The sequence below is a fragment of the Lissotriton helveticus genome, chromosome 5_1 (assembly GCF_964261635.1).
Source record: "Lissotriton helveticus chromosome 5_1, aLisHel1.1, whole genome shotgun sequence".
In the NCBI taxonomy this organism is placed as follows: domain Eukaryota; kingdom Metazoa; phylum Chordata; class Amphibia; order Caudata; family Salamandridae; genus Lissotriton; species Lissotriton helveticus.
Window position 1 is genome coordinate 16,140,670 of NC_136065.1, and position 144,179 is coordinate 16,284,848.

The 144,179-nt window shown below is 48.6% G+C and overlaps 1 protein-coding gene across 1 annotated transcript; it reads right to left on the bottom strand.

Moving 5' to 3' along the window:
* Nucleotides 1–4,376: 4,376 nt before the first annotated feature.
* LOC144754062 (class II histocompatibility antigen, M beta 1 chain-like) lies at nucleotides 4,377–86,556 on the bottom strand. The gene is made up of 6 exons (XM_078641581.1): nucleotides 86,399–86,556; nucleotides 66,970–67,257; nucleotides 64,781–65,062; nucleotides 22,756–22,872; nucleotides 9,500–9,535; nucleotides 4,377–7,735 (listed from the first exon to the last, which is right to left on the bottom strand). Exons 1-6 carry the CDS (start codon nucleotides 86,451–86,453, stop codon nucleotides 7,728–7,730), a joined length of 786 nt encoding a protein of 261 aa, XP_078497707.1. The 5' UTR covers nucleotides 86,454–86,556; the 3' UTR covers nucleotides 4,377–7,727.
* Between the last annotated feature and the right edge of the window lie 57,623 nt (nucleotides 86,557–144,179).

The window sequence follows — 144,179 nt, forward strand, 5'->3', positions numbered from 1 at the left end:
GGTTTTATTTGGGGGAGTATCATTACAGGTAGCAGCTGACTCAGAGTCACCATATACAATTATTGCTGAGTGTGTTAGGGAGGTGCACTTTGTTGCCGTCATTGGTAATCGTCTGGAACCACCTGATGTCCCCCCAGAAAGCTACACAGGAGAAAAAAATTGATCTGGTAGGGTTTAGACATCTGGTAATTAGGTTCAGGAATATAGAGGAAGATCGAATAAGTCCCGGGCTGGTGCGGGCGTGCCGCAGGCGCGTTGAAGGCTTGCCAAAGGCAAGCCCGTCTGCGCCCGTCCGCGCACGATCTGCGCTTTGCGCAGGACCCCTGGTCATCTACCGATCGGTATGGCCACCTCATACGCCTATGACAGGGATACTTTGATGGAGCTTAGGGAAACTGACCGAGAGGTTGATTGTGTCTGTTTTCATCCTGATAGCTGGCCAGTTACTATCACGGAGTCCTGCCCGGTTTGCAATAGAGCGATCCCCAAAATTGTAATGATGCCTATCCAGGACATAGGAATGGCCAAACAGGGGCCATTAGGGGAGGCTGAGATATCCTACAAATGTCTGTCCATAAATACCAGGTCATTGGTGAAACATAGCCTGGAATGCGCTGACCTGTTAATCGAGAAAGAAATAAAAATCGCATTCATCACGGAAACCTGGATGGATGCGGCATCGGGGCCTGATATAATTAAGGCTACTCCCTTAGACTATCTGTGCTATAGGCAGGACAGGCAAGGTAAACTAGGAGGGGACTTGGCGGTCATATACCACAACTCCCTAAAGGGTAGGTTTCAGCATATTCAGATAGAGACCTGTGAAGCCCTTTCTCTTAATTTTACTCTCTCTAATCACCATTCGTTTAAAGGATGTTTATTGTATAGACTCCCAGGGACAAAACACTCTTTTTTAACCTCGGTAGGAACCATGTTAGAGGCAGGTCTATGTGAGGAGGCTTATACCCTGGTGGCGGATTTCAACTTTCACCTGGAAAACTCAAAGGATCTCGAGACCATTGCTCTTTTGGACCTGATGGCGGGAGTTGATCTAAAGCAACTCGTGGTTGGACCCACTCATAGCGCAGGTCATTTGCTTGATGGTATATTCTCTAACCATCCATCGTTAGCGTTCACTGGGACATGGCCAGTTGCTTGGTCTGATCATGTGGCCGTGAAGTTTGAGATAACTCTTAAGAAACTCCCCAAAGTAGAGCATGGCCGCACTGGTGTAAAGGGGGGTAGAGCTTGGAATAAGCTGGTAGGGTCAAGTCTGGAGGAGCTTTTGTTGGCCTCTATGGAAGAGCTCCCACTAGAGGTGGAAGATGCCGCGGTGGCTTACACGGGATGGTTAGAGCGAGCGTGTGCTACATTAGTGCCATCAAGTAGGGGTCGTTCTTATAGGGGTTCTCCCTCGGCACCTTGGTACACGGATGACCTTAGAAGGCTGAATTTAGGCTGTAAAAACTTGGAGAGGGAATGGCGCAAAGGTTATAAGGAAACAGATAAGGTGAACTTAAATCGGAGCCTCCTTGAATATAAGAAAATGATTGTGCGGGCGAAACAAGAGTACTTCACAAACCGGATTAATTTGGCCAGTAATTCATCAAAGGAACTATTTAGAACAGTTTCCTGCCTTGCATCTCCGAAAGTGCCAGGACCTCAACCTAGCCAAGAGTTATGTGAGGCTTTGGCCAAGTTCTTCCAGGCCAAAGTTGATACTATCTTTAGGGTCTTCCTGGATGCAGATAAGAGCGAACCACTTAGCCCTATTCAGAATGTTGAAGTGGGAGAGTTCCAAGGATCCAGGCTAGAGCAGTTTACACAGGTGAGCACTGAGGAGACAACTAAATTGATTCTTGCGGTCAGATCAGGATCCCCATATGACCCGTGTCCGGCAACGGTTGCCAAAATGGCACATGTACCCATTGCTGCAGCTCTAACAACGATTTTCAACAATATGTTTGCGACTGGACTATTTCCCTCTTGTTGGAAACATGTTTCCGTCCTTCCACTACTGAAAAAAACTGAAAAAAGCTAATTTGGATATAACGGACCCTAATAACTATCGTCCCATATCGAGGCTGCCACTACCAGCCAAACTAGTTGAAAAAATGATGAACTTTCAACTTAGTGCCTTTTTAGGTGCCACCCGGGCCCTAGATCCCCCCCAGCACGGATTCAGAGCCGGTCACAGTACTGAGTCCACTCTGATTCAAGCAACGGAGGAAATCAGAGAAGTGCTGGATCTCGGAGGCAGAGCGGCATTGGTCCTATTGGACCTATCCGCGGCCTTTGACACGGTACACCATGGGATTCTGATGGACCGGTTGAGGGACTGTGGGGTTCAAGGGAAAGCTTGGGACATCTTGAAAGCTTTCCTAACTAATAGAGACCAGTGTGTGGCAATGGGTGATTACGCATCAAATCCTTTCGCGTTGCCCTGTGGTGTTCCGCAGGGCTCTTCCCTAAGCCCCACACTGTTTAATATATACGTTACCTCGCTGGCCCCGATTGTCAGGTCTTTTGGTTTTGATTTAATATCTTATGCAGATGACACACAAATTGTGGTGTCACTGTTACCAGGCAAGGAAGAAGGAATAGCCATGCAATTTCACGAATGTATGTTGGCAGTGAGCAGGTGGATGGCTGATAATTGCCTCAAATTAAATACAGCCAAAACGGAGGTCATTGTATTTGGCGCAAAGGAGGACTTTTGGAGTCCTCGTTGGTGGCCGGAGGAGATGGGTACCCCGGCTTTACAAGTCGCTAAGGTAAAGAACCTGGGTGTCCTCATTGATGAGCAGCTCACCTTTAGGCCCCAGGTTAATGCCGTAGCATCATCAGTATTTTTTATACTTAAAATGATGCGGAAGATTCTCTTTCCTTCCGGAGAGCAGTAAAAAAACAGTTATTTTACTGCACTAGTGCTGTCGCGCCTAGACTTGCAACAGCCTGCTTCTGAATGCTCAACAGGGGCTTCTTAATAAAATGCAGGTGTTGCAAAATGCGGCAGCTAGACTTTTGACGGGCATACCGAAGTATACCTCCATCATCTCCGAAATTACTAAATTACATTGGCTGCCAGTGCGGAAGCGGATTTCTTTCAAAGCCTTATGTCTGGTCTTTTAGGCCTTGCAAGGCCTGGGGCCGGCCTGCCTGAAGCAGTACTTTCAATGGTATCTCCCTCCCAGAGCTGGGCAATGCTTGGTCAAAGTTCCTCGTATAAAGAAGGCATGGTGGGGAGGCAGGAGCTTTGTTTTGGGGGCAACTAAGGCCTGGAATACATTGCCCCTCTCCTTGAGGAACATGACAGACCTGATGGCTTTCAGGAGAGGCATTAAAACTTGGCTGTTTACACATTAACTTGATTTTGGCCTGATCCTTTAGGAGTATTCATCTAGCGCCAAGACACCTTCGGGTAACAGCTTGCTGTATAAATGCAAAAAATAAATAAATAAATAAATAAATAAAACATACATGCACTATGCATACAGTATGCAGATAAAGAAGGACCAAATAATGCTTGGGTGGAAGGAGCAAAGAAAGTTAAACATAATTCTGGATCCCAACAGTCCAGAACAGTTACTAGTGGCTTGTGAGGGCGAGGATACAAAGAAATGGGTGTTGAATGAATTTCCATCAGTATTTAATGAGGAACATTGGTAAATTGAGGGGTTTTACTCACCGAATTAGATTGAAAAGTCATGCGACACCCAAGGTTCATAAAGCCCACAATATCTCTTTCAGAGTCAGGGAGGAAGTGAAGATGGAGTGAGGAAATCTTAGAGAGTCACGCATTATAGAACCAGTGGAGGCATCTGCCCGGGTTTCTCCATGAGTGGTAGCCACGATCCAATGGCAAGGTGCGCTTATGTGTTGACTTAAGGGGGTTGAATAACAACATAGTGGTAGATCAATTTCTCTTGGCAAGGATAGAAGAGATGCTAAAGGGTTTTCTATACTCGATCTATCTGCTGAGTATCATCAGGTAGTTCTGGGTCCTGCTTGTCGACATCTCCCTGCTTCCTTTACGCTCTTTGGTTGCTGCCACTTTCGACGCATGCAGTTTGGCCTGGCGGTGGCAGTAATTCTTAGGCCCATGACACAACTGTTTGGTGAGATTCAAGAAGTAATGTTCTTTCAAGACAATATTTTAATCATGGAAAAGACTAAGAAAAATCATGATGAGGTATTAAGGAAGGTTTCAAATATTCTTAGGCAAAAAGGTTTAACAGCTGGAATCACTAAGTGCAAGTTCGCTGTAAGAAACGTCACATATCTTGGACATGATGTTATTCACAAAGGAATCAAACCTAAAGAAAAGCTTGTAGAAGCTATCAGTAAGGCTCCGTCACCCATATCCAAGGATGAACTTTTCTCTTTTGTGGGTTTGGTGAAGTTTTATTCTAAGTTGTAGAGACATTTTCAGGGAAAATACGTGAGATACCTGTATTGTTGAGAAACAAAAGCAGATTTGAATGGTGCAGTGCATGTCAGCGGTCATATTTAGACATCAAACGGGCAATTAGTAAAGCACCCACATTACAAGGTTTTCATCCTACAGCTGAAACATTTGTCACCACAGATGCCAGTGAAAAAGGTCTATGGAGAGTACCCACTCACAAGGGTGAACATGGGAAAGAAATTGTTAAATAATAGCTTTTGCTCATCGATCTCTTTCACCCACAAAGGAGAAATATTCAGTACAAAATAGAGAAACATTAGCATGTGTGTGGACATTTAGCTTACAAGATTTTTTATATGAAGTCCAATATGTACCTGGTACTAAAATAAAATGCAGAAATTTCCTGAGTAGAATGTCTTTGTCTCTCAGGGAAATGGACCTGACCCCATGGACTGAAGTGTGTGCGGCAATTATTTTTATGCTGAATGAGGTCAAAAGCTTACAGAAGCTTTCATTCAGTCATAGAAAGTGAATGAACCGAAGCATTTGATAAAGATGATACCCTGACAAATGCTAAAGAAACAGTTGTAAATGGATGGGGAAGATGTGTGGAAGTGGAGCTCTTAGGTGAAATGAAAGCGTATTGTGAAGTCCGAGAAGAACTAAGTGTTGATTCCATTTTTGTATTGAGGTCCGACAAAGTTATATCGCCTAGTGCCATCGGAGACAAGATGTGTCAATTTGCCATGAGGGACATTCGGGTATAGCACGTACTAAACATAATGTGAAATTGTTATACTGGTGTCCTATAGTAGCTATAGAAACAGGAGAGTTTTACGATCCTGTGTGGAGTGCGAGAATGCCGACAAATCTCATAAAATCTTAAACCCTCTTGTGGGTTCATTAGGGTGTGCCAACTTAAACCATGGGAAGACGTAGCAGACAGCATGGGACCTATTACATGGAATAAAGGGTCCTGTAAGTACTTTGTGGTGTTACTGGATTTGTTTTCAAGATAACTATAAGAGGTTAACAAAGTGGATACTGCCATGGTGATAAGATTCTTGGATAACACTTTCCAGCATCCACATTAAAGGACATTTGGGTGCAATTTTGATCTGAAGAAATTAAGAACTTTGTTAAATTTGCAGGTATTGAGCACAGATTCACAGCATTTTATCATCCCAGGGGAAATGGCATAGTGGAGAGAGCAAATAGATTGATTATTGCATTTTGCAATTAGCCAATCAGGAAAGGAAACATTGGGATGCGGAATTGAGAAAAATGGTTTGGACCTAGGAGTTACTCCCCATGATTCAGTGGGGGAGAGTCCATTTGGATTGATGAGAGGACGTGTACCGCATTGCAAAGCGGATCCTGTTTGGATGAATAGAGGGAAAAAAATAGTTTGGGATGTGGAGGAAGTGAGAAAATGCATCCTAGCATCTCAGGAGAAGAATAAGTCATATTTTGATTCCAAACATGGAGTTTATGAGGGGAATTTGACGGTGGGCCAATGGGTCCGAGTTAAGTCAATTAGGAAGGTTGCTAAAGGGGGATACAAATTCTGCTTTCACAAACAAATTGTGAAAGTAATTAACAATATTCTGTAACTGGATGATGGCAGTATTTGTCATGTGAGTCGTTTAGCATTGACATGACTTGACATTGGTAGGGTGGAGAACGTAAAGAACAGGGTTGAGAATGATTGGGTATACGAATTCTGGTGGTTGTGTACCGTACTGGAAGTGGCGCGAGAAGAGAACATTATTGATGAAGGACATTATAACGAGTGTGAAAACTGAAATGTTCATTTGAGAGATGACAGTCAGGGAAGTCGGAGAGTTACATCTGAGGATGTAGGAAATAGTGCTTTAATGAATAAAGAGAAGGGTGGTGTCGGAACAAGCACCTTTGGTAGAAGCATCAAGAAACCTAAGAATTTAGTAGATTATGATTGCAGTATGTAAATGTATCAATAGTTTAGCTGCTAAATATTATTATCCTTTGTTAATTTTGAAAATGTGTTTGTTTTATCAAAGGGAAGGGGTGTGCAGTTATGGGGTTGCGTTTCTTGCAGAATGTGGATGCGTGTCGTGCAGAATATGGGTTGTAGAACGTTAGGTCTGTCCCCTGCTCTTAGGGTGAAGAGTTGGATTGTTGGCGGGGTTGGAGCTGGGAAAGCACATGTGTGTGTGTGCATGTATTACCTGTGTCCTATGAGGTTGTTCTAATAAAGGATTTCAAAAACTTACCCGGACTTCCATCACCACTACATGCAACAAACCTGAAACATTCACAGATGTTGGGTCTATAACTTAATCACTCCAGGAGCCGCTCTTTATATTAAATTTAGGAGAAACAAAGTCTCTTTAATACAGTTCGGTATCGTGTACATCGCTGGATCATTGACCAGGAAGCCGGCTCGCGGACGACATTGCATGAGTGCTGCCCTGTACCCAGGAATGAAGATCTATTGTAAATATCAGAAGGGCAGAGGTCATCGGGTTCATACCACTGCTCCCCAGCAATGCTCCTCATTGAAGTGAGTGGGGTCTCCTGCAATTGACCAATGAGAAAGTCCTACAAATTTGCCCAGAGAGACAGAAGTGACTGCGTTCGAGGTGTGATCCCTCTTACAGGAGGCCTATGCTTCCTCTTGAGTTAGGGTCTACCTCTCACATCAACCGTGGCCCCCCAAATCAGCCAATCCGCTGATGGTTACTGTACTGTCCCAAATAAGAGTGCTCTTACAACAGTATGCAAAACCCTGTTTATATAACGACTTCCCACCAGACCGACTGTCAGGGACAAGCATCACCTTCTAAAATAAACAACTAAAAATCCATAAACAAAATCTACTTTAATGAAGCAAAGATGGCGCCTGGGCTGTGTATTTGATTAAAAGCCCCAGAGGCATGGCTGATCCTCCTTTGATGAACTGCACTACTTTTCTATTCATAATCTGAGACTCTTGGAAGCAGAGTTGGACCTTTAGGCTTGGTACATGATCTCCTTCTCGGATACACCACGTGCCATCAGAGCCCTTCATCTTGGGCTAAAATGGCAAGTCAGCAGTGATTGGCCACTTCTACTGTCTGTTGGTCCCATGTGACTTCCTGCCCCAGCTGAATCCTCTCAGACACGAGTCCTGGGCTCCGGCTCGACAGAGTGGCGAGGGCAGATCACACGCGGCAAGGTCCAGGTCCAGGGCTCCGATTGAGGAAGGCGTAGTAGGTGATGGTGTAGTAGGCGAAGATGTAGAAGGCGATGGGTACAGAAGGCGTAGAGTGGTCCCTGCTCCATGAAGATGGCTGTTCTAGGAGACTGAGAAAAGAAGACACAAAGAGGGCAATGGAAATAAGGACATACTGAGCTGTGGACACATAAAATGACAATAGACAAACTCAGCTGAGTGCAGAGTTAAGGATGTTTTTAGAGAAAGGATTTAAAGGCATAATGAGCTCAAATATAATATTTAAAAACATATTTATCTGAAAGAAGAAACAAATTTATAACCAGGCTCGTTTCTAAGTACTCAGTAATAAAAGGCAGACTCAGCTACAGGCTAAAACTGAAATAAAGGCCATTCCCAGAACAATAGAAGTGAGAAAAACAAGTACTTAACAGCAGACAAGTCTGCTACAGACAGATAGAAATAAAGAACATACACATCAGCAGACAATGAATACTCAGGAGTAAACAGAAATTAAGGACATAATGCACCAAAAAGACATGAATGAAAGGTAAGCTCTGTAAGTGATAGAGAAATACACTATGTACAAACTTTATTCCAGAGCATAGAAATAAAAGAAATACTCAACTGCAGGCAGATACAGACACAACATACAATCATTTGTTGGGAGATAAAATGAAAATCATAGATAGTTATTTAGAAGTTCATGGCGGCAGGTCCCCTGACAAATATGTGGACAGCCTGGTCGCCAAGTTTGCAAATCTCTTTTATCATTTAGAGGCAGAAAAACTATTGGCTTTCTATCAGAGAAGCCTCAGCAGGCTCTGCTGACAGAAGCCCTTTGCCAGCAGTCCACCAGCTTACCGTTAAAAAGGCCCTTCCAACCCTAATTAGGTGGGCCTTCCCATGTGGATTTTAGGTACAGACTACCAGACGCATCGGAGCTGTCAGGTTGTGAAAAACATATTATTGGCTTACCAGGACATACAGGAGCTTGGATCCCGCCCACTGCGTATCATTGGTTGGCTTGCCTGTCACTCTCATTTGCTTGCTTCTTTTCTGTGTCCCAGTCTGTCAATCTTATGTTTTTACTTCCCATGGAGCAAAGCCTCTTTACCATCCCTTTTGATTGGGAGGCTTCTATGCTTCCACTGCTTGTTTTTCAAGCTCTATTTTTTTACTTAAGCATTCCATGAGAGTGCATGTGTTTTCAAGCTGTCTCCCTCGTGTACTTATATTCCCCTGCACTCCATGTGGCTCATTGCTGCCCATGTGTGTCTCCCAGCACATCTGCATGCTGCTCTTGCTTGTATGCCTCACCCCATTGATTTCTTGCCCGTGTGCTTTTCCCCAACTCACTCCACGTTGTTGTGTCACATGATATTTCTTTGCCCTAATCTGCCTTCCATATTCTCCCCCCACCAGCACCCTTCTCTATTGCAGTTGCTTCGCCTCCCCATCCCTAGATGCTGCTCCCTCCAGCTGAGCCTTCCATAATGCTCCCACCAATCATGCCCTCTGTGTTGCTCCCCCCGCCAAAGCTTACAAAAAACCTTCTGTGCATTTTTCTCTTTTTATTTGCTGATTCGAGTTGGATTGATAAATAAAGAGGAAATAAAAGCAGCTGTGTCATTTTGTAGGCATGGTGCATGTTCGACAGAGGCCTTAGCCATCTAAAATGTGACATCTTAAGAAGACTTTGGTGCTGCTGAAAGAGGACTGGAAAGATAAATATTTAAAAGTTCAAGAAAAAAGTAGAAAACGTGCAAAAACAAAATAAAGATAGCCCCCTGTTGTAGGAAATCTCCCATTAGGCAAGAGCTAACAGAAAAGGCCCTAGAGTGAGCAGACATTGACAACAGAAGTCAGAGACAAGAGTAAGGAGTGTACGTCACCTTCAGGATAGCTGTCTCCTGGGATAGGCGCGTAGCCTGTGTGAGAAAAAGAAAAACAGTACAATGAGATCATATCGCCAGTATCATCTCACACAAGCAACACCCAATAGAACCTCTCAGGATAAAAGCCACCTAACACAACCAACACCTAAGAGAACCTCTCAGAATAAACGCCACCTCACACAACCAACATCCAACAGAACCTCTCAGGATAAACACCACCTCACACAAACAACACCTAAGAGAACCTCTCGGAATAAACACCACCTCACACAACCAACACCCAACAGAACCTCTCAGGATAAACACCACCTCACATCACACAACCAACACCTAAGAAAACCTCTCAGAATAAACGCCACCTCACACAACCAACACCCAAGAGAACCACTCAGGTTAAATGCCACCTCACACAACCAACACCCAAGAGAACCTCTCAGGATAAACGCCACCTCATACAACCAACCCCCAAGAGAACCTCTCAGAATAAACGCCACCTCACACAACCAACACCCAACAGAACCTCTCAGGATAAACACCACCTCATACAAACAACACCCAACAGAACCTTTCAGGATAAACGCCACCTCACACAACCAACACCTAAGAGAAGCCCTCGGAACAAACACCACCTCACACAAACAACACCCAACAGAACCTCTCAGGATAAACACCACCTCATACAAACAACACCCAATAGAACCTTTCAGGATAAACGCCACCTCACACAACCAACACCTAAGAGAACCTCTCAGAATAAATACCACCTCACACAACCAACACCCATCAGAACCTCTCAGAATAAACTCCACCTCACACAACCAACACCTAAGGGAACCTCTCAGAATAAACACCACCTCACACAAACAACACCCAACAGAACCTCTCAGGATAAACACCACCTCACACAACTAACACCTAAGAGAACCTCTCGGAATAACACCACCTCACACAACCAACACCTAAGAGAACCTCTCAGAATAAACACCACCTAACCACAAACAACACCCAACAGAACCTCTCAGGATAAACACCACCTAACACAACCAACACCCAAGAGAACCTCTCAGAATAAACGCCATCTCACACAACCAACACCTAAGAGAACCTCTCAGGATAAACACCACCTCACACAACCAACACCTAAGAGAACCTCTCGGAATAAACACCACCTCACACAACCAACACCCAACAGAACCTCTCAGGATAAACACCACCTCACATCACACAACCAACACCTAAGAAAACCTCTCAGAATAAACGCCACCTCACACAACCAACACCCAACAGAACCTCTCAGGATAAACATCACCTCACACAACCAACACCTAAGAGAACCTCTCCGAATAAACACCACCTCATACAACCAACACCCAACAGAACCTCTCAGGATAAACACCACCTCACATCACACAACCAACACCTAAGAAAACCTCTCAGAATAAACGCCGCCTCACACAACCAACACCCAAGAGAACCACTCAGGTTAAATGCCACCTCACACAACCAACACCCAAGAGAACCTCTCAGGATAAACGCCACCTCATACAACCAACCCCCAAGAGAACCTCTCAGAATAAACGCCACCTCACACAACCAACACCCAACAGAACCTCTCAGGATAAACGCCACCTCATACAACCAACCCCCAAGAGAACCTCTCAGAATAAACGCCACCTCACACAACCAACACCCAACAGAACCTCTCAGGATAAACACCACCTCATACAAATAACACCCAATAGAACCTCTCAGGATAAACACCACCTCATACAAACAACACCCAATAGAACCTTTCAGGATAAACGCCACCTCACACAACCAACACCTAAGAGAACCTCTCAGAATAAATGCCACCTCACACAACCAACACCCATCAGAACCTCTCAGAATAAACTCCACCTCACACAACCAACACCTAAGGGAACCTCTCAGAATAAACACCACCTCACACAAACAACACCCAACAGAACCTCTCAGGATAAACACCACCTCACACAACTAACACCTAAGAGAACGTCTCGGAATAACACCACCTCACACAACCAACACCTAAGAGAACCTCTCAGAATAAACACCACCTAACCACAAACAACACCCAACAGAACCTCTCAGGATAAACACCACCTAACACAACCAACACCCAAGAGAACCTCTCAGAATAAACGCCATCTCACACAACCAACACCTAAGAGAACCTCTCAGGATAAACACCACCTCACACAACCAGAACCTTTCAGGATAAACGCCACCTCACACAACCAACACCCAAGAGAACCTCTCAGGTTAAACGCACCTCACACAACCAACACCCAAGAGAACCTCTCAGGATAAACACCACCTCATACAAACAACACCCAACAGAAGCTTTCAGGATAAACGCCACCTCACACAACCAACACCTAAGAGAACCCCTCGGAACAAACACCACCTCACACAAACAACACCCAACAGAACCTCTCAGGATAAACACCACCTCATACAAACAACACCCAATAGAACCTTTCAGGATAAACGCCACCTCACACAACCAACACCTAAGAGAACCTCTCAGAATAAATATCACCTCACACAACCAACACCCATCAGAACGTCTCAGAATAAACTCCACCTCACACAACCAACACCTAAGGGAACCTCTCAGAATAAACACCACCTCACACAACCAACACCCAACAGAACCTCTCAGGATAAACACCACCTCACACAACCAACACCTAAGAGAACCTCTCGGAATAAACACCACCTCACACAACCAACACCCAACAGAACCTCTCCGGATAAACACCACCTCATACACACAACACCCAACAGAACCTTTCTGGATAAACGCCACCTCACACAACCAACACCTAAGAGAACCTCTCGGAATAAACACCACCTCACAAAAACAACACCCAATAGAACCTCTCAGGATAAACACCACCTCATACAAACAACACCCAATAGAACCTTTCAGGATAAACGCCACCTCACACAACCAACACCTAAGAGAACCTCTCAGAATAAATGCCACCTCACACAACCAAAACCCATCAGAACCTCTCAGACTGAACCCCACCTCACACAACCAACACCTAAGGGAACCTTTCAGAATAAACACCACTTCACACAAACAACACCCAACAGAACCTCTCAGGATAAACACCACCTCACACAACCAGCACCTAAGAGAACCTACGGAATAAACACCACCTCACACAACCAACACCTAAGAGAACCTCTCAGAATAAACGCCACCTAACCACACACAACACCCAACAGAACCTCTCAGGATAAACACCACCTAACACAACCAACACCCAACAGAACCTCTCAGAATAAACGCCATCTCACACAACGAACACCTAAGAGAACCTCTCAGGATAAACACCACCTCACACAACCAACACCCAGGAGAACCTCTCAGGTTAAATGCACCTCACACAACCAACACCCAAGAGAACCTCTCAGAATAAACGCCACCTCACACAACCAACACCCAACAGAACCTCTCAGGATAAACACTACCTCACACAAGCAACACCCAACAGAACCTCTCAGGATAAACACCACCTCAGACAACCAACACCCAACAGAACCTCTCAGGATAAACACCACCTCACACAACCAACACCCAAGAGAACCTCTCAGGTTAAACGCCACCTCTCACAACCAACACCTAAGAGTACCTCTCAGGATAAACACCACCTCACACAACCAACACCCAAGAGAACCTCTCAGGTTAAACGCCACCTCACACAACCAACACCTAAGAGTACCTCTCAGAATAAACGCACCTCAAACAAACAACACCCAACAGAACCTCTCAGGATAAATACCACCTCGCTCAAACAACACCCAGCAGAACCTATCAGAATAAACGCCACCTAAGACAACCAACACCCAACAGAACCTCTCAGGATAAACGCCACCTCACACAACCAACACCCAAAGGAACCTCTCAGGATAAACACCACCTCACACAACCAGAACCTTTCAGGATAAACGCCACCTCACACAACCAACACCCAAGAGAACCTCTCAGGTTAAACACACCTCACACAACCAACACCCAAGAGAACCTCTCAGGATAAGCACCACCTCATACAAACAACACCCAATAGAACCTTTCAAGATAAACACCACCTCACTCAAACAACACCCAACAGAACCTCTCAGAATAAACGCCACCTCACACAACCAACACCTAGGAGAACCTCTCAGAATAAACGCCACCTCACACAAACAACACCCAACAGAACCTCTCAGGATAAACGCCACCTCACACAACCAACACCCAAGAGAACCTTTCCGAATAAATACCACCTCACACCTAAGAGAACCTCTCAGAATAAACGCCACCTCACACAACCAACACCCAACAGAACCTCTTAGAATAAACACCACATCACACAACCAACACCTAAGAAAACCTCTCAGAATAAACGCCACCTCACACAACCAACACCCAAGAGAACCACTCAGGTTAAACGCCACCTCACACAACCAACACCCAAGGGAACTTCTCAGGATAAACGCCACCTCATACAACCAACCCCCAAGAGAACCTCTCAGAATAAACGCCACCTCACACAACCAACACCCAACAGAACCTCTCAGGATAAACACCACCTTATACAAACAACACCCAACAGAACCTTTCAGGATAAACGCCACCTCACACAACCAACACCTAAGAGAACCCCTCGGAACAAACACCACCTCACACAAACAACACCCAACAGAACCTGTCAGGATAAACACCACCTCATACAAACAACACCCAATAGAACCTTTCAGGATAAACGCCACCTCACACAACCGACACCTAAGAGAACCTCTCAGAATAAATATCACCTCACACAACCAACACCCATCAGAACCTCTCAGAATAAACTCCACCTCACACAACCAACACCTAAGGGAACCTCTCAGAATAAACACCACCTCACACAAACAACACCCAACAGAACCTCTCAGGATAAACACCACCTCACACAATTAACACCTAAGAGACTAAGAGAACCTCTCGGAATAACACCACCTCACACAACCAACACCTAAGAGAACCTCTCAGAATAAACACCACCTAACCACAAACAACACCCAACAGAACCTCTCAGGATAAACACCACCTAACACAACCAACACCCAAGAGAACCTCTCAGAATAAACGCCATCTCACACAACCAACACCTAAGAGAACCTCTCAGGATAAACACCACCTCACACAACCAGAACCTTTCAGGATAAACGCCACCTCACACAACCAACACCCAAGAGAACCTCTCAGGTTAAACGCACCTCACACAACCGACACCCAAGAGAACCTCTCAGGATAAACACCACCTCATACAAACAACACCCAATAGAACCTTTCAAGATAAACACCACCTCACTCAAACAACACCCAACAGAACCTCTCAGAATAAACGCCACTAAGACAACCAACACCCAACAGAACCTCTCATGTTAACCTCCACCTCACACAACCAACACCCAAGAGAACCTTTCAGAATAAACACCACCTCACACAACCAACACCTAGGAGAACCTCTCAGAATAAATGCCACCTCACACAAACAACACCCAACAGAACCTCTCAGGATAAACGCCACCTCACACAACCAACACCCAAGAGAACCTTTCAGAATAAACGCCACCTCACACAACCAACACCCAACAGAACCTCTCAGAATAAACACCACATCACACAACCAACACCTAAGAAAACCTCTCAGAATAAACGCCACCTCACACAACCAACACCCAAGAGAACCACTCAGGTTAAACGCCACCTCACACAACCAACACCCAAGAGAACCTCTCAGAATAAACGCCACCTCACACAACCAACACCTAAGAGAACCTCTCAGAATAAACGCCACTCACACAACCAACACCCAACAGAACCTCTCAGGATAAACACCACCTCACACAGCCAACACCTAAGAGAACCTCTCGGAATAAACACCACCTCACACAACCAACACCCAACAGAACCTCTCCGGATAAACACCACCTCATACACACAACACCCAACAGAACCTTTCTGGATAAACGCCACCTCACACAACCAACACCTAAGAGAACCTCTCGGAATAAACACCACCTCACACAAACAACACCCAACAGAACCTCTCAGGATAAACACCACCTCATACAAACAACACCCAATAGAACCTTTCAGGATAAACGCCACCTCACACAACCAACACCTAAGAGAACCTCTCAGAATAAATGCCAACTCACACAACCAAAACCCATCAGAACCTCTCAGAATGAACCCCACCTCACTCAACCAACACCTAAGGGAACCTCTCAGAATAAACACCACTTCACACAAACACCCAACAGAACCTCTCAGGATAAACACCACCTCACACAACCAACACCTAAGAGAACCTACGGAATAAACACCACCTCACACAACCAACACCTAAGAGAACCTCTCAGAATAAACGCCACCTAACCACAAACAACACCCAACAGAACTTCTCAGGATAAACACCACCTAACACAACCAACACCCAACAGAACCTCTCAGAATAAACGCCATCTCACACAACGAACACCTAAGAGAACCTCTCAGGATAAACACCACCTCACACAACCAGAACCTCTCAGGATAAACGCCACCTCACACAACCAACACCCGGGAGAACCTCTCAGGTTAAATGCACCTCACACAACCAACACCCAAGAGAACCTCTCAGAATAAACACCACCTAACCACAAACAACACCCAACAGAACCTCTCAGGATAAACACCACCTAACACAACCAACACCCAAGAGAACCTCTCAGAATAAACACCATCTCACACAACCAACACCTAAGAGAACCTCTCAGGATAAACACCACCTCACACAACCAGAACCTTTCAGGATAAACGCCACCTCACACAACCAACACCCAAGAGAACCTCTCAGGTTAAACGCACCTCACACAACCGACACCCAAGAGAACCTCTCAGGATAAACACCACCTCATACAAACAACACCCAATAGAACCTTTCAAGATAAACACCACCTCACTCAAACAACACCCAACAGAACCTCTCAGAATAAACGCCACTAAGACAACCAACACCCAACAGAACCTCTCATGTTAACCTCCACCTCACACAACCAACACCCAAGAGAACCTTTCAGAATAAACGCCACCTCACACAACCAACACCTAGGAGAACCTCTCAGAATAAATGCCACCTCACACAAACAACACCCAACAGAACCTCTCAGGATAAACGCCACCTCACACAACCAACACCCAAGAGAACCTTTCAGAATAAACGCCACCTCACACAACCAACACCTAAGAGAACCTCTCAGAATAAACGCCAACTCACACTACCAACACCCAACAGAACCTCTCAGAATAAACACCACATCACACAACCAACACCTAAGAAAACCTCTCAGAATAAACGCCACCTCACACAACCAACACCCAAGAGAACCACTCAGGTTAAACGCCACCTCACACAACCAACACCCAAGAGAACCTCTCAGGTTAAACGCTACCTCACACAACCAACACCCAAGAGAACCTCTCAGAATAAACGCCACCTCACACAACCAACACCTAAGAGAACCTCTCAGAATAAACGCCACCTCACACAACCAACACCTAAGAGAACCTCTCGGAATAAACACCACCTCACACAACCAACACCCAACAGAACCTCTCCGGATAAACACCACCTCATACACCCAACACCCAACAGAACCTTTCTGGATAAACGCCACCTCACACAACCAACACCTAAGAGAACCTCTCGGAATAAACACCACCTCACACAAACAACACCCAACAGAACCTCTCAGGATAAACACCACCTCATACAAACAACACCCAATAGAACCTTTCAGGATAAACGCCACCTCACACAACCAACACCTAAGAGAACCTCTCAGAATAAATGCCAACTCACACAACCAAAACCCATCAGAACCTCTCAGAATGAACCCCACCTCACACAACCAACACCTAAGGGAACCTCTCAGAATAAACACCACTTCACACAAACACCACCCAACAGAACCTCTCAGGATAAACACCACCTCACACAACCAACACCTAAGAGAACCTACGGAATAAACACCACCTCACACAACCAACACCTAAGAGAACCTCTCAGAATAAACGCCACCTAACCACAAACAACACCCAACAGAACTTCTCAGGATAAACACCACCTAACACAACCAACACCCAACAGAACCTCTCAGAATAAACGCCATCTCACACAACGAACACCTAAGAGAACCTCTCAGGATAAACACCACCTCACACAACCAGAACCTCTCAGGATAAACGCCACCTCACACAACCAACACCCAGGAGAACCTCTCAGGTTAAATGCACCTCACACAACCAACACCCAAGAGAACCTCTCAGAATAAACGCCACCTCACACAACCAACACCCAACAGAACCTCTCAGGATAAACACTACCTCACACAAGCAACACCCAACAGAACCTCTCAGGATAAACACCACCTCAGACAACCAACACCCAACAGAACCTCTCAGGATAAACACCACCTCACACAGACAACACCTAAGAGAACCTTTTCAGGATAAACACCACCTCACACAACCAACACCCAAGAGAACCTCTCAGGTTAAACGCCACCTCACACAACCAACACCTAAGAATACCTCTCAGAATAAACGCACCTCAAACAAACAACACCCAACAGAACCTCTCAGGATAAATACCACCTCGCTCAAACAACACCCAGCAGAACCTATCAGAATAAACGCCACCTAAGACAACCAACACCCAACAGAACCTCTCAGGATAAACGCCACCTCACACAACCAACACCCAAGAGAACCTTTCAGGATAAATACCACCTCACACAACTCACACCTAAGAGAACCTCTCCGAATAAACGCCACCTCACACAACCAACACCCAACAGAACCTCTCAGGTTAAACGCCACCTCACACAACCAACACCTAAGAGTACCTCTCAGAATAAACGCACCTCAAACAAACAACACCCAACAGAACCTCTCAGGATAAACACCACCTCGCTCAAACAACACCCAGCAGAACCTATCAGAATAAACGCCACCTAGGACAACCAACACCCAACAGAACCTCTCAGGATAAACACCACCTCATACAAACAACACCCAACAGAACCTTTCAGGATAAACACCACCTCACACAACCAACACCTAAGAGAACCCCTCGGAACAAACACCACCTCACACAAACAACACCCAACAGAACCTCTCAGGATAAACACCACCTCATACAAACAACACCCAATAGAACCTTTCAGGATAAACGCCACCTCACACAACCAACACCTAAGAGAACCTCTCAGAATAAATGCCACCTCACACAACCAACACCCATCAGAACCTCTCAGAATAAACTCCACCTCACACAACCAACACCTAAGAGAACCTCTCAGGATAAACGCCACCTTACAGAAGTAACAATCCGTCTCATTGTCAACAGGTAACACAGCCTTCCAAAACCACTGCTGCTTGTCAAATATCACACTCACAGCCATTTAGAAAAAACCCTACCTCTCAGATCTAATAGAGCCAGTTACAACCCACAGTTAACACAGCCTCTCAGCACCAACACACAGCATGAGCGCTTAGAACTAACCTTCACATATACCCCAATCAACCTCTTAGAGTCAACAGATAGCATGTCCTCACAAAGCCACCAACCAGCATGTCCTCTCACAACCAACACAGGCTTTCAGAGCCAACACACAATATAAGCCACCACACAACTAGAGTGTAAATGAAACAATGCAGGATGGAGAAAACAAGAAAAGGTAGTGTAGGCTGTCTGCCCCACCAGGATCTGGGACGCAATGCTCTCCATCAAAACCATTTCTGCCACAGTTCAGTGAGAAACTGAAAACTCACATCTTCAAGGCCCATTAGCTTAGGCAGACTGACTTATCACCCCGTCTACTAGCTGTAGCTCCCTCCCCTCGCCTCCCCTCTGCCTCCTTCTCCATGTATATCCATTGGGGCTTTCCCCGTTCAGTGCGCCATTGCTAGCCTGCTAAGTTTGCACTGTAGAAAGACCAAAACATACATCATCCTCATCATATACCACGTCTTACAATCTACAGCCAACACAATGTCACAGAACCAATGCCCAGTGTGGCCTCTCAGAGCCAACACAGGCTCTCGGAGCCACCAGGCAACCCAGTCTCATAGGATGAGCACCGCCTCCGAGATCCTGTACCTCCTCTTACACATAACATACAAATCAGTCTGAGAGCCAGCAACAAGCAATGTATCCAACACACAACAAGAGAGACCCTGAGAGCAAGAGTACAAGGTTGACTGCTAGAACCGAACCCAGCACCACAGATGAGAACCTGCCTGTCACCGCAACCACTTTGTGTGACAGCTAGCACCTAGCATTATCTATAAGAGTTAATACCTCACCTCAGAGAAAACACAGAAAGCCTCATCTGTGTGAACAAGGCCTGCAAGAAATAACACACAATGTCACTCTTTGGACAATCACTCAACACTACCTGTCGGCCAATTCAAACTCCTGAAGCTAAGACAGCAAACCATGGGTAAGAACAAGGTCTGTAAGAGATAACACACAATACAGCCTTGCAAATCAAACATGACACCTGCCAGAGACAACACTCAAAACTGACTCTCCAAGACAAACACTGTTAGACCAACTATACAGTTCCACCTGTCAGGGCCAATACCCCCCACTGCATTTAAGAGCCAACAGGCAACATCCTTTGTACAAGCTAAGATGCAACAGTTCTGTCAGAGCAGAAAATCAGCAGTGCACCTCAGGACCAAATCCAATCTCAGACCCAGCACGCGGTGCCACCTGTAAACACATCAGAATACACATCAGAGCTGACACCTTTGAGAGCCAGAAGAAACAGCACTTGCAGGCACCAGGACGTAAAAATGCTGTCAGAGGCAACACTCAGCAATGGCCCTCAGACCCAAAAAAAGCAGTGCCACCTGCCAACAGCCATCACTGGCCTTGAAAGTCAAGAGACAGCAACCCTTATATGAGCTAAGAAGCAACAATGCTATCAACGCCAACGATCAGCACCGTTCTTCAGGGTCAAATCAAATATCAAACCGCCTCTCAGAGTCACCTCTCAGAAATGAAACCTCAGATTACATGTCAGAGCCAACACCTACCTCCACCGTCAGTAGACAACAATCTCTGTAGGCACCAGTAAGAATCAATTCTGTCGAGCCAACGCTCTACACTGCCTCATAGAGCAAAACAATCTAACAATGGAGCTGATGTCCATGAGCAATACCACTAAAAGGTGGAATCACTAGATCCCATAACTCTAAAAGACTTCCTTCGAAGATAAACAAGTTATGGTATGTTATAGAGGCTTATATAGCGCTCAGCTGCCCCAGCAAAGGGGCGTCCCGGTGCTTCCAACAGCAGAGAGATGGAACTGATTGCAACGGCGGAAAACTCAACATAGCAGCGGCAGAATAAACTATATTAGAGGAAAGAGGTAAGTTTTAATAGCCTTACTAAAATCAAGCAGATCCCCCAGTCCCCGTATGTGAACCGGCACAGAGTTCCATAGTTTGGCTGCAAGGTATCGGAAGGAACGTCTGAGTCCAACACTAGATGGCGGAAGTATGCACAGCATGTGTATCTACAGCTAACATGCCACAAAAACATTTCCGTCCTACAAGCAGTGACAGCCAAAAAACACCCCTACCTTTCAGACTCAATAGGTAACAGGCAAAACAGCTACTCATGACCAACGCCAGCCTTCAGAGGCAACACACCGCATCAGCTGCCAATGCAACAATGGCAAAATACCTTTCAGAATAAACACACAACATCATTTCTTGGTGCCTAGACTCTAAATACTAAGACCGCCTTTCAGTACCAACAACACCTGTCAGAAGCAAGACCACCACCCTGAATCCATCCAAACCAACACCAAACAGTCAATACTTGTTGTAACCAGTGGACATACTACCAGAGTCAAAACACAACACCCAACTCTCGATATGTAACAAAAACACTGTTTGTAAGAACTAACACTGCTACCAGTCAATATACAACGCCACTTGTGAGAACCAACAACACTTATCAGAAGAAAGACCACTGCCTGAATATATCTAAGCCTACACCCAACAGTCAATACATGTCGTAACCAGTGGACATACTACCAGAGTCAAAACAGGCAGTGCACCTGTGAGAACCAACAACTCCTATAAGAATCAAGACCACCTCCCTGAATACATCAAAGCCAACACCAAACAGTCAATACTTGTTGTAAATAGTGGACATAATACCGGAGTCAAAACACAACCTCCATCTCATGATAACTGATAACAAACAACGCTGGGAAGAAGTAACACTGCTACCGGTCATTAGGCAAAGCCACCTTTACGAACCAATAAGACCTATCAGAAGCATGACCACCTCCCTCAATCCATCTAAGAAAACACCCAACAGTCATACTAAGGAGTCAAAACACAAAATCCAACTCACGATATGTAACAAAAAACACTGTTTGTAAGAACTTACACTGCTATGGGTCAGTAGACAAATGCAAAAAGAACAGTTGATGGACAGAATGCAGAACAATGTCATACATTCACCCCAGTACAGAAATCTGGGCCTAAATCCATTGTGTTTTTGCTCACCATGCCATTCCAGTTTGGACCAGCCATATGAAAATCAGACTTGACCATGTGCTTCATGGGAACAATCCAGCCCGAACTGCCAAGCCAGGTCCTCCCTGGACTGTAAACAAGCATCCTAGGACCGGTTTCGGGGTTTCTGCCCTCATCAGCCAGGATAGCTTGATTCCAGTGGCATGGAGAGCACGAGACCCACGTCTGGGCATACCCGTCCCACTCGAGGTGACAAATGCAAAAAGAACAGTTGATGGACAGACTGGGTCAGTAGACAGCGCCACCTGTGAGAACCAGCATCTCCTGTGAAAAGCAAGACCACTGACCTGAATCCATCCTATCCAACACCCAACAGTCAATACTTGTCGTAACCAGTGGACAAAATACGGGAGTCAAAACACAACTTCCAACCCACGATATCTAACAAACGCAGCTTGTAAGAACTAACTCTGCTACCGCTCAGTAGGCAACGCCACCTGTGAGAACCAACAACTCCTGCGAAGAGTCAAGATTCAAGAACAGGGATTGGTGTTGGAGCAATCACTCACTCTATCAGCACTCTAAGACCGCACACCACCTGTCAGTGCACTCCTTGGGTGGGACAGTCTCTTACCATCAGAAAGGGACTTCTTCCAGCTGATGAGTCCGGCGAGGAGGAAGATGAAGCCCAGGCCCAGGACCACCGCCGAGATGCTGATCTTTACCTTCTGCAACAGTGTCAGGCCGGGAGCTACAAGACAGCAACAAAGAGAGAGACTGTCAGGCCGGGTGCTACAAGACAGTAACAGAGAGAGAGAGAGAGAGAGAGACAGAGAGAGAGAGAGAGAGAGAGAGAGAGCGAGTGTGTCAGGCCGGGAGCTACAAGACAGCAAGAGGGAGAGAGTGTCAGGCCGGGAGCTAGAAGACAGCAGGAGAGAGAGAGAGAGAGAGAGAGGCAGTGTCGGAGTGGGAGCGACAAGACAGCAAGAGAGAGGGAGAGAGAGTGTCAGGCTGGGAGCTACATGACAGCAAGAGAGATAGAGAGAGAGCGTGTCAGGCCGGGAGCTACAAGATGGTAAGAGAGAGAGAGACAGTGTCAGGCCAGGAGCTACAAGACAGCAAGAGAGAGAGAGAGAGAGAGAGAGAGAGAGTGTGTCAGGCCACGATCTACAAGACAGCTAGAGAAAGAGAGAGAGAGAGAGAATGTCAGGCTGGGAGCTACAAGACAGCAAGAGAGAAAGAGAGAGAGAGAGACAATGTCAGGCCGGGAGCTTTAAGACAGCAAGAGAGAAAGAGAGAGAGAGAGACAATGTCAGGCCGGGAGCTTTAAGACAGCAAGAGAGAAAGAGAGAGAGAGAGAGAGACAGTGTCAGGCAGGGAGCTACAAGACAGCAAGAGGGAGAGAGTGTCAGGCCGGGAGCTAGAAGACAGCAGGAGAGAGAGAGAGAGAGAGAGAGGCAGTGTCGGAGTGGGAGCGACAAGACAGCAAGAGAGAGGGAGAGAGAGTGTCAGGCTGGGAGCTACATGACAGCAAGAGAGATAGAGAGAGAGCGTGTCAGGCCGGGAGCTACAAGATGGTAAGAGAGAGAGAGACAGTGTCAGGCCAGGAGCTACAAGACAGCAAGAGAGAGAGAGAGAGAGAGAGAGAGAGAGAGAGAGAGAGTGTGTCAGGCCACGATCTACAAGACAGCTAGAGAAAGAGAGAGAGAGAGAGAATGTCAGGCTGGGAGCTACAAGACAGCAAGAGAGAAAGAGAGAGAGAGAGACAATGTCAGGCCGGGAGCTTTAAGACAGCAAGAGAGAAAGAGAGAGAGAGAGACAATGTCAGGCCGGGAGCTTTAAGACAGCAAGAGAGAAAGAGAGAGAGAGAGAGAGACAGTGTCAGGCAGGGAGCTACAAGACAGCAAGAGAGAGAGAGAGAGAGAGAGTGTCAGGCCAGGATCTACAAGACAGCTAGAGAAAGAGAGAGAGAGAGAGACAGTGTCAGGCAGGGAGCTACAAGACAGACCGAGAGAGAGTGGCAGTGTCAGGCCGGGAGCTACAAAACTGAAAGACAGAGAGAAAGGGTCAGACCAGGAGCTACAATACAGCAAGAGAGAGAGAAAGGGTCAGACCAGGAGCTACAAGACAGAGAGAGAGAGACAGCGTCAGGGCAGGAGCTGCAAGACAGCAAGAGATGGAGACAGTGTCAGGCTGGGAGCTGCAAGACAGGGAGACAGTGTCAGGCCGGGAGCTGCAAGACAGCAAGAGGGGGAGACAGTGTCAGGCCAGGAGCTACAAGACAGCAAGAGAGGGAGACAGTGTCAGGCCAGGAGCTACAAGACAGCAAGAGGGGGAGACAGTGTCAGGCCAGGAGCTACAAGACAGCAAGAGGGGGAGACAGTGTCAGGCCAGGAGCTACAAGACAGCAAGAGAGGGAGACAGTGTCAGGCCAGGAGCTACAAGACAGCAAGAGAGGGAGACAGTGTCAGGCCAGGAGCTACAAGACAGCAAGAGGGGGAGACAGTGTCAGGCCAGGAGCTACAAGACAGCAAGAGAGGGAGACAGTGTCAGGCCAGGAGCTACAAGACAGCAAGAGGGGGAGACAGTGTCAGGCCAGGAGCTACAAGACAGCAAGAGGGAGACAGTGTCAGGCCAGGAGCTACAAGACAGCAAGAGGGGGAGACAGTGTCAGGCCAGGAGCTACAAGACAGCAAGAGAGGGAGACAGTGTCAGGCCAGGAGCTACAAGACAGCAAGAGAGGGAGACAGTGTCAGGCCAGGAGCTACAAGACAGCAAGAGAGGGAGACAGTGTCAGGCCAGGAGCTACAAGACAGCAAGAGAGGGAGACAGTGTCAGGCCAGGAGCTACAAGACAGCAAGAGAGGGAGACAGTGTCAGGCCAGGAGCTACAAGACAGCAAGAGGGGGAGACAGTGTCAGGCCAGGAGCTACAAGACAGCAAGAGAGGGAGACAGTGTCAGGCCAGGAGCTACAAGACAGCAAGAGAGGGAGACAGTGTCAGGCCAGGAGCTACAAGACAGCAAGAGGGGGAGACAGTGTCAGGCCAGGAGCTACAAGACAGCAAGAGGGGGAGACAGTGTCAGGCCAGGAGCTACAAGACAGCAAGAGAGGGAGACAGTGTCAGGCCAGGAGCTACAAGACAGCAAGAGAGGGAGACAGTGTCAGGCCAGGAGCTACAAGACAGCAAGAGAGGGAGACAGTGTCAGGCCAGGAGCTACAAGACAGCAAGAGAGGGAGACAGTGTCAGGCCAGGAGCTACAAGACAGCAAGAGGGGGAGACAGTGTCAGGCCAGGAGCTACAAGACAGCAAGAGAGGGAGACAGTGTCAGGCCAGGAGCTACAAGACAGCAAGAGGGAGACAGTGTCAGGCCAGGAGCTACAAGACAGCAAGAGAGGGAGACAGTGTCAGGCCAGGAGCTACAAGACAGCAAGAGAGGGAGACAGTGTCAGGCCAGGAGCTACAAGACAGCAAGAGAGGGAGACAGTGTCAGGCCAGGAGCTACAAGACAGCAAGAGGGAGACAGTGTCAGGCCAGGAGCTACAAGACAGCAAGAGGGGGAGACAGTGTCAGGCCAGGAGCTACAAGACAGCAAGAGAGGGAGACAGTGTCAGGCCAGGAGCTACAAGACAGCAAGAGGGGGAGACAGTGTCAGGCCAGGAGCTACAAGACAGCAAGAGAGGGAGACAGTGTCAGGCCAGGAGCTACAAGACAGCAAGAGGGGGAGACAGTGTCAGGCCAGGAGCTACAAGACAGCAAGAGGGGGAGACAGTGTCAGGCCAGGAGCTACAAGACAGCAAGAGAGAGAGAGAGAGAGAGAGAGTGTCAGGCAGGGAGCTACAAAACAGCAAGAGAGAGAGAAAGGGTCAGACCTGGAGCTACAAGACAGAGAGAGAGAGACAGCGTCAGGGCAGGAGCTGCAAGACAGCAAGAGAGAGAGAGAGAGAGAGAGAGAGAGAGAGAGAGACAGCAAGAGAGAGAGTGACAGTGTCAGGCTGGGAGACCATCTTGAGACCAAGACAGGGTCCCACAGTCTCTCACTTCAGGTATTAGGCTTGACTTTATCCTAGGGGGATTATTGGCTCCACACCTACATACATGCTAGGTACACTTAGGTACATCTAGTTCGGGTCGCATCGTAGGATTACACATTTTACTGTCATGTATTTTAATTCCTGCCTGTATTCATTGTTTTAGCACGATGGTAGAAATCTGCCATCCTTTTACTTTGATGGTGCTTGTAATCATTTATATCTGTTACTGTCTAATTGTTGTTTCAGCACACCTAGCAAGAAAGAGAGCGACAGTGTCAGTCCGGGAGCTACAAGACAGCAAGAGAGAGAGGGGCAGTGTCAGGCCAAGAACAACAGGACAGGAAGAGAGAGAGCGAGATAACGACAGGTTAGGAGCTACAAGACAGTAAGAAAGAGACAGCTTCAGGCGAGGAGCTACACGACAACAAGAGAGAGAGAGAGAGAGAGAGAGAGAGACAGAGAGACGGTGTCAGGCCATGAACTACAAGACAACAAGAGAGAGAGAGAGAGAGAGAGAGAGAGAGATACGGTGTCAGGCAAGGAGCCACAGGACAGAGAGAGAGAGAGAGAGAGAGACCGCGTCATGCCAGGAACTACAAGACGGCTTCCTGGAAACAATCCGTGATTATTCCTGTATATAAGAAGGGGGATCCCTTGAACCCTGCAAACTACCGCCCAATCTCCTTGCTGGACAGCAAAGCCAAGTTAATGGGGAGATTGCGTTTATGGAACTGATCTTTAATTCATTTTAAACGACAATCCTGCATCACTACACCGCTGTATGCCGACAAGCATAATGGCCGGCAGCAAGAGTTTCAGAAATAAAAACATGGACACAGCTTCTTTGCCTACAACCCTGGGGTCGGCAGCGCTTTCTGGATAGTATCATCAAACCCATCCACAATAATAAATTCAGAAGAACGAATAAAAGGAAAGAACCCTTCCCTCCCACCCCAAAAACGGAAAAGAAAAAGGGGCGTACCTGCACTAGTCGGAGTCCATCTTACAGTGGATCGTCCTTCAGAAGTCAATAGCCTTTCATTCAAACCTGACCCATTATATGCGGGATGTCGTCGCCTCCTTTGTTTCAGGAAGCAGATACAACATTTGGAGCTAGTTGGGGCGTTACCTCCCTGAACTCTTTTGACAATATTCGGATAAAAGGGGCCCAAAATTCAGCATAGGTCTCCCCCTTGTGATCTTGGACCAAAGAGAGGCGTTCAATGGTGCGGGTTAGCCAAAGTCTATGTAGCCAGGCTGTGTGGTCAGGGACATTCGTGGTGCCTCATTGTGCCAGGAGTGTTTGACCTGCCGCCAATAATGCCAGCGCCATCTGCCTGCCCCTCAATGATCACAGGGGAGATGTCAGCGCGTTTGGTAGCCCCAGTAATGTGGACACCGGAAAGCGTGGGATCTCTGTGTCAAAGGCTTTCTCAATGGGATGTATGACATTACAACGCATGCTTTTACATCGCATGCTTTTACAACGCGGTTTTTACAACGCATACCATTACAACGCATAGTGCTTTTAGGCGCTGGATAGTGAATTGTTTAATTTACTATTCCAACTCCAGTCCCCGTGGATAGTAGGGAAGGTGTTGGATGGTACATTAAACACATTCCCTATCTTAGAGCGCCCCCCAGCGCAATTCCTTGTACTGGTTTGCGTTGTAAAAGTTGCGTTGTAAAGGCACTGCGTGGTAAAAGTTGCGTTGTAAAGGTTGTTTACCTTCTCAATGTCATTCAACACCCCCTCCCAGAATCGTTCTAAACATGGGCAATGCCAAAGCAAGTGTGCCAAAGAACCAGGGAGACCGCACCCCCTCCAACACTTCTCCGTGTGTTATTTGTCCCAGCTGTGGAGGCGTCCTGGCGTTAGGTACCAATATGATGTAACTTTACAAGCTGATTGGGTTCCAGCGGTGTTATGGGCTGTGTGGTGAGCCCTGTACTGAATGATCTTTCTTTCCTTATCTGACAAAGCTCTGTCCAGCTCTTCATCCCAGCAAAGTTGACCCTTTGATCGCCCCCATTCTGCCCATTGCCTAGCACAGTGTACAGTTCTGAGATTAGATGTTTGTCATCTGTTTTACCTACTACCCACTTCTCAAAGGGAGTAAGCCGTCGAGAAGCTTGCGCAAGGTATGGTGGAGGAGTGACCCAATGTCTCAGTTGGAGATAATGGAATTCATCTGATTTAGGCAAGTCATAGTCCAATCTCAATTGCTCATAGGGGATGATACCCTGGATATCAAACAGCGAACCCACCCGCGTACACCCCGCCTCCCTCCATCTCTGAAAAACCTCAGATTTTCAGCCCGGACGGAAATCCGATTATCCACTATTGGGGACATTGGGAGGGGAACGTCGTCAGCCCCCTTTCGAGAGCCATGGCATCCCACACTCTCAGTGTGGCTGCTGTAACTGGGGATGAGTAGAGGCCCCAAGCCCTTAATTTGCACCAAGGCTCTCTCCAGATATTTATTCTTGCTACAGCCTGATCCATAAAGGTCCAGTGTTTTTCGGAGAGTGGGCGATTCCACTTAACAAGATATCGAAGGTGAGAGGCTTGTAGATATCTATGTATCGCAAGGAGTGTACACCTCCATTGAGTTTGGGTTTTGACATTTGAGAAAAGGGCAAATGTGTCTTCTTCCCTCCCCATACAAATCTATTGATGGCCAATTGTAAGATTCGCAGCACCTTCACGGGAAGTACCAAAGGTAGCATCTGCAAAATATATAAGATCCGTGGCAACACCGTCGTTTTGACAGCTGCTCTTCGCCCAGACCAGGCTAGTTTCAGTCTCGCCCACCCGTCCAGAGCTTTCGTCGTCTGTTCCACCAGAGCCGAATAGTTCAACCCCCGCGTCATTGATAGCGTTGAAGCTAGGAGGACACCAAGCTAAGATATCGACTGTGAGGCCCATTGTAGGGGAAATCTCTCCCTTAGAGTGTCCACGTGCCCCTGTGGGGTGGAAAGGTTAAGCAACTGAGACTTTCTTAGGTTCACTTTAAAACCCGAGATTTCCCCAATCTTTCCATCTCTGCCAGTAGGGCAGGTAAGGAGGTGAGTGGCTCCGCAAGCGATAATATAACTACATCTGCATAGAGACTTATCTTATGGATATCTCCTCCAAAATGCAGCCCCTTTATTTGGGGGTGGTCCCTAATCTGTTGGGCCAGGGGCTCCATATGTAGGGCAAAGAGGAGGGGCGAAAGCTGACACCCCTGCTTCGTGCCCCTTGCTATCTGAAAGGATGCTGAGGATGCGCCATTCACTGACGAAAGCCCGAGGGGCCTGGTAGATACACCGGACCCACTTTATAAAGCGCTCTCCAAAACCTAAGCGACGTAGTGTGTTGAACAAATAGCTCCACCGTACTCCGTCAAATGCTGTCTCTGCGTCTATTGACAAAAATAGGGCTTCCTTCCGAGATCTACGCACACTGTCCATAAAATGTAGAAGGCACTTCGTATATATACCACCCTGTCGAGTGGGGATAAACCCTGCATGGTCTGGGTCAATCAGCCCCGCCATCAGTGGACTCAAAGGAGCCGCCATTATCCCAGTGAAAAGCTTTGCATCACGGTTAAGTAAGGAAATTGGGCAGTACGAACTACATTGACTTGGACCTTTGTGAGGTTTAAGGATCACTGAGATTGCCGCTTCCACCATGGAGTCAGAGATCGTGCCACTCCCCAGAAAAGAGTTAAAAAGCCTCGTCAGCAGGGGTGCCAGTTCTACGCCGAAGGTTTTGTAGAACAAGGTGGGATGACCGTCAGGGCCCAGGGCTTTGTTCAATTTCAACCTAGCTATGGCCGATGTGACTTCGTTTGGTCGTATAGGCTCATCAAGTTGACTCGCCTGTTCCTTGGGAAGGCGTCTAAGATTACTCGCCTTAAGGTACTCACCTGCATCTGGTTGTACTATATCCTACTCGTGTATAAAGACTGCTAGAACTGTCTAAACGTGTCAGCTATCTGACTATCTGCTTGCACTTCCTCGCCTGAGGGCTTCTTTTATCATAGGTATAGCCCCTACTAGGGTCTTTGCTCTGAGCCAGTAAGCCAGCATTCCCCCACATTTGTTTCTGCTAAGTAAAACTTATGACGTAGGCGCAGTAACGCATATTCCACCCTGTCTAAGTCAAGACGCTTCAAGAGGAGTCTCTTTCTCTCCAGTTCTCTCCACACCCTTGGCGCACCTGTGCACTTATGTATCACCACCAATTCCCTCACCTCTTGTGCTATGTTCTGTCTCGTTTACCTGCGTTTTCTATTCTCAGCAGAGGATATGGCCAGAAACTCCCACTTACCGCTAGCTTTAGGGCCTCCCAGATCGCACCCATCGAGGTGTGCTCCCTATCGTTGTGCTTCATTTACTCCACAATCTTCCCACAAATCTCCTTCACTGTGCTTGTCGATTGTTGACGACCCTTCCGCAGATGCCACCTCACCAGAGCATGATTGGCCTTCCCCACTTGAATTGTGACTGTGATTAGAGGGTGATTCGACAGAGAGTGTGGCTCTATTGAAGATTCCCGCACTCTAGACAGAAGAGTTGTAGACGCTAGGAAGTGATCTAATCGTACATAGGACTTATGCGCACCTGAATAGTGGGTATACTTTGTGTTTCTGGGTGCTGAAGGCGCCAAATGTCATGCAGCCCACTCTCTGCAAACCATTGGTTTCCCTCGGGAGAGATTGCCCCTGTCTGAGCCTGTCTCTGGCAAGAGCGATCCCTAGTATTATCCATTACTAAGTTGAAATCTCCTCCTATTAAAATCGCTGTGTCAGCTAATCCAAGCCCCTCTGTAAGAGTCTTAATAAGAAAAGATTCCTGATGCGCGCTAGGCGAGTAGATATTGATTAGAGTGAAGAGTGGAGCCCCACTGAATTCTAAGAGCAAGAACCCTCCTCCTTACTTCGTAGAGATTGAGAGGACCTTTCCTTAAAAATTTGCACTGAGCAAAATTAGCTACCCCATTTGCTTTGGTAGTACTTGCGGACCAGAATTGATGCGGAAATCGGCTTGTACGAATGCGGGCCGTGTCTTTGGATAGTAAGTGGGTTTCTTGTAGCAGGCAAATGTCACCTTCTGTGTTTTCTAACAGCGAGAGGATAGCAGAGTGGTTCACAGAATGGTTAAGGCCCCGAACATTGAGAGAGATGACCTTGAGATTTTTACCCATGAAGCTGACTTAATGAAAGGAAAGGTCGGTGGGGGCGCTCAGGATGGGGAGGCTGGAAGAAAGTGGGCACAAGGAAACGCATCCGTGCCTTCATGTATCTGGTTTCCTTATGCCCGGTGCAGTGTACCCAAACAAAAATATACCCCAGAAAGGTAAACATCATGTCTTCGACCATCTAACAACATGGAGTAGAACAAGAGTGTTTTATGACTAAAGTTTGTCTAAATGAAACTGGTAGAGGGGCAAGGACCCAAGACAGATCTTAAAGAAGAGGAGAGCACGGCCTCCGCCTCCATGATGTGCTCTTAATGTTTTCTTGGTGCGTTCAGCGGGGTGCCATTTAGACTGGGCCACTGGACAAAGGAAAATGAGGAAAGGACTGCTTCTCTCTCCTTTATGATAGTTGTTGTGTCCGGTTTATGGGGGGACGAGGATTTCTTGCCATTGTAGCTGGGTATATCCAGACCATTTTATAGACTTGTGCTGCGGCTCCGGGGACTGTGGCTTCGCGATTTCCAGTACATCTCTGGCCTCCTGAAGAGATCGAATCTGCCGCAACTTGCCCTCACAGCGGAAGATAATACGAAAGAATGTCCCCAGCATTAAGCAATCCCCAGATCTTTCAAGTGCAGTGTAATCGGTCAAATTTATAGCCGTCACATCCTGGTATAGTGTTGGGGAGGTGCAGTGAAAATATAGGGGGTGTACAGCTCTAGCATTCTTTATGATCAGTTCCTTCAGTTGGAAATCGTGAACACATATGAGGATGTCCGGCGGCGGTGCCCTCCCGCCCCTCTGTAGTCCTACTCGGTGGGCTCTCTCAATTGAATATCGGTTGTGTGGTCGTCTCACAGCACCTGTCGACAGAGGGCCGAGACAAACTCCATGATGTCCTCCCCTTCTGCTCCCGTTGGGACTCCTCTGATGTGTACATTGTTGTGGCAGGAATGGTTTTCCAGGTCTTCCGCATGGCCTTGCAGTTCTAGATCTTTGGGGCAGAGGATTTCTTGATGCATCATTTCGAGTTCCTCGTCTCTTAGGGTTTTGTGCTTCTCAGGAGTTGCCACTCTCTCACCTATTTCCTCGACGTCACACTTTACCTCTTTGAGGTCGGCCGATAGTTGTCCCTTGAGTTACTGAAGATCGGCTTGCAGGGATGTAAACAGCTCCATCATAAAGGCTTTCGTGGCCGGGGCATCCACTACTTCCTGACTTCCCTGCGACACTTCTATCTCCTGGCCAGCATTGTCAGTCATTCCCTGTGTGGGCTGCTTCAGAAGCATTTCTTTGATGGAGCACTCCTTTTTCAGCCGTGCACTAGCCATTATTATTGCCTAGTACAGCTGGTGCAAATGCTGCGTTCTTAGCTTCGTCAGATTTTGAGTTCTGGCCTAGCTGTGCTGGCTGACTTCTGGGGTCAGAACCCCCTTGCAAGCGGGACTCATACCCCCCTAGACTATAGGCCCAAACAGATATGATACACCGGGCCGCTGCTCCTCATCCCTGGCCTGTGGTTCGCATCCCAGCTGACAGAGAGTCCTGGGCCGGTAAAGGCCTCAGGCACTGTGCACGGCAGTAGATCCGGGTGACATCTGTGGCTGTGTTTCCCCTACGGAGTACGCTCCTTTACCCTTTCTTCACTGCAGCTCTGAAAGTGTCGCCCCTTTGAGGTTATTCGGTTTGCCCTGTGTCAGTTCCCTGGAGACCCCTGACATAATTGCACCTTGTTGCCTCTCTTACTGTAGCCTTACCCACTCCCCAATTTCAATCTCAAGCCACCAATTTTCTAGGAGAGCCCAGGCACCTGCAACACTCCCCAGGGGCCCCTCTCTTCCTGCCCCTCCTTCTGGATATTGCTTTGTGCATGATCCTCCTTTTCGCTAGTCAAACTGAGCTATGATATTGGATTTGGTGAACAAAATGGGCACTGTGAGACTGCTGGTGCTATAGTGGAAGCAGTCTCTTCCTCCTCATGGATCAAAGTCTTGGGATTATGCTCTCCAAATGATGGAATGCTGCTTCCCTTTCAGCACCAGTTCATTTCAGAAATGCCCCAGGACACTTCAGCCAGCAGGGCCAGTGGGATGTATGTCAGTACAACGCGATCTTTTAGATCGCGGTACTTTACAACGCGTTTTCTACAACGCAAGTCGTTACACCGACTTGCGTTAGAGTGCGCGGATTTAGGATTATTATAATTTTATATTCCAACACCAGCCCACGTAACAGTAGGGAAGGTGTTGGAATATAAAATTACAATATTCCTTAACCAACAGCGCCATCCATCACAAGTTGTAGTTACGACTTGCGTTGTAATGGCAGCGTGATAAAGGTAGTGCGGTGTAAACACCGCGTTGTAAACGATGTTTCCCGGCCAGTGCTGCCACCTCGTCGGGTCCTCGGAAGCTTGTTTCCGGTCCAGGGAAGGCATGGCTTGGCAGTTCGGGCTGGACTTTTCCCATGAGGCACAGGGTCAGACTGATTTGCATATAGCTATGTCTGAACTGGGGTGGCAGAGTGGGCTAAAGAACGGTGATGGATCAAACCCAGATCTTTTGACTGGGTGTGAGTGTTTGATTGGTTCAGATGCTCCGTCCATCACCACCCCCTTTTGTACCGCTTTGGCCGCCATAAGTGTGGCAGGGTATGCTCAGACGTGAGTCCCTTGCTCACTTTACCACTGGGTTCAAGCAAGCCGGGCTGAAGACGGCTGGAATGCCAGAAACCGGTCATCGGAAGCTTGTTTCCGGTCCAGGGAAGGCATGGCTTGGCAGTTCGGGCTGGACTGTTCCCATGAGGCACAGGGTCAGACTGATTTGCATATAGCCATGTCTGAACTGGGGTGGCAGAGTGGGCTAAAGAACGGTGATGGATCAAGCCCAGATCTTTTGACTGGGTGTGAGTGTTTGATTGGTTCAGATGCTCCGTCCATCACCACCCCCTTTTGTACCGCTTTGGCCGCCATAAGTGTGGCAGGGTATGCTCAGACGTGAGTCCCTTGCTCACTTTGCCACTGGATTCAAGCAAGCCAGGCTGAAGACGGCTGGAATGCCAGAAACCGGTCCTCGGAAGCTTGTTTCCGGTCCAGGGAAGGCATGGCTTGGCAGTTCGGGCTGGACTGTTCCCATGAGGCACAGGGTCAGACTGATTTGCATATAGCCATGTCTGAACTGGGGTGGCAGAGTGGGCTAAAGAACGGTGATAGATCAAACCCAGATCTTTTGACTGGGTATGAGTGTTTGATTGGTTCAGATGCTCCGTCCATCACCACCCCCTTTTGTACCACCTCGTCGGGGGCACCACACATGAGCGTCTGTCCTGCTTACAGCTGGGGCTCTGTGTCTAAGAGCTCCTCTCGAAACCCCTGGCACCACGCACACACCTGGGGTCCGCTTGCATCAGACCAACAGTACCTCAGTAAGAGCCGGCTGCCAGTGTCCACACACCGACGGGCTTCTTCACCACCGGCCTCGCTCTGACTCCGTCTCGGTGTGCCGGGCTGTCACTGCTCCCTGACCGGGCTCAACCCCTGACGTTTGTGGGTGAAAGGAGACATCCGCCGTCTCAGGTGCAGGCGAGAGGGGGTCAAACACCACTGCTGCAGCACTGGCATAACGAAAAGTGATGGGGCCTCCCTGCACGGTACTTAGGGGGTCCTCCTCCGGGCTCAATCGGGAGCTCTCCCAGCCAGAGTTCAGTGTCAAGGGGCCCCCTTGGAGTTAGGGCCCCCCCCGCACCGCGTGGGCTGCGGGGGCCTGTGTTACACCGCAGCTGCAGCCGATGCTCTATTGATGTTGTAGGGGCCCCACTGCCGCCACTCCCACGGCAGGCTGTGCACTGTTGAGCTGCGGCCCTTCCAGGCCTCAGGCCCGCCACTCCTCCCCCATCACAGCACCGCCCATTGCGCAGTGTCAGCAGGTCTCACTTCGCCGGCGGCTGGATCGTCACCTCCTCACTCAACCGGGGCCTGGCCTGAGCCCCATCGCCTTCACTGCTCACCGGAGACCTCCGCCGCTCTCAGGGTTCACGAGATGGCTCAGTCTAGGTCGTGGCATTCACGGCGTCTGCTGTTCCCTACCCACCTCGCCAGGCAGGAGCAGCGCGTTCGTCGCTTACAGGGAGTCCGCCTCTAGTGCTTGGAGTTCCTGATGCTCCACGAGAGTCCAGGCGTGTTCCAGCATCCAGTTCCGGTCCCACCAGCCTTCGATGCAGGCGTAGAGCAGGCAATACTAGGCGACTGCTGTGGCGGAGCCGGAGAGACCACAAAACACGTCCTACCTGGCCGCTATCTTGGCCACGCCTCCCTGGAGATTGCTTTTAAATAGATGGGAGGAGTGGGCATCTGATAATAATGTTTTAGCTGAGGCCCAATACAGACTTAGCAAAAGGAGGGGAACAATCGATCAAGGCTTAAATCTAGCCTTGCTCGCAGCGAAATAAGTCCATTTATATGGCTTTTGTGGACTTGTCCACGGCCTTCGACTGTGTGAGCCACACAAAATTGTGGGCTCTTTTGGAGTCGATGGGCGTGGACACGTCCACAATCGTTTTTATCAGAGAGATGTATAGGGAGGCAGGGGCTGTAATTAGGTTTGGAAAACAGGGAGAATGTACAAAGTTGTTCAGAATTGAAAAGGGGGTTCGACAGGGGTGTATCCTTGCCACCTTTCTTTTTTCTTTGTATACCAACAAACTTAACAAAGTTTTGAACGCACAGTGTAGGAGCGTTCCATCTGAAGGCAGCCTATCGCTGCCTGTTCTTCTCTTTGCAGATGACGCGGGCCTGATGGCCGGAACACCCTTGGCCCTACAGCGTTTGATTGGCGCATACTCAAATTTTATGGCTGAACTGGGTTTGTTTGTCAACAAACCAAAAACGTTTGTTATGACAGCGGGGTTCGTAAGAAAAGAGCCAGTTTCACTCCAACTAGACGGGCTCCCTGGATTAGATGGAGTCCTTTTTTTATTCCAAACTTAACTGGTCTGCTATGGTAGAAAGCAGAACAAGTTGAAATGAAGGGTAGCTGCTCTATGGAAATGTGCTTCTAACCAGGGTAAAAAGCCATTTAGGGAAATGGTTGAAATACTTGACAAACTGGCAGATGCATCAAGCAAAATACCGGGAGCAAACGGCCAGATTCTCAGAATCTGGCCGTTTGCTCCCGGTATTTTTGCATTTGGGATGCATCATCCCAAATGCAGAAATCGCAATTTAAGGAATCTCTAAATAGCGATTCCTTAAATTGCGATTGCATTTAAGGAATCCCAAAATGAGATTCCTTAAATGCAATGCATGAAACCCAAAAAAATAGCGAATTCGCTAATAGGGGGAGCAAATTACCATGAAGTTGAACTTCGTGGTAATTTGCTAAAACTTTGAAAAATGCACTTTTGTGTATTTTTCAAAGTTACATGTTGCGCACACACATGCCCTTAAGACATGTGTGTGAGTAACATTTGTGCACAGGTCCATTTCAGGGGTGCAACAGGGTGTCCTTTGGACACCCTGGCACCCTTGAAATAGCGGAACATTAGCGATTCGGTAATAGCTAATCGCTAATAAGGAATGGCTTTCCCATTCATTCCTATGGGCCATTAGGCCCATAGGAATGAATGGGAAAGCCATTCCTTATTAGCGATTAGCTATTACCGAATCGCTAATAAGGAATCTGTAGGAATCGCTATTAACATTGCGATTCCTACATGCATCCCGTTTTGCTAGTCTTTAATAGCGATTCCTTAAAATTCGCTATTAAGGACTCGCAAAACATAACTTTGATGCATCTGCCAGTATATCTGTAACCTTAGCCACCTATGGCACAATCACGGGAGAGGGTTTCTACTAAGTAGGAAGTTTTAGCGCTCAGCTAAATTTGTGTGTGGGTAAATGACATTATGAGTAGATATGGTGCTCGCCAGGTGGGGGAGACCCCTGTAACCCCCATATTTGTGTGGGAGATCCCACAACAAAATCATAGAACCAAGTCCTGGGCACTCAGTAACAAGAGTAACTGGAACAGTTCGCTAATTGTAAGTCCAATGGAAAAATCCATCAAATGAAATCGCAGAGGAGTTGTGTAGGAGAGTAGGGTCTGCAATCCTATGATCACCCAGATTTTTGCTTTTTGCTGCACTGGTTTACGACTTTCCCTGGCTGTGGGCCTGCTAATCAGACCCACAGCCTAGCTGTTCTCTCTACCCAAATTGTACTTAGGTACTGAATTGGCACTGGGCCCTCTCCAAGTCCCTGTACCCAGGGCTGAGGTGCACCCAGAAGTCTCCCAGGGGCTGAAGCATGTATTATGCCACCCCTGGATTGACTAACTAAAACTGACACAACTGGCTGCACGACAGCTGGGGCAAGGTGGTGTACTCACCCTTTGCTTTAGATATAGTATACCTATATCTAACCCTAAAATGGACACACAGATCTCCTATCAGTCACTCCTATGGCAGGCCTTAACAATCCTGAAGGCAGAGTGCTTGGAATCGTGTGAGATGGTGCTCTGGCATGAGCTGAGCCTGTCTGCGGCTTTCGGGATCCATCCCTTAGCCGTTTCCATGATATCGCATACCATATACTCTTAAGTGCATTATAATCCTCGCGGTTATGTGCCAACTCTGGTATCGCTTTATCAAAACATGTCGAGTAAGGTGTCATACGAATTGGAATACTAACCCCTCGCCAATTCTGGCGACGGGGTTAGCATTCCACCCTTCTAGAGGGACACGACATGCCTGTAACCTATAACCCGGTTAAAAGTCAGACAGAGCCTTAGCATCCACAAAATGGATGCTGCCACCGAGACACAAGTCTGCCCTCCTGCTGCTGGGAGTTCTCCCAGAGCAGGAGATAAGGACAAAGGGTTTCCTGCCAGGGGCGGTGCCAGCACCGTCCCAGACAGGGTTTTGTGTATTGTAGGTAGGCAGGGCTTTAGAGGAAGGTGACTGCACGTGGCACCCCGGTGCTCACTGTGCATAGGCTGGCTGGAACCAGTTCCAGGGTCACTCCAGACCCTGTGCTGGGGAAAAGCCCGCCAAGGAAGTGGGTGTAACCACCCCCCTCCTGGTCCCACCCATAGGGCAGGACCTAGTCGCGTGCCAGCCCCTTTTTACAGGATAAAGGTAGAGACTGGCCCCCTTCCAAATCAGATCATCTTTGAATCCTGAAACTACTTTCCACGAAAGGAACTCAAGACTTCTTCCTAAGATTTCTCCCTTGTGACTAAGGAGTAGTCACCCTGCATCCGCAGGCACCATCTTAAGGACACTGCGGTCTGCTGCAAGTCTCTCCTCCGGATCAAGACTGCCCAGCTCGACGAGAACCGGCTTCCCTGGCACCTCTGACCTCTACCTGCATCATCAGTCACGCTGAGATTCGTGGGTGTGACGAGACCTCGAGGGACCGGCCATCTTCAAGACTGCACGACTTCTTTCCAGCAAGCCCGCCGAGTAATCTACTGGTGAGTGCTTTGGGGTCCGAGAAGCCCCCACCCTGAGCAGCTCCAGCACCGAAGAGCAGCCCCCCAGCATCTCCACGATCTGCGTGGGGCCCTTCTGCTTTTTGCTGCTCACCGCGTTGTTTGGCTACTAGCCCGCTGGCTTGTGGCCTTCCTGACGACGCCCGACGACATTTCTGCTGCTGGTCTGGTTGCTCCAGACTGGCCCTTGCTCCCTTCCAGAAGAGGAGCACCCCGGACCCTCCTGGTCCACTCAAGACGCCATTTTGAGTCCACCGCGTGGGCTTGAATTAGCCAAGGCTTGTTGCCCAGTCCTGGGTAACTTCGACGCCGACGACTTCATCCTTCGTGGGACAGCTCGCACCTCCATCCTGGTCGCCGACAACGCCTCCTGGTCCGAGAGACTGCAGAGCCCAGCAGCGCCCACTCACCTGACTGCGGTGACTTCGCCCGGTGCCATCCTGGTGCCCACTTAATCACTGGCTAGTGATTCAAGAACTTGGTCCCCTCTGCTTTCAGGTTTTCTTCTTCCTTGATCCAGGCTTGGATCCATCGAACTTTCCTTCACTGGTCGCCTGCCAGCAACTTCCTTCTTCCAGGCTCCTGGTCCGGCAACGAGATCCCCGACGTCTTTTCAGACCTATGCAGCTGCAGCCCCTGGGCTAGGTAACTTCGGCACTTCGGTGTCCCAGCATAGCCTCACTATCCTAGGGTCAGGATCCACTGTCGTTTTCTTCCTACCAGGTCGGGTTCGCCCGTGAACACTAACTTTGTGAATTCTAGCTTCCATAGACTTTGTCCCGCATCCCGCGTGAGAGTGCACACTCTGCACCCGAGTCCCCTGGGCCTCCTAGTAGTAATCTAACGATTCCCTAGTCCAGTCCTAGCGATTCCAAAGCCTATTAGAACTGTTACTTACCTGCTAGTAATTCGCATTCCACTTTGAAAGTATATGGTTTTTCGTGCCCCTCGGGCATTTGTGTAACGTGCTAACTTAAAAGTATTTTCGTAAGAGTTTTGTTGTGTGCTTAGCACCCTGTCCTCATAAAGAGTACAGGGTTGTTGTGAGTCTAATAAATACACTGTTTATTTTCATAACACTTGTGTGGTGTCCTTTCACTGGGTGTTCAAGGGGTAATGTGATGGTAAAACAGCTGGCTTAACACGCCCTCTAGAGTCTTAGCCTTAGACTGCTCGTATCCATGCTACTAGGATAGCTGGTCTATAAGGTTGACTTACAACCAATCATCAATGAGGGTTGTTTGGACTGATATATAGTGATCACTAGAATAGTGAGCACTGCACATCAGGCCAACTTCTCACAAGTTGTTTCTTATTTCTTTTAATTTTCTTTGTGTCGTCAATCAATCAGCGTAGAACAGCCAGCCGAAACGTGTTTCGTCAGGGTAAGGTGAACCGCTGACTCTTCAGGGCTGTGCTGGGGTGAGCCAGGCGGCGTAATCGAGATGCCGGTGATAATTCCAACCCGGCAGGTCTATACCGCTGGGTGTATGGGAACCAGCCCAAGCTGTACGGCGAGCTGAATTTACGGGAACGCGGATAAGGCAGCCATGGCAGTATACAAAGGTGTGCAGAGGAGTAGTACCAAGGAGTGAAAGGAAGAGGGAGAGCACAGAGAAGGAACGAAGGGAAATGGAGAGCACAGAGAAGGAATGAAGGGAAGAGGAGGAGCACAGAGAAGAAACAAAGGGAAGAGGGGGCACAGGGAAGGAATGAAGGGAAGAGGAGAGCACAGAGAAGGAATGAAGGGAAGAGGAGAGCACAGAGAAGGAATGAAGGGGAGAGGAGGAGCACAGAGAAGGAACAGAGGGAAGAGGGAGCACAGAGAAGGAATGAAGGGAAGAGGAGAGCACAGAGAAGGAATGAAGGGAAGAGGAGAGCATAGAGAAGGAACGAAGGGAAGAGGAGAGCATAGAGAAGGAACGAAGGGAAGAGGAGAGCACAGAGAAGGAACGAAGGGAAGAGGAGAGCACAGAGAAGGAACGAAGGGAAGAGGAGAGCACAGAGAAGGAACAAAGGGAAGAGGGAGCACAGAGAAGGAATGAAGGGAAGAGGGAGAGCACAGGGAAGGAACGAAGGGAAGAGGAGAGCACAGAGAAGGAATGAAGGGAAGAGGAGAGCACAGAGAAGGAATGAAGGGGAGAGGAGGAGCACAGAGAAGGAACAGAGGGAAGAGGGAGCACAGAGAAGGAATGAAGGGAAGAGGAGAGCACAGAGAAGGAATGAAGGGAAGAGGAGAGCATAGAGAAGGAACGAAGGGAAGAGGAGAGCATAGAGAAGGAACGAAGGGAAGAGGAGAGCACAGAGAAGGAACGAAGGGAAGAGGAGAGCACAGAGAAGGAACGAAGGGAAGAGGAGAGCACAGAGAAGGAACAAAGGGAAGAGGGAGCACAGAGAAGGAATGAAGGGAAGAGGGAGAGCACAGGGAAGGAACGAAGGGAAGAGGAGAGCACGGAGAAGGAACGAAGGGAAGAGGAGAGCATGGAGAAGGAACGAAGGGAAGAGGAGAGCACGGAGAAGGAACGAAGGGAAGAGGAGAGCACGGAGAAGGAACGAAGGGAAGAGGAGAGCACGGAGAAGGAACGAAGGGAAGAGGAGAGCACAGAGAAGGAATGAAGGGAAAAGGGAGAGCACAGAGAAGGAATGAAGTGAAGAGGAGAGCACAGAGAAGGAACGAAGGGAAGAGGAGATCATAGAGAAGGAATGAAGGGAAGAGGGAGCCCAGAGAAGGAGCGAAGGGAAGAGGAGAGCACAGAGGAGGAACGAAGGGAAGAGGAGAGCACAGAGAAGGAATGAAGGGAAGAGGAGAGCACAGAGAAGGAATGAAGGGAAGAGGGAGAGCACAGAGAAGGAATGAAGGGAAGAGGAGAGCACAGAGAAGGAACGAAGGGAAGAGGAGAGCACAGAGAAGGAACGAAGGGAAGAGGAGAGCACAGAGAAGGAACGAAGGTAAGAGGAGAGCACAGAGAAGGAACGAAGGGAAGAGGAGAGCACAGAGAAGGAACGAAGGGAAGAGGAGAGCACAGAGAAGGAACGAAGGGAAGAGGAGAGCACAGAGAAGGAACGAAGGGAAGAGGAGAGCACAGAGAAGGAACGAAGGGAAGAGGAGAGCACAGAGAAGGAACGAAGGGAAGAGGAGAGCACAGAGAAGGAACGAAGGGAAGAGGGAGAGCACAGAGAAGGAACGAAGGGAAGAGGAGAGCACAGAGAAGGAACGAAGGGAAGAGGAGAGCACAGAGAAGGAACGAAGGGAAGAGGAGAGCACAGAGAAGGAACGAAGGGAAGAGGAGAGCACAGAGAAGGAACGAAGGGAAGAGGAGAGCACAGAGAAGGAACGAAGGGAAGAGGAGAGCACAGAGAAGGAACGAAGGGAAGAGGAGAGCACAGAGAAGGAACGAAGGGAAGAGGGAGAGCACAGAGAAGGAACGAAGGGAAGAGGAGAGCACAGAGAAGGAACGAAGGGAAGAGGAGAGCATAGAGAAGGAACGAAGGGAAGAGGAGAGCACAGAGAAGGAACGAAGGGAAGAGGAGAGCACAGAGAAGGAATGAAGGGAAGAGGGAGAGAACAGAGAAGGAATGAAGGGAAGAGGAGAGCACAGAGAAGGAACAAAGGGAAGAGGAGAGCACAGAGAAGGAATGAAGGGAAGAGGAGAGCACAGAGAAGGAACGAAGGGAAGAGGAGAGCACAGAGGAGGAACGAAGGGAAGAGGAGAGCACAGAGGAGGAACGAAGGGAAGAGGAGAGCACAGAGAAGGAACAAAGGGAAGAGGAGAGCACAGAGAAGGAACGAAGGGAAGAGGAGAGCAAAGAGAAGGAACAAAGAGAAGGAATGAAGGAAGGGAAGAGGAGAGCACAGAGAAGGAACAAAGAGAAGGAACGAAGGGAAGAGGAAGCACAGAGAAGGAACGAAGGGAAGAGGAGAGCACAGAGAAGGAACGAAGGGAAGAGGAGAGCACAGAGAAGGAATGAAGGGAAGAGGAGAGCACAGAGAAGGAACGAAGGGAAGAGGAGAGCACAGAGAAGGAACAAAGAGAAGGAACGAAGGGAAGAGGAAGCACAGAGAAGGAACGAAGGGAAGAGGAGAGCATAGAGAAGGAACGAAGGGAAGAGGAGAGCAAAGAGAAGGAACAAAGAGAAGGAATGAAGGAAGGGAAGAGGAGAGCACAGAGAAGGAACAAAGAGAAGGAATGAAGGGAAGAGGAGAGCACAGAGAAGGAACGAAGGGAAGAGGAGAGCACAGAGAAGGACCGAAGAGAAGAGGGGGCACAGGGAAGGAACGAAGGGAAGAGGAGAGCACAGAGAAGGAACAAAGGGAAGAGGAGAGCACAGAGAAGGAGCGAAGGGAAGAGGAGAGCACAGAGGAGGAACAAAGGGAAGAGGAGAGCACAGAGAAGGAACGAAGGGAAGAGGAGAGCACAGAGAGGGAGCAAAGAGAAGGAATGAAGGGAAGAGGAGAGCACAGAGAAGGAACGAAGGGAAGAGGAGAGCACAGAGAAGGACCGAAGAGAAGAGGGGGCACAGGAAAGGAACGAAGGGAAGAGGAGAGCACAGAGAAGGAACAAAGGGAAGAGGAGAGCACAGAGAAGGAGCGAAGGGAAGAGGAGAGCAGAGAGGAGGAACTAAGGGAAGAGGAGAGCACAGAGAAGGAACGAAGGGAAGAGGAGAGCACAGAGGAGGAACGAAGGGAAGAGGAGAGCACAGAGAAGGAATGAAGGGAAGAGGAGAGCACAGAGAAGGAACGAAGGGAAGAGGAGAGCACAGAGAAGGAACGAAGGGAAGAGGAGAGCACAGAGAAGGAATGAAGGGAAGAGGAGAGCACAGAGAAGGAACGAAGGGAAGAGGAGAGCACAGAGAAGGAACGAAGGGAAGAGGAGAGCACAGAGAAGGAATGAATGGAAGAGGAGAGCAAAGAGAAGGAACAAAGAGAAGGAATGAAGGAAGGGAAGAGGAGAGCACAGAGAAGGAACGGAGGGAAGAGGGAGAGCACAGAGAAGGAACGAAGGGAAGAGGAGAGCACAGAGAAGGAACGAAGGGAAGAGGAGAGCACAGAGAAGGAATGAAGGGAAGAGGAGAGCATAGAGAAGGAACGAAGGGAAGAGGAGAGCACAGAGAAGGAACGAAGGGAAGAGGAGAGCACGGAGAAGGAACGAAGGGAAGAGGAGAGCACAGAGAAGGAACGAAGGGAAGAGGGGGCACAGGGAAGGAACGAAGGGAAGAGGGGGCACAGGGAAGGAACGAAGGGAAGAGGAGAGCACAGAGAAGGAACGAAGGGAAGAGGAGAGCACAGAGAAGGAACAAAGGGAAGAGGAGAGCACAGAGAAGGAATGAAGGGAAGAGGAGAGCATAGAGAAGGAACGAAGGGAAGAGGAGAGCACAGAGAAGGAACGAAGGGAAGAGGGAGAGCACAGAGAAGGAACGAAGGGAAGAGGAGAGCACAGAGAAGGAACAAAGGGAAGAGGAGAGCACAGAGAAGGAATGAAGGGAAGAGGAGAGCACAGAGAAGGAATGAAGGGAAGATGAGAGCATAGAGAAGGAACGAAGGGAAGAGGAGAGCACAGAGAAGGAATGAAGGGAAGAGGAGAGCACAGAGAAGGAATGAAGGGGAGAGGAGGAGCACAGAGAAGGAACAAAGGGAAGAGGGAGCACAGAGAAGGAATGAAGGGAAGAGGAGAGCACAGAGAAGGAACGAAGGGAAGAGGAAGCACAGAGAAGGAACGAAGGGAAGAGGAGAGCACAGAGAAGGAACGAAGGGAAGAGGAGAGCAAAGAGAAGGAACAAAGAGAAGGAATGAAGGAAGGGAAGAGGAGAGCACAGAGAAGGAACAAAGAGAAGGAACGAAGGGAAGAGGAAGCACAGAGAAGGAACGAAGGGAAGAGGAGAGCACAGTGAAGGAACGAAGGGAAGAGGAGAGCACAGAGAAGGAATGAAGGGAAGAGGAGAGCACAGAGAAGGAACGAAGGGAAGAGGAGAGCACAGAGAAGGAACAAAGAGAAGGAACGAAGGGAAGAGGAAGCACAGAGAAGGAACGAAGGGAAGAGGAGAGCACAGAGAAGGAACGAAGGGAAGAGGAGAGCAAAGAGAAGGAACAAAGAGAAGGAATGAAGGAAGGGAAGAGGAGAGCACAGAGAAGGAACAAATGGGAAGGAATGAAGGGAAGAGGAGAGCACAGAGAAGGAACGAAGGGAAGAGGAGAGCACAGAGAAGGACCGAAGAGAAGAGGGGGCACAGGGAAGGAACGAAGGGAAGAGGAGAGCACAGAGAAGGAACAAAGGGAAGAGGAGAGCACAGAGAAGGAGCGAAGGGAAGAGGAGAGCACAGAGGAGGAACGAAGGGAAGAGGAGAGCACAGAGAAGGAACGAAGGGAAGAGGAGAGCACAGAGAGGGAGCAAAGAGAAGGAATGAAGGGAAGAGGAGAGCACAGAGAAGGAACGAAGGGAAGAGGAGAGCACAGAGAAGGACCGAAGAGAAGAGGGGGCACAGGGAAGGAACGAAGGGAAGAGGAGAGCACAGAGAAGGAACAAAGGGAAGAGGAGAGCACAGAGAAGGAGCGAAGGGAAGAGGAGAGCACAGAGGAGGAACGAAGGGAAGAGGAGAGCACAGAGAAGGAACGAAGGGAAGAGGAGAGCACAGAGAAGGAGCGAAGGGAAGAGGAGAGCACAGAGGAGGAACGAAGGGAAGAGGAGAGCACAGAGGAGGAACGAAGGGAAGAGGAGAGCACAGAGGAGGAACGAAGGGAAGAGGAGAGCACAGAGAAGGAATGAAGGGAAGAGGAGAGCACAGAGAAGGAACGAAGGGAAGAGGAGAGCACAGAGAAGGAACGAAGGGAAGAGGAGAGCACAGAGAAGGAATGAAGGGAAGAGGAGAGCACAGAGAAGGAACGAAGGGAAGAGGAGAGCACAGAGAAGGAACGAAGGGAAGAGGAGAGCACAGAGAAGGAATGAATGGAAGAGGAGAGCAAAGAGAAGGAACAAAGAGAAGGAATGAAGGAAGGGAAGAGGAGAGCACAGAGAAGGAACGGAGGGAAGAGGGAGAGCACAGAGAAGGAACGAAGGGAAGAGGAGAGCACAGAGAAGGAACGAAGGGAAGAGGAGAGCACAGAGAAGGAACGAAGGGAAGAGGGAGAGCACAGAGAAGGAACGAAGGGAAGAGGAGAGCACGGAGAAGGAACGAAGGGAAGAGGAGAGCACAGAGAAGGAACGAAGGGAAGAGGAGAGCAAGGAGAAGGAACGAAGGGAAGAGGAGAGCACAGAGAAGGAACGAAGGGAAGAGGGGGCACAGGGAAGGAACGAAGGGAAGAGGGGGCACAGGGAAGGAACGAAGGGAAGAGGAGAGCACAGAGAAGGAACGAAGGGAAGAGGAGAGCACAGAGAAGGAACAAAGGGAAGAGGAGAGCACAGAGAAGGAATGAAGGGAAGAGGAGAGCATAGAGAAGGAACGAAGGGAAGAGGAGAGCACAGAGAAGGAACGAAGGGAAGAGGGAGAGCACAGAGAAGGAACGAAGGGAAGAGGAGAGCACAGAGAAGGAACGAAGGGAAGAGGAGAGCACAGAGAAGGAACAAAGGGAAGAGGAGAGCACAGAGAAGGAACGAAGGGAAGAGGAGAGCACAGAGAAGGAACGAAGGGAAGAGGAGAGCACAGAGAAGGAACGAAGGGAAGAGGAGAGCACAGAGAAGGAACGAAGGGAAGAGGGCAGCACAGAGAAGGAACGAAGGGAAGAGGGCAGCATAGAGAAGGAACAAAGGGAAGAGGAGAGCATAGAGAAGGAACGAAGGGAAGAGGAGAGCACAGAGAAGGAACGAAGGGAAGAGGGAGAGCACAGAGAAGGAACGAAGGGAAGAGGAGAGCACAGAGAAGGAATGAAGGGAAGAGGAGAGCACAGAGAAGGAATGAAGGGAAGAGGGAGAGCACAGAGAAGGAAGAAAGGGAAGAGGAGAGCACAGAGAAGGAAGGAAGGGAAGAGGAGAGCACAGAGAAGGAACGAAGGGAAGAGGAGAGCACAGAGAAAGAACGAAGGGAAGAGGAGAGCACAGAGAAGGAACGAAGGGAAGAGGAGAGCACAGAGAAAGAACGAAGGGAAGAGGAGAGCACAGAGAAAGAACGAAGGGAAGAGGAGAGCACAGAGAAGGAACGAAGGGAAGAGGAGAGCACAGAGAAGGAACGAAGGGGAGAGGAGAGCACAGAGAAGGAACGAAGGGAAGAGGAGAGCACAGAGAAGGAACGAAGGGAAGAGGAGAGCACAGAGAAAGAACGAAGGGAAGAGGAGAGCACAGAGAAGGAACGAAGGGAAGAGGAGAGCACAGAGAAAGAACGAAGGGAAGAGGAGAGCACAGAGAAGGAACGAAGGGAAGAGGAGAGCACAGAGAAGGAACGAAGGGAAGAGGAGAGCACAGAGAAAGAACGAAGGGAAGAGGAGAGCACAGAGAAGGAACGAAGGGAAGAGGAGAGCACAGAGAAGGAACGAAGGGAAGAGGAGAGCACAGAGAAGGAACGAAGGGAAGAGGAGAGCACAGAGAAGGAACAAAGGGAAGAGGAGAGCACAGAGAAGGAACGAACGAAGGGAAGAGGAGAGCACAGAGAAGGAACGAAGGGAAGAGGAAGCACAGAGAAGGAACGAAGGGAAGAGGAGAGCACAGAGAAGCAACGAAGGGAAGAGGAGAGCACACAGAAGGAACAAAAAGAAGAGGAGAGCACAGAGGAGGAACGAAGGGAAGAGGAGAGCACAGAGAAGGAACGAAGGGAAGAGGAGAGCACAGAGAAGGAATGAAGGGAAGAGGGAGAGCACAGAGAAGGAACAAAGAGAAGGAATGAAGGGAAGAGGGAGCACAGAGAAGGAACGAAGGGAAGAGGAGAACACAGAGAAGGAATGAAGAGATGAGGGGGCACAGGGAAGGAATGAAGGGAAGAGGAGAGCACAGAGAAGGAACAAAGTGAAGGAATGAAGGGAAGAGGAGAGCACAGAGAAGGAACAACGAGAAGGAATGATTGGAAGAGGAGAGTGCAGAGAAGGAGCGAAGGGAAGAGGAGAGCACAGAGAAGGAACAAAGAGAAGGAATGAAGGGAAGAGGAGAGCACAGAGAAGGAATGAAGGGAAGAGGAGAGCACAGAGAAGGAATGAAGGGAAGAGGAGAGCACAGAGAAGCAACGAAGGGAAGAGGAGAGCACACAGAAGGAACAAAAAGAAGAGGAGAGCACAGAGGAGGAACGAAGGGAAGAGGAGAGCACAGAGAAGGAACGAAGGGAAGAGGAGAGCAAAGGGAAGGAACGAAGGGAAGAGGGGGCACAGAGAAGGAACAAAGAGAAGGAATGATTGGAAGAGGAGAGCACAGAGAGGGAGCAAAGAGAAGGAATGAAGGGAAGAGGAGAGCACAGAGAAGGACCGAAGAGAAGAGGGGGCACAGGGAAAGAACGAAGGGAAGAGGAGAGCACAGAGAAGGAACAAAGGGAAGAGGAGAGCACAGAGAAAGAACGAAGGGAAGAGGAGAGCACAGAGAAGGAACGAAGGGAAGAGGGAGAGCACAGAGAAGGAACAAAGGGAAGAGGAGAGCACAGAGAAAGTACGAAGGGAAGAGGAGAGCACAGAGAAGGAACAAAGGGAAGAGCAGGAGCACAGAGAAAGTACGAAGGGAAGAGGAGAGCACAGAGAAGGAACGAAGGGAAGAGGAGAGCACAGAGAAGGAACGAAGGGAAGAGGAGAGCACAGAGAAGGAACGAAGGGAAGAGGAGAGCACAGAGAAGGAACGAAGGGAAGAGGAGAGCACAGAGGAGGAACGAAGGGAAGAGGAGAGCACAGAGAAAGAACGAAGGGAAGAGGAGAGCACAGAGAAGGAACGAAGGGAAGAGGAGAGCACAGAGGAGGAACGAAGGGAAGAGGAGAGCACAGAGAAAGAACGAAGGGAAGAGGAGAGCACAGAGGAGGAACGAAGGGAAGAGGAGAGCACAGAGAAGGAACGAAGGGAAGAGGGAGAGCACAGAGAAAGAACGAAGGGAAGAGGGAGAGCACAGAGAAAGAACGAAGGGAAGAGGAGAGCACAGAGGAGGAACGAAGGGAAGAGGAGAGCACAGAGAAGCAACGAAGGGAAGAGGAGAGCACAGAGAAGGAACAAAGGGAAGAGCAGGAGCACAGAGAAGGAACGAAGGGAAGAGGAGAGCACAGAGAAAGTACGAAGGGAAGAGGAGAGCACAGAGAAGGAACAAAGGGAAGAGCAGGAGCACAGAGAAGGAAGAAAGGGAAGAGGGGGCACAGGGAAGGAATGAAGGGAAGAGGACAGCACAGAGAAGGAATGAAGGGAAGAGAAGAGCACAGAGAAGGAATGAAGGGAAGAGGGAGAGCACAGAGAAGGAACGAAGGGAAGAGGAGAGCACAGAGAAGGAACGAAGGGAAGAGGAGAGCACAGAGGAGGAACGAAGGGAAGAGGAGAGCACAGAGAAGGAACGAAGGGAAGAGGATTGCACAGAGAAGGAATGAAGGGAAGAGGAGAGCACAGAGAAGGAATGAAGGGAAGAGGGAGCCCAGAGAAGGAGCGAAGGGAAGAGGAGAGCACAGAGGAGGAACGAAGGGAAGAGGAGAGCACAGGGAAGGAACGAAGGGAAGAGGAGAGCACAGAGAAGGAACGAAGGGAAGAGGAGAGCACAGAGGAGGAACGAAGGGAAGAGGAGAGCACAGAGGAGGAACGAAGGGAAGAGGAGAGCACAGAGAAGGAATGAAGGGAAGAGGAGAGCACAGAGAAGGAATGAAGGGAAGAGGAGAGCACAGAGAAGGAACGAAGGGAAGAGGGAGAGCACAGAGAAGGAACGAAGGGAAGAGGAGAGCACAGAGAAGGAACGAAGGGAAGAGGAGAGCACAGAGAAGGAACGAAGGGAAGAGGAGAGCACAGAGGAGGAACGAAGGGAAGAGGAGAGCACAGGGAAGGAACGAAGGGAAGAGGAGAGCACAGAGAAGGAACGAAGGGAAGAGGAGAGCACAGAGGAGGAACGAAGGGAAGAGGAGAGCACAGAGAAGGAACGAAGGGAAGAGGAGAGCACAGAGGAGGAACGAAGGGAAGAGGAGAGCACAGAGAAGGAATGAAGGGAAGAGGAGAGCACAGAGAAGGAACGAAGGGAAGAGGAGAGCACAGAGAAGGAACGAAGGGAAGAGGAGAGCACAGAGAAGGAATGAAGGGAAGAGGAGAGCACAGAGAAGGAACGAAGGGAAGAGGAGAGCACAGAGAAGGAACGAAGGGAAGAGGAGAGCACAGAGAAGGAATGAATGGAAGAGGAGAGCAAAGAGAAGGAACAAAGAGAAGGAATGAAGGAAGGGAAGAGGAGAGCACAGAGAAGGAACGGAGGGAAGAGGGAGAGCACAGAGAAGGAACGAAGGGAAGAGGAGAGCACAGAGAAGGAACGAAGGGAAGAGGAGAGCACAGAGAAGGAATGAAGGGAAGAGGAGAGCATAGAGAAGGAACGAAGGGAAGAGGAGAGCACAGAGAAGGAACGAAGGGAAGAGGAGAGCACGGAGAAGGAACGAAGGGAAGAGGAGAGCACAGAGAAGGAACGAAGGGAAGAGGGGGCACAGGGAAGGAACGAAGGGAAGAGGGGGCACAGGGAAGGAACGAAGGGAAGAGGAGAGCACAGAGAAGGAACGAAGGGAAGAGGAGAGCACAGAGAAGGAACAAAGGGAAGAGGAGAGCACAGAGAAGGAATGAAGGGAAGAGGAGAGCATAGAGAAGGAACGAAGGGAAGAGGAGAGCACAGAGAAGGAACGAAGGGAAGAGGGAGAGCACAGAGAAGGAACGAAGGGAAGAGGAGAGCACAGAGAAGGAACAAAGGGAAGAGGAGAGCACAGAGAAGGAATGAAGGGAAGAGGAGAGCACAGAGAAGGAATGAAGGGAAGATGAGAGCATAGAGAAGGAACGAAGGGAAGAGGAGAGCACAGAGAAGGAATGAAGGGAAGAGGAGAGCACAGAGAAGGAATGAAGGGGAGAGGAGGAGCACAGAGAAGGAACAAAGGGAAGAGGGAGCACAGAGAAGGAATGAAGGGAAGAGGAGAGCACAGAGAAGGAACGAAGGGAAGAGGAAGCACAGAGAAGGAACGAAGGGAAGAGGAGAGCACAGAGAAGGAACGAAGGGAAGAGGAGAGCAAAGAGAAGGAACAAAGAGAAGGAATGAAGGAAGGGAAGAGGAGAGCACAGAGAAGGAACAAAGAGAAGGAACGAAGGGAAGAGGAAGCACAGAGAAGGAACGAAGGGAAGAGGAGAGCACAGTGAAGGAACGAAGGGAAGAGGAGAGCACAGAGAAGGAATGAAGGGAAGAGGAGAGCACAGAGAAGGAACGAAGGGAAGAGGAGAGCACAGAGAAGGAACAAAGAGAAGGAACGAAGGGAAGAGGAAGCACAGAGAAGGAACGAAGGGAAGAGGAGAGCACAGAGAAGGAACGAAGGGAAGAGGAGAGCAAAGAGAAGGAACAAAGAGAAGGAATGAAGGAAGGGAAGAGGAGAGCACAGAGAAGGAACAAATGGGAAGGAATGAAGGGAAGAGGAGAGCACAGAGAAGGAACGAAGGGAAGAGGAGAGCACAGAGAAGGACCGAAGAGAAGAGGGGGCACAGGGAAGGAACGAAGGGAAGAGGAGAGCACAGAGAAGGAACAAAGGGAAGAGGAGAGCACAGAGAAGGAGCGAAGGGAAGAGGAGAGCACAGAGGAGGAACGAAGGGAAGAGGAGAGCACAGAGAAGGAACGAAGGGAAGAGGAGAGCACAGAGAGGGAGCAAAGAGAAGGAATGAAGGGAAGAGGAGAGCACAGAGAAGGAACGAAGGGAAGAGGAGAGCACAGAGAAGGACCGAAGAGAAGAGGGGGCACAGGGAAGGAACGAAGGGAAGAGGAGAGCACAGAGAAGGAACAAAGGGAAGAGGAGAGCACAGAGAAGGAGCGAAGGGAAGAGGAGAGCACAGAGGAGGAACGAAGGGAAGAGGAGAGCACAGAGAAGGAACGAAGGGAAGAGGAGAGCACAGAGAAGGAGCGAAGGGAAGAGGAGAGCACAGAGGAGGAACGAAGGGAAGAGGAGAGCACAGAGGAGGAACGAAGGGAAGAGGAGAGCACAGAGGAGGAACGAAGGGAAGAGGAGAGCACAGAGAAGGAATGAAGGGAAGAGGAGAGCACAGAGAAGGAACGAAGGGAAGAGGAGAGCACAGAGAAGGAACGAAGGGAAGAGGAGAGCACAGAGAAGGAATGAAGGGAAGAGGAGAGCACAGAGAAGGAACGAAGGGAAGAGGAGAGCACAGAGAAGGAACGAAGGGAAGAGGAGAGCACAGAGAAGGAATGAATGGAAGAGGAGAGCAAAGAGAAGGAACAAAGAGAAGGAATGAAGGAAGGGAAGAGGAGAGCACAGAGAAGGAACGGAGGGAAGAGGGAGAGCACAGAGAAGGAACGAAGGGAAGAGGAGAGCACAGAGAAGGAACGAAGGGAAGAGGAGAGCACAGAGAAGGAACGAAGGGAAGAGGGAGAGCACAGAGAAGGAACGAAGGGAAGAGGAGAGCACGGAGAAGGAACGAAGGGAAGAGGAGAGCACAGAGAAGGAACGAAGGGAAGAGGAGAGCAAGGAGAAGGAACGAAGGGAAGAGGAGAGCACAGAGAAGGAACGAAGGGAAGAGGGGGCACAGGGAAGGAACGAAGGGAAGAGGGGGCACAGGGAAGGAACGAAGGGAAGAGGAGAGCACAGAGAAGGAACGAAGGGAAGAGGAGAGCACAGAGAAGGAACAAAGGGAAGAGGAGAGCACAGAGAAGGAATGAAGGGAAGAGGAGAGCATAGAGAAGGAACGAAGGGAAGAGGAGAGCACAGAGAAGGAACGAAGGGAAGAGGGAGAGCACAGAGAAGGAACGAAGGGAAGAGGAGAGCACAGAGAAGGAACGAAGGGAAGAGGAGAGCACAGAGAAGGAACAAAGGGAAGAGGAGAGCACAGAGAAGGAACGAAGGGAAGAGGAGAGCACAGAGAAGGAACGAAGGGAAGAGGAGAGCACAGAGAAGGAACGAAGGGAAGAGGAGAGCACAGAGAAGGAACGAAGGGAAGAGGGCAGCACAGAGAAGGAACGAAGGGAAGAGGGCAGCATAGAGAAGGAACAAAGGGAAGAGGAGAGCATAGAGAAGGAACGAAGGGAAGAGGAGAGCACAGAGAAGGAACGAAGGGAAGAGGGAGAGCACAGAGAAGGAACGAAGGGAAGAGGAGAGCACAGAGAAGGAATGAAGGGAAGAGGAGAGCACAGAGAAGGAATGAAGGGAAGAGGGAGAGCACAGAGAAGGAAGAAAGGGAAGAGGAGAGCACAGAGAAGGAAGGAAGGGAAGAGGAGAGCACAGAGAAGGAACGAAGGGAAGAGGAGAGCACAGAGAAAGAACGAAGGGAAGAGGAGAGCACAGAGAAGGAACGAAGGGAAGAGGAGAGCACAGAGAAAGAACGAAGGGAAGAGGAGAGCACAGAGAAAGAACGAAGGGAAGAGGAGAGCACAGAGAAGGAACGAAGGGAAGAGGAGAGCACAGAGAAGGAACGAAGGGGAGAGGAGAGCACAGAGAAGGAACGAAGGGAAGAGGAGAGCACAGAGAAGGAACGAAGGGAAGAGGAGAGCACAGAGAAAGAACGAAGGGAAGAGGAGAGCACAGAGAAGGAACGAAGGGAAGAGGAGAGCACAGAGAAAGAACGAAGGGAAGAGGAGAGCACAGAGAAGGAACGAAGGGAAGAGGAGAGCACAGAGAAGGAACGAAGGGAAGAGGAGAGCACAGAGAAAGAACGAAGGGAAGAGGAGAGCACAGAGAAGGAACGAAGGGAAGAGGAGAGCACAGAGAAGGAACGAAGGGAAGAGGAGAGCACAGAGAAGGAACGAAGGGAAGAGGAGAGCACAGAGAAGGAACAAAGGGAAGAGGAGAGCACAGAGAAGGAACGAACGAAGGGAAGAGGAGAGCACAGAGAAGGAACGAAGGGAAGAGGAAGCACAGAGAAGGAACGAAGGGAAGAGGAGAGCACAGAGAAGCAACGAAGGGAAGAGGAGAGCACACAGAAGGAACAAAAAGAAGAGGAGAGCACAGAGGAGGAACGAAGGGAAGAGGAGAGCACAGAGAAGGAACGAAGGGAAGAGGAGAGCACAGAGAAGGAATGAAGGGAAGAGGGAGAGCACAGAGAAGGAACAAAGAGAAGGAATGAAGGGAAGAGGGAGCACAGAGAAGGAACGAAGGGAAGAGGAGAACACAGAGAAGGAATGAAGAGATGAGGGGGCACAGGGAAGGAATGAAGGGAAGAGGAGAGCACAGAGAAGGAACAAAGTGAAGGAATGAAGGGAAGAGGAGAGCACAGAGAAGGAACAACGAGAAGGAATGATTGGAAGAGGAGAGTGCAGAGAAGGAGCGAAGGGAAGAGGAGAGCACAGAGAAGGAACAAAGAGAAGGAATGAAGGGAAGAGGAGAGCACAGAGAAGGAATGAAGGGAAGAGGAGAGCACAGAGAAGGAATGAAGGGAAGAGGAGAGCACAGAGAAGCAACGAAGGGAAGAGGAGAGCACACAGAAGGAACAAAAAGAAGAGGAGAGCACAGAGGAGGAACGAAGGGAAGAGGAGAGCACAGAGAAGGAACGAAGGGAAGAGGAGAGCAAAGGGAAGGAACGAAGGGAAGAGGGGGCACAGAGAAGGAACAAAGAGAAGGAATGATTGGAAGAGGAGAGCACAGAGAGGGAGCAAAGAGAAGGAATGAAGGGAAGAGGAGAGCACAGAGAAGGACCGAAGAGAAGAGGGGGCACAGGGAAAGAACGAAGGGAAGAGGAGAGCACAGAGAAGGAACAAAGGGAAGAGGAGAGCACAGAGAAAGAACGAAGGGAAGAGGAGAGCACAGAGAAGGAACGAAGGGAAGAGGGAGAGCACAGAGAAGGAACAAAGGGAAGAGGAGAGCACAGAGAAAGTACGAAGGGAAGAGGAGAGCACAGAGAAGGAACAAAGGGAAGAGCAGGAGCACAGAGAAAGTACGAAGGGAAGAGGAGAGCACAGAGAAGGAACGAAGGGAAGAGGAGAGCACAGAGAAGGAACGAAGGGAAGAGGAGAGCACAGAGAAGGAACGAAGGGAAGAGGAGAGCACAGAGAAGGAACGAAGGGAAGAGGAGAGCACAGAGGAGGAACGAAGGGAAGAGGAGAGCACAGAGAAAGAACGAAGGGAAGAGGAGAGCACAGAGAAGGAACGAAGGGAAGAGGAGAGCACAGAGGAGGAACGAAGGGAAGAGGAGAGCACAGAGAAAGAACGAAGGGAAGAGGAGAGCACAGAGGAGGAACGAAGGGAAGAGGAGAGCACAGAGAAGGAACGAAGGGAAGAGGGAGAGCACAGAGAAAGAACGAAGGGAAGAGGGAGAGCACAGAGAAAGAACGAAGGGAAGAGGAGAGCACAGAGGAGGAACGAAGGGAAGAGGAGAGCACAGAGAAGCAACGAAGGGAAGAGGAGAGCACAGAGAAGGAACAAAGGGAAGAGCAGGAGCACAGAGAAGGAACGAAGGGAAGAGGAGAGCACAGAGAAAGTACGAAGGGAAGAGGAGAGCACAGAGAAGGAACAAAGGGAAGAGCAGGAGCACAGAGAAGGAAGAAAGGGAAGAGGGGGCACAGGGAAGGAATGAAGGGAAGAGGACAGCACAGAGAAGGAATGAAGGGAAGAGAAGAGCACAGAGAAGGAATGAAGGGAAGAGGGAGAGCACAGAGAAGGAACGAAGGGAAGAGGAGAGCACAGAGAAGGAACGAAGGGAAGAGGAGAGCACAGAGGAGGAACGAAGGGAAGAGGAGAGCACAGAGAAGGAACGAAGGGAAGAGGAGAGCACAGAGAAGGAATGAAGGGAAGAGGAGAGCACAGAGAAGGAATGAAGGGAAGAGGGAGCCCAGAGAAGGAGCGAAGGGAAGAGGAGAGCACAGAGGAGGAACGAAGGGAAGAGGAGAGCACAGGGAAGGAACGAAGGGAAGAGGAGAGCACAGAGAAGGAACGAAGGGAAGAGGAGAGCACAGAGGAGGAACGAAGGGAAGAGGAGAGCACAGAGGAGGAACGAAGGGAAGAGGAGAGCACAGAGAAGGAATGAAGGGAAGAGGAGAGCACAGAGAAGGAATGAAGGGAAGAGGAGAGCACAGAGAAGGAACGAAGGGAAGAGGGAGAGCACAGAGAAGGAACGAAGGGAAGAGGAGAGCACAGAGAAGGAACGAAGGGAAGAGGAGAGCACAGAGAAGGAACGAAGGGAAGAGGAGAGCACAGAGGAGGAACGAAGGGAAGAGGAGAGCACAGGGAAGGAACGAAGGGAAGAGGAGAGCACAGAGAAGGAACGAAGGGAAGAGGAGAGCACAGAGGAGGAACGAAGGGAAGAGGAGAGCACAGAGAAGGAACGAAGGGAAGAGGAGAGCACAGAGAAGGAACGAAGGGAAGAGGAGAGCACAGAGGAGGAACGAAGGGAAGAGGAGAGCACAGAGAAAGAACGAAGGGAAGAGGAGAGCACAGAGGAGGAACGAAGGGAAGAGGAGAGCACAGAGAAGGAACGAAGGGAAGAGGGAGAGCACAGAGAAAGAACGAAGGGAAGAGGGAGAGCACAGAAAAGAACGAAGGGAAGAGGAGAGCACAGAGGAGGAACGAAGGGAAGAGGAGAGCACAGAGAAGCAACGAAGGGAAGAGGAGAGCACAGAGAAGGAACGAAGGGAAGAGCAGGAGCACAGAGAAGGAACGAAGGGAAGAGGAGAGCACAGAGAAAGTACGAAGGGAAGAGGAGAGCACAGAGAAGGAACAAAGGGAAGAGCAGGAGCACAGAGAAGGAAGAAAGGGAAGAGGGGGCACAGGGAAGGAATGAAGGGAAGAGGAGAGCACAGAGAAGGAATGAAGGGAAGAGGGAGAGCACAGAGAAGGAACGAAGGGAAGAGGAGAGCACAGAGAAGGAACGAAGGGAAGAGGAGAGCACAGAGAAGGAATGAAGGGAAGAGGAGAGCACAGAGAAGGAACGAAGGGAAGAGGAAGCACAGAGAAGGAACGAAGGGAAGAGGGTGAGCACAGAGAAGGAACGAAGGGAAGAGGAGAGCACAGAGAAGGAACGAAGGGAAGAGGGAGAGCACAGAGAAGGAACGAAGGGAAGAGGAGAGCAAAGAGAAGGAACAAAGGGAAGAGCAGGAGCACAGAGAAGGAACGAAGGGAAGAGGAGAGCACAGAGGAGGAACGAAGGGAAGAGGAGAGCACAGAGAAGGAGCGAAGGGAAGAGGAGAGCACAGAGGAGGAACGAAGGGAAGAGGAGAGCACAGGGAAGGAACGAAGGGAAGAGGAGAGCACAGAGAAGGAACGAAGGGAAGAGGAGAGCACAGAGGAGGAACGAAGGGAAGAGGAGAGCACAGAGAAGGAGCGAAGGGAAGAGGAGAGCACAGAGGAGGAACGAAGGGAAGAGGAGAGCACAGGGAAGGAATGAAGGGAAGAGGAGAGCACAGAGAAAGAACGAAGGGAAGAGGAGAGCACAGAGGAGGAACGAAGGGAAGAGGAGAGCACAGAGAAGGAACGAAGGGAAGAGGGAAAGCACAGAGAAGGAACGAAGGGAAGAGGAGAGCACAGAGAAAGTACGAAGGGAAGAGGAGAGCACAGAGAAAGTACGAAGGGAAGAGGAGAGCACAGAGGAGGAACGAAGGGAAGAGGAGAGCACAGAGAAGGAATTAAGGGAAGAGGAGAGCACAGAGAAGGAACGAAGGGAAGAGGGAGAGCACAGAGAAAGAACGAAGGGAAGAGGAGAGCACGGAGAAGGAACGAAGGGAAGAGGAGAGCACAGAGAAGGAATGAAGGGAAGAGGAGAGCACAGAGAAGGAACGAAGGGAAGAGGGAAAGCACAGAGAAGGAACGAAGGGAAGAGGAGAGCACAGAGAAGGAATGAAGGGAAGAGGGAAAGCACAGAGAAGGAACGAAGGGAAGAGGAGAGCACAGAGAAAGTACGAAGGGAAGAGGAGAGCACAGAGAAAGTACGAAGGGAAGAGGAGAGCACAGAGGAGGAACGAAGGGAAGAGCAGGAGCACAGAGAAGGAATGAAGGGAAGAGGAGAGCACGGAGAAGGAATGAAGGGAAGAGGAGAGCACGGAGAAGGAATGAAGGGAAGAGGAGAGCACAGAGAAGGAACGAAGGGAAGAGGGAGAGCACGGAGAAGGAACGAAGGGAAGAGGAGAGCACAGAGAAGGAATGAAGGGAAGAGGAGAGCACAGAGAAGGAACGAAGGGAAGAGGAGAGCACAGAGAAGGAACAAAGAGAAGGAATGAAGGGAAGAGGGAGAGCACGGAGAAGGAACGAAGGGAAGAGGAGAGCACAGAGAAAGTACGAAGGGAAGAGGAGAGCACAGAGAAGGAACAAAGGGAAGAGCAGGAGCACAGAGAAGGAAGAAAGGGAAGAGGGGGCACAGGGAAGGAACGAAGGGAAGAGGGAGAGCATGGAGAAGGAACGAAGGGAAGAGGAGAGCACAGAGAAAGAACGAAGGGAAGAGGAGAGCACAGAGGAGGAACGAAGGGAAGAGCAGGAGCACAGAGAAGGAATGAAGGGAAGAGGAGAGCACAGAGAAGGAACGAAGGGAAGAGGGAGAGCACAGAGAAGGAACGAAGGGAAGAGGAGAGCACAGAGAAGGAATGAAGGGAAGAGGAGAGCACAGAGAAGGAACGAAGGGAAGAGGAGAGCACAGAGAAGGAATGAAGGGAAGAGGAGAGCACAGAGAAGGAACGAAGGGAAGAGGAGAGCACAGAGAAAGAACGAAGGGAAGAGGAGAGCACAGAGAAGGAACGAAGGGAAGAGGAGAGCACAGAGAAGGAACAAAGAGAAGGAATGAAGGGAAGAGGGAGAGCACGGAGAAGGAACGAAGGGAAGAGGAGAGCACAGAGAAAGTACGAAGGGAAGAGGAGAGCACAGAGAAGGAACAAAGGGAAGAGCAGGAGCACAGAGAAGGAAGAAAGGGAAGAGCAGGAGCACAGAGAAGGAAGAAAGGGAAGAGGGAGCACAGGGAAGGAACAAAGGGAAGAGCAGGAGCACAGGGAAGGAACGAAGGGAAGAGGGAGAGCACAGAGAAGGAGCGAAGGGAAGAGGAGAGCACAGAGAAGGAATGAAGGGAAAAGGGATAGCACAGAGAAGGAAGGAAGAGAAATGAGAGAGCAAAGAGAAGGAACGAAGGGAAGAGGAGAGCACAGAGAAGGAATGAAGGGAAGAGGAGAGCACAGAGAAGGAACAAAGGGAAGAGGGGGCACAGGGAAGGAACAAAGGGAAGAGGAGAGCACAGAGAAGGAATGAAGGGAAGAGGAGAGCACAGAGAAGGAACGAAGAAAAATGGGATAGTAGAAGGAGGGAAGGAAGTGATGGAGCAAGGTGGAGAAACAAAATGTTGTACACCCCTTGTGAAGTCACACTTCGATAACATGTAACCTGAATTAATAGAGTGGTGCATGAGAATAACCAACCTAGAATAAAAACTTGGACGTATACACACGTGGGAAACTAATCTCTGCTTACGTTGCAATTATAATTAACTATGTAATTTTGTTGTGTTCTGTACTAATATGCTGCATTGATATAATGGAATGAAGCCTAAATGTGCTTTTTTATGTATTTATGGCTAGAAACTGGGCCTACAGTAAGTATATTACGCATAAGTGTTGCTTATCCGCTAGGTAACTACTAATAGGGAAAACCTTAGTAAGGGGGGAGGTAAACAGAAAGGCTATTTTTCAAAAGTTAACGTTTATTTGTGTTTGTTTCTATGATAGTTCCCATTCTGACTCGAGAGGCCTGTGGCAAAATGGAGTCACTAGTTTACTGCCCCTGGCAGTCACTCTTGTACACTCAACAAGGTAAACCCGGTTTCTACGAATTTAGTTTTACATCTAAAGTTTAAGCGCATGATAACAAATTCGACCAACCTATTCGTATTTCACTATCTTTCCCGCAGGTTTTATCGTGTTTTGAAGGCGAAGTCAAAGCAATTCCTATCCAATTCATTTCGCTGAGCTGAGGTCAACTATTATATGTGTGCACTACCATACCGGGAATTAATCTTGGCTTTCTAAACAGTAGCTAGCTGATAGGTAATTTTGTAGGACATGCAAATTTCTGCCATTGCATATCATCTAGCCTGCCCCTTCACACAGTCATAATATCTTCGTGTTTTTTTATATCCCCTCAAGGACTCTGCTCCGTTTATGCATCATTAGTAACGTTATCGGCTTCCTGGTATTCAATGTAATTTTTCCCCGTATTTTTAGGTAAGGGCTCATCAGGTACCTCTGAACTTTGATCTATTTCTGTTTCTTGATCTATAGGTCAAATCACATTAAAAATCTTGGGATTTTACATATGTTTAACCCAACCCCTACTTTTTAGGTTCTTTTATTCTATATGAGGCACTTTTCTTATTTTTACCACATTTTCACGATATCTTCACATTTTTAAGCTTGGTGATTGGATCTTTTCTCTTTTCCTGGCACTTACCAGCTATTATTTCACCTTAGCCTCTTCTCACCCGATGTAGCATATGTGAATCATTGCAGTGTACTGGACTGGTATATATATATTTTTTTTTTATGTATCATGTATATTATTTCTTTTTAGAATCTTCAAGTGGTTCTCCCGAAGAAGGCGTGTGTTACGCCGAAACGCGCGTAGAGATTATTAATTAACCCACTTGGTTGTTTTTACGACTGTATCTGTTTTTATTTATGTATGTTAATTGATTTATAACATGATTAATGGTATATGTTGTAATATTTGTGATCATTTGTGATAACATCTGTAAGTTTTGCATTTTTAAACCTATGTTATGTATATCCTGTAATAAATTAATAATATTTACTTTAATGCTTTTATTGTTATTTTCTCCTGTACACTGCATTAGTTTAGATTTGTTGTGCCTACATTTTTTGTGCCACTGTACCCGTTATCCTTTAGGACCCCACAGTTGCCTAGGATTTGCTATTTTTATAAATATTGTGCCCTGACCTAGGAACTTGCCACTAGTTTCAGGGGGTCCCTTTCTTATATAGTCACTAGTTTACTGTGACAGCCAAAGACAGAACGCATGTGCAGCCAGAGAGATGAAAATAAATGTGAGCTGCTTGGGCCTGTGCGGAAGGCGGTTCACGGCCACCGTGGCCTGGAAGTCTAGATGGCTGCCAAATGATGAGAGCAACGGTTCTGAACGTGAGAATATTGCTTGAAGTTGCGAGTTAAGGAAACTCGACTAGGCCGGACTTGAATAAACAATGGGGGCATTAAAAAACCCCTGACAGGAAGAAATTGTATAATGTGGAGATGAGGTTATGCTCATCCACCCCTGAACTGACCAATGAGGGCTCGACTTTTCTTTAAAAGTTACTCTTTTAGATAGAAAGAGCTAGTGAAAAAAGTATAAAAAGTGCTGATTTTACCGAGTAAAAAACGTCTTCTTGATTTCCTCCCGAGATGCTGCCGGATTTCTGATGTTCCTGTGATGTAAGAACTCTCTTCTTGACTTATGATTTTTCTTTGCAGGAATGGCATTTTAGTGAGGGATTTTGGTTAGTGAGATAGGAGAATGGACTTCGGGAACTATCTGACTTTTGCTAATACTTGTGTTCTGAACCTAAAAATTGCTATCGTAATTCTCTGAAATTTTCTCAAAATAAATGAAATTAACTGTTTTGAATTAAAAACTTCCGTTTTAATGTCATTTAAAGATTAAGAAAATAAATAAAGAGAAGAAACTTTTAGACATGTTAATAAAATTAGATAAATGGGAAATTAAAGCTGGTATCGAGTTTTCCTACGCTTAATTTTCTTACTAGCAGGCTCATCGACCTTTACGGCGATATGTCTGAATGTATATTTTCTGATGATAAAAAACCATGGTAAACCTTCTAAAACTGCAGATGTATATAATATAAACGTTCAGTTAATTTAGACATTTCGCTCTGATACAGCAGCTCTCCATTGAGATTCACTGATTCCAAGAGTGAGATAGACATTGTGTGTACGAAACTCACAGTGATACGGGCCCCACTGGTGAGTGAATGTATGTTCTGGTGTTACAGGGATAAGTGATATGGCTTCAGAAATTATTTTTGGAGTAGCACTGCATCAGAAGCACCATGCAGCTGCTGTAGTATATTTCTGCCCCCCCCCACCCCTTCACCCCCCCTCCTCCACCGCCCCAGTGCTTTACCCAAAGTCCTTTTTAAGGGTGCCCTCAGGCTGTAATGGTACTCAGTGTCCCCCACCAGTACCTTACCCGAGCTCCTTTTCATGGAGTCCAGCAGGCTGCCGTGGCACCCCTGTACCCAACCAGTATCTTACCCCAGCTCCCAGTCCTAGGTGCCCTCAGGCTGCTGCGGTACCCCTGTACCCCACCAGTATCTTACCCCAGCTCCCAGTCCTAGGCGCCCTCAGGCTGCTGTGGCACCCCTGTACCCCACCAGTATCTTACCCCAGCTCCCAGTCCTAGGTGCCCTCAGGCTGCTGTGGTACCCCTGTACCCCACCAGTATCTTACCCCAGCTCCCAGTCCTAGGTGCCCTCAGGCTGCTGTGGCACCCCTGTACCCCACCAGTACCTTACCCCAGCTCCCAGTCCTAGGTGCCCTCCGGCTGCTGTGGCACCCCTGTACTCCACCAGTATCTTACCCCAGCTCCCAGTCCTAGGTGCCCTCAGGCTGCTGTGGCACCCCTGTACCCCACCAGTATCTTACCCCAGCTCCCAGTCCTAGGTGCCCTCAGGCTGCTGTGGTACCCCTGTACCCCACCAGTATCTTACCCCAGCTCCCAGTCCTAGGTGCCCTCCGGCTGCTGTGGCACCCCTGTACCCCACCAGTATCTTACCCCAGCTCCCAGTCCTAGGTGCCCTGATGCTGTCTTGGTACCCCTGTACCCCACCAGTATCTTTCCCCAGCTCCCAGTCCTAGGTGCCCTCAGGCTGCTGTGGCACCCCTGTACCCAACCAGTATCTTACCCCAGCTCCCAGTCCTAGGTGCCCTCAGGCTGCTGCGGTACCCCTGTACCCCACCAGTATCTTACCCCAGCTCCCAGTCCTAGGCGCCCTCAGGCTGCTGTGGCACCCCTGTACCCCACCAGTATCTTACCCCAGCTCCCAGTCCTAGGTGCCCTCAGGCTGCTGTGGTACCCCTGTACCCCACCAGTATCTTACCCCAGCTCCCAGTCCTAGGTGCCCTCAGGCTGCTGCGGTACCCCTGTACCCCACCAGTATCTTACCCCAGCTCCCAGTCCTAGGTGCCCTTAGGCTGCTGTGGTACCCCTGTACCCCACCAGTATCTTACCCCAGCTCCCAGTCCTAGGTGCCCTTAGGCTGCTGTGGTACCCCTGTACCCCACCAGTATCTTACCCCAGCTCCCAGTCCTAGGTGCCCTCAGGCTGCTGTGGCACCCCTGTACCCCACCAGTATCTTACCCCAGCTCCCAGTCCTAGGTGCCCTCAGGCTGCCGTGGCACCCCTGTACCCAACCAGTATCTTACCCCAGCTCCCAGTCCTAGGCGCCCTCAGGCTGCTGTGGCACCCCTGTACCCCACCAGTATCTTACCCCAGCTCCCAGTCCTAGGTGCCCTCAGGCTGCTGTGGCACCCCTGTACCCCGCCAGTATCTTACCCCAGCTCCCAGTCCTAGGTGCCCTCAGGCTGCTGCGGTACCCCTGTACCCCACCAGTATCTTACCCCAGCTCCCAGTCCTAGGTGCCCTTAGGCTGCTGTGGTACCCCTGTACCCCACCAGTATCTTACCCCAGCTCCCAGTCCTAGGTGCCCTTAGGCTGCTGTGGTACCCCTGTACCCCACCAGTATCTTACCCCAGCTCCCAGTCCTAGGTGCCCTCAGGCTGCTGTGGCACCCCTGTACCCCACCAGTATCTTACCCCAGCTCCCAGTCCTAGGTGCCCTCAGGCTGCCGTGGCACCCCTGTACCCAACCAGTATCTTACCCCAGCTCCCAGTCCTAGGCGCCCTCAGGCTGCTGTGGCACCCCTGTACCCCACCAGTATCTTACCCCAGCTCCCAGTCCTAGGTGCCCTCAGGCTGCTGTGGCACCCCTGTACCCCGCCAGTATCTTACCCCAGCTCCCAGTCCTAGGTGCCCTCAGGCTGCTGTGGCACCCCTGTACCCCACCAGTATCTTACCCCAGCTCCCAGTCCTAGGTGCCCTCAGGCTGCTGTGGCACCCCTGTACCCTAACAGTCCTTACCCCAGCTCCCAGTCCTAGGTGCCCTCAGGCTGCTGTGGCACCCCTGTACCCCGCCAGTATCTTACCCCAGCTCCCAGTCCTAGGTGCCCTCAGGCTGCTGTGGCACCCCTGTACCCCACCAGTATCTTACCCCAGCTCCCAGTCCTAGGTGCCCTGATGCTGTCTTGGTACCCCTGTACCCCACCAGTATCTTTCCCCAGCTCCCAGTCCTAGGTGCCCTCAGGCTGCTGTGGCACCCCTGTACCCCACCAGTACCTTACCCCAGCTCCCAGTCCTAGGTGCCCTGATGCTGTCTTGGTACCCCTGTACCCCACCAGTATCTTTCCCCAGCTCCCAGTCCTAGGCGCCCTCAGGCTGCTGTGGCACCCCTGTACCCCACCAGTATCTTACCCCAGCTCCCAGTCCTAGGTGCCCTCAGGCTGCTGTGGTACCCCTGTACCCCACCAGTATCTTACCCCAGCTCCCAGTCCGAGGTGCCCTCAGGCTGCTGTGGTACCCCTGTACCCCACCAGTATCTTACCCCAGCTCCCAGTCCTAGGTGCCCTCAGGCTGCTGTGGCACCCCTGTACCCCACCAGTATCTTACCCCAGCTCCCAGTCCTAGGTGCCCTGATGCTGTCTTGGTACCCCTGTACCCCACCAGTATCTTACCCCAGCTCCCAGTCCTAGGTGCCCTCAGGCTGCTGTGGCACCCCTGTACCCCGCCAGTATCTTACCCCAGCTCCCAGTCCGAGGTGCCCTCAGGCTGCTGTGGTACCCCTGTACCCCACCAGTACCTTACCCCAGCTGGTTTTCATGGGCTCCTGCAGGCCGCTGTGCCACACCCAGCAGCTGTACACGTCTCCTGGGCTCGGGGTCACCCCCAGATACAGCTGGGCCTGGTAGGTCCAGTCCCCGTTGGGACGCAGGGTGCCACTGGTCGTGCCCCCTGGGACGGGGTCCCCGTTCTTCACCCAGGTGATGTTGATGGGCATGGGGTAGAAGTCAGACACGTCACAGATCAGCGTCATAGGGCCCCCCGGGTTCTCAGGCTTGGTGGGGGTGATGCGCACGGTGGGTGGACCTGGGAAGAGGTAAAATAGAGAGGTGAGGGGTCTGATCCTACAGCAGGAGACAGACAGACAGACAGCAGACTTCGGCACACCTCAGGAACACTGGCATAAAGTGAAACCAGGGGGGCATCTGAAAGGCCTGTAGGGCGGGGGCAGGGTCAGTCACATGCCACTGCTGCTGATGACTTAGGTTCAGCCGTATTCGGATGCGCGGGAGGCGCAAGGGTCGCTTCAGGCCAGAGTGCATCATGGGAGGACTTAGGATCTGTCAATTGCACAGAACAGTGAAACGAGTCGCCTGAGATGACACAGAGAGTCAGTACCAGAGCTGGGATTGGACACGTGGATGGAGGTGGGTGGAGATGGACTAAGATTCAACATGATCTGGGGACACCACAGGAGGAGGCAGCGGCGCAGAGCTTGGGTGGAGCTGTGGTGAGGCTGAGGAGGAACAGGGAGACGAAGAGTCCCCTGAAGTCTACAGCGCCACTGCTACCCAGGCACAGGGCTTCCAGGCACCAAAGGCCATATGTACGACCCTTGTAAATTGTGCCTCTCAATTTGCGCTCGATTGCGCGGCGCAATTTACAAAGTACTACAGTGTCAGAGACACTGATTGCGATTCCCAATGGGGTCGCAAAATGAGAGGCTCATGAATATTAATGAGCCACTCGCAATTTGTCACCCCATTTGGAATGGCTGGCCCTCCCAGGGATGGTGGACTGCTGGGCTCAGCAGACCTGCATGTCTGGGACTGCTTGCCAATAAAGCTTTATTTTTTTTTAATGCTGCCCGTTTTCCTTAAAGGAAAACGGGCTGCATTTGAAAAAAAAAATGAAAAGTTTTTGTTTCATTTATTTATTAAGGACAGGTAGTGGTCCCTAGGGCCACTGCCTGACCTTAAAAAAAAAAATCAGAGCCAGTCACGAATGGGAAGGGGTCCCCTGGAGACCCCTTCCCATTTGCGACTGCATTACCACCCTCATGAAGAGGGTGGTCATTTGTGAGTGTTTTGTGACAGCAACAGTGCTTGCAAAACATTGGTACATGGCTTGTGCCTCGCGACTAGTAAGGGAACGCCCCTTCCTAACAGCGAGTCGCAAAACACTATTTTGCCACTCGCAAATTATTTGTGAGTCGCAAAATAGTGTTTCTACATGGACCTATCAGAATGAGCATGCGCAGACAGGTCGCAAAACACTGTTTTAAAGTGGAGATCCACCGCCAATGGAAGGGTCTGATTCCAGGCAGAGGTGCGATCACCCATTGAAGGGCAGGGTTCATGGGAGGAGGTCGGGCCACTCAACATAATACTGGGCTGCTGGGCGTGAGCAGGGCCATACACTAAAAGGGCAGGACTTCTGGGTGAGCGTCACTCATTACCAATGAAAGGGCAGTACTTCTGGGTGGGGGTCTCGCACTACCACTGAAAGGGCAGTACTTCTGGGACAGGGTCACTCACTACCACTGAAAGGGCAGTACTTTTGGGTGAGGGTCACCGAGTGCCACTGAAAAAGCAGTGCTTCTGGCTGAGGGTAACCGACTGTCACTGAAAAGACAGTACTTATGGGAGAGGGTCACTCACTACCACTGAAAGGGCAGTACTTTTTGGTGGTGATCACTGACTAACACTGAAAGGGCAGTTCTTCTGGGTGAGGGTCACTGAGTATCACTGAAAGGACAGTACTTCTGGGTGAGGGTCACTGACTACCACTGAAAGGGCAATACTTCTGGGTGAGGGTCACTGAGTACCACTGAAAGGGCAGTAGTTCTGGGTGAGAGTGGGGGTCTCTCACTATCACTGAAAGGTCAGTATTTCTGGAGAGAGTGGGGGTCTCTCACTCCCACTGAGAGGTCAGAGGTCCAGTCGCGGGCAGTGCTGTGAGTGGTTTGGGGCTCCGGGTGGAGTGGTACTCACTGGTCCTCTGCACCGTGTCCTTCCAGAAGCGCTGGGCGTTGAGTTTGCAGGCCTGCATCTTGGCCTCCATCCAGTGGCTGGTGTTGGGGTTCGTGTTTAAGAAGGTGGTGACAGTCGCGATGGCACTGTGCACTTCAGGGATGCAGTATTTGCACGGCACGAAGACGCCACCATCACTGTCGTACTCCGCGAGGGTCTGCTTGTTGAGGATCAGCGAGTTATAAAACCCCATCTTCTCCAGACCTCCATCGGTGGCACAAGCTCCAAACATCTGAAAAAGGAAACCAGCTGTGGGGAAAGAGGGCACAAGAGTGTCAGCCATGGGTACAAGAGTATCAGCTGAGGGCACATGAGTGTCAACTGTGGGTACAAGAGTATCAACTGAGGGTACAATAGAATGAGCTGAGGGTACAAGAGTATCAGCTGTGGGTACAAGAATGTCAGCCGCGGGAACAAGAGTGTCAGCCGTGGGCTCAAGAGTGTCAGCTAGCGGGCAAAAGAGTGTCAGTTAGTGGGCACAAGAGTGTCAGCCATGGGCACAGGTATCAACCAGTGGGCACAAGAGCTTTGGTCAGTGGGCACAAGTGTCAACCAGTGAGCACAAGAGTATCAGCCGTTGTCACAAGAGTGTCAGCCAGTGAGCACAAGAGTTTCAGCTCTGGGTACAATGGTGTCAGCTGTGGGTACAACAGTGTCAACTGTGGATACAAGCGTGTCAGCCAGTGGACAGGAGTGTCAGCCAAGGGCTCAAAAGTGTCAGCCAGTGGGCACAAGAGTGTCAGCCAGTGGGCTCAAGAGTGTCAGCTGTGGTCACAAGAGTGTCAGCCAGTGGGCACAAGAGTGTCAGCCATGTGAACAAGTGTGTCAGCCGTGGGCTCAAGAGTGTCAGCTAGCGGGCAAAAGAGTGTCAGTTAGTGGGCACAAGAGTGTCAGCCATGGGCACAGGTATCAACCAGTGGGCACAAGAGCTTTGGTCAGTGGGCACAAGTGTCAGCCAGTGAGCACAAGAGTTTCAGCTCTGGGTACAATGGTGTCAGCTGTGGGTACAACAGTGTCAACTGTGGATACAAGCGTGTCAGCCAGTGGACAGGAGTGTCAGCCAAGGGCTCAAAAGTGTCAGCCGTGGGCTCAAGAGTGTCAGCTGTGGGCACAAGAGTGTTAGCCAGTGGGCTCAAGAGTGTCAGCTGTGGGCACAAGAGTGTCAGCCAGTGGGCACAAGAGTGTTAGCCAGTGGGCTCAAGAGTGTCAGCCGTGGGAACAAGAGTATCAGCAGTGGGCACAAGAGTGTTAGCCAGTGGGCACAAGATTGTCAGCTGTGGGTACAAGAGTGTCAGCCGTGGGCACAGGGGTGTCAGTCCTGGGTAGAAGTGTCAACCAGTGGGCACAAGAGTGCCAGCTGTGGGCTCAAGAGTGTCAGCCGTGGGCTCAAGAGTGTCAGCTGGGGGTACAAGGGTGCTAGCTGTGTGCACAAGTGTGTGATCCAGTGGGCACAGGGTTGTCAGCTGTGGGCACTAGAGTGTCAGCCATGGGTAGAATTGTCAACCAGTGGGCCTAAGACTGTCAGCCAGTGGGCACAAGTGTCAGCCAGTGGGCATGAGTGTCAGACAGGCCACTAGAGCAGTGGCTCTTTACAGTTTGACTTCTGTTGATCCCCACTCAATCATCAGGATCCGGGGACCCCCACTGACTCATTACGGGAAGCCATGGTTCTCGGTTGTAGCATTTTTTTGATGATTTGAATCACTAAACAATATACAAAAACACTGAAACAAGCATTCATCAAATAAATAAACAAATAAAAAATGTATCTAATACACAAAAAAATATAAAAAATCCAAATGTTATATTGAATCCAAAGTTTGGAGAATTTCTGAATTCAATTGAGATCACTCCTAGTCCATACTATATTGTGTTCGATGCTTTGCACTGCTCACATGAATCAATCTGAGGACTTAATTTTTTGCCTCAAATTTCAAATTCTTTCTTATTTACAGAAAGTTTTGAAATGTTCAATTTTATCAATTTGCTTCTTCATTTATATAAACTTTATTTCTCTGTTAATATTATTTAACTTTCTAAGCAGTGGCAGACTTACTGAGGAGGCCTCGCGGACCCCCATGGGTCCCCGGACGGTATACACCTTTACAACGAACTACCATTACAACGCAACTTTTACAACGCAAACCATTACAACGCATAGCGCTGGGGGGCGCTCTAGGATAGGGAATAGGTTTAATGTACTATCCAACACCTTCCCTACTATCCACGGGGACTAGAGTTGGAATAGTAAATTAAACTATTCACTTTCCAGCGCCCAAAAGCATTATGCGTTGTAATGGTATGCATTGTAAAACTTGCGATGTAAAGGTAGGCGTTGTAAAAGTATGCTTTGTAACGTCATACATCCGTCCCCGGTCTACAGGTTAGAACCACTGTACTAGAGGACGAAAGGAGGAGGAAAGGAGGGAGGAAGGTGACAAGTGATGAAGAGGTAAGAATGAGGGATAGGAAGAGAGAAAGGAAGTTACACGGCAGCGTGGAAGGAAGGAGGCGAGGCACTGATGAAGAAAGAGCAAGAGGGGAAGGATACAAGAAAGAGAACAGCAGGGGGGTAGGGTAAGACCTTGAGGAGGAAAGTGGGATATGAATGAATGAATGAATGATCATCTTGTAGATCACAAACTTTGCCCAAAGGCGTCAAGGCGCTAGGGATAGAACCAGAGGCCATGAATAGTAGGGATGAGGCTTTCAGATATTAATGTGCGAAGAGCCATGATTTTAAAGACTTGTGAAAGGGTAGTTGCGACTCTTGACAAGAGATCGTTAGAGGGAGAGTGTTCAAGAGCTTAGAAGTGGCGACAACAAAGGGTCTCCCCCGACCACCTAGCCCTCCTAAACCTAGGGACTACCTACCAGTTTTTATTGGCAGAACGAGTTTGTTTTGTGGGAACGTACAGTTGGAAGAGTCTTTTAATACATTCAGGACCAGAATTGTGAATAGCATATGGACAAGGTATAGGGCCTTAAACAGAATTCTCTTTTCTAGGGAAGCCAATGTCATTTGCTAATTTCTGCAGAGACCGAGTGGAATTCAGGAAGATCCATCACGAGTCTCGCTGCTGCATTCTGGACAAGTTGCAGTATATGGATGGTTCCCTCGTTAATGTCCAGGTAGAAGGCATTACAATAGTCCGGCCCGCACAAACTCAGGGCAACAGCTGCCTGCTTTCGAGAAAAGAGAGAAAGACATGTAAAGATCTTCCTCTGGATCCTTATAACCCCGAAACAGGTAGAAACAGTTCTATAGACCTAGGGGTTGAAAGAGAGATAATTTTCAACTATAACACCAAGACGCTTTGCTGATACAGCAGGGCAAGGGCATGGTCCGACCATATGGATTGTTGGCTGCCAAAGACCAGGACCTCTGTTTTGTCCCCATTGAGTTGAAAATGGTTGTCTACCATCCCGGTGGCCACAACCCGCATGCATCTTTTAAAATTTGCTGCAGATGCTTCAATGCTGTTAGTGATAGACACAATGATTTGTGTGTCATCAGCACAGTGCAGGGCCTCCAGCCCGAAGGATCTGATGACCTTGGCCAATGGCGAGACATAAATGTTAAATAAAGTAGGACTCAAGGAGGAACCCTGTGGAACTCCACAGAAGGTGGAAATGTATTCAGAATAGAATTGGTTCATCTTTACATTTTGTGAGCTATCTGTGAGAAATGAGGACAGAAGCTCCAGAGCGCAGCCTGGGACGTCGACTTCTTGAAGACGGTTAATCAGCCTTGTTGCCGAGATGGTATCGAAGGCCGCAGATAGGTCCAAAAGTATTAACAGAGAGGTGTGCCCAGCATCTACTTGGGTACATATGTTATTTACTGCAGGTATTAAGGCAGTCTCAGAGTTGTGGCCACTCCTGAAACCACATTGGGAGCCGTCAAGCAGGTGAAGTTGCTCCAGGTAGGTGCTTAGTTGGGTATTTAGATGCTTCTCCAGAATCTTGGCAGGTATTGGTAGCAACAAGATGGGCTGATTTTTTTTAGGTTCTGAAGGGTCCAGGTTGGTTTTCTTTAGTAGAGGCTTAACCACCGCTGTTTTCCAGTTGAGTGGAAAATGCCCCGCTGAGATAGCCAGATTAAGCGCGGACATTACGTGAGCGACGATCATCTCCCTTCCTAATTTCATAGTCTTCAGGGGGCAGGGTTCCAAAGGGGACCCGGATGTAATTCCCCCTAAGAGATGATCCTTTTGCTCATGGGACAGGTGAAGAAAGGCAGGCTGCATTTGATAGGTTATATTATAGGACATCAACAATTGTTCTGTAAGGAGTATCTTAAATACTCGGAGACGTATGTGTACGTTTAATAGTAAATGCACTTGCAGGGAGGATGCCACCCTATAATGCCTGCTTCATGACTGCTCCTGCCAGCCCAGTTCAGTGCCTGTTCATTCCTCATCAGTTCTGTCCAGCAAGATTACAGGGTAGCTGCAGACGGGGTCCGAGCTACCTGACCTGTCCTGGCCGGTGGCCATTGGTGGGTCATCTGAGGTCACCGGCTGCTGGCGGAGTAAGTCAGTAAGATTTTTGTCAAACGTGCAATGCGGAGGCGTCTTAGCGCCAGCGTTCTCTAAGTAATGTTCTGTTAACTAGTTGGCGTCTTCGTCAATATTGATGAAATAGAAATCACTATTTGTGTGGCGCCTGCGTAGGCCGCAGCAACAAAGCTATAAGACCTGCTAGGTTTGGCCAGGAGGGTGACACAGATGTTGAATAGTGTGGGGGACAATGACAAACCCTCAGGCACCCCACAGAGCAAGGAAAAGGGATTTGAGACGAAATCTCCAAAAGCCACACTTTGTTCTCTATCAGAGAGCAACAAGCTGTGGATGATAAGGCCTTCACCTCCCATCCTGATATTCTGTAGCCGGTTGACCAGCAGAGAATGGTTCACCGCGTCAAACGTGGCAAAGAGATCGATAAGAATCAGGGCAGCCCTACCTTCAGAGTCCACCTGCCTACGGATCTCTTCAGTGGCAACTACTAAAGCAGATTCAGTGCAGTGTTGTTGCCTGAACCAATGCAGAGCGACGTCTGAAATATTATGGGCATCTAAGAATATCATAAGGTCTTCTTTAAGGGCCTTCGCCAGAATGTTAGGAGGTAAGGGTACTCTAGATATTGGACAATAGCTCTTAGTATCCTCTTGGTCCAGAGAAGGGTTTTTTCGATAACGGGCAAATAGACGCCCTCAGTACCTGATTGAGAAGTACCGTAAGATGCTTAGCGACTGTCTTTGAAAGCATATGCAGTACAAATGGTGGGCAGGGGTCCAACGGTGAGCCTGATTTAGTTGTCTCAAGAAATCGGATGGTTCCTTCCTCAGTTAGAGGTGAGAAGCAGTCCAGCACAATCTGATTGAGTCCAAGATGCTTCCGTACTTTCTGATATGGTGAGGAGGGGTGAAATATTTTTCAGGCTATTAGTCTTACAATTCAAGGAGAATTCTTCATAGACGCTATGGAAGTGTGAGTCTCGGGGAGCAGAGGAAGCCTGCAAATAGTGAATGGTGGAACATGCACTTGGGCATTCGGGCGGTCACTCAACACGGAAGTGAGTTCTCCTCAAGAATGAGGGTAAAGGGTCAGTCGAGCCGCACATAGGTGTCAATGTCACATCAAGAAAATGTTCTTGGCAAGTCAGGGCACAGGCACATGGACCTCACACAGACATCAACACTTGAAGCACAGCATCTCAAGGGCAATCGGCGGACGTCAGCGCCATTCAAACAGGCACACGGTGGCGCAGAGTGCAGAAAAAAAGGGCAACATGCGGACGTCAGCGTCACTCGAACAGGCACACGGTGGTGCAGACATATGAACATCAGCAGTGCATGTCTAAGTCCTCACTTAGAGGCAGCAGAGGGCAGAAGTTGCAGTCTGTGGCTTCTCAGACCTCCTCACAGCTGGGTCTGAACACTAAACTATGTCTGAATGTCACTGGGCCTCTACAGGCAGGGCAGCTCTCCTCGCCCCACACTGTGGCAGCAACAAAGCCTTTTCCTCAGTCCCGAGGGTCCTTTGCCTCAAAAGAAACAGTCAGGAACTGTTCATTTCATGAAGTGCGTGGTAATAAGTAAGGAGCCCACACGCAGCCTGTCCTTATGCATCAGATGCCCAATGAAGACTGAGCAACCGGTGCGGGACAGCAGAGCGGGCCATAAAGCAGTGACTTAAAAGGAAACAAAGCAACCGGAATGCATTTACTTTTGACAGGTGAGCTCGCTTTGCAAAACAGGAGCCCGCTCGCTCATAACACGTTCTTAAAAGGTACCGTGCACGCCATACATTGCGGCAATGTGTTATGGTACAACACCCACCCAGGAGTGCAGCGAGGGTGGAAAATGCAGGAACCTGTAAAGCCAGGCCCCATCCGGCCGCAGCATCATGGATTGTCTGAAGAGGCTCCATCGCGCCCTTCCAGGAGTCCAGGTACCAAGGTGTGGACGAGGCTGTTGGCGACAGGGCGACACAAGGGCTTGGAGTTGTTCTGTGATTATAATAAGGTGGACTGAGTGTTGTCTGTGTTAAACCAGGTCCATGGTGCTGGGTTACCTGTAAAACAGGCTTCAGGGCTTCTGGTTCCAAGACCTTCCTAGGACCAAAATTGTGTTACCCTTGCCACCTTTCGCCTATTGCGCTATAGGCCCAGGTGCCAACGGCACGTGTATGCTAAAGTCCCTCTACTTCCATTCTTAAAATACAATTCTTAATCTAGAAGTTTTCCTTTACAATATGAATGTAGATTCTGAATCATTGTTTTTGAATAAAACATCTAAGTCCCCTGACAGTCTGTAATCTATATATATAAAAACGAATGTATGTCTGTCTGTCTGTCTGTCTGTTTGTCCTTTATGCATTACTACACCATTCATCCGATTGCCATGAAACTTTGGGAAGTTTTTTAAATATCGGCCCCCCAGGGCCCTCATAATCTTTCGAATACTGAATTTTTCCATTTACGGAATACCAGGCAAAGCGACAACGTATAAGTCCATCGATACTGTGATGAATCAAGACGAAATTGTCAATTACCCAACGGAATTCTTGAATTCACTGGATTTGCCAGGTATGCCACCGCACATTTTAATATTGAAAATTGGCGTGCCGATCATTCTTCTCCGAAACATCAATCCACCACGACTTTGCAACGGTACAAGACTTTCGATGAAAAAAGAGGATGAACAATGTCATCGAAGCTACAATTTTCAATAGGAAATTCAAGGGGGAAGATGTACTGTTGCCACGTATTCCAATGATCCCAACAGATATGCCTTTTGAATTCAAACGTTTACAGTTTCCGGTGCGACTCGCTTTTGCAATGACCATCAACAAAGCACAAGGACAATCGCTGCAAGTGTGTGGACTAGATTTGGAGAATCCGTGCTTCTCACATGGACAACTGTATGTGGCCAGCTCACGCGAAGGAAAACCTTCTGATTTATTCGTGTACGCACCAGACGGAAAAACTAAAAATATCGTGTATCCACAAGCACTCGAATAAATAAATAAATTAAAACGACACTTTGAAATGTTTTCCATAATAAAATGAATATGTTTCAATAAAAATGACACAATGTAAATTGAATATTATCATAACGAGTTTCCTTGAATTTCCTTTCTTCTGAGATCGCAGCAACGCGCGACGGGTAAGCTAGTCCCGCTATAAAAACACGTGTCTATTTTTTCATTATAGACTAGGTGGGAAGGTACTAGTCAGCTGTATTTAGCAGGAAAGGTTGAGATATATTCAGAGATTTGCTCATGTAACTCTTAGGCAATATTACAATACCACCACTAGGTGGTGACCTAAGACTGCTGCTTTACTTTGATTCAGTGAAGCAACCTGGTATTAAGAGTCCATTGATGGCCCAGTGCGCTCTAGTTTTGTGACGTCACCTTGCTCACTCCTAGAGCAGACGCTGTAAACAGAACACTGAGCTACACCCTATAAAGGCAAGGAGATTTTTTTCCAGATCCTTTTCATTTAAACATTTTATGCCGAAGATTCGCGGTCATTGGCTGTTTGCACCGAGATGTTTCTTTACTGCACTGCTGAGGTCTGCTGCAGGGAACAGTAGGTTTAGTACTGGCTTGTATTAACCTGCTCCAGAGCATGTGTTTGTAAGGAATTCCCAAAAAACTGTTAACTATTTATACACCGTTGAATATCGATGCACGCCACTGAGGTCGTAGGCTGCATGTTTAATATATACATTTGAATATTTTAAAACGATTTGGTAAAAATATGCTCATAACTGGCAACGTTTTATATCTTTTGTGGGGGGGGGGGCAGGACCGTGAAAAGTGGGCGCTTATTGTGTGGCAGCCACATTGAAGGAATGAAACACATGTCAAGAAATCGGAAATAAGGCGGGATAGACTGACTGCCTCTTGCTGCATGCACGGTAGTGCCTCTTGCAATCCTGACATTCTGCCACGAGGTGGCGCTGCACGACGGGATTCCTTTCTCCTGTCTAGAAAGTGAAAGCAACTTAGTCCCTGTGCTACAGAACTGTGTTCATTCACATGTCAATGTCTTATTTGAAAACCGTGGGCTTCATTCTGGGGTTAGATTACACTCAACCTCGTCCTAATACCCGGGGCCGCAATCATACCCAAGGAGCACTTTTCCTGTTTGTGCCACTGTGCACTTTAAAACAGGTGCGACAGGTGCAAAGCGGGAAAGTGAGCCCTATTACATTGAGTGTGCTGCCGGATGTATGACGGTACGACGCGTACCGTCACAACGCGTGCTTTAACAACGCGTCCCTTACAACGCAAGTCGTTACCACGACTTGCATTGGGGGCGCAGATTGAGAATAGTATAATTTACTATTCTAACACCAGTCCCCGTGGACACTAGGGAAGGTGTTGGAATAGTAAATATACTATTCTTAATCCTCTAGCGCCCTCCAGCGCAAGTCGTGGTTACGACTTGCGTTGTAATGGACGTGTTGTTAAAGCCTTGCGGAGTAAAATCCGCGTGGTAAAGGATGTTTCCCGTGCTGCCCCCAAGGAGTCCCCGATGTTGGGATGCCCTGGGGAAGTATCCTGACCCGGAAGCCGTTCGTTTAGAGCAGAGAGGCCGTAGTCTGCCGATCGGATTTCATCCTTAACCTTTTGCCACAGCACAAATTCCGCCACAGTGTGGGGGGTGGGGAGGGGGGAGGGATGGCGCTAGTGGGTGGGCGCGGCGCAGCGCTGCGGTGCTCATGACGGCTCCTGGCCGTCACAAATCACGGTGGGCGTGTGCTCATGACGGCCGGGAGCCATACAAACTCCGCCCACTAATTAATTCTCCCGCACAGGCGGGGAATTAACATTGCGTGGGAGGAGCGGCAACGTTCGGACAGCTCCCGGCCGTCATGAGCACACGCCTAACGTGACTCATGACGGCCGGGAGCCATCATGAGCACTGACGAGATTAATATCTGATTATTGGCAAGCAAGTTGACCAGTACAGCATCATCAATTATTGAAAACAACGATTTTTACAATAACATAGCCAAAATAACGGTGCACTGGTTATGCTAAGTACCAGTTTTTATACGGTCCCCCTTTTATTATTAGTTACATCGCTCACAACGGTGGCTCAGACGAACACAAATTATAAGAATTACTTACCAAAATAAAGGTTATTCCAATTTTAAAACCCAACGGATGAGTCTTCCTTCCGTTTTCATCAAGAAATATTAAACCCTTGATATATTAAAATCTTTTTTTTTTTTAGAAAACTCTGTCCTGAAGAAGGTGAAGGAGTTACATCTCACTGAAACGCCGCGTCAACCTTTTGTAGTTTTCTTGTGATGCAGAAAATGTTATCCATAAGATTTAAGAATAATGTACTTTTAGCATGAGATGCTTTTAAACCCATATGCAATTCTATTGTCTAAATTTTATTACATTTTGATACTATTATACAAGTTTGGATATTGTATTCATGTATATTTTTGATCTTTTGTCTCTAAGTAATTTTCACGGGATTTTATTGTCTTTGGTACTTTACAGCTCATTTTTTCAACACATGGTCCATACATTTTCTTGTGTATAGATTAGAGAAATCTGTTGTTTCATTTGCCCTGGGGGCATTGCATACAAGTAAAAAAGTTCTGCGTTTCCCAGTGCGGGCAGCAACCAACTGCACTTTCACGTGGGGTTAGAGATCCCCTTGCAGGCGGATGTCTGGAGGGTCCAAGGGACCCCTTTCATCCTTGCGAGGACTCCTATCATGGGGTGCATTGTCAGTGCGCCTCCTGACTGCTTCTTTGCTTCTGCGCACGCATCTATAATACAGCGCGGGCGCACCCTCTGGTGATAGCGCTGGTGTTATATGTGCACTAGATCTATTTGTATTACAGAAAGGGCCATAAAGTGCCTGCAGCCCGTTCTATAATACCAACGTGCCCCGGGGGTGCGCATAGTTGGTGCACAGATGCCCGTTGCGGCCCTGGGGCTTGCTCTACAATATGGCCCCTGGACCAAGGACCTTCTGACCCCGCTGTGAGCTTCTTCCTCATGCCTGTGCTGTTCATGTGTCCTTTCCTGGGGATATATGAATCTAACGTGTTGCGCGTTCCATTCCGGAGTGTACGGCGCAATCATTCTCAGGTAATGCAACTAGAATTTGGAACTTGCTACCTCCAAACCTTTGCACCACCACCTCTTTCCGGATCCTCAAAACGGATCTCAAAACTCCTCTCTTCCAAAGACATCTTTCACAATAACACTCCTCGCCAAGCTCCCAGCAACCATACGCCATCGCATTTAATGGCATGACCCGGACTGTGTCATAAAACTCTTGAGAGCTATAAATCTGTAACTTGAGTTAACTTGTATTTAACTTTGTAAATATGTATGTATGTAATATTCATCGGTATATCCTGAATTGCTTTAACCTTTCGAAATATGTAACCTGTAATTAATATGGATTTCAAAATACATACCTCTCACCATGAGTAACCGTAGTAGCTACGTATTGTCTCCAACTACTCTGTTGCTCTCAATTTCTCATGTAACGTTCTTTGCTCTACTGTAAAGCACTCTGACACCTTTGGGTAATGTCTGCACTATATAAAATAACATAAATAAATAACATGTGTGCCCAGATGTCCAGTCTGGAGTGTAGGTGTGTCCAGATGTCCATTCCGAAGTTTATGTGCCCAGATCTTCAGTCCAGAATGTAGGTGTCCCCAGAAGTCCAGGTGTCCATTACAGAGTGTATGTGTGCCCAGATGACCATGTGGCCAATAGTGTATGTCTGTCCAGGTGTCCATTCCGGATTCTACCTGTGCCAAGATGTCCAGTCCGGAGTATAGTGTGCCCAGATGTCCAGTCCGGAGTGTGCATTTGTCCAGGTGTCCATTCCGGAGTGTGCATGCCTCTAGGTGTCCTTTTTAGAGTGTGTGTGTTTAAGTGTCCTTTCCGGAGTGCACATGTCTCAGTATTCTTTCCGGAGTGTGAATGTGCCCAGGTGTTCATTCCGCAGTTTAAGTGTGTCAAGTATCCTTTTCGGAGTGTACATGTTTCCAGGTGTCCTTTCTGGAGTATACGTGTGCCCGGTGTCCAACATTGTATATGTAGCTCCTCTCTTCAGGAAGAGTGGGAGACCCAGAGCTACAACACGAGTACTGAAAAAACAAGCATTTGCAGTGCAATAGGTCTCGCAATCACACGCATTTGAGCTATTGGCATTGTAAATGACAAGGCATTCCATTTATAACAATAATAGCGTAAAATCCCACAAAAGCGCGACCTATTGCATTGCAATAAAGCACCTTCTCGACCGCTTGTTAAATTGCAAAGATCAGAGGAAGAGACCGGCCTGCGACATCTTCAGAGTAGTGAAAAATAGCGCAGTTAAGAAGATGTGTAAGTGTTGTAAATTACACAGACACTAAGTGTGAAATGAGAGTTACATATGATCCGAGCTATAAACACTGACAAAGCGCTCCATCACCTTTTGCTCTGTGATTACACTCTCACCGCTCCGGAGTGGGAGGGGGGGCTATTTCCTTTCCTGTCCGTGATTGGAGTGTGCAGTGTGGCATTGCATAATGTCATTGCTATCTTTGGCCTAATAAAAAACACTCCAGCTGCCGTGGGGCCCTAGCTTCACAACCGGGTGCAGAACGGGCTGTGCTTTAGGACAGGCATAGAGGGCGGGAGGGATACCAAGATAACGAGATCCCGAACCCCTTTAACCATGATGCAAAGTTTCACCTCCGCTCTACCCCTCAGGAGGAGGAGAATGAGAACGCATCCTCTTCTACCCTCCATTATTACGCAGAGGTGCAAAAAACCATGAACGAAACCCCTGAAATACTCTCTTGAGAACTAAATGCCCAAATCATGAGGAGCAGGGGCACTGGGATTATGCGATTGTGCAGCTGCGGCGATTTTCGCATAGGTGTAAATTTATCGCATTCGCCACATAATCCATAATTTGCAGATTTTAACCTCAAAAAAAATTGTTTCTCGCTCAATCTGTTCAAAAGTTAGTAAAACACAGCGACACGTGTTGCTGCAAACTGGAGGGCCATCTGCAATGGTGGACTGGCCCCCTTTCTAATGCATATTGCTATATAAAGGTGTTAAACTGGTACTAATGAGGTACAACTTATGCCCAGACACTGTTAAGAAGCAAGTACAGTCCCTGGAGAGATGCTGCACCCTCGAACGAGGAAGTAATGGCCCTGCTGCCAATATTACACCATGAATCCTGTACGGTAACCTCGGCTTATTTTATTTATGCATTATTATATAGCGCTGACATTCCCCTAAGATGTTTGAGCGCTTTGCAAAGGAAAAGGAATATTACATAAATGTGCGAGTATCATTACATGGGCCATAGCGTTACACTGGTCCACGTGCCTGGTAATAGTAACAGGAGTCCCAGACTTAACGCAACAGTTAGAAGAATACGTATTAAAAGTGCATTGATTGGTTTCATTTTGAGGGGGGGTAGCTAAAATATCTGCAAGCGAAGGGCTTTCAGTTAGGTTTTAAAGACAGCAATTGAAGTGTGATGTGTAAGTCTCCTTAGCTTGGAGAAGTAGTGTCGGAACCCGAAAGCTATTCTAAATCGCTCTTTGTTTGTGAAGTATTGATAAAGACCGAATAGCTTTATTTTTGCAGTTTTATATAGCGCGAACTCGACCCGAAGGTATCGGAGTGCTTTACATTGCACCAGTTACGTTATACAAGGACACATTCATTTTTTCTAGGTAAGTGGAGATTAAGTGATTTGCCCAGAATCACAGGATGTTGAGCCGACGCCGAGACTCGAACCTGGTTCCCCAGTTCCAAATTCGGAAGTTCTGCCGTAACACCACAACTACAGCAGCTTTTGTTGCCATTTTCTTCAAGATCACTACACTTACGGCGCTCTCCTCCTTCCCTCCAACATCCTCACCTTACCCTCTCCATTTCATAACTATGTAGACCAAATGAGTGAAAATTGGAGCCAACTGTTTCAAGATCATTTACCCACCCCCTTTCCCAATTTGACCAAAGCATCAGTAAAAAGGCTCCAACATAACACCCTGGAAGAAGTCTCCCTCCACTCCAGCACATCTTCTCCCCTCCTCGTTGCACTCCCCCTCAAGTTGTTCTCCCTCCTGACCCCATCGAACAACTTAACATTCCATGTCCAGCACTGCTCTCTTTAGACTTAGAAAATAAACTAAGATATGTCATCTACGATATCTCCCAGCTTGAAGCTACCATCTCACTCCTAATTGCTAAAATATCCAAACTCCCTAGGAGTACCCTCCCCCCACGCCCCAAAGAAGCCACCCACAATCTGTGCCCAACTGACCTTTCCAAGTCATTGGCTAGCTACAATTCATCCAACCCCCACATCTTCTCCTCTCCAGCTAACACTAATCACTCCACTATTCCGAACATCTCCCTCGCCCGAACCAAACATCAGCCATTTTCAACGGAGGCACCAACATTGAGGAACATTATCCCTATCGCCCCTAAAAGCCCTGACACCTCCTTCAACATAGCAGTCGTTTCCGAGCTGCGCTGTTTGCATCACAAGTGTAGATCTGCAAATAAAACAAGCTGGAAATTTCAGACATCCTTAATCTTAACAAACGTGATATACTTTTCCTCACTGAGACCGGGTTCAACGATGCCTCTCATACTTCTTTCAATCTTCTGCTCCTCACGGACTATTCCCTTATCAGAAATTATAGAGAGGATAAAGTTGGTGGATGCTTGGCAGGTAACTTCAGAAACTCCCTTCAATCCAAGGCTTCTCCCAGCAGCTCTTTCCGCACCTTCGAAAGCCTTTCTCTGGAGCTTCAAGTACAGCCCAGCTTCCCTTTCAGGTTCCATGCCATTTATCACCCACCTGGTGACTGCTCCGCCTTCTCGGAGGAGTTCACTGACTTTGCGAGTGACCAATACTCACAAAGCGACAAACAGATTTTTCTTGGAGATTTTAATCTTCACTGGGGCTCTCAGGAAGATTCAGCGGCCAACAGGCGTGCCACATTTCTCTTACAAAATGATCTTGTTCAACATAACACAAAACCCTAAGGGCTCCATTCTTGACCTTGTTATCTCCACAGTAGATATGCTAACTGCTGGTGATTCTATACCAGTAGACTGGTCTGACCACTCCTCATCCCCTTCTCTCTGCACCCATCTCATTCTGTTACTCTTGGCCAACCTAAAAGAACTACTACCTTCTTCCGTACCACCAAAAACATCAACATTGACATTTTGTGCAACACGGCTATGAGCTCACGTCCAATCTTAGACCCCTACTCTGATATCAACGACTTCACCACGCAATGCCTCTCCAGTCTATCAGCTGTAATTGATCATGTTGCTCCACTACAAAGTAAAACGAAAAGGCCCACACCTTCTGCACCATGGTTCAATAACTCCCTCTATGAAGAAAGAAAGAACTTGAGGTACCTGGAGAAACTATTGAGACAATCTCCTTCCATCATTAATCTCTCCAATCGCCGCTATGCAAGATCGCGCTACCACAAGCACATCTTCCGTGAAAATGTGATGTACTTCAGAACCCTCCTCGACTCTGCCAAGAACAGACCTAAAAAGTTATTTGACCTTATCAAAAGTACCAACATCTCTCCCTCAACTACCACATTTGACAACCATAACAAGAAAGCAGCGGATTTTGAACTATTCTTCGATGAAAAACTGAAATTGCTTGTCGATCACATCACTCATCCCACCTCCCTTGAGGACCGCAAATCCTTAGTCCTGTGGCAGAACTTTGACATCTTCACTGAAGATGCCCTCCTCAAAAGCATCCTAGAAAGAAAACCTCCTAACTATTCTGTTGACCCCATCCCTAATGACATCGCCATTCACACTCTCTCCTACTGGACCAGTCTGGTTAACCTCTTCCTCAACCAAGGCTCCCTTCCTGCTGCCCTTAAAACAGGACAGGTTACCCCACTTCTTCAGACGCCCTCTGCCGATGTGAATGACACCAACAATTTCCGCCCTATCACCAACCTCCCTTTTCTTGCTAAAATTACTGAAAGCTGTGTAGTGAAGCAACTTTCCCAAACATATCAAAGATAAGAGGTGTGGCGCCGCGGCCAGGGCGACTGACGCTGGAATCTGGGGACCACGGTTCGATCCCCGGCTCCGGCGGCAGGTCAGCCCAGCACCATGTGACTCTGGGCAATAGCTCGCTTAATCTTCCCAACGGCCCCCCAGCGCCTAGAGACCCTTACGGGTGATTGTGCGCTTTACAAATGTGGACTTTACTTTACTTTACCTTCTTGACTAATTCCAGTCTTGTTTCACTCAAGGCTGCAGCACTGAAACAGCCCTGCTGCAAGTGATCGACGATGCCCTGCGAGAACTTATCTCTGGTGAGTCTCGTCTCCTGATCCTTCTTGACGTATCCGCATCCTTTGACACTGTTAATCACAACGCTCTTCTGAACACTTTTGAAGGCACATTGCTCAAGTGGTTTGAATCATTCCTCTCGGACAGATCCCAGATGATCAAAGTAGCAACTGTCCCTCTACATCAAAGGCTGTAGGACGAGGCGTCACCCAAGACTCGATCCTCGCGCTCACATGGAACCGCTGGGAAATGTCCTAAATAAATACGGGATCCATTATCACCGCTATACTGATGACACCCAAATCTACCTGCAGGTGTCTTCTGCACGTAATATCTCAATCCTCAACACCACTCTCAACGCCATCCGAGATTGGATGTCAGCTCATCAACTAATTCTGAATCCCACAAAAGCTGAATTTCTTCTTCTCTCTGCCTCACCTTCTCCTCCTCCGGTTCAATCTTGAATGGACAATCTGAACATACTTAATAACAAACTTATCATTGTTGACAGCGACAAATCCCTAGACGTCATCCTAGACAAAAGTCTTAACTTACATTACCATAGCAACCCCATCACCAAGAATGCACGTTACCAATTGCACCATCTCTGGGAGATTCAGTATTTCTTTCCTGAGCAAGACCTAAAAACTTTGGTCCAATCATTGGTTCTCTCCAGTTTGGACTACTACAACTCTCTCCTTGCTGGCCTCCCCGAATCCTACCTTTCCCCGCTAAAACTCATCTTCCATTGAGGGGCTTGTTTCATATCTGGGGCCACAAGAAATGATCCCATCTCACCCATACTGTTTTCTCTTCGCTGGCTTTCCTTCGAAGCAGGGTCAATTTACAAGACGGCCTGTATCACCCACAAAGCCCTGCACGCATCCAGCCCTCGCCATCGGGCGAATAAACTCAAAATCTCAGGCTGCTCCAGACCTTCAAGCAATGCAGAAAACTTACAGCTCGAACCTCCTGCCTTCAAAAGGGGAAGATTCATGGCTCAATCCTTCTCAGGTGATGCGGCCAGAATCTGGAACTCACTTCCTCCATCCATCCGAACCACCACCGCCTCTATCCGACTTCAAAACAGATCTGAAAACTCATCTCTTCCAAAGATACTTGGTGGAGAAGCGTGGCTCAGTGGTTAGAGGCGGCAGACCCGGAAGCTGAGATCGGCTGTGGACCAGGGTTCGATTCCCCGCCTCGGCGGGTCTCGGGCTCAAAAAATTCCACAGACTCGACAATTCTTGCTCCGGTACCTACTCGACTCACGGGGTCACACTCTGCGACTCTGGGCAATAGCTTGCTTAATCTCCACTACGGCCCCTCGCGGCGGGATGCCTGGCTTTCACCTTGTGGATACCCTGCCGGGGTATCTCACAGGGGAATACCAGGACGGGTTCCCTAAGCAAGCGCCTTGATGCCTTCGGGTGATACGTGCTATATAAGTCGCAATACACATACATACTTCTGGGAATAATTCAACCCAGGTCACGACCCTCACACTCACTCGCACTCACGCGAGGTCCACTTTGTAAATATGTATTCTATACCTGTATTAACCTAATGTTGTCACCTTTAATTTCTATATAATCCTGATTGCATATGTAAGTTGCTAGTGTGTAAATTCCATCACGTGTACCTTTTGTAACTTACTTGGTTTTATTGTAAAGCGCTCTGTATAAAACTACATTAAATAAATAAATAAATAAATCACCAGCAGTGCGTGTAGGTGTCCCTGGATCCGGGCCAAGCCCTACGCCAGCCAGAGCCAGAGACATCACACACAAGCCAGGCGGAAGCACAGAGCCAGGTGTGTGTGCAGACAGGCACGGTGGGGGGTAGGGGGGAGGGAGGACAGCAGGTCGGGACCCGCCCCTCCTGCGGCCCAGACTGGGAGACGGTTTCACTTCCAGGGACTTCCCAGAGCTGGGAAAAAAAGTCCCCAGTGGCCCCTGGCCCGCAGAAGGGGAGGGGAAGAGGGAAGGGGAGGGTAGTAGGTGTCTGCGGTGTAGCCACGGGATGGGTTTGAGAGTGCTCGGCCAGGGAGCGGGTGGGGGTTTCCTGTTTTGAATCCCGGCTGCTCCTTGACACGCCCTGTGATGCAAGGCAGGTCGCGTCTCCTGTGTTCTCTGCCCGGGCTGAGCCCAGGTCCAGGGTTCAGCAAAGATCCGAGCCATCCTCTCGAACTCACCGAGGGTCACACGGCGCGTCAGCCCTGCCATGCAGCCGTTCCACCTGAAGGTCGTGGGCTGTAACATACTGACGTCATCCCCCCCCCACACACACACACGCACACACGCACACCCACACCTACATTGCAAGGCCCAGCTTTGAAGGTGGGGATGGGTCAGAAATGACACCTTGTGTCAGTAGATGAGCCAAAATCAGCGCCGAGAGCGTCTAGCCCGAGAGCCGAGAAAGCCATTCTATTCTCCATGACTATAGAAGTGTCTTCCCAGCGTGTTCTTGTGGTCTGAGTGTCTGCAATGTATTGCAGTATTATCCTTCTACCTGTGTCTGGTACTCTTTTGTAACTTGCACACGTCACTTTTCTCTTGTAACACACTGTTTGCTCCTCTCACATTGTGTTTGCTTTCGATACTTGCACAAGTGCCACCGTTGCCTACGTAACGTTTGTTCTTGTGTTTGAGTGTCTGCCATCAGTACGATTTTCTAACCTGCACACGTCACTTTTACCTCCTGTAATGTACCGTTTGCTTCCTTTTGTTATTTTGGTTGCTCACATTTGTCACTTTGGTCTCTTGTAACTTAACGTTTGCTTTTGTTTAATTTGTTCTCATGTATCATTAACGTTCCTATTGTGAAGCGCTCGGACACCTTCGGGTAAAGTCCGCGCTATATATAAACGCATAAATAAATAAATTAATTAATAAAAATGTAAACACGGAGCAGGGGAGGGGACCGTAATCAGTAAAATACTGTAGGGTATAAGGATACGAGTTCCAAGTGCGTGAGTGCCCTATAAATAGCTATCATGCATCCATTCAAATGTATATATGGATTAAAACATGTACAAAAGCGCGGCAGCGAGCCTAACAGGGCGTCCAGGCGCTAAAAGAGAGATTATTACAGAGGAGAGTCGTTAACGCGTCGCATGCTCTTATTAATGACCGGATTGGGGGTCCTCGGTAAAGGACCCATAGAAGGGTAGTTTGCCCACAGTCAGAGCCCCGCAACAGGCACATTAACCCTCGGGGCTATCTCGTATGAATACATTCCTCATACCCGCACCCACGCTCCTTCAATATTAGACCTGAAACAATCGGAACCAGTGACCTGTAAACACACTCCGGCCTCAGCAGCAGGTGCATGAACCGATCGAGCCACCGAACTACTAAAGTTTAAGAGCCGGCTCCCTGGGATGCACCGACGAATGTCTGGTTCATGAGACCCACGCGCGCCACCCGACCCGGGGTACAGGGGGTGCTCACCTGCAGCAGACCACCCCCACTCCGACCCCCCCCCCCTTTTACAGGGGATGCTCATTCCTCACTCACCTGCAGCGAGAGGACAGGTGATGACGAGCAGCACAGTCGCAGCCGGGCCCTGCATGGTGTGAGGCGCCTGAGACCACAGATCCGTGCCAGCCCCAGCCCTACCTGCCTCTCTGCAGCCCTCACCCCCGGTCTCTACCCCAGCGGTGCCCACGCACCCCTCCCCACGGCCTCCTACAGACACACCAGCGGCAGCCAATGGGCTGCGACCGTCACCAGTCACCGGGTGAAGCTCTCGGCGGAGCAGCCTGGAAGAGACGGTGAAAGTGAAAGTGAAACGGGATGTGGCGAGGAGGAGGGAGAGGAGTCAGGCCAGGACTCACAACCACGGCGGGTGGCCCCTCCCCGAGGCTGGGCGGCAGGAGAGTGACTCACGGTCACGGGGAGCGCTGTTTACTGAGTCTCGGAGCGAGTGTGGGCGTCCACACAGCGCCCAGCACACTGCACTGAACCGCCTCTTGGCGCTGTGACCTGGAACAGATACCCCTTAATACAGCAATGGCACCGATCTTTACCCCTTTATATTAAAGCTTGCTTAGAGGGGGCCTTCTTGGGGAGCCCCTCCCCCAGCCTGGGCAGCAGGAGAGCGACTCACCGTCACCGGGAGCGCTGTTTACGGCGGTTCTAAGCTAGTTCTCATGGGTAAATTCCTTGGCTAAACTCATTCCGTCAGCCACCTGAGAGAATGTTGCCCTATCCTGCGCCATTGCACACCACTGTATTTGACTTTTTGTATTATTTGTATTATATTCATTGTACTTTACTTATCCTTGTTGTATAGCTTCTCACATCCCCCAGGTACAGTACCCTCTGCTACCCTGTCCCACCTTCATCCCTTGACTCTCTGTAAGCCCTCCTTTGTACCTAGTTTTCATCGTTTATCGTGTGATATGTCCCTGTATTATTCTACTGTATCTGTAAAGCGCTCTGATACCCTCACGGGTCATGTTCGCGCTCTATAAAACCTTAAAATAAATAAATAAATAGTGTGAGAGACCACACAGCGCCCAGACCATTGAACTGAACCGCATCTTGGCGCTGTGATGCGGAACAGATACCATTTAAAGGAGAAACAACACATATCTTACCCTTGTCTATTAAAGCTTGCTTAGAGGGCTTCCTGGGCAGCCCCCAGCCAGTGTCCCCGGCAAGTGCTACTGCTGCAGCAAGTGCTGGCTGTTTACCCGGATGCATTCTGGGTCTTGGTGTTTGACTGTTCACAAAGCAAACACGGCGCGTGTTAAGGGAGGGGGGGGCACTGCTCGCCACTAACGCGTCACTATCGATAGAAAGGTGGATCGCAACATCAGGGACATGCATTAACACCTGATGCGATGACGTGTGTAAGAAATGTGGTTATTAGTAGAGAGGGATAAGTACCCACCTCAAGTAATTATCACAATCTTTGTCTGGGTTAACCCTTGCAGTCACTAGATTAACCTGCGTCAACCCCCTGGAGGCGATGACGCAGAGCAGAAAGGTGTAACTTAGAGACAAAATGTAAAAGTATTTATGCAGTACCAAAACAGTGACACAGTCAAAATGCAAAACAATAATAATATTAAATGAATTAGAAAAAATAGACTAAAATGTAATTAGCAAATAACACCAAAATGACAAAAATCCAAAACGGGGAATCAGATATGAATTTTTAAGTAGGAATAGTGCCAAGAAGCATAAAGTGCCAATGGTCGCCAGTGATATAGAGGGACTATAAAAATTCTGAAGCTGTGAATGTAAGATGTCGGACATTCACACTGGCTGTGTCACTGCCAGAGCTGCAGGGGTTGTTACCAAGACACTCCGGTATCCAAGGTGAAATGCAGCCACACCCAACAACGGACACTGAGCACAAGATCATAGGAATTATATTTCTCCTACGGGCGACCGACTACTGGTAGCTGCAATTACAGAGCCTCCAAGAGGTACTCCTGTTCAAGAGCATACATTTTCTTCATGCCTTTGTGGGCACAAGATTTGGAAAATATTTTTACTAAATGTCACCCACTTGTGCAAGATCAATCCAAATATTTATATGTAGTTAATCAGAAGTGAATATGCCAAAATACTTTTACCTTTATTGTCAACTCCAAAAAATGAAAGGCTATGTTATTGTATTTCTAGATTTTTAAACTAATTTCATATATTTATTAGGATTGGGAATTTTCTGTTTTTGTACTGAGTCCTGCAGTTTATAGGGGACGGAGATGTATCTTTATGGATTTCTATGTTGTACTGTGAATGTATTGTTGTCGTCAGTAAGGGAACTAAATAAATAAAGAAATGTTGAAGGAGTTACCAAGGCACCACTAGTGCTGCAGTGGCAGTAGGTGCGTCATTCCAGTGAGCGGGCAATGACATTGTAGCGCTGTGTGACCCATCCTCCGCATCAGGCAACAGTCTCGATTGTGATGGATCCCGCCACCAGGTATCCAGAGGTGGTACCTCCGAGGAGCACACCTGCTTAGGTAGCAGCCAATGCACTTCTGGGATCTTTTCACAGGTTGGAGATCCCAAGATGGTGATCACTGACTGGATAATAAACGTTATCATATCTTACAGGATAGAGCTGCGGGAGCAAGCTCGTCTAACCTACCACTTCTTCACAGCATACGCCCCGCAGACCAATGGGTTAAAGGAACTGTTTAATAAAACCCCTTCGAGCTTGATGGGAACTCAGACAGAAAAACTCTCAGAAAATGGTATCTTCTGCCATGCCTCTTATGCACCTACCAGGTAATTCCACTGAAGGGAGTTAGATTTAGTCCATTTGAGCTTCTGTTTAGCTTCCTACTTCATGGCCTACTCACCTTAGTCAGACAGGCTTATGAAGGAATTACGCAATCACTTTAGAAGGTTGTGGCAGACTATATGGTTGGCATCAGAAAACTGTCGGGGCAGTACCTGAGTTAGGCAAAGAAAAACCTCCAGGCAAGCTAAAAGCTGAAGAAGGAATGGTATGACCAGAAATCTGGGTACCAGGAAACGAGGAGGGGTCAATTCGGAAGCCCATTCGTCCCAGAGCTTTGGAGGGTACATGGTGTGGTTAGAAGATTTCTGATGTGAACAACTTTGTGAATGCAGATGCTGCAGGTGAAACAAGGGTGTTCCATTGAGCAAGACCTCAAGATAGACCTTAACCCTAATTCCTAGGCCAGCTGAGTATTGTTGGTTCCCAAGAAATGGTCTATATATTTATGCCTTTAAGTGGACTACCGGGCTGTCATTGAGATGTTCAAGACTGACCAACACCTGATTTCCTGAGCTGATGAACTGGTGGACCGGTTGGGTGGCGCTTTCTTTGATCAGACTAGTTGCACTGGGCCTTAGTTCCAAGGAGAAGAATGCGTTTTCAGTGTCAGAGGGGCAGTACCAGTTTAAAGTAATGTCTTAAGGGTTCAAGAACTTTTTTTGTCACTTTTCAGCATCTAATGAACAACGTTCTATCAGGACTTGAGCAGTGTAGAATGACCTCCCTTCAGGACATTCCATTCTGCAGCAGTTTGTGGGGGAACCTCCAGAGGCCCCTAGCACAGATGTTGGTCTGTACACAGGATCAACATTGACTACCAGGACAACTGAATGCCGGGCAGGGCAGGTATTTAGCCCACAAAGGACACCAGGTGGGTGATGGGACGATCAACCCCTTGGATGCTAAGATCCATTACTTTTTAAAGTGGGAGATTCCCATTACTCAGAATAGATTGGGAGCCCTTTCAGTGCTCAGATGATATTATAGGAACTTTGTGGCCCACGGTTGGTCCAGTGTTGTGCCCCTAGCAGCCCTGAAATCCAAGAAGCAGCCTAAGAAAGTGATTTTGACTGCAGTGTCAGAAGGCTTTCGAAGACCCAAAGGCAGCACTACACAGTGCTCCTATGTTGAAGGCATCTGACTGTGTCCAGCCCTTCGATGTGTAGACAGACGTCTCAAAAAGTTGGAGTAGCACTCGTTCAACTAGAAGAACAGAATAGAGGACGTCCTGCGGCATTCCTCAGTTGCAAACTCCTTCCCAGGGAACATGATGGTCTGCCATTCTAAAGGCATGCTTTGTGATTGTGTGGGCCCTCAGGAGCCTCTGGACTTACTAGTTGGGCACAGAGTTGTGGCCCAAACAGACCACAAGCAAGTCAAGCACTTGATGGCAATGAACAGTGAGAAGCCCATGTTCTTTGGATGGTCCATCACATCACAAGGTGTAGAGTACACTGTAGAACACAACGCATGAATGCAGATCAACTTTCCTGCCAGTTTTGACAATCTTATGCTCGTACTTCTCCAGTTGTGGAGTAAGGTTCCGGGTAGTGTGATCTGGGAAGGACGCCTGTTGGAAAGGGTTTGATGTACCCCTGCCCTGAGTGACACAAACACATGTGAAACTGGTATCTTGACTTTAGTTGGCCTTACAGGCTTGCTGTAGTGTGTGTGCTGTAGCTTATATTTGCCCATGGTAAATCCAAGCTCCAAAGTCTGTTCTGCGACCTGGCGAGGTGCACCAAGCATGTTGTCTTTGTTAACATAGGACTCAGGTCGGTGCCTTGAGTTGTCTATTTCAATTTGTGGTAATAGTATGTCGATTTTTGTGAATTGATAGAATTGAACTGGACTGTTTCTCTATTCCATGGAGAATGATGCCTTTTGCCTCATCTTTTGTAAAGTTTCACTTTAACCTCTTAACCGCGGTGGCAATTCCGCCGCAGTGTGGCGGTTCAGCAGAGTGGCCGGGGCCGCGTCGGCCAACGGACGTGCACTGCACTACATAGGTGGTGTTCACGTCGGCCGTTGGCCAACGAACGCATGGAAGGGGTTAATATGGCACCCATATGTGTGTTAAGTGTGTGTATGTAACGTCTGTATGTGTTCTGAGTGTGTGTATGTAACATCTGTATGTTTTCTGAGTGTGTAAACATTTGTATGTTTTCAGAGTGTGTGTATGTAACATCTGTATGTTTTCTGAGTGTGTTAACATTTGCATGTTTTCAGAGTGTGTGTATGTAACATCTGTATGTTTTCTGAGTGTTTATGTAACATCTGTATGTGTTCTGAGTGTGTGTATGTATGGTATGGTTAGTATCAGGATGCTGTGCTGTGGTGAGAGTCTGATTCGGGGGACAAGTGGGGTCCATTTTGGATAACCCTGATCTGAAAATAGCACAATATGGTTGAAGGACACGGCTTCCCCAGATGGTGGACATATGTTGTCCGGATTCCTAAAGCTGAAGGGAGGAGACCCAGACACTGAAGTGAGAGAGGATGCAAACAGGATGTTAGAAATGGGATCCCTGGCTGGCCAGGGCTTGCGCCAAAGTCAGTCAGAGACCACCACTTCCACGTCAGGGCAAGGGAGTTACACGCCAAGATAACCCCAGCTCACCCCCTTGGTAATGTAGCACGAGCAGTAAGGCTAAACTCGGAGGCAATGTGAGTTATGTGTTTGCGCACGCACTCCCAGCAACAACACCCAAGGCCCACCACAAAGGAAACTCCACACAAGGTTATATATAAAAATAGCCTTTGTATTACTCCAAAACACATTAGATAAAAACACACACTTTACAATGTGCCAACAGGCACGGGCAGAATTTACAGGGGATATGTACAAGACAGGGCCACCTGGACCACTGTCAGGAATCAGCACTTTTAGAACTAGCACTCAGAATATCACTTAGAACATAAAGCACACAACCAGTAACCACTGGTAACTAGGACCTCACAAGCACCACCTGTACTAGGAGAACAACCACCTAAGTATCACAATACCTGTAGGGGTATAAGCACATAACACATGATGCATAACATACATTCAGAGGTGTAAGGAAGGAAAACACATGATGCCTAAAAACATTCAGAGGTGTATCAAAGAACACAAAAATCACATTAGCCACAACCCTTGGAAGTCCCTAGGCCAACTGGCCTCTCTAGGGCTGGGACGCCCTGTGTCCCAAAGTCAGGGGCCTAAACGTAGCAGTTGCCCACAAAGTGCTGGGCAACTGGTGCAAACAATGGGGACACACGTTGGAGCCTCGTTGGCTCAAGAACCAAAAGAAATGCCCCCTAGAGCCTCTTTGGTCTCTACAAACAAAGATGCAGCCTCACTGGGCGGTGGGGTCCCTCACGGGGGACCCGGGAACACTTGGGGCGCCTTGAGCCTCTCTGGGCTCTCACGACAGGTAGGTGCTTCTGAGCTTCTCGGGGCTCTTAAACAATTGTGGGCACTTTGGAGCCTCTCGGGCTCAACCGACAAAATATGCCCCCGGAGCCCTCTGTGGGCTCTGCAACACGAATGCCCGGAGCCTCTCAGGGCTCTCTACCAATGCGCCTCCTGAGCCTCGTGGGCTCTGCTCCACTCGGGCCCCAAGGACGTGGGAGTCCCGCTCGGGGGACTCAGAATCAGGTGAGGCCCCACGGGCCTCTCAGCCAGGGCCGGTCCTAGGAATTGTGGGGCCCTGGGCGAAATGGAAGATGCGAGGCCCCTCCAATTTTCATGGGACATCACATGAAGTGACATCATAGAAAACCGACATCCAGTGGCGGAGGAGGTTCGCCCCAGTGCTTTTAAGCAGTGTCACTTAAGGAAAAATGAAATTATAATATCTAAGTTATTATTTTATGTTTTGCTTGTTGCGGCAGCTTTGCAGGAGGGACGGGGCGTGGCTGCTCTGCTGACAGAGCAGGGGAGTGAAGGAGTGGTTTGCACTCCCTAAAGTGCGCATGAACGTTTGGCCGGCCATTGGGGCTGGCCAAACATTAATGCGCACTTTGCATGGTCTCCTTACAGGCTGAATTACAGCCTGCATGGAGAACATGCCCAGCCTCCCATTCTCTAGCTGAGTGCCGATCCATGGTGCTCAGACCACTATCAGGAGGCTGGGAGTGGGATGCATCCTGCTTCCTGCCCTGGAAGTGGGGGAGAGGACCGAGAGGAGGCAGCGGTGATGGCAAGCGGCAGACAGGTAAGTGTGTGTTTTTTTATTTCATTCCCTCTCAGCGCTCCGTAAAGTGTGTTTGTACTCAGTACATGCAACAAACAAGGCTAAATAAGTGCAAGGCCTAGATCCTTGTGTGTGGTTGTTAATTGAGTAACTGGATTGGAAAGTAAATCTGTTGACCAACAAAGCCGCCTGGAGAGGAGGCAAGCAAAGACCTCTGTATCTTCACAGATGATAGCAGAATAGTTTTGTGAGTTGCACCCATCTGTATAACTGTATAACGGCTTTATAACTGCAGATCAGTAGTTTGAATCTATGTGTTGGACAATCATCCTTCCAGGATCCAATATGTGAGCGTCATTATATAGTATAATAGCAACTCCTTAGAAAAAGTGGAATTAAACACTTTTATATGGTAGTGGTAATTCAAATGAGAGCTAAAAATACCTTTATCACACCATTACATAGGTATTGTGTGTTTCACTACTGTGTTACTACTCAATGTGTTGTGTGCATCTTTTCATGGTATTCTTTGCAAGGGCTCAGAATAACATAACCTTTAACAAGCATTGGCAAAGCCAATAGGTCTCGCCTATAAGAGCAATTGGTTTTGGCAATGTGGCAATGTGTATTTGGCATGTTGTACATTAGAGTGGCTGCTGTTCCACATGGTTAAAAGTTAGTGGCACAGAGTGAAGTGGGTTGGAGTGGATTGAGACAGTGGGTAGATTGGATTGGAGAAGTTAGGGGTGGATTGGACTGTAGAGTGAATTTGATTTAGTGGAGTGAGGTTGATTGGAGTGGATAGACTGGATTGGATTGTAGAGGGGTGGATTGAAATGAGGTGTGTTGGATTGGTTTGAGGTAGGGTGGATTGGACTAGAGTAGGGTGGTTTGGAGTGGGGTGAATTAGACTGGACTGGAGGGAGTGGATTGGATTGGACTGGAGGAGGTGGATTGGACTGGTGTAGTGGGGTGGATTGGACTGGATTGGGGTGAATTAGAATGTGGTGGGCTGGAGGGATTGGATTTAGTGGGTTGGATTTAACTGGGGCGGGGTGATGGATTGGAGCAGATTGGGGTGGACTGAATGGGGTGGGTGGAGTGGGGTAGAGTGGAGTGGGGTGAACAGGAGTGTGGTCCACAGGAGTGGGGTGGACTAGACTGGAATGGAGTGGGGTGGAATGTTGTGAGGTGGGGTGGATTATAGTGGGGCGGATTGTAGTGGATTGTAGTGGGGCAGATTGTAGTGACCCAGATTGGATTGGAGTGGGGCAGATTGGATTGGAGTGGGGCAGATTGCTGTGGATTGGAGTGGGGCAGAATGGAGTGGGGCAGATTGTTTTGAATTGGAGTTGAGCAGATTGCTTTGGATTGGAGTGGGGCAGATTGTTGTGGATTTCAGTGGGGCAGATTATTGTGTATTGGAGTGGGCAGATTGTTGTGGATTGGAGTGAGGTAAATTGGAGTGGGGCAAAATATTTATGATTGGAGTGGGGTAAATTGGAGTGGGGCAAAATATTTTGGAGCGGGGTAAATTGGAGTGGGCAAAACATTTTGGATTGGGGTGGGGTAAATTGGAGTGGGCAAAATATGTTGGATTGGAGTGGGGTAAATTGAAGTGGGGCAAAATATTTTGGATTGGGGTGGGGTAAACTGGAGTGGGGAAGATTGTTTTAGATTGGAGTGGGGTAAATTGGAGTGAGGCAGATTGTTGTGGATTAGAGTGGGGAAGCTTGTTTTGGATTGGATTGGAGTAAATTGGAGTGGGGCATATTGTTATGGATTGTAGTGGGGCAGATTGGGATAGGAGGATTGAAATGTGGTGGAGTGAGGTGAATTGGTTTGGTGTGGATTGTATTAAGTGGAGTGGATTGGTGTGGGGTGAGCTGGGGTGGATTGGAGTGGGGCGGATTGGGGTGTACTGCACAGTTATGTGTCAAAGCATAATTTCTGAAAATGCACATGAGAAAGAAACTTACAGCTAGATTCATCAAAGAAAATTCGCCTCGCAAAGGGCCAGATTCTGAGAATCTGGCCCTTTGCAAGTGCAATTTTTGCATTTGGGATTCATCATCCCAAATGCAAAAATCGCTAATTGCGAAATCGCATATTTGCGAGGAATTGCATTTAAGGAATCTCTATTTGAGATTCCTTAAATGCAATTCATTAACCAATTTTAAATTGCGAATTCGCAATTTCTGGGCGCTATTTACCACGAAGTCAGACTTCGTGGTAAATAGCGAAAACTTTAGTGCATTTTTCTGAGTGGTATGTTACACACACACATGTCCTTTGGACTTGTGTGTGCGCAACATCTGGCTACATTTGCTTTTCAGGGGTGCTACAGGGTGTGCTTTGGACACCCCTGGCACCCTTGAAATCGCATCCTTATTTGCGATTAGCAAATTGCTAATCGCAAATAAGGAATAACTCCCCCTTCATTCCTATGGGCCTTAGGTCCATAGGAATGAATGGGGAGTTATTCCTTATTTGCGATTAGCAATTTGCTAATCGCAAATAAGGAAGATGTAGGAATCGCAATCTTTTTTGCAATTCCTACATGAATCCCGTTTTGCAAGTCCTTAATAGCGATTCCTTATGAATCGCTATTAAGGACTCGCAAATCGGGACCATGATGAATCTGGGTGAATGTTGCTTTGCAATAACATAATCCTCATCTTTTGAGAACAGTGTCCACAAGCAAAAACAAAAGGAAGCATGAGTGCAAATTAAGTAAAGAAGACTTGGCAAAATAAAAGAAACTTGACTATAGAAAATAAATCTTTGCAACCCTGCCCTGGGCCTCCCAGCACTTCCTAATGGATATAATGCCCTGCAAAGGGGGCCCCACACCAGGACCTTGCAGCCTAGGCCCTAATGGAATGCTGCGAGCCCACCTGCTCTGGGCTTTGCAGCACTGGATAATGGGCAAGTCCCAGTGAAATGGGCCCCACAGATGGACTTGCAACCTGATCGAGTGCTTCGAGGCCCATGGGATGGAAAAACACCTCCCCTGTGCCTCAAAGCAGCAGCGAGACACTTTTCTTAACACTGTACTACTGTGCCATGCCAGTCTGATTTGGATGCTCCCTCCTCCCCTCAGCCACCTCTCCTTACCTGTTAATGTCCGGCTAGTCCTAGACACAAAAGAGCCTTCGGTGTATTTTTTTACCCGGATCAAGTTGGCCGTTCTACGTTGTCATTTTTTTAAGTTGGATACGTCAGCTTGAAACAAACACCTATGTACATTTAGTGCACTGTTAGGTGTAAACGAGCCTTTCACTGAAAGCTTACAACCAACATGACGCGGTTTGTTGCACGTGTATGTACTTTCATAGAAAATACAGGACAGGAAGCCAGGGATGTGATTGTGTTTATTTACATAAGCGTAAGTGCGCGCACACACCCTTATCCCCCCCATCCCTCAAAAACCCTTGAAATTCACACATGAATAAAACACCATGCCCGGGCCGGCGGCGGGGCCCTCCAGAGAAACCCACACACTCTCGATATTATTGGAAGGACGGAAGAATGCACTGTGCTGTGCTCACCACTGCGCAGCTCTTTTCCCCAGGCCTTCATCATTTATTATTCACGCAACTGCGGGCCGGCGGCGGGGCCCCCCTGAGCTCGAGGCCCTGGGCAGCTGCCCATACCGCCCATGGCTAGGACCGGCCCTGCTCTCAGCACCACCGGCCTCGCACTGGAGGGGAGGGGCGGGCACCGGCAATGTGCCCCGACGCCCCCCCTCTCCCTCCGCAGTCACTCACCGGCTGTTCGCTGCTCTGGAGCTCCCGCTCCTGGGGTTTCCTGTGGCGGCGTGTCTTCTTGGGCGGTGCACTCCGGGGCTCTCTCTTGCTCCCAGGAGCCCCGGGTGGAGCTACCGAGACTTCCTGTCGTCTCACGGTCCCGCCCCCGGCCGGCGTCTTCTCTTGTCTTGCCTGGCTTCCTGCCTCGGGTGTCCGCCAATGACAGCGCAGCACCGAGCAGGGAGGCGGGCACTTCCAGGTCGCACTAGGCAGCGGCCCGGCAACGTTTAAAACACTCCGGGGCTGCGGCGGTGAACTCGGGCTTGCGGCGGCGATCTCCCGGGCAAACGAGGGGTAGGCTCCCTCTTGAATTTAAATATAACGCGAGGTAGGCACTCGCTAGCACAAAGGAAGCGCTTCGCAAGCGCTCTCAGCAAAATAAAGCGCTCTTAAGCGCTAGAACCGAAATAAGCGCTCCCAAGCGCTAGGGCACAAAATACAGCGCTTCCAGGTGCTAGGGGCAAGAACAAAGCGCTCCCAGCGCTATGGGCAAAACAAAGCTCCAGCAAAGTTCTTTGGTGGGCAGGGGGCAAGGCTGGGCCCAGAGCCAGCTCAATGGGACTCCAGGCAGGGAAGCAATCCAAGTGGCGGTCCTCCTGCCCAGCAACAGCAGCAGCCCCCTAAGGATCCCGGAAGAGAACAAATTGTAAGGGGACACAGCCCCTTCTTATACTACTAAATCCTTTATCTGTAGGTGCAGGGTGGGGGAGAAACCAGTTGCAGCTGGTTTTGGAGCACCCTTGATGGCTCAACCACCCCTTTCATTCACTAGGGAGGCTAGGGTCGTTAGACGCACCACAGGGGGTGGAGCCAGCATTGTGTGGGGAAAGCCCAGCCCCATTCAGGAACCAGGTGCAGCCCTCCCTAACATCACTCATGCTGGTCTCTCCACTCACTCCTGGGCAGACCCATCCGGACTTCCTGGAGCCAGGCTTGCCAGCCAGCTCCAGCAAATCACACTCCAGCACCCTCACAGCACACGCACATCCATGTCTAGAAGTGGCACTTCCACACTAGACACATACATGCCGCATACATCATCTCGCAGCATTCAATCACACGAGTCCGCACATACCAGACTCGAGCATGTACACCCCACGCATCAGGAACTACCAGGGACACAGACATTCCCCATGCATTCCTATGGGAGGGCAGGCCTAGCTCATCACATGCACTCAGAGTGCGCACGCACTTTCCAGTGGGACACAGTGAAAGTGTGCAGAACCCCAAAATCACCATCACCAGATCACCATTAACAGCAAAAAGTCTAGGGGTGAACCTGCCAGAAGGGCTAAGTCCAACACAAGATGACCCTTAGAAATTCTTTAATGCCTTTTAGCAGGTGGTAGCTGGCTAGTCCTTCCGGAGAAATACCATTTGGTGGGTGGTAGGAGAGAGGGAATGAGTCTGCAGTCTATTGATCCGGTTGAGGATGTTTCTAAGCAGGGCCGGCCCTTTTGTCTTTCATTGATTGCTCCTTCAGGAAGGCTAATAACAGCCAGGTGCAGAGACTTCACACTTCTTTGTGGACATGTTTTGGACGCCCCTGCTTAGAGAAAGCCCATCACTACCTGCTGTGAAACCCATCACCTTGCACAAAGACTGTGTCTCTTCTGCAGCCAGAAACAGGGATCAGAAAGGGAACCATCTTAATACAGTTCTAGGACTTCAGACAATGGGTCAACATCCCCTGTCTGGAAATTTGCATAAATGTGGGATCCAAACCATCCCATATTGATCCAATTACAAATTGTTCTTGACCAATGATCCTTGGACTACTTGAAGAACTACTTCGACCCAACACTGGTGGCAGTCTGACAAGCAGTCTCTCAGGGATGAGGGGACCTCACCTGAGGTCTGAGCCACTTGATGGAAAAGCTGTGGGTCTCCATAGCATCTAGAAGCCTGACTGACTGCTCAGCGTGGGGAGGAGAGGGCCTGGCCCTGTAGGAGGAGGGACTGTCCAGGAGTAAAGCCCAGCCTTGTTCCCAGTGCATGGAAGACCCAGAGGAAGCCGGCTTGTATTCAGGAGTGTCCGCAGCGCAAGTTCAAGATTCCACCACTGCCATAGCCAGAGGCCTTCTGATGGTCCGGAGGCCGCAACTGACGAAGAAGGGCGACCGCAGACCCAAACCTGTGGTGCCATATCTTCATCGACGTGACATTCGTGACTGCTGCCACTATTTCACTATTTCCTCAAACTGTGAAAAACATCACCAGTCTACACTCATTCCTTGAAAGGTTCAATCATTTTAATCCCCAAAGTAATTCAAATTAATCTTAATATTCAGATTTTCTTTACTTTATTCGTTTTCCATTCCTTGTGTATTCAATGATAGTAATGTTACAGTCACATTACAATTTGTTCTTCACAATTTTCACATTGTCTTCACAGTTTGAGGAAAGCGCGTGAAATATTGAATTATTGTACGTCTCAAGCCCAGGAGAGGAAACTCGAAAGCACCAAAAAAAGGACATACCTTCAATATACAATATACGATTAAAGAATAATTTAAGGAGCGCACGTTTTTCATCTTATCTATTTTTGTTTGACTGCTGCCACTGCCGTGTTTGAGAGAATAAGATTGTGTTTGGCACCCGAACTGCATATAGAAAGGAGACACGTTTGCGGTTACGAGCAGTGGCAGCTCCTTCATAGGGGCGTGGGGCGTCGCCACACTGCTTTCTCGCAGTGCGAGAAGCAGAAACAAAAAATGGTAAAACTACCATTGTATGTTTCTGCTTCTCGCACTGCGGGAAAGCAGAAGTGCCTGGAGTGCCTGGTTGTGGGCGGTCCCGCTCGAGGGCTGGGGGAGTGGTTAGCCCAATGCTTTGGGCCCTGACTGCTTTGGTCGACCTGGGGCCGGCCAAAGCAGTCATGCGCACTCTCCCTTTTCTCTATGTAGGCTGAATGCGGCCTACATAGAGAAAAGAGCCTCCAATTAAACTCCCGGCTGGGGGCGCTCTCCACAGAGCCTCACCAAGCGTTGTGATTGGCGGAGGGGAGGGAGGGAGGCTCCCTGTGGGTGACAGCTTCCTGAAGACTCGCAGAGCTGCGGCAGCAGGAAATCACGGGACCCGGGGGAAGCTAGGGTACGTTTTATTTTATTTTTTAAACCGGATGCTTTCAGATACTAACTTGTAAAGGGAAGTGTCATCTGCATGTTAAGCGAGTTAATTATGGCTTACTGATTTGTTGAGTGATTTCATTTGCTGTCAGCTACGGCTCTCTTATTGTCAAATGTCTGTGCATAATTTTGTAAAAAAAAAGACCGATGAAGTACTTCAGACTGATGCTGCTTCAATACACTGACCCTGATCTGCCCTGATCTGCCCTGCTCACCGTGACAACATGAATGACAGCAGTCGGAGGAACATAACGCAATGACTATGCAGCTTTACGATTACATCCAGCCTACCTTTCAGAATATGTTTAAATGCGTAGAAGCGTTGAGAATTCTTCTGATTTCAGCGCTATCCGCATTGAAATGGAATTAGCAATCTATATATAGTATCTGAACTGCGCATTGACAAACTGAATAAAGGATTTCTACTTTTATCTCGTGGCCAAGAAATATGAAGATTCTCATGACTATTTTTTTTATTTTTTTTTAGTTTAAAATCTTTATTTGAAGAGTCACAGATAATACATCAAACCAGGAACACAGAGAAAAATGCAGAACAAGAATTATAACAATAAAAGACTGGTATCCAAAACAGAAGAGAAAGCTATTTAAATAATTTTAAGGGGAAGTAAAGGGGAGGGATGGGGAGGGGGGGGACGAAGGGAAATTCATAAACAAATAAGGCATATAAACTTGAAATAAATAAATAAATGCATACTTCAGGGAAAAATGAGAGGTAATCTCAACGACATAATATATCTACTGAATCAGTAAAATATAGGAATCAAAAGAGCAGAGAAGACATTCAAGGAGGTTTAAAATTTGCAACAGATAAACAGCTATGTTGTGTTAACGTTAGACTATCAGTAGTAAGAGGTAGTAGTAAGAGGTAACCAAAAGAGATCTCTATTTAGGAAGTGGTTTGCAAGAGGAGGTGAAAGCAATGTCAAGTCGATGGAAGTGACAGAGAGTATTCCACCAATGCTGAACAGAAAGTTTTTTTAGTGTTTTTCAGTTAAGTGTAATATGCTGGAAAGCTAAAGCAAGCATGAGGTCAAAAAGACCATGTGTGTGAGGGGAGAGATCTAAAGAATCTGACAGGATACCAGAGAAAAGGAGAGTGATGGAGTAGGGAATAGAAACCTTAAATATACGGGAGCTATAGGACCTGAGTTTCTCACAGAAAATAGAGTCTGGAGAGCAAAGGAAAAGAAGATGTTTCATATCAGCATTAGAGGAGCCACAAGACCAACAATTAGTATCAGTGGACAGAGAAAAGAAAGCCAAGGAGATAGGGGTAAGATAAAGTCTCTGATAAAGAAAGAACATTGGTTGAGTGAGAGATGCAGAGCAAGAAATTTTAAGGGAACAGGAACAAAGTTGATCCCAAAGAGAAATTCCAGGTCAGATTCCCATGAGAGTTCCAATTTAGTCTTAGTGCTTTCTGGATTGGGAGCTAAAAAATATTCATAAATAAGAGAAGCATTGGGGAGCAAAAGGAGGATTTGCAAAAGGGGAATTGGAACATAAGTGGGAGAGAGAGACAGAAGAGAATAAAAAGTGTCAAAGATGACCGTCATTAGAGTAGAAAATTTCTGTAGGACGGAGCGAGGACAATGAAAGTATATTGAAATTGAGGAAAGGAGTGAGGAGATAAGCCATTAAAAATATGGTTGATCCAAATTATACCTTTCAGTCTCCATGCCTTCCAGAATATAGATCTATTATTTAGAGTAATAAGGGAATTATGCCAAATAGATGATTCCAAAAAAGCTCCCTGGACATAGGTTTTGGGGAAACCAGAGGTTTTAATAAAGACCAAATATGCTTAAACAAGGGGAGAGAAATATAAGAGGTTTTTGCAGAGAAAGTGAGAACTTCATTGAAGGAAAAAGGAAATAAGAGGGCACGTTCAATGGATAGCCAAAGGAGGAGGGCTCAGAAATAAGCCATTTTGAGGCTTGGCGAAGGCTGAACGCTTTGTGATAAAGACGAAAATCAGGAAAATGAATACCTCCATTAGATTTTGCTTTACGTAGAGAAGATAAAGATATTCTGGCTATTTTGTTTTTCCAAAGGAATTTAGATAGACGGGAATCAGTTTGTTTAAAATAACAAGCAGGGATGTGGACAGGAAGCATAGAGAGGGCATGAATCAAAATAAGGGTAATCATCTTGATTGAATCTAAACGGCCCCACCATGAAAGAAAAAGAGGATTCCCAGAGGAAAGCAATGTGTCTATCCAAGATAGAATCCCAGACATATTTAATTTGATGGTAGAAGCGATAGAATTAGAAAACCACATACCTATGTATTTGATTTTGGATCCACCCCAAGCAAATCCAGTGGAAGAAAAATAATGTGGAAGACATGTTTTGGTGAGAGGGAGTATTTCTGTCTTATCCAAGTTAATTTTATATCCAAAGACAATGGAGAAAGAAGTGAATTCACGTAATAGAGAGGGAATAAAAGTATCAGTTCTGCCACAGCACCATCTATCTCCAATAGCACTGAATCTTAAAGACATTGTTTTTTTTTATATATACGTATAAAACAGTATCATGTATTATGTGTTTGTACTATGTTTTTAATGAATGACTTTATGAATAAAATATTTTCATAGCTTTTTATATTTGTTTATGATCTTTTTTAGTTACTTGTGTATAGAATTTGCCTTACATTGACTATTTTGACACTGCTTTGATATAGATTGAGTATGCATTTGATTGTCTAGGAATTTATTTCACACAGTGTTATGCCCTGTCCTAGAAATTGGAACTTATCAGGGGGTCCTTGGTATTTTTAAACATCATAGATAAGAAACACAGCCACCCAGTTTAATTGATATAAAATGTGTATGAATTAACTAGTTCAATGAACACCATCTATAAATATGTGACTGTGACCTTTAGTACAAACCATCACTTGTGAAAGAATAGCACACTGTGGCACAGATGGACAGAGCACGTGGTAGGCCGGCCTCTGATATGCATCCGATTAGACTGACAGTTTTGCCAGTCACTGTCTTTGTTAGAACGGATTCACAATTGCTTTATTAACCTTCCTGCTATCTCAAATTTGCTTGAAAATGCACCATTTGCCCACTCTTTTTTCAAAATTTTAGTGGGGAGAGAACCCCCCGAACCCCCGTAGGTGGTTCAGGCTCGTTCGCTTTGCTCGCTCGCAACATTGCAGTACGGCTATTGTTTTATGCCTCACCATTATCAAATGTCACCAGCCGCCACTGGTTACGAGCACTATAGCAAGACACAGACTATACTCAATCCCCTCATGGGGCAATACGTGACAAAACCCAAATGTTGATCTAACAACTGTGCTGTTTCTCACCCTAAGTTTCCCTGAATTATTAAGTGTCCACAGACAGGTGGGAGCTTCAGCTATGCTGCTAGACTGCAGCGATGTGATAGGAATTACTACTCCTAAGCTAGAATTCAGGGGTAGTTGTGAGGGTGACATGAATTGGTTTTGGCCCAAAGTGTTGGAAGACTCTATGAACGAGCACAACTTATGTGTATAATATTTAGTTTTGTTGTTTAATAAAGCACTTTTCCTTTTCTAAGCCCAGCAATGAGGTGGGAAATACATGTATATGTCTCTAGGTTGAGTGTTGAGTCCAGAGTCTTCACCTCCCTGACTTACCTTTACCTGCTAGTCCTCACTACCCTAAGAGTCCAGTGCCGAAAGGATGCACTTGTCTCAGTTTGCAGAGCCACGTTGTGCCCAGTATTCTCTGTCTGCCCCGTTGGCCCCCAAGTCCCACTCAAGATGCCATCTTCCACTGGAGCTGTCTTGCTGCCAAGGGACAGACCATCGGGGGGCGTTTAGAATGATACCTCACAACCGAGTGCATGTTGTTCTCTGAGGTTTTCAGTTGGTCTGTTTGACTGTCTACCTTTCCCAGCACTGGCTGGCAGGGCAGGCTATGCAGCACTGTCCATTATTCACACTCGAATGAGACAATAATCTTTTGGAGGTCTTCCTGCTCCATAGATGTCCATCTAAATGATGAATATGGGACAACTGCAAGAGGAAGCTCCTGTGAGACCTCGGATGGGAAGCCAGCCTCCTACAGACTCCAGGCCCTTGATGAGCTGTGGACTAAGCACACAGAACTCCAGGCCCATTATGAGAGATGCACTAAGCATACAGGAACTGGCACTTCGAGCCCACGATGAGCTATGGACTCAGCACACCGGAGCCAGCACTCCTGGCTCATGATAAGCTATGGACTAAGTGTGACTGCTGCAGGGAAATACAAGGCAGCCGGGAAACATCCTTTACAACGAAACTTTTACAACGCACTACCATTACGACGCAACTTTTACAACGCAAACTATTACAACGCATAGCGCTTGGGGGTGCTCTAGGATAGGGAATAGGTTAATTTACTATCCAATAACCTTCCCTAGTGTCCACGGGGACTGGAGTTGGAATAGTAAATTAAACTATTCACTATCCAGCGCCCAAAAGCATTATGCGTTGTAATGGTATGCGTTGTAAAACTTGCGATGTAAAGGTAGGCGTTGTAAAAGTATGCGTTGTAACGTCATACATCCAAGGCAGTCACATGCCTCTATAAGCGATTGACCCTGGAGAGGTTGGCCCCCTTGGAAGACCTTAAGCACAAATGGGAAGTGGATGTGGGGGGTTGAGATACCAGATAGAGCTTGGAGTGACATAGTAGCGTGGGCGTGGAAGAGCACTAGAAACGCTAGGTTTCAGTGGGTCCATTTCTATATACTGCACAGGGCTTATCTCACCCCGGCGAAGATCAAAGCATATGTTCATACGGACACAGATGAATGTCCGCGCTGAGGAAGGGAAGGTGCGGATTTCCCTCACATGATATGGGGATGCCCGTCATTGACAGATTATTGGATGGAGGTGATTGACTTGCTGAATGTAATAACGGACAGGGGGTTGGAGTTGGCTTTGGGAACATGCATCTTACACTGGTTTCCTCACACGGCTAAGACCAAAGTCACTAGCAAGTTCATAGATAAGGGGCTACTGCTGGCCAAAAGGGAATTCAAAATGCACTGGAAGGCGAAAGTAGCCTCTGGAGTGGCTAGGTGGAAGAAAGAGTTTCTTAAATGGGTCGAAAATGTGATGGGGTAGTTTGGCTCCAATTAGCAAAAAGATCCGTTAGCGAGAGAGCACTGGAGATGGCAAGAGCGTGGGAACATCTGGAGGATTGTTAAAGGACCCAGACACTGATAGCGGTGATGACACAGAGCCGTACAGGACATATAGCAAAGCCACAAAGATTCATAACAATAAGGACAGGGATGCACTTACTGCCAGTACGGTGGGCAGCCGGGGGTGGGGTCATACGCATGCATGAGTCCACAATATTGGGTCATGGGTCTACCACAGCTTTTCTGATGTTTACAGACTAATGAAAGTGAGGTGCACTTCTAGGAGCGAAATGCCTGGAGGGGGAGGTCAGGGAGGGGGTGAGGGTAGTTAGGAATGTTATTGTGTTAGTTTGAGTCAGTTTGACTATGATGAGCACATAAAGTACAGTTGCTGCATAATGCAATTGACAGAATTGTGTTGGGTTAGGTTATTGAATAATTCTTTGTTTTGATGTATGAGTCAAGGGGGGAAAGCTGGGTGGGTAGGAAAAGGATCACCAAAGACTGGGGACTGTTTGAATGAGATGGGACTTGTGATTTATTTGTTCAAGTGTTGACTTATCTATGTATCTATTGAGAGTAAAAATTAAAAAAACAATAAAGTTGAAAAAATTTAAATTAAATTAAATTAAATTAAGTTTTAAATTAAAAAGCTACGGACGAAGCACACAGGAGCAGGCACTCCACGCCACGAGGAGCAATGGACAAAGCACACAGCACTCCAGGCCCAATATGAGAGATACACTAAGCATACAGGAACAAGCACTTCTAGCCCACGATGAGCCATGGACTAAGCATACAGGAGCCGGCACTGCAGACCCACGATGAGCTATAGACTAAGCACACAGCAACCATCACTCCAGGCCGATGATGAGCTATAGACTAAAAACTCAGGAACCATCACTCCAGGCCCATGATGAGCTATAGACTAAGCACACAGGAGCTAGCACTCCAGGCCCATGATGAGCTATGGACTAAGCACACAGGAACCATCACTCCAGGCCCATGTTGAGCTATAGACTAAGCACACAGGAGCTAGCACTCCAGGCCCATGTTGAGCTATAGACTAAGCACACAGGAGCTAGCACTCCAGGCCCATGATGAGCTACGGACTAAGCACACAGTAGCCGGCACTCCATGTCCATCATGAGCTATGGATTAAGCACACAGGAGCCGGCACACCAAGGCCATCATGAGCTATGGATAAAGCATACAGGAGGGCACTCTAGGCTCATGATGAGCCATAGACTAAGCAGACAGGAGCTGGCACTCCAGGACCATCATGAGCTATGGACTAAGCACACAGTAGCCGACACTCCAGGCTCACGATGAGCTATAGACTAAGCACACAGCAACCATCACTCAAGGCCGATGATGAACTATAGACTAAAAACACATGAACCATCACTCCAGGCCCATGATGAGCTATGGACTAAGCACATAGGAACCATCAAGCCAGGCCCATGATGAGCTATAGATTAAGCACACAGGAGCTAGCACTCCAGGCCCATGACGAGCTATAGACTAAGCACACAGGAGCCGGCACTCCAAGGCCATCATGAGCTATGGACAAAGCATACAGGAGGGCACTCCAGGCTCATGATGAGCCATAGACTAAGCACACAGTAGCCTGCACTCCAGGACCATCATGGACTATGGACTAAGCACACAGTAGCCGGCACTCCAGGCTCATGATGAGCTATGGACTAAGCATACAGGAGCCGGCACTCCAGGACCATGATGAGCTATGGACTAAGCACACAGGAGCCTGCACTCCAGGCACCTGATGAGCTATGGACTAAGCATACAGGAGCCGGCATTATAGACCCACAATAAGCTATATACAAAGCATACAGGAGCGGACAGGCTCATGATGAGCTATGGACTAAGCACACAGGAGCCGGCACTCTAGGCCCATGATGAGCTATGGACTAAGCATACAGGAGCCGGCATTATAGACCCACAATAAGCTATATACAAAGCATACAGGAGCGGACAGGCTCATGATGAGCTATGGACTAAGCATACAGGAGCCAGCACTACAGGACCATGATGAGCCATAGACTAAGCACACAGGAGCCGGCACTCCAGGACCATCATGGACTATGGACTAAGCACACAGTAGCCGGCACTCCAGGCTCATGATGAGCTATGGACTAAGCATACAGGAGCCGGCACTCCAGGACCATGATGAGCTATGGACTAAGCACACAGGAGCCGGCACTCCAGGACCATGGTGAGCTATGGACTAAGCACACAGGAGCCGGCACTCCAGGACCATCATGAGCTATGGACTAAGCACACAGGAGCTAGCACTCCAGGCCCATGATGAGCTATGGACTAAGCACACAGGAACCATGACTCCAGGCCCATGATTAGCTATGGACTAAGCACACAGTAGCCGGCACTCCAGGCCCATGATTAGCTATGGACTAAGCACACAGTAGCCGGCACTCCAGGCACCTGATGAGCTATAGACTAAGCACATAGGAGCCGGCACTCCAGGCACATGGAGAGCTAGGGACTAAGCACACAGGAGCCGGCACTCCAGGCACCTGATGAGCTATGGACTAAGCACACAGGAGCCGGCACACCAGGCACATGATGAGCTATGGACTAAGCACACTGGAGCCGACACTCCAGGCTCATGATGAGATATGGACTAAGCATACAGGAACCATCACTCCAGGCCGATGATGAGCTATAGACTAAGCACACAGGAACCATCACTCCAGGCCCATGATGAGCTATGGACTAAGCACACAGGAACCATCACTCCAGGCCCATGATGAGCTATAGACTAAGCACACAGGAGCTAACACTCCAGGCCCATGACGAGCTATGGACTATGCACACAGTAGCCGGCACTCCATGTCAATCATGAGCTATGGATTAAGCACACAGGAGCCTGCACTCCAGGACCATCATGGGCTATGGACTAAGCACACAGTAGCCGGCACTCCAGGCTCATGATGAGCTATATACTAAGCACATAGGAGCCGGCACTCCAAGCAAATGGTGAGCTATGGACTAAGCACACAGGAGCCTGCACTCCAGGCACCTGATGAGCTATGGACTAAGCACACAGGAGCCGGCACTCCAGGCACATGATGAGCTATGGACTAAGGACACAGGAGCCAGCACTCTAGGCCCATGATAAGCTATGGACTAAGCATACAGGAGCCGGCATTATAGACCCACAATAAGCTATATACAAAGCATACAGGAGTGGGCAGGCTCATGATGAGCTATGGACTAAGCATACAGGAGCCGGCACTCCAGGACCATCATGGGCTATGGACTAAGCACACAGTAGCCGGCACTCCAGGCTCATGAGGAGCTATGGACTAAGCATACAGGAGCCAGCACTACAGGACCATGATGAGCCATAGACTAAACACACAGGAGCCGGCACTCCAGGACCATCATGGACTATGGACTAAGCACACAGTAGCTGGCACTCCAGGCTCATGATGAGCTATGGACTAAGCATACAGGAGCCGGCACTCCAGGACCATGATGAGCTATGGACTAAGCACACAGGAGCCGGCACTCCAGGACCATGGTGAGCTATGGATTAAGCACACTGGAGCCGGCACTCCAGGGCCATGATGAGCTATGGACTAAGCACACAGGAGCTAGCACTCCAGGCCCATGATGAGCTATGGACTAAGCACACAGGAACCATGACTCCAGGCCCATGATTAGCTATGGACTAAGCACACAGTAGCCGGCACTCCAGGCTCATGATGAGCTAAAGACAAGCATACAGGAGCCGGCACTCCAGGCACCTGATGAGCTATAGACTAAGCACATAGGAGCCGGCACTCCAGGCACATGGAGAGCTATGGACTAAGCACACAGGAGCCGGCACTCCAGGCACCTGATGAGCTATGGACTGAGCACACAGGAGCCGGCACACCAGGCACATGATGAGCTATGGACTAAGCACACTGGAGCCGACACTCCAGGCTCATGATGAGATATGGACTAAGCATACAGGAACCATCACTCCAGGCCGATGATGAGCTATAGACTAAGCACACAGGAACCATCACTCCAGGCCCATGATGAGCTATTGACTAAGCACACAGGAACCATCACTCCAGGCCCATGATGAGCTATAGACTAAGCACACAGGAGCTAACACTCCAGGCCCATGACGAGCTATGGACTATGCACACAGTAGCCGGCACTCCATGTCCATCATGAGCTATGGATTAAGCACACAGGAGCCTGCACTCCAGGACCATCATGGGCTATGGACTAAGCACACAGTAGCCGGCACTCCAGGCTCATGATGAGCTATATACTAAGCACATAGGAGCCGGCACTCCAAGCACATGGTGAGCTATGGACTAAGCACACAGGAGCCTGCACTCCAGGCACCTGATGAGCTATGGACTAAGCACACAGGAGCCGGCACTCCAGGCACATGATGAGCTATGGACTAAGGACACAGGAGCCAGCACTCTAGGCCCATGATAAGCTATGGACTAAGCATACAGGAGCCGGCATTATAGACCCACAATAATCTATATACAAAGCATACAGGAGCGGGCAGGCTCATGATGAGCTATGGACTAAGCATACAGGAGCCGGCACTCCAGGACCATCATGGGCTATGGACTAAGCACACAGTAGCCGGCACTCCAGGCTCATGAAGAGCTATGGACTAAGCATACAGGAGCCAGCACTACAGGACCATGATGAGCCATAGACTAAACACACAGGAGGCGGCACTCCAGGACCATCATGGACTATGGACTAAGCACACAGTAGCTGGCACTCCAGGCTCATGATGAGCTATGTACTAAGCATACAGGAGCCGGCACTCCAGGACCATGATGAGCTATGGACTAAGCACACAGGAGCCGGCACTCCAGGACCATGGTGAGCTATGGATTAAGCACACTGGAGCCAGCACTCCAGGACCATGATGAGCTATGGACTAAGCACACAGGAGCTAGCACTCCAGGCCCATGATGAGCTATGGACTAAGCACACAGGAACCATGACTCCAGGCCCATGATTAGCTATGGACTAAGCACACAGTAGCCTGCACTCTAGGCTCATGATGAGCTAAAGACAAGCATACAGGAGCCGGCACTCCAGGCACCTGATGAGCTATAGACTAAGCACATAGGAGCCGGCACTCCAGGCACATGGAGAGCTATGGACTAAGCACACAGGAGCCGGCACTCCAGGCACCTGATGAGCTATGGACTAAGCACACAGGAGCCGGCACACCAGGCACATGATGAGCTATGGACTAAGGACACAGGAGCCGGCACTCCAGGCCCATGATGAGCTATGGACTAAGCACACTGGAGCCGACACTCCAGGCTCATGATGAGATATGGACTAAGCATACAGGAACCATCACTCCAGGCCGATGATGAGCTATAGACTAAGCACACAGGAACCATCACTAGAGGCCCATAATGAGCTATGGACTAAGCACACAGGAACCATCACTCCTGGCCCATGATGAGCTATAGACTAAGCACACAGGAGCTAACACTCCAGGCCCATGACGAGCTATGGACTATGCACGCAGTAGCCGGCACTCCATGTCCATCATGAGCTATGGATTAAGCACACAGGAGCCGGCACTCCAAGGCCATCATGAGCTGTGGACAAAGCATACAGGAGGGCACTCCAGGCCCATGATGATCCATAGACTAAGCACACAGAAGCCGGCACTCCAGGCTCATGATGAGCTATAGACTAAGCATACAGGAGCTGGCACTCCCGGACCATCATGAGCTGTATACTAAGCATACAGGAGCTGGCACTCCAGGCACCTGATGAGCTATGGACTAAGCACACAGAAGCCGGCACTCCAGGCACATGATGAGCTATGGACTAAGCACACAGGAGTCGGCACTCTAGGCACCTGATGAGCTAAGGACTAAGCACACAGGAGCCGGCTCTCTAGGCACATGATGAGCTATGGACTAAGCACACAGGAGCCGGCACTCCAGGACCATCATGAGCTATAGACTAAGCACACAGGAGCCGGCACTGCAGGCCCATGATGAGCTACGGACTAAGCATACAGGAGCCTGCACTCCAGGATCATCATGAGCTATATACTAAGCACACAGGAGCAGCATGCTGGAGCCGGCACTCCAGGCCCATGATGACCTATGGACTAAACACACAGGAACCATCACTCCAGGCCCATGATTAGCTATGGACTAAGCACACAGTAGCCGGCACTCCAGGCTCATAATGAGCTATCGACTAAGCATACAGGAGCAGCATGCAGGAGCCGGCACGCCAGGCACCTGATGAGCTATGGACTAAGCACATAGGAGCCGGCACTTAAGGCACATTGTGAGCTATGGACTAAGCACACAGGAGCCGGCACTCCAGGCACCTGATGAGATATGGACTAAGCACACAGTAGCCGGCACTCCAGGCTCATGATGAGCTATAGAATAAGCATACAGGAGCTGGCACTCCCGGACCATCATGAGCTGTATACTAAGCATACAGGAGCTGGCACTCCAGGCACCTGATAAGCTATGGACTAAGCACACAGAAGCCGGCACTCCAGGCACATGATGAGCTATGGACTAAGCACACAAGAGTCGGCACTCCAGGCACCTGATGAGCTATGGACTAAGCACACAGGAGCCGGCACTCCAGGCACATGATGAGCTATGGGCTAAACACACAGGAGCCGGCACTCCAGGCCCATGATGAGCTATGGACAAAGCATACAAGAGCCGGCACTCCAGGACCATCATGAGCTATAGACTAAGCACACAGGAGCGGCACTGCAGGCCCATGATGAGCTATGGACTAAGCATACAAGAGCCTGCACTCCAGGACCATCATGAGCTATATACTAAGCACACAGGAGCTAGCACTCCAGGCCCATGATGAGCTATGGACTAAACACACAGGAACCATCACTCCAGGCCCATGATTAGCTATGGACTAAGCACACAGTAGCCGGCACACCGGGCTCATAATGAGCTATAGACTAAGCATATAAGAGCTGGCCCTCCAGGACCATCATGAGCTATAGACTAAGCATACAGGAACAGCATACAGGAGCCGGCACTCCAGGCACCTGATGAGCTATGGACTAAGCACATAGGAGCCGGCACTCCAGGCACATGGTGAGCTACGGACTAAGCACACAGGAGCCGGCACTCCAGGTACATGATGAGCTATGGACTAAGGATACAGGAGCCGGCACTGTAGGCCCATGATGAGCTATGGACTAAAAATACACCAGCCGGCACTCCAGGTACATGATGAGCTATGGACTAAGCACACAGTAGCCGGCACTCCAAGGCCATCATGAGCTATGGACAAAGCATACATGAGGGCACTGCAGTCCCATGATGAGCGATGGACTAAGCACAGAGGAGCCGGCTCTTCAGGACCATCATAAGCTATAGACTAAGCTCACAGAAGCCGGCACTCCAGGACCATCATGAGCTATATACTAAGCACACAGGAGCCGGCACTCGAGGCTCATGATGAGCTTTGGACTAAGCACACAGGAGCCGGCCCTGCAGGCCCATGATGAGGTATGGAATAAGCATACTGGAGCCGGAACTCCAGGACCATCATGAGCTATACTAAGCACACAGGAGCCGGCACTCCAGGCCCATGGTGAGCTATGGGCTAAGCACACAGGAGCCGGCTCTTCAGGACCATCATGAGCTATATACTAAGCTCACAAGAGCCGGCAATCGAGGCTCATGATGAGCTATAGACTAAGCACACAGGAGCCGGCACTCCAGGCACCTGATGAGCTATGGACTAAGCACACAGGAGCCGGCACTCCAGGAACATGATGAGCTACAGACTAAGCATGCAGGAGCCGGCACTCCAGGACCATCATGAGCTATATACTAAGCACACAGGAGTCGATCCTCGAGGCTCATGATGAGCTATAGACTAAGCACACAGGAGCCAGCACTCCAGTACCATCATGAGCTATGGACTAAGCTCACAGAAGCCGGCACTCCAGGACCATCATGAGCTATAGACTAAGCACACAGGAGTTGACACTCCAGGACCATCATGAGCTATATACTAAGCACACAGGAGCCGGCACTCGAGGCTCATGATCAGCTATAGACTAAGCACACAGGAGCCGGCACTGCAGGCCCATGAGGAGCTACGGACGAAGCATACAGGAGCCAGCACTCCAGGACCATCATGAGCTATATACTAAGCACACAGGAGCCGGCACTATAGGTCCATGGTGAGCTATGGACTAAGCACGCAGGAGCTAGCACTACAGGCCCATGGTGAGCTACAGACTAAGCACACAGGAGCCGGCACTCCATGACCTTGGTGAGCTATGGATTAAGCACACAGGAGCCGGCACTCCAGGACCATCATGAGCTATGGACTAAGCACACAGGAGCTAGCACTCCAGGCCCATGGTGAGCTATGGATTAGGCACACAGGAGCCGGCACTCCAGGACCATCATGACCTATGGACTAAGCATACAGGAGCCAGCGCTCCAGGCCCATGATGAGCCATGGATTAAAAATACAGGAGCTGGCACTCCAGGTTCATGATGAGCTATGGACTAAGCACACAGTAGGCGGCACTCCAGGTCCATCATGAGCTGTGGATTAAGCACACAGGAGCCAGCACTCCAAGGCCATCATGAACTATGGACGAAGCATACATGAGGGCACTCCAGTCCCATGATGAGCGATAAACTAAGCTCACAGAAGCCAGCTCTCCAGGACCATCATGAGCTATAGACTAAGCACACAGGAGCCAGCACTGCAGGACCATCATGAGCTATAGACTAAGCACACGGGAGCTGGCACTCCAGGTCCATGATGAGCTATAGACTAAGCACACAGGAGCCGGCACTCCAGGACCATGGTGAGCTATGGACTAAGCATACAGGAGCCAGCGCTCCAGGCCCATGATGAGCTCAGCCGGCACTCCAGGATCATGATGAGCTATGGACTAAGCACAGAGGAGCCGGCTCTTCAGGACCATCATGAACTATGGACTAAGCTCACAGAAGCCGGTACTCCAGGAACATCATGAGCTATATACTAAGCATACAGGAGCCGGCACTCGAGGCTCATGATGAGCTATAGACTAAGCACACAGGAGCTGGCACTGCAGGCCCATGATGAGGTATGGAATAGGCATACAGGAGCCGGAACTCCAGGACCATCATGAGCTATACTAAGCACACAGGAGCCGGCAATCCAGGCCCATGGTGAGCTATGTGCTAAGCACACAGGAGCCGGCACTCCAGGCACCTGATGAGCTATGGACTAAGCACACAGGAGCCGGCACTCCAGGCACATGCTGAGCTATTGACTAAGCACACAGGAGCCGGCACTCCAGGCACATTATGAGCTATGGACTAAGCACACAGGAGCCGGCACTCCAGGCCCATGATGAGCTATGGACTTAGCATACAGGAGCGGGCAGGCCCATGATGAGCTACAGACTAAGCATACAGGAGCCGGCACTCCAGGACCATCATGAGCTATATACTAAGCACCCAGGAGCCGGCACTCCAGGCCCATGGTGAGCTATGGACTAAGCACGCTGGAGCTACCACTCCAGGACCATCATGAGCTATAGACTAAGCATACAGGAGCCAGCGCTCCAGGCCCATGATGAGCTTTGGATTAAAAATACAGGAGCTGGTTCATGATGAGCTATGGACTAAGTACACAGTAGGCGGCACTCCAGGTCCATCATGAGCTGTGGATTAAGCACACAGGAGCCAGCACTCCAAGGCCATAATGAGCTATGGACGAAGCATAAATGAGGGCACTCCAGTCCCATGATGAGCAATGGACTAAGCACACAGGAGGTGGCACTGCAGGACCATCATGAGATATAGACTAAGCACACAGGAGCTGGCACTCCAGGACCATCATGAGAAATATACTAAGCACACAGGATCCGGCACTCGAGGCTCATGATGAGCTATAGACTAAGAACACAGGAGCCGGCACTGCAGGCCCATGGTGAGGTACGGACTAAGCATACAGGAGCCGGCACTCCAAGACCATCATGAGCTAAATACTAAGCACACAGGTGCCGGCACTGCAGGTCCATGGTGAGCTATGGACTAAAAATACTGGAGCCGGCACTCCAGGTCCATGATGAGCTATGGACTAAGCACACAGGAGCTGGCACTCCAGGACCATCATGAGAAATATACTAAGCACACAGGATCTGGCACTCGAGGCTCATGATGAGCTATAGACTAAGCACACAGGAGCCGGCACTGCAGGCCCATGGTGAGGTACGGACTAAGCATACAGGAGCCGGCACTCCAGGACCATCATGAGCTAAATACTAAGCACACAGGTGCCGGCACTGCAGGTCCATGGTGAGCTATGGACTAAAAATACTGGAGCCGGCACTCCAGGTCCATGATGAGCTATAGACTAAGCACACAGGAGCTGGCACTCCAGGACCATCATGAGCTATCTATTAAGCACACAGTAGCCGCCACTCGAGGCTCATGATGAGATATACACTAAGCACACAGGAGCTAGCACTCCAGGTCCATGATGAGCTATGGACTAAAAATACTGGAGCCGGCACTCCAGGTCCATGATGAGCTATGGACTAAGCACACAGGAGCTGGCACTCCAGGACCATCATGAGAAATATACTAAGCACACAGGATCCGACACTCGAGGCTCATGATGAGGTATAGACTAAGCACACAGGAGCGGGCACTGCATGCCCATGGTGAGGTACGGACTAAGCATACAGGAGCCGGCACTCCAGGACCAGCATGAGCTAAATACTAAGCACACAGGTGCCGGCACTGCAGGTCCATGGTGAGCAATGGACTAAAAATGCCGGAGCCGGCACTCCAGGTCCATGATGAGCTATAGACTAAGCACACAGGAGCTGGCACTCCAGGACCATCATGAGCTATCTATTAAGCACACAGTAGCCGCCACTCGAGGCTCATGATGAGCTATAGACTAAGCACACAGGAGCCGGCACTCCAGGTCCATGATGAGCTATAGACTAAGCATACAGGAGCCGGCATTCCAGGACCATGGTGAGCTATGGACTAAGCATACAGGAGCCGGCACTCCAGGCTCATGATGATCCATAGACTAAGCATACAGGAGCTGGCACTCCCGGACCATCATGAGCTGTATACTAAGCATACAGGAGCTGGCACTCCAGGCACCATGATGAGCTATGGACTAAGCACACAGAAGCCGGCACTCCAGGCACATGATGAGCTACGCTCTTCAGAGAGCGTGTGCCAACAAGAAATCACTAAAATGGTGGAAAGATTCAAAGCTCGAGGGTACCCACAACAAACTCTTGATGTAGCAGTCAACCGAGTAGGAGACATGCAAAGACAGGAATTATTACAACCCACAGTCAAAACAGCAAACACCAGGATGGTAGTGGTTTCGAAATACAGCATCTTAAGTAACTGTTACAAAAATATCATACGTAAACATTGGGCGCTACTGAACTTTGAACCAGACTTTAGGGGCATTTTTGATCAACCACCAATGTTTGCATATACCAGAGGACGCAATCTGAAGGAAATTTTAAAAAAATCCACCAACGAGCGTGAAGCTACGACATACAGAGGCTTACGTCCATGTTACAATTGCAGCAATTGTAATAACTGCATTACAGGAAATACCATCAATCACCCAATGAAGGGTCACCCTGTGAAATTGAGAGTGAATGCCACTCGCAATTCAGCTAATCTAATTTATATGCTCAAGTGTCCATGTGGCAAATGCTATATTGGACACACAGAGAGGAAGATTAGAACTCGTTTACTTGAGCATAAAAGTAACATCAGAACCAGAAATTTGAAATCTACTGTGGCCGCACATTTTGTGGAACAAAAACATTCTATAGCCCAACTAAAATTTGTTATTCTTGAACAGATTATCCCCACTCACAACAACAAACAGACACTACTCAAAAGAGAGAACTTTTGGATTCGCTACATGGCATCGATGCTGCCACACGGTCTTAATGATCGAATGGAATTTTTGTGTTATCTGTGACTTATAACGTTTGATGTATTACATGTTTTTGAATGTGCCTTAACTTGATTTGCAATGTTCACTGATGTTTACAGATTCACACACTCAACATAGCACCCTTGTAATATGGCCGCCGCGTTCTTTTGTTTACTTTCAGTTCACTCGAGTCATACAGTCCGTTTTCACTTTTCACACCAACTCACACGCCGGTAAAAATGACACTGAGCGAGAGCACCCGCGGGGTTCCCGACTTCAACGCTGAACGCGGAAGCACGTTTTCTAACCAGAGCACTTTGTAAGTACTCGTTATACGAGACCGTGTTGATTTACTCTCACGAGTTCAACATATTCTAGTTTGTCGTTTTAACGCGCGCTGTTCCGTTACAGAAACAGCGCTACTATCTAGATTGACGGACTGTGAGTATTCCGCTCACTTTATTGCATCCGAGATTGTGTGCACCTTTTCTTTATCACATTCCTTAATACACAGTGAGGTGACTTGGTCATTGGGCTACGTTAACACGCATGGTTAGTCTTTCAATTTTTGAATGGTTTTTTAATGGCTTTTCTGATCCTTGAATATCCTGACACATGCATGGCTCCGCAATTTTTTCACTTTCACATTCGGGCACTTTTTGATTAACGTGATAGCATCACTGCATGAACAGGGACATTGCATAACGTAAGCACAGCAAACAGGACACATAGTGACACATTGTTATGTTCCTTTTTTTCGTAGAGTTATCCCCTGAGGAAGGGCTTAAGGATTAGCCCGAAATGCATTGGGGAAGGAGTGTTATTGGACTTTGTTAAATTTGAATACACCACTGGAAACCTATGCTTAAATGAGAAAATTTAATGATAAATAAAATATTCTTTGGAACCCCACAATGAGGAAGGATTAACTTTATGAATACTCAGTAAGACTTTTCATGTCATAAACAAAAGCTGTGCAACAGGGTGTCCCCTTCCAATGGGAGGAGCTGTGTATTACTATGGACTAAGCACACAGGAGTCGGCACTCTAGGCACCTGATGAGCTATGGACTAAGCACACAGGAGCCGGCTCTCTAGGCACATGATGAGCTATGGACTAAGCACACAGGAGCCGGCACTCCAGGACCATCATGAGCTATAGACTAAGCACACAGGAGCCGGCACTGCAGGCCCATGATGAGCTACGGACTAAGCATACAGGAGCCTGCACTCCAGGACCATCATGGGCTATGGACTAAGCACACAGTAGCCGGCACTCCAGGCTCATGATGAGCTATATACTAAGCACATAGGAGCCGGCACTCCAGGCCCATGATGAGCTATGGACTAAGCATACAGGAGCCGGCACTCCAGGCTCATGCTGAGCGATAGACTAAGCACACAGGAGCCGGCACTCCATGCCCCTGATGAGCTATGGACTAAGCATACAGGAGCCCGCACTCCAGGCTCATGATGAGCTATGGACTAAGCATACAGGAGCCAGCACTCCAGGCCCATGATGAGCTATGGACTAAGCACACAGGACCCGGCACTCCAGGCCCATGATGAGCTATAGACTAAGCACACAGGAGCCGGCACTCCAGGCCCATGATGAGCTATGGATTCAGCATACAGGAGCCAGCACTCCAGGCCCATGATGAGCTATGGACTAAGCATAGAGGAGCCGGCACTCCAAGCCCATGATGAGCGATAGACAAGCACGCAGGAGCCAGCACTCCAGGCCCATGATGAGCTATGGACTAAGCACACAGGAGCCGGCACTCCAGGCTCATGATGAGCGATAGACTAAGCACATAGGAGCCGGTACTCTAGGCCCATGATGAGCTATGGACTAAGCATACAGGAGCCAGCACTCCAGGCTCATGATGAGCGATAGACTAAGCACACAGGAGCCGGCACTCCAGGCCCATGATGAGCTATGGACTAAGCATACAGGAGCCAGCACTCCAGGCTCATGATGAGCGATAGACTAAGCACACAGGAGCCGGCACTCCAGGCCCATGATGAGCTATGGACTAAGCATACAGGAGCCAGCACTCCAGGCTCATGATGAGCGATAGACTAAGCACACAGGAGCCGGCACTCTAGGCCCATGATGAGCTATGGACTAAGCATACAGGAGCCAGCACTCCAGGCTCATGATGAGCGATAGACTAAGCACACAGGAGCCGGCACTCCAGGCCCATGATGAGCTATGGACTAAGCATACAGGAGCCGGCACTCCAGGCTCATGCTGAGCGATAGACTAAGCACACAGGAGCCGGCACTCCATGCCCCTGATGAGCTATGGACTAAGCATACAGGAGCCCGCACTCCAGGCTCATGATGAGCTATGGACTAAGCATACAGGAGCCAGCACTCCAGGCCCATGATGAGCTATGGACTAAGCACACAGGACCCGGCACTCCAGGCCCATGATGAGCTATGGACTAAGCACACAGGAGCCGGCACTCCAGGCCCATGATGAGCTATGGATTCAGCATACAGGAGCCAGCACTCCAGGCCCATGATGAGCTATGGACTAAGCATAGAGGAGCCGGCACTCCAAGCCCATGATGAGCGATAGACAAGCACGCAGGAGCCAGCACTCCAGGCCCATGATGAGCTATGGACTAAGCATACAGGAGCCGGCACTCCAGGCTCATGCTGAGCGATAGACTAAGCACACAGGAGCCGGCACTCCATGCCCCTGATGAGCTATGGACTAAGCATACAGGAGCCCGCACTCCAGGCTCATGATGAGCTATGGACTAAGCATACAGGAGCCAGCACTCCAGGCCCATGATGAGCTATGGACTAAGCACACAGGACCCGGCACTCCAGGCCCATGATGAGCTATGGACTAAGCACACAGGAGCCGGCACTCCAGGCCCATGATGAGCTATGGATTCAGCATACAGGAGCCGGCACTCCAGGCCCATGATGAGCTATGGACTAAGCATAGAGGAGCCGGCACTCCAGGCCCATGATGAGCGATAGACTAAGCACACAGGAGCCAGCACTCCAAGCCCATGATGAGCGATAGACTAGGCACACAGGAGCCGGCACTCCAGGCCCATGATGAGCTATGGACTAAGCATACAGGAGCCAGCACTCCAGGCTCATGATGAGCGATAGACTAAGCACACAGGAGCCGGCACTCCAGGCCCATGATGAGCTATGGACTAAGCATACAGGAGCCAGCACTCCAGGCTCATGATGAGCGATAGACTAAGCACACAGGAGCCGGCACTCTAGGCCCATGATGAGCTATGGACTAAGCACACAGGAGCCGGCACTCCAGGCCCATGATGAGCTATGGACTAAGCATACAGGAGCCGGCACTCCAGGCTCATGCTGAGCGATAGACTAAGCACACAGGAGCCGGCACTCCATGCCCCTGATGAGCTATGGACTAAGCATACAGGAGCCCGCACTCCAGGCTCATGATGAGCTATGGACTAAGCATACAGGAGCCAGCACTCCAGGCCCATGATGAGCTATGGACTAAGCACACAGGACCCGGCACTCCAGGCCCATGATGAGCTATGGACTAAGCACACAGGAGCCGGCACTCCAGGCCCATGATGAGCTATGGATTCAGCATACAGGAGCCAGCACTCCAGGCCCATGATGAGCTATGGACTAAGCATAGAGGAGCCGGCACTCCAAGCCCATGATGAGCGATAGACAAGCACGCAGGAGCCAGCACTCCAGGCCCATGATGAGCTATCGACTAAGCACACAGGAGCCGGCACTCCAGGCTCATGATGAGCGATAGACTAAGCACATAGGAGCCGGCACTCTAGGCCCATGATGAGCTATGGACTAAGCATACAGGAGCCAGCACTCCAGGCTCATGATGAGCGATAGACTAAGCACACAGGAGCCGGCACTCCAGGCCCATGATGAGCTATGGACTAAGCATACAGGAGCCAGCACTCCAGGCTCATGATGAGTGATGGACTAAGCACACAGGAGCCGGCACTCCAGGCCCATGATGAGCTATGGACTAAGCACACAGGAGCCGGCACTCCAGGCCCATGATGAGCGATAGACTAAGCACACAGAAGCCGGCCCTCCAGGCCCATGATGAGCGATAGACTAAGCACACAAGAGCCGGCACTCCAGGCCCATGATGAGCTATGGACTAAGCACACAGGAGCCGGCACTCCAGGCTCATGATGAGCGATAGACTAAGCACACAGGAACCGGCACTCCAGGCCCATGATGAGCGATAGACTAAGCACACAGGAGCTGGCACTCCAGGCCCATGATGAGCGATAGACTAAGCACAGAGGAGCCGGCACTCCAGGCCCATGGTGAGCTATGGACTAAGCACACAGGAGCCGGCACTCCAGGCCCATGGTGAGCTATGGACTAAGCACAGAGGAGCTAGCACTCCAGGCTCATGATGAGCTATGGACTAAGCACACAGGAGCCGGCACTCCAGGCCCACGATGAGCTATGGACTAAGCACACAGGAGCCAGTCTTATCAGAAGACTCTAAATGCCCATGTCCTTCTCTTCAGACTGTGTTTGTGCAGGCTGTGCAGTGCCACCAAAACATACATTCTGCCTCTTTACACCCAGTTTTGAATCGTGTCTGAGGCACGGCACTGGGGTCTCCTAGTCCAGCACTGGAAAGCCTGCGGGCTCGCTTGACACCTCAGCAGGTCGAACCTGCCCTCTGCTTCTGTCCAGTGTCACCGCCTCTGCTCCAGGAATCTTTACCCTGGCGCGATCTGGTCTTTTCCCCAGAATGATCTAGGGAAGGCTCATGAGAGCCAGAATGATATTGTTCATTTAAGGAATCCCATCAAAAGAGTGAGTATGGAGGGAACATGGAAACATTTCTTCAGGTGAAGTCCTGTTAGGACCCTTCATATCCAATCAATCTAGTGCTGCGTTACCATCCTTGCGGTAGTCATAGATTACCCCTATGTCCCTCGTCCTCGTCCCAGTCATTACATAGTGAGGTGAAGCCATCTCCCAGACAGAAAAAAGAAAACAGGAGGGTTCTGAATCCCCACCCACCATCACTGTGTGATACATACACGGCAGCATGCCCATTTATTGGCTCCTGATGAGTTGGCAAGGTGGGACATCGGAAGCACTTGGTTAGATCAGGAGCGGAATCACTCGCTTGAGAGAGACTCAACCTGTACTGTGGGACTCGAGAACTTGCTACACTGGGCAGTGGTGTGAATAAGGTGACCAACTGGCATTGGTGCAAATTCAGGACACTGAGTGTAAAAATTCAGTCCAAAGAGGGTCCAAATTGAGGGCAACAATTCAGGTCAGAAGGTTAAAATTGAGGGCAAATTTTTTTTACAAACAGTACCTTTTACAGACACATCAGAGGAAGCCGCACAATAGTACATAAGTAAGTAAATAGACAACCAACATAAGTGCACGTCATAAGAAGTTTATATTAGGTTAAGACGATGGTACACTTGCTTTTCTGTCGCCACTTTTGGCTACTTTGGCACCCTTTAGCCCCCTCACCACAGCTGCAGCACGGTGATTATTCTGCTGTGTTTATTTGTTATTCTGTCTCATGCTGACCTGAGAGCCACAGATCAAAGTCAGAACAGGCCAAGACACACTTTTATCTGACCCCTTGACACCCCCACTTAAGTAGATATAGTGGGTACTTCCCTACGCCTTTGGGCCATTGTCATTCTTTATGTGATGATCATCCACAGTCAGAATGACCATGGGCCTGTCCACAGACTGAGCGAGGTCGGGGAGGGGCTGCTGCAGCCTCATGTGTCCAATAGAGAAGTGCGAGCTATTCAATTGGATAAATAACTTTACGCACTGAAAGCTGTTGTAACCCAATCACACATAAAACCACTGCAGTCATTTATGACAGCGCAGAGATAAAATACATTCTTTACTTATAATTAAATAGTGTGCAGTGTCCCCACAAACCAAATGAAGGTGTATAAATACACTTTTTATGGGTATACAAATCTATATGTGTTACTCATAACAAACACTTGAAATCAACATTGATAGACAATAAACCTTAAAAACTCCATCAATGTGTTTGTTTGTTATACTTTGTCAACGCATTTCAAATCGGAAATGAGGTGACCGGGTCTCATCAGGACCAAATATGATATTGGGAACATCTAAAAGCGTAGATGATAAGCACGTTTTAGTAACAGCAAAAAAAAATATTGTGGTCGAGCATGAAGGGATCAATAAACATGTAAGTGATCCACTTACATGTTTGTCTATCCTAATTTGTTTGATTTGTGCGTGTGAGAAAGTCATCCTTTTTGCCCTGATCACCACCTTTTGACTGATGCTGGTGGTGACTGACTCTGATTGTGCCCTGGGCTCTCCTAACCAGTCCCAGGCTCAGTGCTCTGTTTAAAAGGTATATAGTAATTAGGTGTAATTCCAATTGGTACTGACACCTAACTGTAAGTCCCTAGTATCTGGTAGGACATGTGGGTTTAGAGGTCCCAGTAGAAATAATGCTCTGAAGTGTGCACCGCTGTGGTGCCTGTTGTTATTTTAAAAGCAGCCCTGCTATGCAGACTGCTTTTAAAATCAAACTATTTCCAAATTTGACTTTGGAATTAAAAATACTTCCAAAGACTTAAGCTAACTTATTTTTCCATATAAGGCACCCCTAAGGTTTACCCATTGTGCCCCAAGGGTAGGTGCATTGTAGTAATAAGCAGGGATATTTTAAAAGATGTTTTATATGCCCTGGTGAGGGAAAAACTGCCAATTTTGTTTGACCCCATTGTAGAACATTAACTCCATAGGCTAACATTGGAAGGCTTTATTTAACTTTAATAAAGTCTGTCTTTTGAGAGGAATGAGCTAGGATATGCTTCAAGGTATGAACATCACAGTTGCAATAAATCCAGCAACTTGCCAAGGTTGGATTTATTATAACTATTTCTGGAAAGTACTTTTACAACTGCTTTCCTAGAGTTACCTAAAATCAGCCCTGTAGCAGCCTCTTCTGATTGGCCAGCCTATGACAGGCTGAGCCCTCTTGCTCTGGTTAGAGGTGAAGTGTCCTGGGCTGAAACAAAGGAGATCGGCAGCAGCAGATGCCAGGACAGGAATGGGGCTTGGTAGCCAAACGGGTCTTCAAAGGGAGAAGGATAGTAAGGACAGGACCAGACCCACCCCACGTTCTGCACCCCCAGCCAGATAGGAGCCCCTCTAATTTAATTAGGAGAGGGGCTGGGTTAGCCAGACATGAACCTCCAGGAGAGGTTTTCTTTATTTTGATTTTTGTGGAACAGCGCTTTGTGGGACAAAAATATGCCACACTTTTAAAGAAGTGGTCATCACAGAGGTTGGCACCCTACACCCTTCTGGTCAGGGGTATTCCTCTTGCCAGACTAGAAGCCTGGATAAATATAGGGGACCTGCCCAGAAACTCAGATCCCCACCTGGAAACATCAAGAGAAGGCCTGCCCTACTGAACCCTTGCTCTGCATGCACCAAGAGAGGACAGCACTCTGAAGGACTGCACCTGCTGCACATTCTGGGCTTCAAGAAAGAGGACTTTGCCTTGCTTTGAAGGATTAAGGAGTGGACTCCCTGAAAGCAACAGGTACAAAAGAGCTTCAAGAAGTCACCTGTATCAACTCCACCAAGCAGAGCCCAGCTGACGAGCGTCCAGAGGACTTTTAAGGATTTGGCAGGTTCATTGTGGGGATTGTAGTTCCAACTCACCAAGGAACACCTCGGACCTTCTGGAACCTTGGATGGTGTTGCAGACCCTTCAAGAACCCAAAAAGACCTTGTGGAAGAAGATCCAAAAGTTAGGAATCATTTGGAGAACTTTTATGAAAAAGCTCCATAAGTTGACCGACCCGTCGTCGAGAGTCAAGCTGGCGATGCCGAACCGCGACTCGGCCTGAAGTTTAGGTTTGCCCCACTGAAAGCCCTGGAGCTCTTTGTCATTGACAATGAGAACCAAGACCTCCAAGAATCACCGAGGTATTGCGCTGAAGCAAGTCGCTGTAGTCGAACCGCAACCCAGCCTGTCGAGGAGACTTGCTTGACTTAGAGAGAACAAGAACCAAAAAAGTGACTAAGTGCCAAGGAAACATTTTGGCCCACCCTCTCTTATCGGACCCATGCTCCGTAGTAGTTGACCTGAAACTTTGACTTTGTCCCGGTCAAGTGTGACCAGATGTCCCCCGTTGGCGTGTTATGCTTTCAAGTATTAGATGGGACATTTTTTACATTTAATCTTTAGAAATGCATATCTCCAGTTCCCTACTTTGGATTTTTGTCATTTTAGTGTCATTTTAATCCTAAAAAATATTTCCTTTTTTTATAAATTAGTGTTGGATTTTTATTGTATGTTGTGTCTTACTTATTTACTCTATTGTTGTTTTTAAATGCTTTACACACCTGTCTTTTAAGTTAATCTGACAGCTCATGAGCCAAGCTAACAAGAGTTGAGCAAAGACTATTTTATTGGGATTTTACTGGACCTTATTTGTGATTGTGATGTTGTTACTAGTGTTGTTATTAGCTGTAGGTACCTGCCTGCGCCTACTAACAAACCACCTTCCAACAGTGTGCCAATTAAGTTTAATTGTATTCTAATTGATCCACCTTGTACAGGTATGACCTACCAAAATAAATATTGAATCTCTTTTTATTCACAAGGGTGTGTTAGTTTAGGCAGCACTGCTCGGCCTCCCTCGTCACCATCTGTTGGATGTAGGGTAATGTCCTATCATAAATCCCTTCACACTCGACTTCAACAATTCCTTTTTACTGTCACAAATGTTGTGAGTCTTTGACGGATTTCGATGAACAGTTGCTATTGACATGACATGTGGCCCCTCTCCCAGAAGAAAAATTGGTTGACTATTTGTACTGTGTTTTTAAATGACAGCAAATATGTGAGTAAAGATATGTAATGCATCACTGTTTTACTGGTTGTTCTCATAACATTAGTTGAAGATAAATAGTTCAGTGAGTTTCTTATGGTGCATTGTTTGGTTTACACAGGGCCTAACCCCCTTGGACCTTTAAGTAGGGTCAACACCCTTCACTCTGTAATTCTGGTGGGTGTTGAATCAAAGGCCATCAGCATCTCTGGGAGACACTCTAGGAATCTCTAAATCTACCCCAGTCAGGCAGGTGGGGTGCTGCCTGCACTGTGGAAGATGGAGCGGCTGCTTCAAGCAACCACTCTGTTTTTTTGTAATCTGTTGGTCCCAGGGTGAGCACACCCTGATGCCAGCACATTGATTGTAATAGGGCCACAGCCTCGGACAGTGCCCGCCGTGCGTTATTAAAGAAGCGCCACAGCGCAGACCTTGGTAGTCACCCTTCCTGTGACCCAGATCCAGATTGGGTCCTTTGTGGTTCTGGCCCAGGACACCAGGTGTTCCTTCTCCTGTAGGGAAGAGTCTCTCAGTCCTCAACACCATTAAAAGAAATGATGCTGGGTATCAATCGCGCCCTTAACCTTTGACCCTAAATGCTTGAGCCACTACATGTGCTCTGCTTGGGTCCCTGGTGAGTAGTCTGAAGCTGCGGTTCATAGTGTTCTTACTGTATGCTGTGTCCCTCTTCCATTCTGGGTTTTTTTTTTAGTCCTCATATTTGACAAAGCTCTAAGTGAGAACCTCCTGAAGGGCTGCGAGAACTGGGCGCCAAGTACCTTCTAAGATCTTATGCTAAGGCCCTTTCCACTCACAGTTGATATAGAGTCTGGTAGTAACCACCACCGGTCTCGTCAACCCATTGAGCTGGTCTTAATCCTTGGACAACAAAAAAAAACAAAAAGGGAAGTCAAGCAAGCGGATAGCCAGAATTAAGAGAAGCAAAGGGGGCCCAGATTTTTTCTTTCTTCGCTGACCCCAGTTGGGAGACTAATCTCGCTATATGTCTTACGAAATTCATCCAGGCCACACATGTAGGGGGCAGTTCAGACACCCATTTTATACATATTTCCCTGCGTGTTATTATCATTAAATTGCAGCACAACATTTTTGCTAATACATTACCCACTTCTTGCCAGAAAATATGGATGGCTGGACAATGCCACAAGAGATGTAGATCGTCCGCATTTTTCACCTGGCATTTCAGACAGCATCTTCTTCTTGTCCCTCCCATCTTGGCCAATTTTTTTGGGGACCAGTAGGCTCTGTAAAGGGTGAACAAATGATTTCTCCTAAGTGGAGCCAAAATTACTGAGGCCCAAAGTGTAGCAACAGATACTTGCCAAAGGTTTTGGCTATCACAGCTCGGCATGTCCAGCTTCCAGATTTCTTTGGCAAAGGTCTCAGCGTTATCCTCTCCTTGTGCTAGTACCCAGTACCATTCGGAGACCCCTTGCTTGTAGTTTTGTGTTTTTAATAAGTCTTTATCAGCCTCTGATCCCATCCCAAGGCTTGGCTGCGATCGTGACCAGCTGACTAACTTATAATACTTAAATCTAGATAGCTTAAAATCCGTTATCTGGCTTAGTTTGGGCCATGTTAATATCGTGCCTTCCTCCATTAATTGACCCCATCTTAAAAGACCTGCATTTACCAATGGGAGAGCTAAGCTACCCATCATGCATGGTGGAGTTCCTGGGGAATTCCAGATTGAAGCCTTAGCACTATAGTAAGGAATCCCAAGAGTTTTTTTCACCAGGCTCCAAACTTTGCAGGCTACTGTTAGTGTCTTAAATGTAATTGCTTTAAAGAATTTAGCATGGGCAAATTTAAATAAGAAACCTTTGCCTCCTTCTCCCAGATTTCTTATTATGGATCTATATCTCGCTGGCATATCCTTAGGAGTCAACAATAATCGCCTCGAGTTTTTCAAGAAAAAAGCCCAATAATACAGTTGAAAATCTGGGAGTGCTATGCCTCCCTCCAGATTTTTCTTCCTCAGTTTTTTCCAGGATATTCTCACACATTTATTCTTCCACATAATACTACTAAGTTGCCCATGAAGATTTTTAAACAAGGCAGGCTTGAAAAAAAGAGGGAGAGCGCTAAACATGAATATAAATATGGGAAGGATTGTCATTTTCACTAGATTTGTTCTTCCTAAGAAAGAAAGTGGCAGGAGATCCCAGCTTTTCAGAACCTTTTTAGTTTTGTGCATAAATCGGTTGAAGTTTACCCATGCCATATGATCCAGATCTTTTGATACCCTCACGCCTAGATACCTGAACTCAGTCCTATCTAAATGTCTAAGGTAATCAGGGATGGGGTTGTTCCAAGACATAATCTCAGTCTTATCTTCATTGATTAAGTAACCTGAGATTCGCCCAAAACTTCCTGCTAACTCCATTACTGCGGCAAGGCTATTTCCAGATTTGCTGTATAGACTGCCAGATCATCGGCATATAGAGCTTCTTTCATCTGCCACTCTCCGTGTTGAAAAGGAAGGATTCTTGGGTCTGCTCTTATTCTCCTTGCCAGAGTTTCCAAATATAAATAAAAAATAAGCGGCGAAAGTGGGCAACCTTGTCGAGTGCCCCTCCTTATCCGAAAGCAAGGGGTTAAATAATCGTTAATCAATAATTTTGCTGTGGGGGAAGCATATATACCTTGAATAGCTTGAAGGAAGTTACCTCCCAAACCATTTTGTTTAAGCCCCTCATATAGATAGGGCCAGCTCACTCTGTCGAATGCCTTAGCGGCATCGACCATAATAATAGTTAGGGGGGCCCCTGTTATTGAGGCAATATCTATTGCACAAACCAGAATCTGCGTCTGACTGAAATATATAGAGTTTAGCATATCTTTAAAGAATGGGGTGAGTTCCACTTCCAAGAGTTTATATACTTCATTCGGTAGACTATCAGGTCCCGCAGCTTCCCCATTCTTTAATTTCTTGATAGCTCCCCCTATTTCTTCCCTTGGGATTTCTTGATTAAGAACGGCCTGCTGAAACATATCTAGGGAGGGAAGATTATCCTGTTTGAACCAATCACCCATTTCTGCTAATTTCCCTTCTGGATCGTCAGTGTATAAATCTTGAAAAAAGTTTGCAAACACTTCTCCTATTATCTCAGATTCCGTACATTTGGTACCTTCCTTGTTTATGACTTCTTTTATCTCATTCCTAACCCGGTCCTGTCTGGCTTTCATTGCTAACAGTCTTCCCGCTACCTTCCCCAAATTTGTGATTCGCATGCCGGCCTGCCTCCCATCTCTGTTTCACTAACCCCTCTAGATAATCAGATAAAATACTCTTTCCTTCTATCAGCTTACTTTGCAGACACTCTATTACCGGGGCTTGAGAAGGGTCCCTTTCTGCTATCTCACACTGAATCTGGCTAATATTCTGTTCAAGTTCCCTTATTTTATTCTTCCCCATTTTGTGCGTACAAGCAGCAAAATTGATTAGTTCCCCCCGCAGGAACGCTTTAAATGCATCCCATACTATATGTGGTGGGCTGTACCAATTTTCTGCTGAAAGAAAACCAATGTTTCCTCTTTCAAGGATTTTACTATTTCTGGGTCTCTCAATAAGGTTCTATCTAAAGTCCACCTGGACTGTACAAGCGGGAATTTAACTGATATCACCAAGTAAACTGCTGCATGGTCAGATAAATGTAAAGGTCTATGGGTTGTCTTAAGAGAGCTGTTGTTAAGCTTCTGGTCTATTAAAATAAAAAGTGATTCTTGATGAATGGACCAGTTTTTTATTTTGAAAAGTGTACCCTCTCTCCTGTCCCGCTTTTAGTCTCCAGATGTCTACCAATGCTAAATTTTTTATCATAAAATGGGCAAACTCCCTCATTTTGGGGGAGTTTACTGCTGGCCTAGAAGTTGATTTATCCAGAGCCGGGTCCAGCAGGATATTAAAATCTCCACCCAAAATGATATGATATTATGTCTCAAGAAGGTGTTGATACAATTCCTTAAGAGATGCAGGATCATCAAAGTTTGGACCATAATAGGACACAAAGGCATAATCTCTATTTGCAAAGCTTATCGCCCATCTACCCCCAGAGTCCACCTTCGAGCCCTCTATCCTAACCTGAGCCACTTTTTTGTATCTAAATGCCACTCCCTTCACATTACACAACTGGTTGGTACACACCAGATGTGAAATCCATCTATTCCTCTTTAAAATTTCTGGCCACTCTTCATGGCGTATCTGTGTCTTTTGTACTAAGATAATGTCGACATCAGAGAGTTTAAGAAATTCCAAAATTCTCCTTCGCCTGGGAAACACCCTTAAACCATTTGGCCTGATAGGTGATGTTTCCAATTCTGGAACCACCTATTATCAGACCAAACAATCCCTTATGGTGTCTGGTTGTAAGTCAACCTTATTAGACAAGCTATCCTAGGGGTAGCATGGACTAAGCAGCCTAAAGGCTTAACTTAAGAGGTCGTGTTAAGCGAGCTGTTTTACCACATACAATCCTGTAATATCAAATGAAAGGACACCACACAAGTATATATTATAAAAATATATGTATTTATTACTAAAAACAATCCCCAGTATTCTTTATGAATAAAGGGGCACAAGCGTTAAATCAAAAGCACTGTTTAAACATACAAAGTTGCACAATTATGGATGAGGGCGGGGGGCCACTCAAACCATATACTAAACAAGTGGCATAAGAGATGCCACTTGAGCAGTGGTTAGGCCTAGGGCCTAGAGAATCGCTGGGAGCAGTCGGGACAAGCAATGCTGAAGTCGGGAACGGCCCACGGGATTCGGGAGCAGTGCGGAAAGCGCACGCATGCACCAATGTTAACCAATGGTGCGTAAAAAGTGTAAAGTTAGAGTTTAAGGACACTTCCGCTGAACCTAGAGGAACAAAACTTAAGACACAGACCCTAGAGATGTGTACCAGTGTGGGAACACCGGCGGAGCAAAGTTACCTCACCCACAGGAAGCGGGTGCACAGGGTCGAAGTTGAGTTGGGTTTCGTCACGCAGGCTCTTGGTGCTTGAAGCTGAAAGGGCTGCAGGCGGGGTGAAAGTGAAGTGTCCGGTGGAGTCCAAGGGATGACTCAAGTCGAAGAGTACCTGAAAGCAGAGGGGACAGAGTCTGGGTCACTCAGCAGTGACCAGGGTGGAACCAGGACGGAACCAGGCAATGTCGGGCGCAATCAGGTGGTCGTCGAGGAGCTTCTCTCCGCTGTCACGTGGGCTCTGGGGCATCTGCGACGTCCAGGAGCAGGTCACGATCTGTCCCATGCAGGCTCTCGCCGTCGGCGCTGTCGGCTTCAAGATTGGAGCAAACAACACTTGGCAAAAGCAATCCATGCGGAACCGGGAGATTGCTTCTCACTCGAACCAGGAAGGTCAGAGTGGGTGCTCCTTTTCAGGGGAGCTGGTGTGGATCTGGAGCAACCAGATTCACAAGTCATATTTGTAGTTTCGTCGGCACAGGGACCACTAGCCAGCTGGCAAGTGACCGGGCCAACGCGTTGAGCCAAATGGAGCAGAAGGGCCCCACGCAGCACTCGTCAAGTGTGGAGGGCTGAACGTCGTTGCAAGAGTGGCTCAGGGTGGGGGCTTCTTAAACCCCGGTGCACAGCTTCGAGGGTCACTCGTGGGCTGCACGGTCAGTGTCTCGTGGTGAATTCAAGATGGCGTGCCCCGCGCTTCCGGTCGCCTCCACGGGTCTCAGCTCTGCAGGAACTGTGGATCGGGCTGTTGGAAGGCAGGCAAGCTTGATCTCGTCGATCTCTGTCGCTCGAGTTCCGGCGGAAACTGCAACAAAGTAGACGTCGAGGGCTGGATGGTGCCTGCTTATGCAGGGTGGTCACTCCTTGACCACAAGGGAGATTCTTCGGGCTTCCACGTTGAGTAGGAGGTCCAAGGGTCCAGAGTTTCGTTTCTTATGTTTCTTTCAGGAAATCTGATGTGCATTGGCACTGCTCCCACTCTTATTCGAATCTGGGGGGCGTGATTACCTGCTAGGTCCCCCCTATGGGTGGGACCCAGGAAGTGGGTGGATACACCCCCTTCCTTTGATCCAGGCCGCCCTGGCACGAGGGCTGGAGTGCCCCAGAACCGGTTTGGCCGGATTAGGCAAGGGGCAGCCTTGTGCGCCCCAAGCAGTGTCTGGTTTCTTTCAAACCTCCCTGCTACAATCCACAACCCTTCCTGTCTGGAGGGTGGTGACACCCTCCTGTGACAGGAAACCCTTTGTCCAGGCCCCATTTGGCTGAGTTTCGGTCAGCTGCAGGGGTCCAGACTCTTGTCTGTGGCAGAGGCATCCATTTTGTGGATCTAAGGTCTTTGTAGAAATTAACCGCATTTAAGTAAAGCAACATGTCTTACCCCTCTAGAGGGGTGGAATGCTATCCCCGTCGCCAGAACTGGCGAGGGGATAGTATTCCAAATCGTATGACACCTTACACGACATGTTTTGATAAAGCCAAACCAAAGTTGCTATATAACCGCGAGGATTATAAGGCACTTAAGAGTATATGGTATGGCATTATCCTGAAACAGCTTAGGGAGTTGTTCCCGACAGCTGCAGACAGGCTCAGCTCATGCTAGAGCTCCATCTCACATAAAACCACGCACTCTGCCTCCAGGATTGATGAGGCCTTCCATAGGAGTGGCTCACAGGTTTATATGTGTCCAGATATAGGTTTAGATATAGGTATACTATATCTAAGCAAGGGGTGATTACACCACCTTACCCCAGCTGAGTGATCAGCCAGTTGTGTCAATTTAAGAACCAGCCAGGGGTGGCAAAAGATATGCTGCAGCCCCTAGTAGGCCTTGGTGGCCCCTATGCCCTGGGCACCTATAGTGCATTATACAGGGGCTGACAAGGAGTCCATTTCCAATTACACATGTGTCAGTAATTTAGTGAGAGAACAGCAGGCTGGGGGTCTGATCAGCAGGCCCACAGCCTCAGTAGTCGAAAACCAGTGAAGCAAAAAGCAAAAATTTGGGGTGACCATAGGATAGCAGACCCTACTCTCCTACACAACCCCCCCCAAACGTAGGGACATTAAACTAACCTTGACCAGATAAGTCTTCATGTTCTAAGTGGAAGTACCTGGAGAGACCATCTGCATTACCATGGTCAGTCCCTGGGCGGTGCTCCACTGTAAAGTCCATCCCCTGTAGGGAAATGGACCACCTGAGCAGTTTGGGATTTTCACCCTTCATCTGATTAAGCCACAAGAGGGGCTTATGGTCTGTCTGAACTAGGAAGTGAGTTCCAAACAAGTAGGACCTCAACTTCTTCAGGGCGCAAACCACAGCAAAGGCCTCCCTCTCAATGGCTGACCAACGTTTCTCTCTAGGGGTCAGCCTTCTGCTAATGAAAGCAATGGGCTGGTCTTGACCATCTTGATTAAGTTGTGAGAGCACAGCTCCCACCCCCAACTCAGAAGCATCTGTCTGTACAATGAACTGTTTGGAGTAGTCAGGACTCTTCAGGATAGGTGCAGAGCACATGGCCTTCTTCAGATCATCAAATGCCTTCTGACAGCTAACTGTCCACTGAACCTTTTTTGGCATCTTCTTGGATGTCAAGTCATTTAATGGTGTCACTATAGACCCATAGTTTTTCACAAACTTTCTGTAATACCCAGTCAGGCCCAAGAAGGCTCTGACTTGTGTCTGGGTAACTGGAGGAGCCCAGTCCTGTATGGCCTGGATTTTGCTCTCCAGTGGCTGAACCTGGCCTCCACCTACTAGGTGGCCCAGGTATACAACCTTACTCTGCCCTATCTGGCACTTAGTAGCCTTGATAGTTAGGCCTGCCTTTTGCAGGGCCTCCAAAACTTTCTTCAGGTGGATCAGGTGATCCTCCCAGGTGGAGCTAAAGACAGCAATATCATCTAGATATGCTGCGCAAAAGTCATCCAACCCAGTAAGGACTTGGTTCACCAACCTTTGGAAAGTGGCAGGTGCATTCTTCAAACCAAAGGGCATTACCACAAACTGATAATGTCCACTAGGGGTAGAGAATGCTGTTTTGGCTTTTGACTCTTCAGCTAGTCTGATTTGCCAGTAGCCAGCTGTCAAATCAAATGTGCTCAGAAACTTGGCAGAAGCCAATCTGTCAATGAGCTCATCTGCTCTTGGAATGGGGTGAGCATCTGTCCTAGTGACAGCATTGAGACCCCTGTAGTCCACGCAAAATCTCATTTCTCTCTTTCCATCTTGGGTATGAGGTTTTGGCACCAGGACTACTGGGCTGGCCCATGGGCTCTCTGATTGCTCAATCACTCCAAGCTCCAACATCTTTTGCACCTCAGCCTTGATGCAATCCCTGACATGGTCAGGTTGCCTGTAGATCTTATTCTTCACAGGCAGACTGTCACCAGTGTCCACCACATGGGTACACCAGTCAGTCTGGCTGGGTGTGAGTGAAAACAAATGCCTGTGGGCCTGCAAAACTTGTCTGCAGTCCATCTGTTGCTGGTCAGTGAGGCTGCCCGCCAAGGCTACTCCATCAACTGAACCATCATCAGGGTTCTGAGAAAGCAGGTCTGGGAGAGGGTCACTCTCTTCCTCCTGATCCCCATCTGTGGCCATGAGCAAGCTCATGTCCTCCCTGTCCACAAATGCTTTCAAGCGATTCACATGGATTACCCTGTGAGGGCTCCTGGGTGTTCCAAAGTCAACCAAGTAGGTGACCTCTCCCTTCTTTTCAATGATAGGATAGGGTCCACTCCATTTGTCCTGGAGTGCTGCTGGGGCCACTGGCTCCAGTACCCACACCTTCTGTCCTGGTTGGAACTCTACCAGTACAGCCTTTTGGTCATGCCAAGCTTTTTGTAATTCTTGGCTGGCCTCCAGGTTTTTGGATGCTCTCTCCATGTATTCAGCCATCCTGGAGCGGAGACCAAGTACATAGTCCACTATGTCTAGTTTGGGCTTTTTGAGAGGTAACTCCCATCCTTCCTTCACCAAACACAATGGACCCCTCACAGGGTGGCCAAACAAAAGTTCAAAAGGGCTGTAGCCAACCCCCTTCTGTGGGACCTCTCTGTAAGCAAAGAGCAGGCAAGGTAAAAGAATGTCCCATTTCCGCCTGAGCTTCTCTGGTAATCCTTTTATCATGCCTTTAAGGGTCTTGTTAAATCTCTCCACAAGCCCATTGCACTGTGGATGATAGGGGGTGGTAAACTTATAGTTTACTCCACACTCCTTCCACATTGCTTTCAGATAGCTAGACATAAAGTTCGTGCCTCTATCTGATAGTACCTCCTTTGGAAAGCCCACTCTTGAGAAAACTGCAATGAGGGCTTTTGCCACCACAGGTGCTGTGGTGGTCCTTAGGGGAATAGCCTCTGGATACCTGGTGGCATGATCCACTACCACCAGTATAAATCTGTTCCCAGATGCTGTTTGGGGGTCCATTGGACCCACAATATCAATTCCAACTCTTTCAAAGGGAACCCCCACCACAGGTAGTGGTATTAGGGGGGCCTTTGTTGTGCCACCTGACTTACCACTGGCTTGGCAAGTGACACAGGAGCGACAAAACTCCTTGACATTTTCTGACATATGAGGCCAGTGAAAGTGTGAAACAAGCCTGTCCCACGTCTTGTTCTGGCCTAAGTGTCCTGCAAGGGGAATATCATGGGCCAAGGTAAGAAGGAACCCCCTAAACTGCAGAGGTATGACCAACCTCCTGGTCATGCCAGGCTTGGGGTCTCTAGCCTCTGAGTAAAGGAGTCCATCATCCCAATACACAGTATGGGTACCTTGGGCATCCCCAGCAGCCTCAGCAGCAGCCTGCTGTCTGAGGGGTTCAAGGGAAGGGCAATCTAATTGAGCCTGCCTCAGGTCTGCCCTTGAGGGTCCCCCTGTCCCCAGAAACTCAACCTGGTCAGGTTCAAGTTCCTCAGAGACAGTCTCCTCTTGGACTGCAGAATCAGTTTCCTCTGAAACTTGATCCTCAACCTGGGGCAAGGTGGAAGGCTCAGCCTTTCCTCTCTTGCTCCTTCTCTTGGGTTGTGGTTGGTCTATTGTTCCAAGATCCACCACTGGTTCAGGAAGGCACTTCTTAGCCTGAGACCTTGTCACTGCAAGGACATGCTCTGAAATCCCTAGCATTTCTGCATGAGTCCTGTACTCCACTTCTGACCAAGCTGAGCTTTCAAGATCATTGCCTAACAGACAGTCTACTGGAAGGTCTGCGCTCACAACAACTTTCTTTAGGCCATTTACCCCTCCCCAGGAGAAGTTCACAACTGCTACACTATGGGAAGTAGTGCAGTTGCTTGCATTGGTCACTAGGTAACTCTCACCTAGTACAATCTGTCCAGGGTCCACAAAGTCAGGTGTCACCATTGTGACACTGGCACATGTGTCCCTGTAGGCCTGAGCCAGTTTCTCATTAATTAAAGGCGTCTGCCTATATTTGCCCAGGTTACTGGGACTTACTGCAGTGGGCAAATCTATGTCCACATCATATAGGAGAACTGCCTGTGTAGGGGTTCTGACTAGGCCAGATCCTACTTCAATACCCAGGGTCAACCCAGCTACACCCTTGGACTGTGTTCCACCACTGCTTACTGGACTAGGGGTTGCAGTTGCTTTAGGAGCTGGAGTGGTGGGGACTGGATTTGCCTTAGTGCATTCACTGCCCCAGTGTGAAACTGATTTGCAGGTATTACACTAAGGTGTCTTTGGACCTTTGTTCTTCTTCTTCTTGTTTCCATTTTGGGAACCACCCTCCTTACTATTAGTTTGGGGGCCTGAAGACTTCTGGTCTTTTTCTTTATCTTTCTGATTTCCACCCTTCTGGTCTGTTTTCTTCTGGTCACCACCTTGGTTCTGGGGTTTCTGCTTAATCCTTGTTCTGACCCATTTGTCCGCCTTCTTTCCCAATTCTTGGGGAGAGGTCAGATCAGAGTCAATAAGGTATTGACGCAACAGCTGGTTTGTACAGTTATTAAGGATCTGCTCTCTCATTATAAGATTGTACAATCCTGTATAGTCTGAAACGTTACTTCCCTGCAACCAACCCTCCAAAGCCTTAGTGGCACACTCAACGAAATCAGTCCAGTCTTGAGTCTGTGCTTTTTGGGTGTCTCTGAACAACAACCTGTATTGCTCAGTGGTTAGGCCAAACCCTTCAATAAGAGCACTCTTCAAAACAGAGTAGTTTTTGGCATCCTCAGGTCTAACTGTGAGGAGCCTGTCCCTCCCTTTCTCAGAAAAGGAGTACCATAAAATTGCAGCCCACTGATCCTGAGGAACCTGCTGTACCATGCAGGCTCTCTCCAGAGCAGTCATCCATTTGTGGATGTCATCCCCTTCTTTGTAGGGGGGCACAATTTTTGTCAGGTTTCTATTATCATAGCCCCTGTCTTTTTCTCTTGGAAAATTGCTGCCACCAGTGGCATCTAAGCCACTTAATTTCTGCTCTCTTGCCAAGGCAAGTCTAGCTTGAGCCAAGGCTACCTCCTCCCTCTCTATCTGGAGTTTGACAGCCCTCATTCTGGCCCTATGCTCTAGCTTTTGAGAAGCAGTCATGCCTCTCTGTGATTCTCTGGAGGCACTAGAAATATGAGAGTCCCCTGAGGGAGATCTCACTCTTCTGTTGCCTGGGAGAATGTTATAGGTCCTGGGGAGGTGCTGGCCCTCTCCATTCCCTAGTAGGTCTAAGTTGGCCTGGTTAAGCCTGGCAACTTGGACCTGGCTACCCCTCTGATCCTGGTCTTCTGTGTCCTCAACATCTGAGTCCTCATCTCCCTCTTCTCCTTCTTCTCCTTCTTCCTCCTGAGGGATACCAGTTACAGGTGGGTTCTCTCCTTCTCCTGACTGTAGGGGAATACCATTCGCCCTCTCTAAGTCATCCTGCTCTAGAATGGCTATCAGGATAGGACAGGTGGGACTTCTGCCCCTTTTTAACCCTCTTGATACGCACAAGGCAATCAAGTCCTTTCGGGTTAGTTTGTCATAGCTGGAAGTTGCCTGGGTAAGGTCAACTGTCACAGGAGTAGACCCTGAGGCTTTTCCTGTGTCAGACATGACTACTAGTGAGGTGTAAGTGGTGCACTTACCTACACTAAGTGTTTTCCTACTGTACCTTGCTAGTGAGTTGTAGTCAGGGTGTGCTAATCCCTTTAATCTACAACTACTAAGTTCAGTAGAACTTAATATGCTAAGCTTTTGATTTATATGTACCTAGAGGTACTTGATGTGATCTTTCAATTTGATACAAAGATTGCAATGGTAAAACAACAGCAAGCTCAAATCCCACCGCTGCCACCAATGTGAGAAGTTGGCCTGATAGGTGATGTTTCCAATTCTGGAACCACCTATTATCAGACCAAACAATCCCTTATGGTGTCTGGTTGTAAGTCAACCTTATTAGACAAGCTATCCTAGGGGTAGCATGGACTAAGCAGCCTAAAGGCTTAACTTAAGAGGTCGTGTTAAGCGAGTTGTTTTACCACATACAATCCTGTAATATCAAATGAAAGGACACCACACAAGTATATATTATAAAAATATATGTATTTATTACTAAAAACAATCCCCAGTATTCTTTATGAATAAAGGGGCACAAGCGTTAAATCAAAAGCACTGTTTAAACATACAAAGTTGCACAATTATGGATGAGGGCGGGGGGCCACTCAAACCATATACTAAACAAGTGGTATAAGAGATGCCACTCGAGCAGTGGTTAGGCCTAGGGCCTAGGGAATCACTGGGAGCAGTCGGGACAAGCAATGCTGAAGTCGGGAACAGCCCACGGGATTCGGGAGCAGTGCGGAAAGCGCACGCATGCACCAATGTTAACCAATGGTGCGTAAAAAGTGTAAAGTTAGAGTTTAAGGACACTTCCGCTGAACCTAGAGGAACAAAACTTAAGACACAGACCCTAGAGATGTGTACCAGTGTGGGAACACCGGCGGAGCAAAGTTACCTCACCCACAGGAAGCGGGTGCACAGGGTCGAAGTTGAGTCGGGTTTCGTCACGCAGGCTCTTGGTGCTTGAAGCTGAAAGGGCTGCAGGCGGGGTGAAAGTGAAGTGTCCGGTGGAGTCCAAGGGTGGACTCAAGTCGAAGAGTACCTGAAAGCAGAGGGGACAGAGTCTGGGTCACTCAGCAGTGACCAGGGTGGAACCAGGACGGAACCAGGCAATGTCGGGCGCAATCAGGTGGTCGTCGAGGAGCTTCTCTCCGCTGTCACGTGGGCTCTGGGGCATCTGCGACGTCCAGGAGCAGGTCACAATCTGTCCCACGCAGGCTCTCGCCGTCAGCACTGTCGGCTTCAAGATTGGAGCAAACAACACTTGGCAAAAGCAATCCACGCGGAACCGGGAGATTGCTTCTCACTCGAACCAGGAAGGTCAGAGTGGGTGCTCCTTTTCAGGGGAGCTGGTGTGGATCTGGAGCAACCAGATTCATAAGTCGTATTTGTAGTTTTGTCGGCACAGGGACCACTAGCCAGCTGGCAAGTGACCGGGCCAACGCGTTGAGCCAAATGGAGCAGAAGGGCCCCACGCAGCACTCGTCGAGTGTGGAGGGCTGAACTTCGTTGCAAGAGTGGCTCAGGGTGGGGGCTTCTCAAACCCCGGTGCACAGCTTCGAGGGTCACTCGTGGGCTGCACGGTCAGCGTCTCGTGGTCAATTCAAGATGGCGTGCCCCACGCTTCCGGTCGCCTCCACGGGTCTCAGCTCTGCAGGGACTGTGGATCGGGCTGTTGGAAGGCAGGCAAGCTTGATCTCGTCGATCTCTGTCGCTCGAGTTCCGGCGGGAACTGCAACAAAGTAGACATCGAGGGCTGGATGGTGCCTGCTTATGCAGGGTGGTCACTCCTTGACCACAAGGGAGATTCTTCGGGCTTCCACGTTGAGTAGGAGGTCCAAGGGTCCAGAGTTTCGTTTCTTATGTTTCTTTCAGGAAATCTGATGTGCATTGGCACTGCTCCCACTCTTATTCGAATCTGGGGGGCGTGATTACCTGCTAGGTCCCCCCCTATGGGTGGGACCCAGGAAGTGGGTGGATACACCCCCTTCCTTTGATCCAGGCCGCCCTGGCACGAGGGCTGGAGTGCCCCCGAACCGGTTTGGCCGGATTATGCAAGGCGCAGCCTTGTGCGCTCCAAGCAGTGTCTGGTTTCTTTCAAACCTCCCTGCTACAATCCACTATCTCCTGTCTGGAGGGTGGTGACACCCTCCTGTGACAGGAAACCCTTTGTCCAGGCCCCATTTGGCTGAGTTTCGGTCAGCTGCAGGGGTCCAGACTCTTGTCTGTGGCAGAGGCATCCATTTTGTGGATCTAAGGTCTTTGTAGAAATTAACCGCATTTAAGTAAAGCAACATGTCTTACCCCTCTAGAGGGGTGGAATGATATCCCCGTCGCCAGAACTGGCGAGGGGATAGTATTCCAAATCGTATGACACCTTACACGACATGTTTTGATAAAGCCAAACCAAAGTTGCCATATAACCGCGAGGATTATAAGGCACTTAAGAGTATATGGTATGGCATTATCCTGAAACAGCTTAGGGAGTTGTTCCCGACAGCTGCAGACAGGCTCAGCTCATGCTAGAGCTCCATCTCACATAAAACCACGCACTCTGCCTCCAGGATTGATGAGGCCTTCCATAGGAGTGGCTCACAGGTTTATATGTGTCCAGATATAGGTTTAGATATAGGTATACTATATCTAAGCAAGGGGTGATTACACCACCTTACCCCAGCTGAGTGATCAGCCAGTTGTGTCAATTTAAGAACCAGCCAGGGGTGGCAAAAGATATGCTGCAGCCCCTGGTAGGCCTTGATGGCCCCTATGCCCTGGGCACCTATAGTGCATTATACAGGGGCTGACAAGGAGTCCATTTCCAATTGTGGTATGTGCCTATAGCACATGTGTCAGTAATTTAGTGAGAGAACAGCAGGCTGGGGGTCTGATCAGCAGGCCCACAGCCTCAGTAGTCGAAAACCAGTGAAGCAAAAAGCAAAAATTTGGGGTGACCATAGGAGAGCAGACCCTACTCTCCTACATAAGCTAATTATCATGCATGGTGGAGTTCCTGGGGAATTCCAGATTGAAGCCATAGCACTATAGTAAGGAATCCCAAGAGGTTTTTTCACCAGGCTCCAAACTTTGCATGCTACTATTAGTGTCTTAAATTTAATTGCTTTAAAGAATTTAGCATGGGCAAATTTAAATAAGAAACCTTTGCCTCCTTCTCCCAGATTTCTTATTATGGATCTATATCTCTCTGTCATATCCGTAGGAGTCAACAATAATCGCCTCGAGTTTTTCAAGAAAAAAGCCCAATAATACAGTTGAAAATCTGGGAGTGCTATGCCTCCCTCCAGCTTTTTCTTCCTCAGTTTTTTCCAGGATATTCTCACACATTTATTCTTCCACATAAAGCTACAAATTGGCCGTTAAAGATTTTTAAACCAGGCAGGCTTGAAAAAAAGAGGGAGAGCGCTAAACATGAATATAAATATGGGAAGGATTGTCATTTTGACTAGATTTGCTCTTCCTAAGAAAGAAAGTTGCAGGAGATCCCAGCTTTTTAGAAGCTTTTTAGTTTTGTGCATAAATCGGTTGAAGTTTACCCATGCCATATGATCCAGATCTTTTGATACCCGCACGCCTAGATATCTGAACTCAGTCCTATCTAAATGTCTATGGTAATCAGGGATGGGGTTGTTCCAAGCCATAATCTCGGTCTTATCTTCATTGATTAAGTAACCTGAGATTCGCCCGAAACTTCCTGCTAACTCCATTACTGCAGGCAAGGCTATTTCCAGATTTGCTGTATAGACTGCCAGATCATCGGCATATAGAGCTTCTTTCATCTGCCACTCTCCGTGTTGAAAAGGAAGGATTCTTGGGTCTGCTCTTATTCTCCTTGCCAGAGTTTCCAAATATAAATTAAAAATAAGCGGTGAAAGTGGGCAACCTTGTCGAGTGCCCCTCCTTATCCGAAAGCAAGGGGTTAAATAATCCTTAATCAATAATTTTGCTGTGGGGAAGCATATATACCTTGAATAGCTTGAAGGAAGTTACCTCCCAAACCATTTTGTTTAAGCACCTCATATAGATAGGGCCAGCTCACTCTGTTGAATGCCTTAGCGGCATCGACCATAATAATAGTTAGGGGGCCCCTGGTATTGAGGCAATATCTATTGCACAAACCAGAATCTGCGTCTGACTGAAATATATAGAGTTTAGCATATCTTTAAAGAATGGGGTGAGTTCCACTTCCAAGATTTTATATACTTCATTCGGTAGACTATCAGGTCCCGCAGCTTCCCCATTCTTTAATTTCTTGATAGCTCCCCCTATTTCTTCCCTTGGGATTTCTTGATTAAGAACGGCCTGCTGAAACATATCTAGGGAGGGAAGATTATCCTGTTTTAACCAATCACCTATTTCTGCTAATTTCCCTTCTGGATCGTCAGTGTACAAATCTTGAAAAAAGTTTGCAAACACTTCTCCTATTATCTCAGATTCCGTACATTTGGTACCTTCCTTGTTTATGACTTCTTTTATCTCATTCCTAACCCGGTCCTGTCTGGCTTTCATTGCTAACAGTCTTACCGCTACCTTCCCCAAATTTGTGATTCGCATGCCGGCCTGCCTCCCATCTCTGTTTCGCTAACCCCTCTAGATAATCAGATAAAATACTCTTTCCTTCTATCAGCTTACTTTGCAGACACTCTATTACCGGGGCTTGAGAAGGGTCCCTTTCTGCTATTTCACACTGAATCTGGCTAATATTCTGTTCAAGTTCCCTTATTTTATTCTTCCCCATTTTGTGCGTACAAGCAGCTAAATTGATTAGTTCCCCCCGCAGGAACGCTTTAAATGCATCCCATACTATATGTGGTGGGCTGTACCAATGTTCTGCTGAAAGAAAACCAATGTTTCCTCTTTCAAGGATTTTACTATTTCTGGGTCTCTCAATAAGGTTCTATCTAAAGTCCACCTGGACTGTACAAGCGGGAATTTAACTGATATCACCAAGTAAACTGCTGCATGGTCAGATAAATGTAAAGGTCTATGGGTTATCTTAAGAGAGCTGTTGTTAAGCTTCTGGTCTATTAAAATAAAAAGTGATTCTTGATGAATGGACCAGTTTTTTATTTTGAAAAGTGTACCCTCCCTCCTGTCCCGCTTTTAGTCTCCAGATGTCTACCAATGCTAAATTTGTTATCATAAAATGGGCAAACTCTCTCATTTTGGGGGAGTTTACTGCTGGCCTAGAAGTTGATTTATCCAGAGCCGGGTCCAGCAGGATATTACAATCTCCACCCAAAATGATATGATATTATGTGTCAAGAAGGTGTTGATACAATTCCTTAAGAGATGCGGGATCATCAAAGTTTGGACCATAATAGGACACAAAGGCATAATCTCTATTTGCAAAGCTTATCACCCATCTACCCCCAGAGTCCACCTTCGAGCCCTCTATCCTAACCTGAGCCACTTTTTTGTATCTAAATGCCACTCCCTTCACATTACACGACTGGTTGGTACACACCAGATGTGAAATCCATCTATTCCTCTTTAAAATTTCTGGCCACTCTTCATGGCGTAAATGTGTCTTTTGTACCAAGATAATGTCGACAACAGAGAGTTTAAGAATTTCCAAAATACTCCTTCGCCTGGGAAACACCCTTAAACCATATACATTCCAGGACATTATTTTTAAAATATTAGTCCTTTTCTTTAGTTACTCCTTCCCACTCCCTGTACATGGCAACCTTCAAGCACTTCTCTCACTCCTAAAAACCTGTCTCTTTGCTCTAAAGAGGACCATATTTTTTTCTCTATTTGTTCCCCACCCAGTACACAAATAAAGTGCAAAAAAGGTGCAGAAATTCCTG

Excerpts from the sequence above, each read along its gene's own strand:
- LOC144754062 (XM_078641581.1), bottom strand. The coding sequence starts at position 86,453 with ATGCAGGGCCCGGCTGCGACTGTGCTGCTCGTCATCACCTGTCCTCTC. Across the intron at positions 65,063-66,969 it reads GGACACGGTGCAGAGGACCA|GTCCACCCACCGTGCGCATC; the intron begins GTGAGTACCACT and ends ACCTCTTCCCAG. Across the intron at positions 22,873-64,780 it reads GCCCATGAAAACCAGCTGGG|CTCCCGGCCTGACACTGTTG; the intron begins GTAAGGTACTGG and ends GCTGTCTTGTAG.